Here is a 140030-nt window from a genome sequence, read left to right as displayed (position 1 = left end):
ACCCACAGCATTAATGAATGCCTAGTGGGAACCAGAATTGTAGTTGATTCACTTTTATTTCCTTTGTACTAGTCAATAATTAATCAAGTTCCAGTTCTACATCCACTCAGCATGTTGTAAACACAGCTTTTAGGCTAGCAAAAGGAAGTGATTTCACTTAAACCCATTTTGCATTTTGACTTCAGACACAACCTTTTCAAAGTTCCCTATAAGCCTTGGTATTTCATTGGAGATGCAGACATCACTGACCTCCAGTCTTGCTGTGAACCAGGAGAGAACTGGCTGGGAATGGGAAAGTCAGAGGAAGGAGGGTTAAGGTCAAAGAGAAATGATGTTAATTTAGTCCAGTTCCAAGCTGCATTGAAAGCCATGAGGGGGGGATTGACATAGGGAGTGATTTTAAATTGCAGAGCAGCAAGGGTGAAGGAACCAAAACAGTTATGGTAGGAAACTTGCTTCAAAGTCAGGTGAAGAATAGGATAGGATCCTGGCCAAAGGCAAAGATTCGCGTGCGTGCGTGCGTGCGTGCGTGTGTGTGTGTGTGTGTGTGTGTGAGTACCTAATCAAACACCTGGGATATAAAGCTTCGCTTTTCACCCTCCTGTCTCAGTCTTTGTATTTCTGTCCTGGGCATGTGGGGGAAAACAGAAGAACTTCTTCCATCCAAGCAGAGGCTGAACAGAGGGGGCAGAGAGAAGATTTTATCACCTTGTAGTTTAAGGGTTGGCCAGGGTGGGAAAGAAGGGGTGCTACTGATTCCTCATGAAAGGCTGAATCTGACTCAGAAGCATGAGAGTGTACTAATTCTTTCCAAGTGCCACTGGTTTAGGGAAGGACTTAAAGCTCTTTGTCAGTGATTTGGTGTTAAGTAGCGGCAGTAACTTTTTAAAAATAAATTTTATCCCATTCCCCCCCTTAACCCCCTTTTAGGGGCAGTAATTATATAGTTTCAGAGCTAAGGAAGGGCTAGGACAAGACAGGGGATGGTACAGTGAAACTTGCAAGATGATCACTTACGTGTTGTAGCTGAGTGAATGACACCCCTTTTGTATTCGACTGTCCTACTTGGACACCTTTCCTACCTCCCTTTCCTTACCTGTCACATTCAGTAAATCTTAAAAGCTTATCAATTCTGCCTCCTCAGTAGCTCTCAGACCTATCACTTTTCCTCCAATACCATTGCCATGGTCCAAATCCAGGGTACCAGTGTTTGTCTCCTCTATTATTGGCAGGGCCCCATCACTGCTTCTCTTTGGTCTCTGGCTTTCCTCAGCCTCATGGCCTCCTCTCCATCCTTCTTGTCATGGATAACTCTCAAATTTTATTCAATGTCACTTTCATTGGAAACCTTCCTGACTAAGCTCTCCCCATCCTTGAACCCCAGGATATATTCAGTGCTTCTGCTAAATACGATCCAAGCCCTTAACTCATATTATTATAATTTCTTATTTAATCATTGAATTATCCAACTAACTCACTGGTTTGTAAATATTCAGTTTTGCATTGCACTTATTTCTAGCACCCAGTACAGAGCCTAGAGCAAATAACACATAACAGATATTAAAAATATTTGTTGGATGATTCATGAAAAGACTAAGAATCACCATTCTCTCTGAAGAACCATGATTTTATAGCTCATCTAAAATAAACAAGATCGGTGGTTTAGCAAATAAATCTATGGTGTGTGTGTAAAACTCCCACTTTAAATTCATGTGGTTGATGAACCTCAACTATGTAAGTTAAATCTTATTTTCCAAATAAAAATATACAGTGTGAATGATAGGGTCATAACTTTTAGTGCTCATGGCAACAAGCAGCTGAAACAAACAAAATTTTAAAAAAGGTAACAAAACCCTATTATGTACCCAGATCTTTTCTGTTTAGCTCTGCAGTCTTAACAGTTCAATAATTCAACAGCAAATTTGTTAAGATTCGTTGCTTTCCAAGTCTGTCACATGCTCAAGCTTATTTGCTTGTCTCTTTCTGCTGGGAAACTATTTGTCTGTGGCCCAGAAAACAACTTTTTTCTATGTTAATTACTCAAAGATTAAGAAAGGTAATAAGAGTTATGTAACAGAGGGAATTTTGCTCCTGGAATTACTCAGTAGCCAACATGCATACTTATCCTTGGGAACACTTGCAGTGATGTTAAAAATGATATGTTTTTTTTCCTTGTGTCCCTATAAATAAGGACTCATTACTCTCTTTTTATTTCCAATCAATTAAATAGTTTTGTTTGAACCCTCTTGTACCTGTAATTAAGTTTTTGTTTTATTAAATATGTAAAAAGCACTGTGAGAATTTCCAAAAGCAGTTAGATGTATCCTAGGTCTTCAATATCTTTGAGAGAATATAACCCAAATCTACAGGAAACACAGAATAGGATGAATAAAGTAATTGTAATCCAAACTTGGTGAGCCAGGGTGCCTTCCCACTCATGATTAACCAGTGACTTTGGATTTAGTATGCTTATGTGAATTTAACTTGAACTTAAATACTTCAATTCTGATGGTGAGTTTTTACAAACAGAAGAGCTGGGGACAGTTGTTTGCTTCTGGAGTCACAGTTCCTAGATCTATGGTTGTATAAATATTTTTATAGTATTATGGTATGTACATAAATCTAGTTTAAGGGAATAACTTCATTCTTCTTCCCTCCCTCTTTATTTCTTTTTATAAAAAATAATATTTTCTTTATAAAATCAAAATAATGAGCACATAGTTTAAAAAGTCACTTAATGCTAAGAGGCTTATAGCATAAAACAACGTTCTCTTAATTCCTCCACCCCCAATTGCTTCCCATTTTTTTTCTGGATACCTCATGTAATACTTTTTAAAAGTCTTCAGCTATTTAATCTGATATTTACTTCTAATATTAAAATACTATGATATACTGATATTGTGTGGTTCATCACTTTAATTAGTTATTTTGGCCTCTTTTGACTCCTTTCCTTCCTGTACTCCTTTCAAAATAGCACTACCACAATTTTTGGTTGAATTCATGTTCAGTGACTTATAAATATTATATAGTTATATATGTACATAGTTTGTGTGTATACAATATAGTTTATGGTGTATATAATATATGTACTATATGTTAGGTATATAATTTGTACTATGTACTATATAGATAATTTATACTTTATTTTAGTTATGTATATGTAGTAGTTTATACTATATATAGGTTATAGTGCTTGCTTTGGCAGTACATATACTATATATATGTTATAGTATATACTATACTCGTATTATATAAAATATAAAGTTTAAAAATATTAAAACATGGTATGTATGTATATTAATGTATATAGTTTATGTTATAACTGTATTTTTATATAATTTATAAGTTTTCTTGTAGTCAGTAATGGTTTTATTTCTCATATATATAGTGTTGATATTTTATAAAACTACAAACTTTTCTGTAAAGTGACTCTCATTTTAGCTTTCCAGGTGATAAATCTGTAAGATAATTTCTAAGTTCCATTTTATATTTTTTGTGAGGAATCCACGGTTTCCTTTTAAGCTTGCTTCTCTATTAGCTTCGGTTGCACTGGGGACCTCCTACACATCTGTTTACTAGTCTTTTCTTTGACTATTAAAATCTTGTGAATTTTTTTCTCAAGGAATTTTCTCAGTACCATGCTGAATTTTTTTCTTTCTTGGTTTACTTCATCATTTTAGTGGAGCACATTTCTTAGTAGCTTTGAGAAAGTATGCCTAGGAATGTAAGAATTTGTATGTCTGAAAGTGACTTTATTTTCTCCTCATGTAGTTTGATGTTGAAATCATTTTTCCTTAGAGGTTGTCTTGGTTTGTTTTTTAAAAGAACTTTTCTTCAACTACCTAGCAATCTTTGGCTGTTCATTTGTCTTTAAATGTGAAAATAGCTCAATGTTTCTGGTTTTGGTTCAATTGAGCAGGAAAAAACGGGACTGCAAAGATGTTGGAGGGCTGCAAAAGGCTGTTTTTAAGCAGCTGACCATCATTTCTGCAAGTCTGTTTTCAAATTTATTTGCATTTCAGATATTTGAAAATTTTCATTTAAAAATTTCTTAAAATTTGAATTTTTTTTCTTTTCTCAATCTCTTAAAAAGAAAGCACATCAATCTGAGTGAGTGATTACTTTGTAAGTATGACTGGTAGTACTTACATGCACTATAGTTGCTCTATCATTTATTGCTTAATATCATTTATTTCTTTTCTCTTTGAAATGTGACCTATTTGACTGTCTGGTGGTTATAATTTCATTTCCATTTTTCTTGAATTTACTTTCTTTTCTTTCTCTTTCTTTCTTTCTTTCTTTCTTTCTCTCTCTCTCTTTCTTTCTTTCTTTCTCTCTTCTTTTTTTTTTCTGACACTGGGGATTGAACCCAGGGCCTTTGCATTGAGCTACACCCCCAGCCCCTTTTTATTTTGAGTTGAGGTCTTACTAAGTTGTTGATGCCCAGCTCTAACTTGCAATCCTCCTGCCTCAGCCTCCCAGAGTGCTGGGATTACAGCTGTGCACCAGCACCCTGGCTAAAATTTTCTTTTATGTATGTGGTTTCAGATATATGCATTCAGTATTACTATTCTCCCATAATCATACAGATATGATAGGTCTTGACTATTTGATAATTTTTAGTAGAAGAGTTTTTAACCAATCTTGTTGGTGTGGGACTTTGCTGACACTTTTAGGTCTGGAATGATTGGAGATTTTTCTCCTCCTGACTTCAAAGAGAAAAGTTAACTTGGATAGTACGTCACTGTAAGTTAGAATTCCATTTTCTTAGAAGTTCAAGATAGCTATTTTTTCTTTTTTTGTGTACTTTATCTTATAGAATTATTTAAACTATCCTTTTAGGTAGGATTTTTGTACTCATTCTATGGAAGAGTAAACATAACCAAAGTTACATATCTAGGACCAGTGAAGCTGTGATTTAATTCAGATCTCTGAGAACTCCCTGACCTTTGCTTTTCTGATGCTAGAATTTCGGCTGAGCTTTGTCTGGGATTTTCAAAATAGCTCTTCTTATTGCCAAGTATGATATTAAAACTCATTCATACCACCACACGTTGAAATGTCTGCTTTAAATCCTCTTAGAACATGAAGTTACATTTTATTATCATTGAAATAAATATTTTTTGAGTACCTATTTTGCTAGCTGTGGGGGATATAGAGAATCCTAAGCTAGATAGTCTTCACATTCAAGGATATGTACATAAAAATATAATGACTTTCTAAATTAGTACAGACTCCTTGGAAATTTATAAAAGCTTATCTTTTGAATGATAAACATTTGACAAATACAATTTTTCGGTAGGGAGAAGGTTTGTTACTCTTTGTAAAGTGTGTCTGGTGAAACTAACTTTTTTAACCCAGACTAAATTAAAAACAATTTGTAAAAATTTTGAAAAAAAAATTTAAAAAGTCTTTTTAAATTTCTACTGATACTAGTTTTTCTGGATTTCTTCAGAATACCATTTTTTTTTTGCCTGATTAGCTCTTAATGAGTCTTTCTCATTTGAATAAAAGATTCTCTAGTTTAATTACTCGAGGTGACGTAGCCATTCAGCACCCAGTTGGCAGTAGCTGTAGATGTTTTTGACTGTCACAGCTGGTGATAGTGTGTGTGTGTGTGTGAAGGGAAGCTATACTGGCATCTAGTGGGTAGAGCCCAAAGGTGCTGTGATTTCCCTACATGCACAGGACAGCTCCCCAACCCCACTGGCAGCCCCACAACAAGGAATTATCTGGCTTAAAGTGTCCATAGTGCTGATTGAGAAATCCTGGTTTAAATGATTTATAAACTTGAGGGTGGTTACCTTTTACTGGTGAATAATGTTTCTTTTTTTGTGAATAATGTTTCTTTTTTTGTGAATAATGTTTCTAGCATTGGGCATACTATGCAGATTTTTATCAGAGATTTTATCAGAGATTACCTTCTACTGGTGAATAATGTTTCTTTTTTTGTGAATAATATTTCTAGCATTGGGCATACTATGCAGATTTTTATCAGAGATTTTATCAGAGATTCATTTTATCAGAGATTCTTTTTATTTGTTTTCCCCAGAGAATCTCCAAAATTACACCTGACACCTATTTTGGGGGAATGAAAAACAAAATACAGTAGCCCCTTTTTAAATTTGCAGATGTTTATTTTGGCATTTAAGGCTCTCACTTGAGGCTAGCTTGAGTAGTACATTATTTGTAAATCTTAACTATCACTTTTTTTCTCTGTTTCCTCAAGGAACTTCATAAATCAATGAAAGTGATTGGATTTATAAAGCCAGAATAATAGGTCTTTATTTAAACTTGGATCTTTCTAAAAAGTGTTATTGAATGAAAAATATATTCTTAGCAAATCTTAAGGCTGGACCGTTTTAAAGGGATTCTCTGCATGAACACATCACAACACATGTTCAAAAAGTGATTCAGCATGTGTGCTGGAAACTCTCAAGTTGAGAAACTGAACAACCAGGTCAATTTTTCATTCCCTGTGGTTGAACTTCAGGTACTAATAAATACTATAGCATGAAAACATAAGGATATTTTGGGCCTGGGACTTGGTTTGCAGTCTTGGTGAAAGGAAGTTTGTTTTGTTATTTTTTTCCCTGTGCCTAGAGTTTGAACTAAGATACAAAGCAAAGGAAAGTTGATGTTTGCTCTGAAGTTTTTTTAAAAAGGGAGTATTTGTGTTCACTCTGTTCTTGCTGACTAGTGTATCTTAAACCTTAACTAGGCAGATGGCTTCCAGACTTCCTGAAAAGAAGTAGAGTTTCTGTAAACTTCTCATGGCTTCCTGTACATATGGCCTTTAAACCACAGAGCAGATTTTATTATCATTTAAATTACATATTTATTGACTACATATTGTGCTGAGTGTGGGGAATACAGAATATTCTATGAAGTGGTGTTTGTATTTAGGGAATGCATACCTTAAAATATAAACAGCTTTTTAAATTACTACCTGCTAACTGTAGGGAAGAGGGCACTGGCAGTTCCTGCTACTGCAGTTCACTTTTTCTTCTGCACCCAGCTCCATCTTGAACCAGTTGTGGGGTAAATGTGTTCTCTAGGTATTCCTATGTGTGGAGCCTGGGCATCTTCGCTTTTGGACATCCACATTGACATGGGTGTTTGTATCTTTGGCTAGGCTCAGTGGCTGACTCAGAACCCTTTTCTGGATTACTGACCCTAGTGCTTGGCCTCTCTCTTCTCTCTGCAGCCTGCCTTAATTTTATTCCTTAGGAGCTTCTTTGGAATGGCAGCCACTTCACTGGTCTCACAGCGCTCTCACCAGAGCTGAGCAGCTGACGCTACCTGCCCCTCTCCTTTCTTCCATCCTAGTCACCCTTCCTCTCTCAGGGAAGGTGCCTGACTTCATGCAGGAAGTGGAACTCAAACTCAACCTTGTGTCAGACAGGGCTTTGAAAGCAGTAATGTGAGAGTGGCATGGACATTTTGGTGAAGGCAGCATTCCTGGTCATTTACAGTAGCCCAGAATCAGAGGATAAAGATCCAAGTTGGTAGCAAAAGAAGAGATCCACACTTGAAGTATTACTTAGAAAGAATTAGCTGGACTGACTGGGCAAGGAAGAAAAGAATATGATTCTGGGAATCCTTTGAAATACTTTAAAGATAAAAGTTCCACCTGGGGAAAACGTGGGAGCCCTCTGAGGGATCATTGTTTAACAGGGTGGCCGATGGTCCCAATTTGCCTAGGACTGAGAAAGTCCCCAGGATGTGAGACTTTAGGGCTTCCAGTTGGCAAAACAGGACAAGGTGTTCACCCTGCTCCCAACCAGGGCCAGCATTATATAATGTAATATTGAATAAGATTCTTTATTTTCTGGGGGGCTGTTTGACACTCCGAGTCAGGTTAGCCTGGGTTATCTGGGTTAAGCATTTCAACAACTGTTAGGATTTTAGGCAAAGGGAATGAGAAGTTAAAACAAGGGGTAGTGGGGAGGTGGCCACAGGTAAGACTGGCGGGGGTGCCTACATGAGGACAGCTAACTTATATGCCCACATTATGATGAGACGCAACTTCAAAAAATAAAATATTCAAATAATCTCCAATTTCAGCACTTTTTCATCATTCTCTCACCAAATAAAAACAATAAAAACTTCAGAGTTCAGGTTTGTATAGATTGAAATGTTTTGTGCTTTCCTCAAAACATTTTTGGTGGATGGTTTAATGCTTACTTAAATGGTTCAAAGCAGGAATCAGAGAGACAAAGAGAAGAGAAGAGCAAGAGGAAAAAGAAGAAATCTAAGAGTGAACAGATTGATTGCTAACCACTGAACTTGACTGTGCAGTACCTGAGGACAGTCTCTGATAATCTCTCTCATGGGTTACAAATTAGGAGCTAGAATTGCATCTTAAAGGGCCTTTGTGCAAACAGAATGGATATGATACATCAATGCACTGATGTTTATGCATCTAGATCTGAAGGTAGAGCCTCAGAATACCATCCAGAACAGATTTATTTTTAATGCAGATGTTACAACAAACTTATTTATTTGGGTTTCCAGCTATCTGCAAATCGGAGGGAATAAGCTGAAAGTTTGTTTTAGAGACTGACCTATGAATATCAGTGCAAAGTGATTACCAATGGTTTGATAGTATAGAAAGAGACAAAAATAAAAAAATATAAAAATTTGCCACAGTAACGAATTCTAGTGGCCTAGGGCTATTTAATGGAGGAGAAAATCATTCTATGTTTTTGTTATTGTTTTGTACCTCATGTAATAACTTAATAGTTTAAAAATATCTAAATCATCAAAAGAAGTCAAATCTATTTACCATACCCTGTTTGAGACCCAAGGGAACTATTTAAAGGATTTCCATCAAACTCTAGCATTAACAAATCCTCAGTTACTTGAAAAATAGACTTCTGTGGAATACTTTATGCCTTGAACTATCAATAAAGAAAATACTTCATGTTTAAAACCAAGCAATATGGAAGAACCTAAGTGAAATTCAGGGCTCTATATGAAAGTTCTAGGGACCCTGCATTTCTAAGAAAATTGACTTGCAATGTCCTTATTCAACTGGGGCGGCACGGTGGACGCCAACTGCAGGACAGAGCCGGATCTTGCAGACGTTCTGTTGCCCTGAGTGCGGGCAGAGAGCCATCACAAGCTTCACTGCAGCCCCAAGGGGTGCATATATTAAAGAAAAACAAGAGCCATGCTCCAAAATGGCTTATTTAAAATGCAAAGGGTAACAAGAGAGATACATTTGGGGAAAACCTAGCTCTCAGAAACAGGAAAGTAATACCAAATCTTGGTTAAAGTTGCTTGCTCTTGAACTAATTAGCTGGGGGTTGAATTTAGCACGAGAAGTCAGAATGTGGGTAAAGAGTGAAGAAAAGTGTTATTTTTTCCTCTTAGGTACCAGCCTGGCACTTCAGAGTGTAGGAGCAAGCAGCACATGAGACTCAGCCAATTCAATGTAGTCACAAAATTATAAAAAATACCATAGTTGATTGAAAAGGGGTTGCAGAAATATAATTTGGGCCAGATGGATAATAATAAGGCAGTTTTATCTACTTTGGTGGTAGCTTTTTTGTAATAAGATATTGGCACATTTGTCACTAAGGAAAAATAAAGAGGAATGAATAACACAGAATCCAGTGGAACAGTAAATAATATGTTCCCACCACTTCTGAAATCCTATTCCTACCTAGCATTGATATGCTATTGTTTTCTTTCAAATCTCTTTTCTTGTTTTTCTAAGATGGGAGGTTTGTGGGAAAATTATACATAAAAGAAGGAACCAAGCTCTTTGCTTTTATTTTACTTGTGAACCTTTAAGAAAAGGATAGAGTTTATAATAAAGTCATGTTTCCCATTGATGGCACCCTTCACAGGATACGAGTCCTTGATAGAACATGTCTGCATGGAACAAGATCTTGTTATTTAGCAGGCCTATGCTAGATTTGAAATGTTCATGCCTAATTAGTTGTGTAAACAAATTTGGAATTTAGGGAATTTTATCTGTCACAGGGGAGGATGGTTACTACTTCTACTTGGTAGGTGGGTTTTTTGCTAAATCTGAAGCACCTACACCTTCTGAAGTCCATACTCCTCTCATGGTGTTCCCCTAGAGCTTTGCACTGTGCATTTTGTGCAAATTCTGCTGCTGCTTCTGGATTGTGAAGCAAGAACAAGTACAGAGTGACACTGCCCAGAAAGTACAGGGCACATTTCAGGTGAGGGCACCCAGCCCTTCTGGAGTTACTCTGCCAAAGCCGAAGTGTTATGTAAGATTCTTGTGCCCAGATCTCTGCCAACCTTGGGGATTCTGCACATTTCTTGTTAGCCTATTGCAGAATGAAGGAGTGGCAAGTAGAGACAGTGCCAACTCCAGGTCAGAAAAGAAATGGACTAATTGGGTGTGGGCATCCATCAGCAGCGGACACCCACCTCAGCATGGGCCAGGAATCCTTGAGAAGCCAGGCAGACACATTGCAGCTCACTGGCAGATGGCTTTATCTTCTCTGGCTGACACTTAAACGGCAGAGCTTATTTGATACTGTTGCAGGCTCTCTGCTGGGAGTTTCTAATCATGTGTTTTAATTGATGTTTTTATTGTACTTGGGCCTGGAGGCTGTTTCAACTGACCAGCACATATTTAGAAGTCTCTGAATAAATAAATGTAAAACAAAGGAAAACTGACTCTGCTGGAATTAGGGGAATGATTGTTTCTAAAATAATAGGCTATGGGTTCAGCTTGGATGGCCTGAACTAACACCTCAGCATTAGCAGACCTATCTCTTGAACACCTTTTCGGTGTAGCAAGGTATGGTCTCAGGTTCTCATGCAGGGTCTACACTCTGGTATCGTATCTACAAGTCTACACTCTGAGTCTTGAGGCAGTTGGGGACACTAGAATTTATTGTGTCAATTCTGATTTTTTTAAATATAAAATTAACAGACAAATAGTAGTAAAACAATGTTAGCATTAATAGCAGGTTTTTTTAGGCGCTATTTATTTGAAGCCAGGTGGATCTCCTCCTATTTCTAGATAAAAGAGGTAATTGGTATAGGTTAGTTTCTTGGTTCCTCATTTATCATTCTCTCTTGAATTTTTGCTCTCCTCTTTTAAAGGAGATTATATGAGGTGTGATCATAAAATACAGTGAATGTTGAAATTTAAAAATTGATTACAGTAAAAGACACATTGCCATTGATTCTCCTTAAAACCCACTCCCTCCTCACTTTGAACACACTTATCCCATCATTTTTGCCACTTCTTGAAGCAGTTCTGGAAGTCCTTTTTCATGTATTTGTGCAGTTGTTGCTACCTCTATGTCCTAAATCAACTCAATATGTTTACCTTTTATGGTCACTTTGACTTTGGGGAAGAGCTAGAACTTGCATGGTTCCAGCTGATAAATAAGGTGAATGAGAACACATTGTAATGTTTTTATGAGCCTGAATTTCTGTTGGATGGCCCACAGCAGCAGTATTTACTGCATTTTTGATCACATCTTGTAAATAGATTCTTAAAAGATGTTCAGAACTGCTTCAGAAAGTAGCAAGAATGATGGGATAAGTGTGTTGGAGGCAAGGAGGAATATTTTGAGGGGAGATTAATGACAATGTGTCTTTTACTGCAATAACTTTTTAAAAAATTAAACATTCACTGTATATTTTGATCACACTTTATATCTCTTCAAGATAGTAGCACATTTAGGGAGTGGATTTAATTCAATTAAGCAAATACTTACTGAGCACTTCTTCATGCAAGGCAGAAACTAGACTTTATGGGGAATGAAGTGTTTACAAGTTATAGAAAGTGTATTAATAAAATGCCTCTTGGTCCTGAATATGTGGTGAGTTTGGATTAGATGAAAGCATGTACTGTGTCTTCTTGTCTGGATCAATTATTAGTTAAATTTTCCAGTTATGATTTTCTTTTGGCCCTAGAAGGCCTTGCGAAAGTTTCTCAAGAGCCGTAAGGTTGGAGTGTCAGCAGATTACCAGGCAATATTAAGAAGGCCTGGTCCTGGGCAGAAGAATGAAATTCTTAAATCTGGTTCTCTGCCATTACTTTTCATTGGTTTTTCCCAATAATGGAACCATTTTTTTCCTTTTCTCCATCTCCTTTAGGATGCCCTAAATTAACTGTTTTTAATCCTAGCTGCACAGAATGTTGAAACAATACTTATGCCTGGGCCTTACATCAAAACCCATGAAAAGTACCTCAGTAACCTTACTGTGCAGCAGAGGCTGAGGCTACAGTTCTCTCTGGGCACTTCAGCACTCCTCCTGTATGTGCAAACAGGCAAGCTTGTCCTCAGGAAGGTACTTGCATATGTTACAGTTGATCCTTGATTCTAGGATATCACCAGTTCTAAGATATGCTGTAGCTTTAATAACAGCTGTTTTGATTTAAAAAAGAGAGATCGAGGAAAGGAGGAGGCAGAGGAGGAGAAGGGGACATAAAAATAATTAAGATGTGCTGTGTACATGTACCAACTCCTCACAATGAATGTAATCATTATTTACTGCAAACATGTACTAATAAAAATTTTAAAAACCAAGAAAAAATATCACATTAAAAGGACACTTATATTTAGGTCATGACATAGTTTTAAAAATATTAAAATGTGAAAATCATGTAAATTGTAGAAAAAAGAATGACTTAAGATCATATTTGTTGAAAATAAGATATTAACTGCACTTTTTTTTTCCAGTACTGGGGATGGAACTCAAGACCTTGTGCTTGCCATGCAGGTGTGGCGCCATTGAATTACATCCTGGCCCTTAACTGCACTTTTTAAAATGACAATTTGCAATAAAAGAGAATGCTTTCAAAGCCAAAATATTGCAAAGATTACATTTTTAATGATAAAATTTCATTTGCTAGGCAATTTCATTTTCTAGGATCTGCTAGGGAAGGGTTTCTGAATCTCGGCAGTACCAACATTTTGGGCTGAATAGTTTTTTTTTTGTTGTTGTTGTGGGTAGCTGTGCTATGCATTGTAGTATGTTTAACAACTTTGCTGGCCTCTGCTCACTAGATTCCAGTAACATTGTATCTACATTACTTGTTACCCTGCTGTGACAACCAAAAATGTCTCCAGACATTGTCAAGTGTCCCCGGGGCAAAGGACGACATTATGCCTGGCTCAAAACCACCAGGTTGGTAGAATGGCTATTTTGGGGGCAGTAGTTTATATCAGTTAGTGTTCTGTTACAGAGAACAGACTCCACTCTATGTGGCTTAATCTGAAATGTACTAATGACAGGGTACTTACTAGTCTACAGAACTGCTCTGTGGGCTGAAGAAAGAGACTCGAGGTTAGAGCTTTCAGGAACAAATCTTGAAGTAACACCACAACTGAGACATTGAGGGACAACTGAGACAGGCTTCTCTTGCCTTGATATGGACACTGCCTATCAACGGAGAGGCTGTGGGCAGGGTGGGAAGCTACTTTCTCTAAACAAGGGAGCTAATTTGCCATCTACATCAGCAAAAGATCTCTCACATTCGGACTGTTTCCTTGCTTCCCTCCATTCTGAATTCAAGTTCCAAAAGTATATTTGATGATGGAACCTAAATCATACTTAGATTGCAAGGGAGCCTGGAAAGAAAGTAGTTTTCAGTTTACCAGCCCCTATACTAGACGAAAAAGCACTCTAGGAAGTTGGGTTGGATTTTGTATTAGCTCATTTCTAGTATCTTCTACTGGGTTATCCCAGAGATCCTCAACTCCACCAGTAGATAACTACCTGCTCTGTGCCCAGGTATTCTCTTCACTCCCCATTTACTTTTTTATGTTTTTCTTTTGCTTTATTCTCTTCTCTATTTTCTCTTTTGTTATCATTTTTTTCCCATCTCATCTCTGACCCTGTCCCTAATGATAGTTTCTTCTACAGGTTTCAAAAGTGTATTTTTCATAGTTGGCTCTGTTAGTGTACTTGACACATGAAAATTCTCTGTTGGTGAGAAGTGATTTGATGCCTAGGATTCTCATCCTTCATCACCTGTGTCTTTAAGCACTGAAGTCAGGGTGCAAACTGATATTCTGGGGAAAAGCTTTGTATCTTTGAACAATAGTTTCTCCATCTAGAAGCATAGCACCACACTAACATAAATTAATTAATATGAATGATCATACTGTTCAGTTTGAATTAAATATTGATTGGTAGGCTTAATTCCAAATAAGTAAGAAACAAACTACGCATTTTGTTTCTGGGTTAGAGGCCTTTAAATTTAAAAAGATGTAACTCATTAGGGATAGGAATAAGAAGTGTTTGGCTACCTGATTTTTCTTTCAGTGCATTGCTAAAATCTCTTAATACTTTGGGGAATTTGACCCGAAGTTAATATTCAGAAAGTATCCTTTGGAGAGGTAAAACATCATAAAACATTTACTTTTAGTTTAGGGCTGCCACATAAAATACAGAGGAACCAGTTAAATTTGAGTTTCAAATAAACAATAATTAATTTTAGTATGAGTTTTTTTTTACTATAGTTGCAAATATTTTGTGGAACTTAGACTAAACATTATTTATTTTTTATTTGAAGTTCAAATCTGACTGGATGGCCTGTATTTATACTTGCTAAGTATGGTGTGAATGAGCTGATGGAGTTATTTCTTGAGAATGTGTTCTTGAGAGGGACAGACAATAAAGAAGACATTTGGGCAAAGAGAAATAAAGATGAGCAACTTGAGCTATGTACAGAAAAGAATACTGTATGAGCAAGTAAAAAAAAAAAACCAAACAAACATCAAACTGGTTCTAGTTATCACTAATAATTCCTTGAACATGTAAATAAAGCCCTGATTTGAAGGTAAAGTTTGTTCCTTCTCTGAGGACGTGACCACTTTCCTACAGCATTTGGATCTGATCCCAGTGCAGCATTCAGTTACCCCAGACTGGACAAGCAGAGCTTGGAGGTAAGCAGAAGAGATGAACAACGCAGGCACTGGATACCTTGGAGCCTTGTAATCTTGCTTGCACAACATCCAGATTGCATGGTTCTTGGCTTCAGTGCAGTTGGGCACAATTTCAATGCACATCTATGGAGACCATGTCACAACAACAAAACAAACCAATGTAGCTGCGAGTTACATTAACAGCTTGAAAAAACAAGTCAACAGATTTGAGGACTGCTCTGGGAGCCCCTCCCTGGGAGAGCCTCTGGCAGAAAAGGAGTTACCAAGATCCCTTTTTGAGATTTTTTTTTCAGCTAAGATTTCTCTATATGTGCAACTTGTTCATTTCAAAGGTTATTATTATTATTTTTTTGATGAGGGAAACTCTTCTTTGCTTTATTGTTGATCAGCCTCAGATCTTCCTGAGGTAGAGTGGTCTTTGTTGCATGCAAGTTTCTCAGCCTAAGACGTGGTTTCCCTGCTCAGATAAGGCAATGCTACATCTGTTCACAGGCTCTTCCATTACCGTTAGTCACAAATACATTGAGCCAGATTTTATACATTTTGTGATGCTTCAGTCACTGTTTGATTGCATATTGGTAGTCAAAAAAAGTTTATATACTTCTATGTTGTAGCAGCATACAATTCTGGTGTAACTTGTTGAACAAAATTTGCTCCTTATAGACAGTACATTAGTAGATAGTAATACTTTCCCCATTGCTGAATTTAGAACAAACTGATTTCATAAAGTATGACAGTGGAGTAGGCCCAGGAATATATGTGAGTTGGAGTCTTGCCAGTATCAGGAACTTCCCATGCTCATATATTTTTTATTTCTGATTTTTATGAAATATTTGATTTATATGCCATATTAGGGTGTGTGGGTGAACAGTAACGAGAAGGAAAATGAAACATTTTGGAAGGATCTTCTTACTTAATGTAATTTCTTTCAAAATAAATATAAGGTATGCTTTATTTTGCATTTTTATTCTTTTAATCTGATTTACATATATTCTTAGTCATATTATTCCTCAAAATTTTCCCTCTACATTCATACATTGTAACAACTTAAAATTTTGCTTTGCTTGATAATGGTAAATTTATAAGACAAAACAATAAAAACAGTAAGGCTATCTCATTTTATTTGGTTGTACTTTTAAAGCAAGTTTATTCTGACTCATATCCTGGGCTATCTCAATTTGTACATGTTTTTGGAATTTTTTTTCCAGTTTCAGTATTTGCCCTAGTTGTACTTTTTCCCATTACCCATTTCCCAACTCTTGCTTCCAAATATCCTCTCTTTTCCCCCACTGTCTCTTCCTATGTCTCTAGATCTTTTGGGAAAGTCTCAACTTTCTTTTCTTTTTATCACAGTACTTTCATGAAGTTCTTCTCCAAGTTCCTTAAAGTGTATGAAACAGATTGCCCCTAGTTCAAGGCAATGCCAGTGAAAGTCATGGAATGATTCAGAGTCTGGTGAAAAAGAGGATGAGTTGGTTATAACCTCTCTGAGGTCTGTTCTACCATGAGGATGTCATGATTCCATGAAAAGATACTCCTGGGATTGATGCATCATGTTAGCTCTTTCTCTGCATTTAGTCCTTAACTCAAATATTATTGTTGAACTTAATAAGTTACATTGAGTTGAAAAACAAACCAAAAAGAAAATTCTCAAGCCATAAAAAGAATTAGCTCCTTTCAGAGAGGCCAGATCACTATTAACAGGTAGTCAGAAATTCTTACATTATCTGAGACGAGATTAACTCTTAGAGAGGAACTTGGAGAGACTAACTCCGAATGCAACCAGCAGGACTTTCTTTGGCACATCCTGGCTTTCTTTACCTGTATAGTAACTGTAAACCATCCCAGGGGACCTAGAGGTAAGTGATAGATGTAGCAATCCATGCCTTCCCTGGGATTGCTGTAGTTAGGACTTCATTCAGGATGAAAAGCCACTGCCCCTATGGAACCATGCCCAAGTGAGAGCCATTGAAAAGAGAGGCTGCAAAGTTCTATATCACACGTGATAAGCATAAATTCAAATGTACTTATTCTGTTGAAGCCATTTGCTTATTTTTGTTTGTTTGTTTCATAGTGCACTTGCTCTGTTCCAAGAACATTGTTCAACAGTGGTGAACAGTTGTGAGCAAAGCTAGATAGGAAATTCTCACTTTCATGAAGTGGTATATCGTCTAGTGGGGAGGAAAGATAATTATCACATAATTGCACAAATAGAATTAAAATTGTATCAGTAATAAATGTCCAAAAAAAGTACATGGGACTATTAGAACATATAATAGGTAGGATTGATGGAGTCATGAGTTGAGAGGAAACAGAAGGAGAAGTAACGTGTTGTGGGAGGACAAGCAGTTCTCTAGATTCTGCGGCCAAGGGCCAAATCTCTGTGAGAGGAGGGATGAAGGGAAAAGACCAGTATAGATGGAAGGTAGTAAGGATGAGGCAACAGCAGGAGACAAGATGAGGATGTGCAGCAGGGTCCAGATCATCTAGGGTGGTACAAGGCTATCATATGGGTGATTTTGGTCTTTAATTCTAAAAGCAATAAAAAGTCATTGAAATGGTTGAGGAGCTGATGGTAGGGAGAGAGAGGTAATCAGACTTACATGTAAAACATATTTTCTTTCTTTCTTTTTTTTTTGGTACTGGGGATCGAACTCGGGTCCTTGGGCTTGCAAGGCAGGCGATGGAACCACTGGGCTAAATCCCTGGCCCCCATATTTTATTTCAATATAGTAAGCACCATGAAAATTATTAGAGGTCCTCAAACACTTAAAACTGGCAGTATTTTTAGGATTGACTTTCATTTCTGAGGTGGCTGTGTACCTTGGACAAACCCTTCATTCTCTTCAGAGGCCAGTTATAGGCCCTAATCAACTTTCATGAGTGTAATATCAATAATTATAACTTTATATGACAAAATGTGGCATTTACTAAATTTAACAAAAAAAAATATTCTTGACAAAATTTAGATGGCAAAATTTTTACTTGGTATAAAAAATATTCAAAAAAAGAAAACAACATGGTTGAAGGTAAAATTAGTAAAATTATATGTAGATGAAATACCTCATAAATGGATAAAATCTTTATTATAAATTCATCCTCAAAAGAATTGATCCTGGTGAAAATAATGTCAGAAGATAAAAACTAAAATTAAAAAATTAGGAATATTGTCAATATCCAAATAGAAACTTGGGCAAAGGATTACAATGATTTACCTTACTATAAACTACTTTAGTGTATCTCTTTCCATGAAAATATGGCCAAAACATCTAAGAGTACACTCATGCCATATCTATTCACCATAGTACTAGAAATTCAAGTAAAAAAAATAAAAAAAGAAATAAAAGGCATCCAAATTAGAAAGTAAGAAATGAAATTTTTCTGCAGATGATATGATCATGTAAGTAGAAGCCCCTAAGACTCAGCCAAAAACCTATCTGAATTAATAAATGAATTCAATAAAGTTGCAAGTTACAAAATCAACATGCAAAAAATTAGCTTTATTTTTATATACAAACAGTAAATTATCAGGAAAAATTGAGAAAATAATTCCATTCACAATATCAATAAAAATAAAATGCATAGAAATAAACTAACCCAAAAAGGTGAAAGACTTGCACACTAAAAATTATAAAACATTGATGAAGGAAATTAAATAAAAAACCAGATAAATGGAAAGATATTCAGTGTTAATGGATTGGAAGAATTAATATTACTAAAATGTTACCCAAAGTGATCTACAGATTTAATGCAATCTGATAGGCAATTTCATTAACATACTGTACAGAAATGGAAAAAAATACTAAAATTCATAGGAAACCACAAAAATCCTTGAATAATAATAACAGTCTTGAATAAGAAGAACAAAGTTGGAGGAATCACACTTTCTGAATCCAAAACATATTACAAAGCTACACTATGTAAATAATTATAGTACTAGTATAAAAACATGCATACAGACCAATGGAACAGAATAGAGAGTCCAGAAGTAAATTCACAAATCTATACTCAATCAATTTTTAATAATAGTGCCAGGAACACTCACTAGGGGAAGGATAGTCTCTTTGATAAATGGAATTGGGAAAACAGGATATCAACATGAAGAATGAAATTAGACCCTTATTTTAAATCATATACTAAACCAATCTCAAAATAGTTTATAGACTGAAATGTAAAAAGACTCACATCATAAAATTACTAGAAGAAAACATAGAGAAAACACTTCTTGACATTGGTCTAGGCACTGATTTCTTTGTTTTTGAGATCCTTTTATTTTTTAAAGGACTGCTTTAAAATTTTAAACTACAAAACAGACTCCATACATTCTGCCATAAATAAAAAACCAATAAGGCAGGACTCTACATAAGCAAACTGAGAACAACTATTTTTCAGAAAATGTGATAAAATGGTTTACAATCATTAGCCATCCAGTTCTTAAAATAAAACTGGAAAACTCACAAATCTTCAAATGGCCCAGACAATATGCCCTTGAAGAGGGGACAAAACATAGTTCTGTGGGCTGGGGATTTAGCTCAATGGTTCCGCTGCATGTCTCACAAACACATGGTCCCAGAGTTTGATCCCTGGTACCAACAAACAAAATGTGGTTCTGCCATTTTGTACTGTTCTCACATTTTTGAAAACCTAATCTTGCTTGGAGCATAGGTCTGTTCCATATTCTAAAATTCACACAGGTTTTTTTTTTTTCCTCAAGAACCATATAGTAGAGGCACTAATGACAATACAACTTTGTTTCCAAGAACCTTATAACAAAGTGTTATCTCTTAAACATACGACTTCAGAGGCAAAAGGGAATCCTGTAGGTTTTCTCAGAGAGGCAGCTTCTGAGCCTGCCTCATTGGATTTCCTTCTTCATTCGAATCCTCGTTGGGGCTTTTGACGGCCTTGGTGAACACTGCATTACTCTCTGCTGGGCCATTGCCTTCCTCAGCCAGCACTGGGGCCGCCCTGTGATAATCCTCACGGCTTCCGCTACAGTATTTGGTATCTTGCATCTTCGGGAAATTTCCATCAGCTCATCCACTGTACAAAAGGACCCTTTCATTACTGTCTCATAATCCTTTGCTACACGCCTAGCATTCATGTAGTCTCTACTCCGATCTTCAATCTTTTTCTTAGCTAAATGAATATTGATACCCTCTTCATATTTGTTATAGTCTCTCCAGAGTTGTTCAGTGTTGATCATTGGATTAACACAACCTTGTTGATAAACTCTTCAGACAGCTGTTATTCTCTGGTTTTCTGCATAAGATCCAACAGCTTCCACGCCTTTTAGAAAATTGATATAATACACCCAAATCTGATAGGACAGAATTTCCATTCCAATTTTATCCAGTGCAAAGTCATAAGCTTGAGCCATTTTCTCTTTGTAAGTTGGTAGTTTACCTGTGGTTTCTCAGACATATGAAAGATAACACTTCCATAAATCAATGTGCAAAACCTTCATAAGGCATCTCTGAAATAGCTTTTCAACTTTGTCATAATTTTTAGCTTTAATTGCCGCTTCAATGTACAGTTTCCAGAATCTGCCAGAACTGGGAAACTGGGCAACAAGGCGCTCATAAGTCTTCCATGCTTTGTCTATAGGTTGATTCTGTGCCTCTCGAATGAGAATGCTCCAAGCATCAAGGTCATATGGATTTTCTTCTAATTTCTTTTTGGCTTTCTTCACCTTCTCTGGGACATACTCAGCTGCCTGTTCCGTGGCTCGGTTGTCTGATATGGCCTCAGAATTGAAACGTGCATACTAACTAACAATAGAAAGCTAGAAAAGAAAAATTAAACTAAAGACAACCCCTAAATCAGTCAAGCTATCCCTTACCCAGCAGAGCCTGACTGCTAACACCAACTGCCACCACCCACTCCAGCACTGATTTTTAAAAAATATGACACCAAAAGCAAAATCAGACAGGTGTGATTATATCAAATAGGGGAAAAATACCAAAAAGCTTCTTCACAGAAAAGGAAACAATCAACAGAATAAAAGGCAATATACAGAATGCGAGAAAATATGTGCAACTATATTATCATATAAGAGGTTAAAATGAAAAACATAAGGAATTCATTCCTAAACTCAATAGTAAGAAAACAAATAATCTAATAAAAAATGCAAAGAAACTAAAGAGACATTCCTGCTAAGAAGAAATACATATGGCCAACAGATACATGAAAAGTTGCTTAACAGTGGCTAAAAGCCAATCACACCATGATATCTTACCTTACATTTGTTAGCCTGTTATCAAAAAGACAAAATGTTGAGAATATGTGGAAAAAACAACATCCTGTATTCTGATGGTGGGAATGTAAAGTAGGACAGCCATCATGGAAAAAAATGTGGAGGGTTCTTAAAAAAATTAAAAATACAGCAATTCCTCTACTGGGTATATAGCCAAAGGAACTGAAGCCAGTACCTTGAGACATTTTCATTCCTGTGTTTATTACAGCATTATTCACAATAGCTAATATATGGAAACAACATAATGTCTGTTGATGGAAGAATGGATAAAGAAAATGTATATTATATACAATGGAATATTATTGAACCTTAAAAAAGGTTATCTTGGCATTTGAAGTAATATATATGTACCTGGAGGACATTAGCTAAGTAAAATAAGCCAGACATAGGAAGACAGATACTACATACTTTTACCTACACAAGGAGTGATCAGAAATATGGTGAATGTTTAAATTTTAAAAATTACAATAAAAGACACATGGCCATTAATCTCTCTCAAAATTATTCCTGCCACTTCAAACCCATCTGTGCCATCATTTTTGCCACTTTCAGGACTAGTTCTGGAAGTCCTTTTTGTGTGTGTCTTTGTGAGAGATGATAAAAAATACTTTGAATGCTGGTACCATGTGGCATATAGTGGAAAAGCAGGCTAGTGAAAAAACAATACAGTGTGTCTTCATCGACCTTATTCACTGGATTTGTGCAGCTTCTAGCTCTTCTCCTAAATCAAAATGACCATGAAAGGTGAATGTTTTGAATTGATTCAGGACGTGGAGGCAGCCATGACTTGTAATGAAACACACTCATGGAAAAGGACTTTGAGAACTGCTTCAGAAAGTAGTAAGAGCAATGAGATAAGAGTGTTTGAAGTGAGGGAGAGTATTTTGAAGAGGATTAATGTCAACGTGTCTCTTACTATAATAAATTAAAAAAATTAAACACACACGGTATTTTTCGATCACATGTCATATAAGGAATCTAAAACAATCAAACCTGTAGAAGTAGAGGATAGAATGGTAGTTGCCAGGGCTTGTAGAGAGAGAACTGGAAAGATGTTGGTCAGAGAGTACAAAGTTTTAGTTACACAAGATGAGTAAACTCTGAAGATCTAATCCACAGTAATGTGACCATAGTTAAAAATAATATAGAGCCAGGGATTTAGCTCAGTGGTTCTGCTGTCTCCCTCGCAAGTGCAAGGTTCCAAGTTCAATTCCCGGTACCAAAAAAAAAAAAAAAATGTATTTCACTATAGTAAAATACTCAATTATATACTTGAGATTTCAAGAAGGTAGATCTTAAGTGTTCTCATATACATACACAAACAAATAAGTGCAGGCACAAAAGTAATTATGTGAGGAGTGGATATACTCCTTAGCTTGATCATAGTGATTATTTTATAATGTTTATCAAAATATGAAGTTTTTATATATTAAATATGTAAGTACATCCTAAATATATGGAATTTTAATTTGTCAATAATACCTTAGTAAAACTGGAAAGAGAGAAAATGGAAAAAGGAAAGAACAACGTAGAGTAGAAATGACAGCAGCCAAATCTGTTGTTAAAGTTCTATGGGACCTGTTTTTGAATTTTTAATTATTAATATCTATTATGGTGTCCTGTTTATAAAAAAAATCAACTTCCACAAGAAGTACTTTAGAAATTGGCATGCTTAATTTATCCTTTTTCTTTAAATCAAGTTTTAATTTTATCTTGAAAAGTTAGTGAAAAATTAACTGTTGGGACCTACACGCTACTTAGGAAAAACTAAAAAGAGGTTGATCTTTAACATTTAATCAATGAATAACTTTTTTATTTCCTGCATATAAATAGTGTAGATACTTGTTTGGGAGTGCTATTCACTACTTAGTCATATTATAGTCATCTGTTAAATTTTATTGAGCTACAGTTACTCAATTAAATTATTTTATAATTCTACAGTGAATTTAATTTATGACAGTGATTTCTAATTTGATAGTTTGGAGAATTTGATCAGCTTGAAAGTATAAGTGTTTGACAAAGAAGTCATTTCTTATTTTGACCATTTAAAAAAATTCTGACTTCATTTTTAAGAGGGCTCTCTTGAGGTTATAGTTAATTTCCCATTGGTAAAATAAATGGTAATTACTGAAATCTTTCATATAACCTTAGTGGAAAGTGCCTCCATGTCCAATTTGTATAATTTAAGTCAAACCAAGCATAATTTTCACTAATAAACTATTAGAAATAAAATAAGTTATGATTACCAAAAGATATAGATGCTAAAGATTTAGTTTTTTTAAAAAAGCATCCTCTAAGAGAAAAATCAAAGTTCCTTAAAAATGTTAATATTAAGCTGGAACTAATCATGCTAATTTGTTATAAAGATTATTTAGTGAAACATCAGTGGAAAAGGCAACTTGAAAACTGAAATACTGTCTTGTTTACTATTTTAGGTCAGCAGTTCCATAATGTATTTTAAAAGTAGAAAAATGTCACATTTTGTATATACAATGAAACTTTTTTTTTAAGATCTGGGAAATCTGTTTGGAAATCGATCTTGTGTGTTGTTTATTTGTGTAAAGCCTACACCTAGGCATAGTGGTGAAGAGGAAGTCTTTGGGGCCTGACAGCTTAGATTCAAATCCTTGCTGCCTCATGTATTAGGTATCAGACTTTTAGGACAATGGGAAAATTACTTAACCTCTTCAAGCACTAGTTTGCTAATCCCTAACTAAAATGGGGATGATAGTAGTTATATTCCATAGGATTGTTGTCAGTATTCTACCTATTATTATTATTATAACTACCTATAGGAGAGAATTTTCTGGCTTAATACAAATAACTTTCTCCTCATTTTAATGTACACTGTATACTGTACACTGTAATTGGTGTTTGGGGAATATTCTTTTCTATCTAAATAGTTTAACTTCTGTATCCATGTTCTCCCTGAAGGCCTGTAAGACAGCTGTGGGCTCTGTATGTGTTTGGGGTGTTTAACATTATAAAATATAGCATGGTATTATATTATGATAGGATTCTAATATTGCAGGTGTTTAAGACAGAGGGAGCACACAGAAAATAGAACTAGTTCTGAGAAGGTAAGTATAATAATAAATTCTTCTTAAAACATTTCTGTCTCTACTTGTTTAAAATTTCTTTAACAATCATATAAAATGCTGGCATCAGATTAAATTTCTAATTTTTTTCCTGATCTTCAGATTTATATGACTCTCCTGTATGAAATGCCTTTATACAGCTGGCTCCACTTTTATCATGCCTTGTGCCTTGGGACCCTTGTAGCAAGAAGGATCAACAAGAAGATGATCGTGTGTTTTACCCACTCAGTGTTATTGGTGGAAACCACAGCATAAGAGTAAAGCTGTTCAGAAGGGAGGTGTGCAATATTACACCTAATGTTAATATGGAGGCAGTGCTGAAATGACAAAATGGGGTGATGAATAGAGGGAGCCATCTGTACTCCTGCAGGACTTAATGTTAATAGGTGTTTACTAACTTCTTATTGACCCAAAGTTTCTTTAGGCAATGTATTCCCAATTCAGGCTGCTGGGATTTTCTACCCTTGTTAACATTTATTTTCACCACCCTGCTCTCCCTCCATTTATAAAGACGTAATGCTTAAAGGGCTATTTGTTACCACTGTTCAGTGTCACCACCATCAAGGCGCTACCACATTTAAGGTGCTCTGCAGGGCAATGAATAAATATTTGCCAGTGCTCTAAATGCCAAGGCCTCTTGAGGACTTAAGAGGAGTGTTGCTTACGCAAGAGTGGGGGAAGGGCAGAATGATTCCTGTGCAGCAGATTTTGGTGCTCTGGACTGAATGTTTCCAAAAAATGTACCACATTATTTTGCTTCAGTTGTTAGTATTAGCCACTGCCTCTCTCTCAAGCTGCCTTGAAATACTCTCATGTTGACACTTTGGAGGAGAGCAAGAATTTTCTTCGAGGTTAGGTTTTGATCTGTATTTGAAAAAAGAATCATAAAAACATTGGTTTGCTGGGCTGTGACAAAGCAAGCCTTCGACCTCACATTGAGGACTCAGCAAGTTGCTTCATGTTTTCTATTTGTAACTGCCTTCTCTCTGTCAGCTTTGTTGAAGCATCCATAAAACGAAATAGCTTCATTAAATACAAGAGGGTAAGAGAAGTTGGCAGTTGCAGTTATTCAAATAGGCTTTCCTCTTTAGCTGTTTACACTCCAGGTGGGGAAAAAAAGTCAGAAGATGAATTCCTGCTTATCACTTGTTATTCATGACCTGCATTTTGCGGGTAAGTGAGGTCAACCAGGCTCTGGAAAATGGGGGCATTTTGCATCAGGCGCAGCACTAAGCTGGTGCACAAAATTAATGTTATGACAGCTAGGATGGCCTTGCCACTGCCATTTCATTCACTAAGTTTGCATATGTGGACAAAGAATATCTCAGGTAGGATTGTCTTGCTTATGGCCTCTGGCTGACAGGGACAAGCAGTAGTTCTGCCCTGAGATTAGCTCTTCCCATCCTTAGATTCTGTTCTTTCTTGAAGCTTTCACCACAAAATTGGTGTCTTTTCTAAACCTAAGGCATCTATATTTCAGTGAGCTGAGAGGATGCCTAGATGCATAGGAGGTTTTAACTCTAAGACTCTTACAGTCAGTAAATGAGGTAAGTGCTGATGATGTTTAGTAAATCACCATGCAAATGTGAGGTAATTTGAACTCATGAAAGATGGAGGTGTTTCTATGATCTCTGGTTGTGGGAAAAGGACATTTCAAACCAGGGGGATAGTTTGAACAAAGGCACAGAGGTGTTTCTAATCAGTGGATACTTTTTTTGGACCTTGCTTTATTTATTTTGAACAGTATTTGCTAATATTGATCACTTGTTTTATCTTGAAGTCTTCTCTTGGCTTTGGTGACCCCTACATTCTTTTGGGTTTCCTCCTGCTTATATGATGGCTTTTTTCAATCTTACCTCCAGTTTTCTATTACTATACATTTGGTTGATGCTGTGCCTGTGCCTCCAATCAGGCCACTCTCCTTGTGTTCATTCTTGCATGAACTAACTGGGATTCCACAAGAACTATGTTAATCTTTTCCAAGGGCAATGCCCCCAGTGAATGAATTAACTTTCACTAAGCCTCACCTCTTACAGGTACTGCTGATTCTTAATACTGGCACATAGGAGATCAAACTCCCAGCACTCAAACCATATCTAATCTATAGCAACTACTAATATTGTATGCTCAGGGTCTGTTTACTGTCTTTATCACTTTAAGCCATTATCTCTTTGAAAACCCGGAACATTTTAGATAGTAAATAGATACTTTTTTGAGTGATAAGTGAGTAACAATGAACGAAGTGTCTGTATGGAATGTCAGATTACCCACTGTGAGTGAAGTATAGGATATGTAAAAGACAGAAGTAAAATATATGAAAGAAAAATGGTGGAGTATCTGACATTGTATTTTCTGAATACTAAATCTGAGATGAAGATTCTAGGGGAGGAAGTTTATTTGGAATCAATAACTGTGAGGGAGTGTGGGGGGGAATATGGTAGAGGGAGAAATTGAACTAAAATGAAGTTTCAGAAGGGCTCTCAGCTGATACCATGTGGCATTCAGAAGCTGACATGATCCTACAAAGTTGTCCTGAATTGAGGCAAGGTTCTGGGCCTTTGTATCCTCACAGCAAGCAGTCACTGGATGTGGGCAGCCTCTGGGGAGGAGATAAAACTTGGGCCAAGTATCTTCAATTGCCAAGGACAATTTCTGAAGAGGGGTTTAACTGTGATCTGTTAGAAGCCAACATTGCTGGCATCTGGAGGAATGAATGAGTATCCCGGTATAGGGGATCTTGGTGGCATACCATAGCATCCACTACACTTGGCCTAGTTCATGTCAGATTGAGATATTTATACTTTAGTTGATAGGCTTTGAGATGCCATTGAAGGTGTTTACATAGAGAAGTAATGTGAGTCAGAGTTGTATTTAGGGAGATTAATCTCGCTAGGGTGTTTAGATTGGACTAGAGGTGGGGAAACTAGAGTCAGAAAGGCCAGTGGGAGACTTTTGAAATAATCCAGGCAAGGAAATAAAGGTCTAAACAAGGGTGTTGGCAGTGGAAATGGAAAAGGTTTGTGGTTGCAAGAGATATAACATTGCTAGAATTCACAAGCCCTGGTGACTGAATATGGGAAATATTGAAGAGGAAGAAGACTGAAAGTGAACCCATGGTTTTTAGCCTGGCTGACATATAAAGACAATGGTTCTGGTAATAGGAATAAAGAAGGACACAGGCTTGATGGTAGATTTGCTCAATTTGCAATATGGTAGTCACCCAAGTAGAAGTGGTCAATAGGTGGCTGAGTAATATTTTTGGGAGGGAAAAACACACGTAAATGAGAAGTTACATGGTCATATAAGAATGGTCATTTAGCAAGTGTGTGTAAAAACAGTTAATTCAGGGAAAGGACAAATCCCTGTGGCAAAGAAATGTTTCTGGCAGAGGTGGCATTTAAGTGGGGGTTAGATGGAGGACTGGGATTTATGATGGGAAAGAACAGTTAGGGAGGGGGGAGTGATGACATTTTGAGTGGGCTAATGGTTTGAACAGAGGCAGAGAGGTAGGAAAGCACACTCTATTCAGGAAACCAGAAGATCAATTTGGCTAGAATGGAGAATCATTAAGGAATATTGTTTTAAAAATTTGAATATTGATTGTGGAGAAAATTGAATAACAAACTAAGTGACAAGAAGGGAAGAGGACTTTAAGAGTTTGTAAAGATTGTAAAACTTTGCCACTATTTCTGAAATTTGATATTATATACTGCCTGAGTGTGGGTCTCCATAAACCACAGAACTAAATTCTCCTCTGAAGAGATACTGTCAGTGTTTTTGCACCCAAGTGGCTGTGACGTAGAAGACTGCTGGTTACTGGCAGTCTTTTTCATGATTATATGAAGAACCATTAGAGGAAATTCAACTTGCATGTGTTTCTGAGGCTTTTTCATCTACCGTCTTTGCTTAGCATTCATGAGGTGCAAAGAATCTGTGGATTAATTGGTCAGATGGTTTATTGATTTACCCTGAAAAGTAAATATTCTTTTTTTTTGTACCAGATATCAAACTCAGGACCTTGCACCTGCAAGGCAGGCACAGTGCCACTGAGCTAAATCCCTGGCCTACCTGAAAAGTAAATATTGTGTATCTGCAAGTGGAAAGTCAATGTGTATAATCTAGCTGCCTAGTCATGCCTGCCCCAAATACTATTGAAAAGTTTGACCAAGGATTATAAAACTGTTGAGAGCTGAGTCCCAAGGTTCCACACAAAATAACTTGTTGAAGCTATTGGGAAAATAACAGGATGTGCATTTTACTTGCTGGGATTCCTTATTTGCTACAGAAGCATCTGGCAGAGCTAAATAGCTAAATAGCATTACATCATTTTTCATTTCTTCCTTTTTATTTATTATCTTTTTTGATTTATGTGACATGGAAACTTGTTCCACCCCCTCTAAGGGCTCTCATTGAATAAAAAGGGCATCTTGATATAACTTCAGTGATTTCATAGCGGAATCTTCAGATTGGTGCTTGGGCCATTAGAAAAACAACAAAAATAATAACAAAACTTCTTTGGTGTCTTTAAGCAGATGTTTCACTTCTCCCTCCTCCAAAGTGGTCATGGGCTGCTATGAGACTTCCCATTACCATTCAAAACATCACTGGTTTTGTTTCCTTTTTTATAATTTCTTCATAAAATGTTTGAAATATCTCTTAGGAGAAGGATGAGAATTGCTGCTTAAGGGACTAATCTTTTCTCCCTCCTTTCCTCACTCCCTGTAGCCCTTTCTTCCTCTCTCTTTTCCCTTTCCTTCCTTCCTTTCTCTCTCTTTTTTTGATTTTATTAGTATGTGCTTCCAGTACATAATGATTATATTCACTGTAGGAAAATAGTACATGTACATAACACATTTCAGTTCTCCTTTTTGTTATTTGTTTTCCCCTTCCCTCTACCCCTCCATTTTATTTTTCCAGCATCAGATTCATTTATTTATAATACCTTATAAAGTTAATTATCATGTATATAGATTAAAAACCAGAACAATAGGCCAAAGCCATACAAAACATGTAAGATAATTGTACTAAGTCAAGGTACACTTTTAGATACATTATCTACTGGATAGCAATTTTTTTTTTCTCTTTTTCCCTATTATCTGTCTTTTATTTATGGTCTCAAGGTGCATCCATATTTCTACAAATGACTCAAGTTTATCCTTTTATGGAAGAGTATTACTCCATTGTGTATAAATACCACATTTTCTTTACCCATTCCTCTGTTGACTGACATATAATATACATATATCTCTGTGGTATGATGTCTTTTTATTTTTTTTGGTACCGGGGATCAAACTTGGGTCCTTGCGCTTGTGCAGCAGGCGGTGAAACCACTGAGCTAAATCCCCGGCCCCAGTGGTATGATGTCTTTAACGCTATCGGGCAGATGCCAAGAAGGGGAATAGTTGGGTCAAATGGAATTTCTATTTTTAGTTCTTTGAGGAATTTCTATACTGATTTGCATGCGCTTGTATGAGTTTACAGTTCCACCAACAATGAAGAAGGGTTCCCCTCTCCCCACAACCTTGCCAGCAGTTGTTATTGGTTGATTTCTTGATGGTAGCCATTCTTTCTGGAGTGAGATGGAATCTCAGTATTCTGTTAATTTGCATTTTTCGAATGGCCAGAGATGTGGAACATTTTTTCAGGTATTTGTTGGTCATTTACATTTCTTCACCTGAGAAGTGTCTATTAATTTCAGATCCTCATTTTTAAATTGACTCTTTTAACTTCTGGAGATTTTTTTTTGAGTTTTTTATATATTCTAGATATTAGTCCTTTGTCTAAGGAGTAGCTGGCAAAAGACTTTTCCTTTTCTATAGCTTGTCTCTTCACTGTGATGGTGGTTTCCTTTGCTATGGAGAACTTTTTAAATTTGATGTGATCCAATTTGTTGATCTTTCTTTCTTTCAACAGAAAGTAAATGACATGTGTTGCAATTTGGAATGGCCTGCTAGGTTTAGGACCAATGACGAAGAATATGCAATTGATGATGTGTGAACAGTTACTTTTGTTAAGGCAAAGTGGCCCGAGTGTGTTTATAGCTTTCCTCATAATTAACTGCATGAGATTTCATTCATCAGAACAAAATGTGCCAAACTTTGAGCAGTTAAAAAAGAAACACAAAAATATGAGCATGTTAAGTTTCAGTTGATTCAACAGCTCTACATTAATCTCTAAAAAGCAAACAAAGGAGTATTTATTGTTTTTCTTTTTCTATTGTATGAAAAAATAAAACAAAATTTTATAACAAAACAATAAGAATGTTAAATATATTCTCTAGTCCTACTCCACTTAGGAGATTTTTAAAATATTTATATTTTATATTTATTTTAAAGGGGTGCATTTCAGTGATCCAAGAAAGTATCATACAAGGGTTGTTTATTTTAATTAGAAATATTTATTTAGAAATATTAATTGCTTAAAGATCCTTCCTGAGTCCATGCTAATTTTCATGGCCGCTTAAATATCTCTGCTATGAAATTTTCATTTCTTCTTATTTATCTTGGCTAGGGATGGAGAAGAAAAGTCATCTCCAGTTCCTATTGTGTGATGTTAGGGATACAGATAATTCATCATTATTCCACAAGTTAATGTTCATAAATACTTTTCTATTAGTAATTTCTTTTAACAGAGAGCAAAGACCTTACTGTAATTTATTTACACATGGTGTTGACCAGCCTCACTCCATTTTTGCTTTACTGAAGTATTTTTAAAGGTCAGAAAATATCAGTGACCACATAGAATTATCCACTGACCAATAATGAAGTGGTTAGGAATTGTAGATTTTGGAGTTAAAGTGACCTGGGCTAAAGATCTGTATCTATCACATTCTTTCTTTTTTTTTTTTCCCTTAAGTTCTTTTATTGGTACATTTTAGGTATACATTACATTTACATTTCTCATTGGGAACTTGTACCTTTACATGATGTATCTTTGTTCTTGTTTTTTCCCCATTCCCAGACCTACCTTCACCTCCTCCACCCTTTCCTATTTACAAATAACTTGTTTCCATTTTTCTATTTCTCATAATTTTCCCTTTCCCTTCTTTCCTTTCCCCTACTCCTCCCACTTCCCCTACCCTTTTGGACCTTTTCTTCCTATTTTGCACTATCAATTATTCATTTTAATCACTGGTACATTTTAGATATACAATATAATGACATTCATCATTGGAAATTTGCATCTTTACATAATTTCTTGTTTCTTATTTTTCCCCCTTCCCCTGGTCACCCTTCAACCCCTCCATCCCTTCCTATTTACAAAGACTTTGTTTCCATTTTTCCATTTTCTCATATTAATTCCATTCCCTTCTTTCTTTTCTCCTACCCCTCCCACTTCCCCTTCCCCTTTGCCCCTTTTCTTCCTATCTCACATTATTTATTATACCTTTTAGTCCTTATTTACACTTTGTTTCTCACACTAGAGAAACTATTTGGTATTTACACGTGTGTCCTATTTATTTCACTTAAGAGTATTGCCTCAGTGTGCATCCATTTAGCTATAAATATCTCTAATTTCTCATTTTTTATGGCTGAGTTGTACTCCATTTTATAAAAAAGCCACATTTTCTTTATCCAGTCTCCAGTTGATGGGCATTTGGGCTGTTTCCAAGTTTTAGCTATTACAAATTGTGCTGCTATGGTGCACATATATCACTGTGGTATGATTCTTTTAATTCTTTGGGGAAGATACCCAGCAGGGGAATAGCTTGGTCAAATGGGACTTCCAGTCCTAGTTCTTTGAGGTATCTCCATACTGATTTCCACAGTGGTTGCACCAGTCTACACTCCACCAGCAGTGGAGCAGTGTTCCTCTTTCCCCACAGCCCCACCAGCATTTGTTATTGGTTGATTTCATGACAGCAGCCATTCTTTCTGGAGTGAGGTGGAATCTCAGTGTTGTTTTCATTTGCATCTCTCAAATGACCAGTGATGTTGAACATTTTTTCATATGTTTATTTGCCATTTCTACTTCTTTGTGTGAGATACACCTGTTCATTTCAGATGCCCATTTTTGCATTGGGTCTTTAAATACGAGAGGTCTGATTTTTTTAAGTACTTTATAGATTCAAGATAGTAGACCTTTGCTGAGGGACCGCTGGTGAAAATTTTTTCCCACATTGTAGGTTGTCTCTTCACACTGCTGGTAGTTTCTCTTGTGTGCAGAAGCTTTATAGTAAGAAGAGATCCCACTTGTTGATTGTTTGTTAGTTCATGGGCAACTGAGGTTTTGTTCGTAAAGTCTTTTCCTACCCCAATGTCTTCAAGAGTTCTACCTAACCTCTGTTCCAGCTGATTCAGTGTTTCTGTTTTTATGTTTAGATCTTTAATCCATTTTGATTTTAGTTTAGTGCATGGTGAGAGATATAGGTCAAGTTTGAATCTTTGGCAAGTTGAAACCCAATTTCTCCAGCACAATTTATTAAAGAGGCTGTCTTTCCTCCACTGAGGGTGTTTGGCTCCTTTGTCAAAGATGAGGTGGCTGAGTGTGTCTGGAGTTGTTTCTGCATCTTCTAATCTGTTCCACTGGTCCTTAGGTCTATTCCTTTGCCAGTACCATGCTGTTTTTATCACAGTAGCTTTGTAGTATAGTGGCAGGTTGGGGATTGTGATACCCCCTGCCATGTCTCTGTTACTTAGAATTGCTTTTGCTATTCTGGGTTCCCTCTTGTTCCAAATGAATTTTTGGATTATTTTCTCAAGGTCTGTGAAGTATGCTGCTGGGATTTCAATTGGGATTGGAGTGAATCTATATATCAATTTTGGAAGTATGGCCATTTTCACTATGTTGATCCTTCCTGCCCAGGAGCAAGTGTTTTTCCATTTTCTGATATCCCCTTCAATCTCTTTTTTCAAAGTGCTATAGTTTTCAGAGAAGAGGTCTTTGATTTCTTTTGTTAGGTTGATTAATAGATATTTCAGTTTTTTGGATGCTATTGTGAAAGGAATTGTTTGCTCTATTTCTCTCTCATTGAGTCTCTTGTTCATGTACAGGAAAGCTATTGATTTTTGTGTGTTGGCCTTGTATCCAGCTACTTTACTGAATTTGACTATTAAGTCTAGAAGACTTCTGGTGGAGTTCTTGGGGTCTTGTATATAGAGTATCATGTCATCTGCAAATAACCACAATTTGACTTCTTCATTTCCTATCTTTATTCCTTTTATTTCTTTCTCTTGTCTAATTGCCATGTCTAATGTTCACAAAACTATATTGAACAGGAGTGGTGATAGTGGACATCCTTATCTTGTGCCTGATTTTAGTGTGAAGGATTTCAGTTTTTGACCATTTAGTATGATATTGGCTTTTGGTTTTTCATAGATGGCTTTTATCAGCTTGAGGTAGAGATCATCTGTTCCAATTTTTTGTAGGATTTTTATCATAAATGCATGTTGGATTTTGTCAAATGTTTTTTCTGCGTCTATGGAGATAATCATATGGTTTTTGTCCTTGGCTCTATTGATATAGTGTATGATATTGATTGATTTTTGTGTATTGAACCATCCCTGCATCCCTGGGATGAATCCCTCTTGGTCAGGGTATATGATCTTCTTGATGATCTTCTGCATTCTATTTGCCAGTATCTTATTGAGGATTTTTGCATCTATGTTCATTAGTGAGATTGGCCTATAGTTCTCTTTTTCAGTTGGGTCTTTCTCTGCTTTGGGGATCAAGGTGATGCTTGCTTCCAGAAATGAATTTGGGAGTATTGCTTCCCTTTCAATTTCATTGAAGAGTTTAAACAGCAGCAGCAGTAGTTCCTCTCTGAATGTCTTGTAGAATTCAGCAGTGAAGCCATCAGTACCTGGGCTTTTCTTAGTTTGTAAGTTTTTAATTATGTTTTCAATTTCATTGGTTAATATTGGGTTGTTTAGAATTTTTAGGTCTTCTTCATTCAACTTTGGTAATTCATATGTATCTAGGAATCTGTCCATTTCTTTTGTGTTTTCCATCTTATTGGCGTATAGGTTCTTGAAGTAGGTATTGATGATCCTCTGGATTTCTGCTGGGTCTGTTGTAATTTCACCCTTTTCATTCCTAATTGCATGGATTTGGGCCTTTTCCTTCCTTTTTCTGGTAAGTTTGGCTAAGGGTTTGTCAATTTTGTTTATTCTTTCGAAGAACTAACTCTTGGCTTCATTAATTTTTTGTATAGTTCTCTTAGTCTCCATTGAATTGATTTCTGCTCTGATCTTTATAATTTCCTCTCTTGTATGAGCTCTGGGGTTGTCCTGTTCTTCTTTTTCTAGAAGCTTGAGGTTTAGCATCAGGTTGTTTAATTGGGCTCGCTCTGTTTTCCTAATATGCATATTCACTGCTATGAATTTCCCTGGTAAGACTGCTTTCATCGTGTCCCGTAGATTCTGATATGTTCTATTGGCATTGTCATTTAATTGAAAGAATTCTCTGAGTTCTTCTTTAATTTCCTCTGTGACCCTTTGGTTTTTCAGAAAAGTGTTGTTCAATTTTCATGTGTTCATAAAATTTTTGCTGTTTCCTTTCCTATGGATGTCCAATTTCATCTCACTGTGGTCTGATAATATACAGGAGATAACTTCAATTCCTTTGCACTTACTTAAACATGTTCAATGAGTGAGTATATGGTCTATTTTGGAGAATGACCTGTGTGCACCTGAAAAGAATGTGTCTTCTGATTTTGTGGGGTGGAACACGCTGTAAACATCTGTTAATTTCAAGATTTTGATTGAATTCTAGTATTTCATTACTTATTTTTTGTCTAGTTGATTTATCTATTTGTGACAGTGGGTTATTGAGGTCCCCCACTAGTATTGTATTAGTGCATATATGACTTTTCATGCCCATTAGTATTTGTTTTATATAGTTGGGTGCAGTAGTGTTTGGTGCATAGATATTTATGATTGTCATCTCTTCTTGGATTGTTCCCTTTATAAGGATGTAGTGTTCTTCTTCGTCTCTCTTAATCAGTGTTGGTTTGAAATTCACCTGGTCTGCAAATAGTATAGCTACTCCTGTTTTTTTTTGGGTTTCCATCACATGGAGTATTTTTTTCTACCCTTTAACTTTCAGACTATGAGTTTCATTTTGAATTAAGTATGTTTTTTGTATGCAAAATATTTTTGGATTTTGTTTCTTGACCCATTCTGCCAGTCTATTTCTTTTTATTAGTGAATTGAGACCATTAACATTGATGGCTATAACTGATACATACTGACTTATCATTGTCATGACTTTTTCTTCTTGTTGGATTCTCTCCCTTTACATTTAATTTCTTGTCATGCCCAATGGGTTCATTCTCCTGTGCTTCCTGTGGTTGTGATCCTCATTGTCTTTTCCTAGGATATTATATAAAGTTTTTTGGAGTGCTGGTTTGGTATTCATGAAGTTCCTAAGGTGCTCTTTTTCATGAAAGTATCTTATTTCTCCATCAATTTTGAAAGTAGTTTTGCAGGGTACATCCATCTGTGTTGGAGCCTGTTTTCTTTTAGGGCTTGAAATACTTCACTCTGTGCTCTTCTTGCCTGGAGCATTTGTGTTGAGAAGTCTGCTGTGATTCTGATGGGCTTTCCTTTGTATGTGATTTGTTTCTTTTCTCTAACTGTTTGTAGAACTTTGTTCTTGGGTTGGGTTTCTGGAATCTTAACAATTATATGCCTATGTGTAGATTTTTTTTTGCTCAAGGCTATTTGGAGTTCTACATGCCTCACTTATCTGTATGTCAAGTTCTTTTCCCCTGCTTGGGAAGTTTTCAGCCATTACTTCTGTGAACAGTTTTTTTATATCATCTGTACTCTCTTCTGCTTCTTCGTTGACTCTAATTAGTCTTATGTTATTCTTCTTTGCATCATCTAGCAGCTGCTGGATTGATTTCTCTTGGTCCCTTACAATTTCGAAGCAATTTTTCTTTTCCTGGTCACTAATTGCAATCTTATCTTCTATATCTGAAATTCTTTCCTCACATTGGCTTATTCTGCTGTGTAGACTTTCAATGGAGTTTTTCATCTCCTGGAAATCTGTTTGCATCTGTTTCATGGATTCCATTTGTTTCCCATGTTGGGATTCCATCATGTTCCTCAGTTCCTCTCTAGATTTAGTAATCATGTCTTGTACTAGTAGCACAATCTCTGCTGTTATCTGAGAAATTATTTCTGATTTCCTTTTTTCCAGATCCTCTTTTGTTGCCAGTTCAGTCAGTCCAGGTGGTTGAGTATCAGAGTGTTCCTTCTCATTTCCCTTTGGGGTTGTTGCAGGTTATCTGGAAGTTTGGTTTTGAGACTTATTTACATGTCTTCTCATTTCAACAGGGTGGGGGTGCTATTGGCGCCTGTGTGGCTCACCTCCTTTGATCTGGGAGTGGTGGAATGGCAACCTGGAAGCTCCTATCTCTGGGCCAGGATGGTGGAATGGTGGCCCAGAGGCCCCTATCTCTGGGTTGGGAGCACTGGAATGGTGGCCTGGAAGCCCCTTCCTCTGGGCTGGGAGCTGTGGAAAACATCTATCACTTTCTTATTGTGTGACCAGGGCAGTTTGTTATTTATCTAATGTTCAACATCTTTATCTTTAAATGGGGAGGAAATGTTCATATCATAAAAAGATATCTATATCTATGAAGTATATAAGGTATTTAGCATGATCTGAGGCCACAGGATATTTTATATAATAGTTGCCGGTCACTGTTTGGATTATTACTATTTCAATATCTAAGCATTAAACAATGTCTTTCTTTTTTTTTAAATTTAAAAACTATTTAAATTTAATTTTATTAATACATTTTAGGTATACAATATAATGACATTCATCACTGGAAATTTGTACCTTTACATAGTCTCTCTTGGTTCTTATATTTTCCCCATTCCCCTGCCCTCCCTTCAATCCTTCCATCCCTCCCTATTTACAAAGACTTTGTTTCCATTTTTTCATTTTCTCATATTAATTCCATTCCCTTCTTTCCTTTCCCTTATACCTCCCGGTTCCCCTTCCCCTTTGCCCCTTTTCTTCCTATTTCACATTACCTATTATACCTTTTAGTCCTTATTTACACTTTCACTTTCTCACACTAGAGAAACTGTTCGGTATTTACACATGTGTGTCCTATTTATTTCACTTAAGAGTATTGCCTCAAAGGGCCCGGGATTTAGCTCAGTGCTTTCACTGCCTGCTGTGCATGTGCAAGGACCTGAGTTCGATCCCCAGTACAAAAAAAGAGAGTATTGCCTCAACGTGCATCTATTTAGCTATAAATGTCTCTAATTTCTCATTTTTTATGGCTGAGTAGTATTCCATTTTAGGAGAAAATCACATTTTCTTTATCCAGTCTCCAGTTGATGGGCAATTGGGCTGCTTCCAAGTTTTGACTATTATAAATTGTGCTGCTATGAACATGGGTGCACATAAATCACTGTGATATGATTCTTTTATTTCTTTGGGGAAGATCCCCAGCAGTGGAATAGCAGGGTCAAATGGGACTTCCAGTCCTAGTTCTTTGAGGTATCTCCATACTGATTTCCATAGTGGTTGCACCAGTCTGCACTCCCACCAGCAGTGGAGCAGTGTTCCTCTTTCCCCACAGCCCCACAAGCATTTATTGGTTGATTTTATGACAGCAGCCATTCTTTCTGGAGTGAGGTGGAATCTCAGCGTTGTTTTCATTTGCATCTCTTGAACGACCAGTGATGTTGAACAAAAGATGGCTTTCTTAATAAATACTAAAAGAGATTTTCTGAGCTATGTCTGTAAAATGTTTGAAAGCATGCCCCCCGCCCCACCCCGAGAAAGTGGCGGCCATTTATTTATTTATTTTGCGGTATTGGGCGTCAAACTCAGTACCTCACCCTTATGAGGCAGGCACGGTGCCACTGAGCTAAATCCTTGGTTGGGGGCCTTTTATTTTTAAGTGAATCATTAGCTTAAATCTCTTCCTCAGAAATTTATGCAAACCACCCAGCCTCTAAATGCTTGCCCTTGTCCAACCTGAACACTTCTGGATCTAATCTGCTCCTGCAGCTTTTTTTGTCTCTTGTGTCTACTTGTTTTGCAGGTGGCACCTCTTGCCTTGTGCCTTGTGGTTGTCAAACTCTGGTCTGTCTTCTTGATTATTTCTTACCAAGAAGTTTGTTACTGTACTTTATATACCTGGGCCTGACCCTCTGGCCTGAGTGCAATTTTTGATTTGTCTGCCAGGTTGGCATTGATCAATTCACCCTTGGGCTACATACATAACATTATGATATTAAAGTCTTTGTTAATGAGACTGGTGGAATTCATATTGAAACACTGTTGAACAAACATGCATTCTGGTCACCTGTTTTTATTAGTTTTCCATCCCTATATTGAAATACCTGACATGCCTAACTTATAAAGCAAAGAGATTTATTTATCTCATACATTTGGAGGCTGAAAGTTCAAAAGGCTTAGGTAAGTCTGGGCAAGGGCTGCCCCTTGGTTGTGTCATCTCATGGTGCAAATAGTAACAGCTAAAGTGAATGTGGGAGCAAGCAAGAAGGAGGTAAAGAGAGAGGGAAAGACCAGGCTTTCTTTTACAACAAACTTCTCTTTAAAACTACCAAAGGGGTCATGTAAGAAATACCTCATGCCCTCCATGACCAGAGGACTCAGTCTCTCAAAGGATTCAATGCCTCCCAATAGCACCATGCTGGGAACTAAACCTTTAATCACAATGGACCCTTGGGGTACAAAACCATATTCAGGCCAGAGTAACTCCTGGATTTGGGATTGGACCTCCAGCTCATTTTACTTGGTATGCATAAATATGACCTGGCTGTGATTATGTCACATTTCCAACTCTCCTATGGCTTCCTTGAGTTTGCTTTGAATTTTTAAAAAAGAACTTTTTAATCTGATATGAAAGCCATTGTAAAAAAATTTCTGGCATAGGAAATAACAGAAGGGAAAGTATAATGTTCTATTAATCCTGCTACAAAAGTAACAGCAATTAACTTGGGTATATTCTCTTTTTCCATATATGTTTATATGATTAAGATAATATTTCTTATATTTTTCACTTAATGTTGCATCATAACATACTACTCTGTACAAATCTCTTTATAACCATGATTTTAATCACTACCTAATATTCTACAAACAGATCTGTCATATTTTAGTTAGCTATTTCCCATTATTGTACATTTTAAACTGTTTTCATTTGTTTGACTGTTATAAATTATGTAAATATAATCATATTCGTGCATAAACATTTTTTATAAATTAGAATGCCAATTTAATATCCATTTAAGAAATAATATTAGTTTCTAAACATTACATAATGCATACATGTATTGAAACATCAAATGTTACCCTGTTGTTATGTATGGTGTTTTTATTTATCAGTTAAAATACATTTTTTTAATTAAAAAAGAAAAAAATGAGTTTGTTTCTGCCATCCTTGGGCATGGAGCAAACAGTCTGAGACAATAGTAGACATTTAAATATTCATTGAATGAGTAAATTGTATTAAGAAGTTGATTTGCTTTCATTAAAAAATGAATAAATGCAAATGTGGCATTAAGTAAGACCTCCACTCACCCTTGAAGTACATTATTATCTTAATATGGATGCATACTCTGATTACCTATGGTGATAATTGCATGTCCTTTTCTAAAGAGAGAATAGATAATTGAATCTTTCCTTTTCAATTTTTTTTTAAATTAATGGTTTCTAGATGTTTCATAAAGTATTTTTACAATGTCATCCAAATTTTTAATATCGTCAAATTTGAGAAACCTCTGTAAGTTGTAACATGTAAGATCTGTATGAGTTTGGGTCACTCCAAATTTTCTTGTAAAGGGACTCTTAATACTCTTTGAAAAGATACTTATTAAGTAAGTGAGCAATGTCTAAATTATTATCTTTGTGTTATCTTCACTGATATTAGTGTTCTGTATTGAAATAACAGAACATTTAAATTCTGTCATAGTATGTTCACATGATTCATTCTTCTTCATTAATTTGATTTTCAGTTAATCCAAGAGTCTCTTCATTACTTCTATTTGAAATTTATTTCTTCCTCAAAATAAATCACAGTTTGGGTATTATCCCCCAGAATTTTTGGTTACAATCTACTTCTCACTGTCACAATAATTTCTGGTGACTTCTTATGGAAATATATTCAAAAGGTTTTCATGGTATGGTGCATTCATAAATGTGCATACTGCATGAGTAAATATATTCACTACTAGGCATTGATTAAAAACCAAATCCTCTTTTTTCTCAGAATGTGTTTGTCTCTTCTTTATCTTTTGTGCTTCCCTGTGAATGTTAGGATTGCTTTTTCTTCTTCTGTGAAGAATGACATTGGTATTTTGATGGGGATTGCATTGGATCATTTTTGGTAACATTTTAATAATATTAATCCTGCCTGTTTGTGATCATGGAAGGTCTTTCTTTTAGTGTCTTCTTCAGTTTTACTCTTCAGTGTCTGTAATTTTCATTCACAAGGTCTTTCATGCTCTTACTTTGGGTTATTTCTAGGTGATTCTTTGAAGCTCTTGTGAATGGAATAGTTTTCACATATAGAAAATATATTAATTTTTATATGATGATTTTGTAACCTGTCATTTGGCTGAATTATCAGCTCTAAAAGTTTTCTGGTAGTGTTTTTAGGATCTTTTAAGGTGGAGGTATCATAATACCCAACTTCAAATTATACTAGAAAGATACAGTAACAAAAACAGTATGGCATTGGCACAAAAATAGACACTTAGATGAATGGAATAGAAGACACAGAAACAAGGGCATGAAACTAAAGCCATCTGATTCTTGGCAAAGGAGCCAAAAACATACTTTGGAGAAGGACAACCTCTTTAACAAATGATGCTGGGAAAACTGGATATAGAAGATTGAAACTAGATTCCAATCTCTTACTTTGTACAAAAATCAATTCAAAATGGATCAAAGACAAAAATTTCCTGAATAGGACTCCAATAGCACAGCAAATAGCAGAAAAAATCAGCAATTGGGATTACATCAAATTAAAAACTTCTGCACAGCAAGGAAATAATAGAGTGAAGAAACAGCAGAGTGAAGAAACAGCCCACAGAATGGGAGAAAATCTGCATGCTATTCTTACAATAGGATTAATATCCAGAATATGTAAAGGACCTCAAACCACCACCACCAAAACCCACCACCACCAACAAAACACCCACTGCAAGTAATCCAAAGAGCAAATTGGCAAATTAATTGAAAAGATACTTTTCAAAAGAAGTACAAATGACCAATAAATATATGAAAAATGTCATAACATCTTCAACCATCAGCAAAATGTGAATCAAAACTACATTGAGATTCTAGCTCACCTCAGTCAGAAAGACTATAATCAAGAACATAAAAAACAATAAATGCTGGCTAGGATGGAGAGGGGTGGGGGAAGGAACACTTCTACACTGTTGGTAGATTCATCAATTAACACAGCCTGTATGGAAATCAGTGTGGAGTTTTCTCAAAAAACTAAAAATAATGGTACCATTTGATCTAGTTATATCACTCCTTGGTATATTTCCAGAAAAGTCAGCATACTATAGAGATATCTGCATATCTGTGGTGCATGTTGCACCACATCTTACAATATCTAAGCTATGGAAATGGTTAGGTGTCTATCAACAGATGAATGGATAAAGAAAATGTGGTACATGTACACAATGAAATATTATTCAGTCTCAAAGAAGAACAAAATCATGTCATTTACAGAAACATGGATGAAACTGGAAATCATTTTAAGTAAAGTAAACCAGACCCAGAAAGACAAATATTACATTTTCTCCCATATGTGGAATCCCCCCAAAAAATTATAAATAAAGAAAAAGAGATAAGAAAGTAAAAGGGAGACTGTTAGAGAAAAAGAAGAGGATTGGGGTAGGGAAGAAGGAAGGGATAATTAGGCATAATAATGATCAAAGTATGTTATATGAATGTAAAAATATGCCAAAATGAAACGCTACTATTACAAAAACAAAAAATGAAAACCCAAATCCTTGGCTTATCATTTTACACCTCTGGTAAATGGAAGGATTTTCCACAGATTAGCTTCTGGCTCTGAATATTTCAAACCTTGTTTATTTCTTCTGCTATTTACTTCTGATGCTAGATAATGTAAGACATTACATCATGATAGGACTCCTGTCCCTGAACTTTAGTGCCTGCTGTCAGGTAAAGTCAACACAGAGGGTTGTAGGAACATTTTTAGGGTATATTTCTATACCAGATAGGAGCTCAAGTTGATCACCCATAAAAGTTACTGTTATCTATTTAAATACATCTTAATAAACCCAGACTAAATATTGTTCTAACTGCAGTTCCCTAAGCTGGATTCCCCTAAATGCTTATGACCTACTCCAGTGCCATGTAACATGCGGAAAAGTGTGATGGGGGAAAGTGAAAGAGCAATCCTGCAATTCAAGTAGAATATATTACTATTACAAATTTTATAGGAGTATATGACATGTGAACACATAGCTAGGATCTCTATCAAGGCTGGTGTAAGGGAGGGGCATTGAAGCTTTAACTTCTTTAGCTTTCCTGAAAACTTACCTTTGAAGAGCAATCCATTATAAACAGTGCTCTAATTTGACTTATGATGAGCTGTAGACCAGGTAGGTTTCTGGTGTTAACTATATACTACACGGCATCATATTATATGTGTGTTTCTAATTTAGTACCATATGTCTTAGACATGGTGGGGCCTGATTTATTAATTGAATGGTACTTGGAGGAGAAGAAATTTTAATAGTAGAGGAGACACAGAGGGGAAGAAAGAGAAAAGAATAAAATAGTAAATGATCAAGGAAGAAGTTTATGGAATACTAGGGTATCAAGCCAGTAACACAAACTTGAATTGTCAGACATCAAGTTCTACAGATGCTGATATCCCACTTTAATGTTCCCTCAGCCATGTGGGTTTACTGGGAGCTGTGATAAAAGTTTCTGGTTTGCAGATAGTATCCTGTGTCAAGACTTTGCCTTTCTTCCCCCTGCCCGAGAGCTTTTCCAGCATTAGAGAGCTTGCCCACCTGCAGGCAATTGTGTTTGTGTATGTCTCTGTATGTTGGCAATCTTACTGCAGGGATGGCATTTGGTGTATAAATGCCCCAGCTTATTTGGTGGAATTGATTCTGAGGTGACTCCACAGGATTTCTCAGAGGATCCCTGGGGACCTGAGCTCTAATTGCCCACACTGGTGGCTCAGTCATTATTAATTCAGTCATTTTTTGGCATCTTTCTCTTTCCTAGCTCACTTTTCCCACTTCCAGAGCATAGTCCCTAAGATAACCTCTTAAACTACCTAAACTCAATTCTGTGTCAAGGTCTGCTTTTGGGGCAGTGCAGTCCCAAACACCTGGTTTAAGCAATGTACAAGTAATTTACCACTGAAAGAAACATAATCTAAATATTAAAATACATAATGATGGAACATAGTTTTAAAGGAAAATAAGCAATTTGGTAATTCTTTTTTATTTTTAATTTGGTGACTCTTAAATAACTCAACAAAATTATTTATTTGTATTATATGTGTCTGTTTAAAGATAATGTGGATCTGCAGAAACTAATTTAGTTTCTATGGAAAGATGAAAAAAGAAGTGAATTATTGCATTCAGATCTTGAAAATTCTCCTGCATTTATATTCTAACTCTGGCTTATTAAAGGGGCCTGTGCTCTGTTAACATACACATATGCTTACAATATAAACAGCTTAACTAGACATCTGTGTTGACTACATATAAGAAGCAGTTAACTTTTTGCCTTGTTTCTGTTCAACAATCTTGATATTTTAGTCTGTAGGCCAGATGAAACAAGATTGGTTTTTCTGGTACCAGATGTGTCACAGTTTGGGTTTGTATTTTGCAGGTGTTCCCCCCAGCTGGGAAGATGGAAACTTGCCATCTTTCAGGAATGATGACTCAGGATAGAAATGTAAGTGTGTTAAAAAAATTCAACATATTAATGGAGGGCTTTGTCCTTTGTGGGCTGCTTACACATAACATAAGAGCAGGCCGGCAGCTGTTCCGTATTTTCAAAGGAGAGTTAAAAAGTTAGAAGCAACTGAAAATACTTGAAGCAACTGCCTGAAGTCATGGAAACAAGATTCAGCAAAAACTTTTTATTTGTGCAACTTCCCCCATAATAATAATCACACTGGACTATGGTCAGGTGGTTTTAGGTTGCTTAACAGTCTTTCTATCTCATCATTGGGGTTCACTAAAACATGTCTCTTACAAAGTGGTGGAAATGATGACATTTATTAGATATGGGAGTTTGTTTCTAGCTGATTTCTGCCTCCGATATTTACATTTTTATCATTTTTTTTTAAAAATCTACTTTTTTGCCTTACTCACTTAAGCATATTGTGAAAGAACCAAAAGGTTCATTGATGACTGAGTTGTTAATTAAATGTGTTATCTTACTCCAGGCTTCTAAAGCGAGAAGTCGTGATGGTGTTAATTGTACATATTATCTTCCTTAGTAATCACTTAAGGAATATTAACCAATGTCAAGGAATGGCAGTACTTTTTACATTACCCCTTTCCTTACACTAACCCTCAAGAAAGGAAGGACTCTATAAACCTTTTCTGTCCATCTCCTGGACCAGTAGAAAGTTTGACCCATTCCATCTTTACCACCCTGCCTCTCCAAGCTTTGTCATTTAGAAAGCTCTTTTTGGATCTTTAGTAATACACTTTTTTTTTTCTTTCTGAAATTGCTGTCTTTTCAAGTTTAGTAAGGTCTGCATGACTGGTCCTTGTTTTTTAATTTATAGAGCTCAGGAGTATTACACTTATTTTTATCTCCTTGGAGTAAAAGAGAACAAATCAGCTACAGTTCACAAGAGTAAATCAGTATCAGATTAGTATCTGACATAGATATTATGATTGGTATCTATGTTATTCTGACAGTAGCAATGACAACTGGTCACATAACTGGCAAGTCTGACCCACAATGTGGGGTGGACACTTTCCAGGAAGAAGCTTGGAAGGAAAGAAATTGTCTGAAGTTGTTGAAATTTGGAGTACGGACCCCCATGAAAAGAAATGTAATCTAAGTCTTATGATCAGTATTGTATGCACAATGCTCTTTCTTGCTCAACAAACTGGAACTTTGAACAAATCTTTAAAACAGGGTTTGACAAGATGGTATCTAATTTTAGAATCTTATTGTTATTAAAAAGATGAGTGTGTAACAGGAGAGATTTTATGTTTGGGAAATATGGCAGCTGAGGGAAATTCTTGCTTTTGAGAGGGCTTAACCATGAAGAGGCCTTTTCTAACCACTGTAAAGAAAATAACTCCATCTGGTCAGAAAGCATGGCAGCTTCACAGCCTAGGCCATAGGCATGAGAATGGTGAAGTGGTGGAAATATCTAGGTCAGTCCTCATGACTGAGGTTCACTGAGGAAAGACACAGGCATCTCTCTGGAGTGCGAGAACCCACAACTAGCCTTTTCCCCGCTGTTGAGGCAGGTAAATGACTTTTAGTTTAGTGCGAGTAATCATATTTCAGTTAGAATCAATGGACAGGAACAAAAATATAACATAGCAAAATGAATACTAAAACATTGGATTTTGAATTATAATTTAAAAATACAGCTAAATTGGATTATTTTTCATGTCCCCAGCTCCAATAATGTGAAGATCTGTTTTGGGATAGGAATTATTAATTTTTTTCTTTCACCAATGCCGAGTGCTTTCCAACAGTCACTACATTCAAAGGATACTCAGATGCTTGCAAAGATTTGGCAAATAGAGCTGACTCTTCTCTCAATGAATCCCTCAAAGTAGGCATTAGGTATAATTTTTAAAGCTGAAAAAATACTTTGTTTAAACATCCCAATTTTCTAGATAAGGAAGTAGAAATGTTGAGAATCTAAATGACTTGCCCAAGGTCTCTCAGCTGATTAGCACTAGAACAGAAGCTAGAGTTCTGGTTCTTCTATGCTACATTACACTGTTAGATGCTGGAAGGGATTACCATAGAAACTTCTTAATAAATATTTGCCAAGAACAAAAGGATATAGCTCAGTGCTAGGATTTTTGCCTAACTTTGGAGAGGCCCTGGGTTTGAATGTATATTTGAATATATGTTTGAATATACATATGTTTGAATATATGTTTGAATATATACTTGAATATATACATGTTTGAATATATATATACATATATATGATAAAAATGACTGACAAATTATTCTTGTAATTCTCATCTATGGAAGGTGGTTTAAATCAATGATTTTTAAGGAAGATGGATGGAGGTAGTCACAGTGTGAAAACAAAGCAGAGCATATCTTACTGATTTGGCTTGTTTTTGATCATATTTATTTTGAACTTCAAATTACTAAGATTACTGAGGATAGTTGTACATATAAAGGAATTAATGTGTTAGCTTCTCAAAGTTCTTTCCAAGTTTTTTGTTCCCATAATTAAAAAAACCCTTTGTTTACTTGGTATTTTTTAGTCAAAAATAAAACTAAAAATGAGTGAATTTAGGTGTGAAATAAGTGAATGAACGGTCTAGCAATCAGTTTCATTTTGATCCCCAAGATAAAAAGGAATTATAGGTAGAAACAATTTATCAAATGATGAATGGATAAACAAAATGTGGTATATCTATAAAATGGAATATTATTCAATCACAAAAATGAATGAAGTACTGATACATACAACATGGATGTGCCTAGAAAACATGGCATGTCAAAGAAGCTAGAATAAAAGACTACCTGCTATATGATCTTGTATATACAAAATGTCCAAAATAGGCAGTTTCATAAGGACATAAAGTAGGTCTGTGGTAGTTCCCACTGGAGCTTGTGACAAGGGAGAATGGAGAGTGACTGCTTATAGGTGTGAGTTTTTTTTTTTCTTTGATATAAAGGTTATGGAACCAGTTGTTTCTTCTCTGGCAGCTATAACTGATTTTTCCTCAGATGTATAAATTATATGCTCTGTTATTAGCTACATTAAAAAAACCTCCAAAGATTGGATGTTTTTTAAAAAGAATATTTTTATTTAAAAATGACACACTAAAGTGAATCAATTACATTTAAAAAAATAAGAAGACATAAAATGTTTTCATAGAATTGGGTTGAAGAGATTTGCTTTAACTCACTGTCACTCTGAATGCCAGGAACAAGAACTATCATAATTTTCTTCCTCTGTGAGCATCAAGGACAAAGATGAAAAATTTTGCTTGTTTATAAGTGAAGTGTTAGGATTTTTATTTTATTTAGAAATTAAACTTATCCAGTAAACTAGCCTTTCCCTATTTTGCTCTGCATCTTGCAGAAATTCTGACTCCAAGGATGTTATTGTATTTACTGAATTTACTTCTTCCAGTCAACTCTGATGTGGTTTAGAAATTATGTTTTCTTATCTCTTCCCCATAGGTTTCTTAATAGGATAATTTTCTGGGGGATATTTGGTTCATTTTGGAAAATTTTATTTATTGTGTTTTAATACTTATAAGAAAAGATTTCTCACAAAATTAAAATACCTACGGAAACCACCTATAGACTCATGAAAACAAAGATGAACATAAATATTGTAGTTCCTCATTTTCTAAACAAATATATCTTTATTGACGCTTTCCATTTTCTTACAAAGCAGTTAAAAAACTCATTCTTGGCCTTGCATGCCACTGAATGTTATGCGGGCTGCTTCCTTGTAAGACTGTCAGGGGAGCTGCGGTCAGTTTCCTCAAGCACCACAGAAGAGCATCATTGCTTGGCTCCATTTTTACAGGAAAGAATCCAACTTTCACCAGATTATGTATGCTTAGCTCTCTTGAAGAAGATCAATTTAGTAGATTAATGTCTAATGTACACATAGTAATAAAGACAAAGTTTGAATCTTTACAGATTAAATGCCCACTTTATATCATCATGTAATTGTTTGAATTACTGGTGAGTGTACAGTATATAGATGTAGATATACTAGATATATCTATAAATAAAATAGTGCTTTAAAGTAACAATATTCTTTGGCTGGTTTAAATGCCTGTGGTAGACTCTTATAAAAGGCTAAAATGAAAATGGCCCCACTATTATTGTCAATCTTAACACTGAGCTGGTGCGGAAGGTCCCTATTCTGTTGACTGTCAGCATCTCCATGTCCACGATGTATTCCCTTGGTCCTGTTAGTGACTTCACCAGCACAAGCATTGCACTTGCAGCACTTGTTTGCTAAAATAAAACAGGGGAGTTTTTGTTATTTGTTATTACACATGCTATAAAAATTAGGGGAACTAGGAGAATAAAGGATGCTATGGAGTCTCGTCTTAACTTCCAACCCTCCTTCACTCTTAGCTCTTTTAAACCCATCATCACTAGCTCCAAGTTATAAGAACTTGCTTTTGAAATAGTTATTCTTTTTTTTCCCTTTCTCTCTGTTAACATTTCTCTACCCTCTTATTAAGTAGTTACAGCCTTTATAGAGACTGGATGAGATGAGAATCTGATAATGGTGAACAACGTTTGTCCTTTTTCACTTTCATAACATTGTGTGTCTGTTTATATTCTAGTGGGTGAAGATATAGGCAAACACTTAATTTCAGTAGAATGTGGTAAATTTTAAGATATATGTGGATATATAGGGTATGTGCATAAAGTTGTATATATATGAGAAAAGTGGAGAAATCCTGAAACATTGAGATGAAGCTTTTGAATTTCTAAGCAGAGTTTCCTGGGATAAACAAATTTCATGAAGTACCATGTTCAGAAGAACTTGAGGTAGTTTAGTGTTGATGAAGAATGTGAGGAATACTGGAAAGTGGAGGAAGATATGGCTGGAGAGGCAGGTAAGTGGGTGCATGAGTCTAAATACCAAGGGATAGGGACTTGGATTAAGATTTAGTAATCATTACAATGAGAGGACATTAAATGAAGAGAGAGAATGCAGATGTGGTAAGGCTGGAGTTCTGGGAGAGGGTGAAATGGAAGAAGTGAAACCGAGGAGTAAGCTGAGAATAAATAGCTGATAAATTGGGTAACAGATGGGTGCTTAGGAGTATCCAACAAAGCAGATGAGGATGAGCATACTGGAATGGATAAGTGTCCTCTGGACTTAACGGTATGTATGTCATTGGTGGGTTTTCCCCCAACAGCTTTAGTAGGGTAATGGGAACAGAAGGTAGAAAAGTGATCAGGAAGTGAGGAAAAACAGGGTGATTTTTTTTTTTTTTGGTACCGGGGATTGAACTTGGGACCTTCCTCTTTCGAGGCAGGTGGCAGAACCACTGAGCTAAATCCCCAGCAACAGGCTGAATTTTAAGAACCTAGTCTGGACAGGGAGAAGAGAGATAGGGAAAAATCTAGAGGGAGAAAGATGTTGAATACATAGGAAGCAGAGGGAAATCTGATGGAATAAGGCTCCAGAGGAGATGGAATTAAGAGTACAGGTAGTGGGTTGGTTGTGATTGGCAGAAGTGAAAACTTGTCTTTTCACCACATTGGGGACAAAGTGATGTTAAGTTTGCAGTGGGTTGGGAGGTACAGGTAATTTATCCCTGTTGGAATTGATAGTTTTGGAGGGCTAGAAGGTAAAAATGAAGAGCATAAGGACTTAAAGGATATGGAAACATTTGAGATCAAGGACTGAAGAGAACAGAAAGGAAGAAATTAGAAAGAGTAAGGATTGTGGAGTATACTAAGGACTCATATGAAATCAGAAGCTAATATTTCATAGTATTACCAATCTTTACTGACGAACTGGGAATGAGATTGGGGATGCTGACAAGAGATTGAGAGGTTGGTGACAGGATAGTTTAAGTGTCCACCAGGCATTTGTTAGATTAGAGGAGGATGGGATACTACTGTCACTTTGAGGAAGAAGAGCACATAGGATGGGAGTGGGAGCATAAAAGAGAGGAAGGAAGGCCAGTTATTGAGTGGGCCACTAGAGGTTAAGGTTCTCATCATGTGAAACTGTAATGAATTAAATCAAAATCTGGGCATGGCCATGGTGGCTAATGGCAGAGAGGCATTATGGTGAAGGTCATGGGGGATGATGTGGCCAGGGAACTGTAGGCTAGGGTAGTGAACAATTCTAATAGTGCCCTGCTCAGATTACAGAAGGAACACTCCATAATTTAGCCTTTCCTTATTCCAGGCCCTCTTCTCTTTCCTGCATACTCTTCCTGAGTGATACTAACCATTGGTATGGCTTCAGTTGTCATGTACTGTATTTGCCAGAGACTTGAAAGCCTGTATCTCAAATCTACACACTTAACTCTCAACCTATTTCTACATGGAGGTCACTGGTTCCTGTTTTTTCTCTGTCTCAGTAAATGGTACTACCATTTACCATTGCCTGAGACAGAAAAAAGGAGGATGTTATTATCTTTGATGTCTCTTTATCTTCTACATTCCCAATGTGAGTGCAAGTGAGTTACAAAGTTATGTAGTTCTCCCAATATCTGCATAAGTCTGTCTTTTAAAAAATCCATGGCTAGTCCCTAATTCCCTATCTCTTGAATTACTAACTGCACTCTCTATTTCCATTTTTGCTGCAGTCCAATTCAGGCTCTGTAATGCAGGCAGGAATCATTTTAAAATGAAAATCCAATGTAGGCTATTCTACTTGAAATCTTTAAAATGTCTATCAGACTTTGTGTGAGCTAGTCCCTGTTCATCTCATCAAGGTTCTCTCAGGCACTCTGCCTGAGAACTTGAATTTCCAGACCAATGAGTCTTTGTATTCTTTTCATTTTCTATTTTTGATTCATGCTTGAACTTAAATCCAATTCTTCCAGAGGCTCTCAGACCATTGCTTTCATGGTAATGAATTTTTGCTATACATTATATACACTAATACTGTGTGTGTGGGTGTGTGCGCATGCGCACAACTTGCAACTGCAGCTTTCTGAGCACTTGTTCAGTGTTTTGACAATAAGCTCCATTGAGGTAGGAATTGGCTTGATTTTATTCATTATTGTGTCTGTATACAGGCAAGGTTGCCTCTTGTAAACAGTAACTATAGGTAACAGTATGTTGATTGTATTAATTCTTTTAAAATATTTTTTGGAGCACCTGCCATATGCCAGGGACCATTCTCTGTGCTAAGAATAGAAAAGTGAACTGACAAGCAGGGTCTCTGTTTTTATAATGACACAGTCAGATGAATAATATGCCAAGTGGTGATAGGGCCATGAATAAAATAAGGCTTGGGGAGAGGGTTGTGATACTCTGCCTTCAATTTCATGTACTATTTCTTGACAGTATATCATTCTTTCTAGGGAAGATTTTCTCATTATTCTTCCAAAAGGAATTTAAATAAAATTCTATATACTACTACATGTTTTTTCATGGATCAGGTCAACTCCCATGATTATCAAGAAATCTCTTTGTATCTATTAATTTTTTTATGTGTTTGGATTATGGACTTAAGCATATAATTAGCCCTTTCTTTTTACACTGGTGCTTACTTTTGCTGCACAATAATATTTAAAGCACTTTGAAATCAGGAACTGTGCTTTACATGTCTTCCTCACAGCACCCAACATGATGCAGAGAACATATTAGGTACTTAATTAAAGCCTCGTTAATTTTATACATTAAATGCTCTCTGTGTAAGTAGAATTTCAGTGGAGAAATTTTGTAGGAATTGATGCAAATACTTTAAAAATTATATAATAAGTAATCTTTTTATTATTTTAATTAGCTTTTATTTCAAATAATTTAGAATTATTTGACTTTAGAATTATAAAATTTGCAATGTTTTCTATCATTCATGAGAAAAAGGATCTTATTTGAGAAAAAGATAATGAGCATCTATACTCAACATTTGATCTTAGCGAAAAGATCAAGAAGCAATTGAGTATCTGTATTCAAAAAAATCAAGTCACACCAGGTGTGGTGGCACATGCCTGTAATCACAGCACTCTGGGAGGCTGAGGCAGTAGGATCACAAGTTCAAGCCCAGCCTGGGCAATTTACAACTCAGTGAGACTTTGTGTTAAAATAAAAAATAAAAAATGGCTGGGGATGTAGGTGAGTGAAACACCTTGGGTTCAATCCATAGTACTGGCTAAAAAGGTCAATAAATTAAGATATGAATAAAAAAGAACCTTCAAAGTGCCATATTAATTGCAGAGTTAAAACTTCCTTTAGCTGTTTGTTGATTCTGCTAGGAAATTTTATTTTCTTAAATTATAACTAAGAGTTTAAAATGGAAAGCTGTTTTAAAGAAATATTTTGAGATGAAGCTATTTTGTTATCAAAGGATTACTGATAATGTTATTTGTTTGGGCTAGAATTACTTAATTTATATTATCTGAACATTGTGCAACTCATTTACAGGTAACTTCTTACAATACCTAGTATATCTCAAATTTAAAACATCAAATGTTAAAAAAGTTTTTTCGTTCCTATGAGAAAAAAATAATAGTAATAGATTGCATTGTGGATTCAGTTTTTCACTTCAGATGTTGGTCATGAGAAATTAGTCATTTTAAATTTACTGAAATCACATTACTTGAGCTAGAAGGGAAGTTTATCAAAGAACAGGATAAACATGTAAAAATTAAAAATCTGTAAACTTTACCACAAGGATGAAGTTCTCAATTTACTTTCATATTCTGAAAATAGAACCCTGACTTCAATTTGATTAAAAATGAATGCCCAAAGGAGTGTTGAGAAAATTCTACGTGGATGAATAGCATCCTTAGCATGAAACAGTTACCATAATCTGGCAAACTGCTTGGTGGGGCGCCATCATTTTCACATGAAATGGTGAGCCATATTTAAAACGTGTCAGAATTTTAAACTAAAATGAACTTGCTGAAATTTTACAGAAGAGATTGAGAGGCTGAGGCTCTGGAGTCTGGGAGATCAGCATGGATACTCTGGAGAGATTGGGGAGGTGATAGGAAGAGTCAAAAGAGGAGAGGCTGGGGCATGGGAAGTGAAGATAGCCCAGGAGACATTGTGAAGAGAGAAATGGCAGAGTTCAGAAGGGAGATTTCACATAGGCAGTGAGAGTGTAGGAAAAGACATAAGTGAGGCCAAACTATCTGCTCTGAAGTTTTTATAAATGGTACAACTGCTGACACATGCTGTGTGTAGATATGGGTCACTTTTCAGAGACTGACAGATTTTAGTTTTGGTGTGAATGTAAACCATCTTGCAAATATTACAATAAGGAATTCATGATGTTTTAAAAGATTTCCACAAATATTTTTTTTTCTGTGTATAATTAAATATCACAGATTTGTGGTATTTTGTGTGTGTGTGTGTGTGTGTGTGTGTGTGTCTGTGTGTAGGCTTGTGTTTTCTATTAGAGTCTGCAGCTGTTCATCTGAGTGGCTTTATGGAAGCTGCTTATTCTGAATTTCACATTTTGCTTCTGTAAAAGATGGAGAATGTTATGGTTGGAAACCAAGTGGTCTAATATAATTTTATAGTATTACTGGAAACAGAAGATAGGTCTAGTTGAAAGAAGTAGTTGATAGAAGGGTGACTTTGAGGACTATATCTGGCATCCAGGATTTTTTCCTTCCTATTGGGATTTTTTCCCTTCTCTCAGTGCTTCTCAGTTGTTGTGAAGTGAGCAACTCTGCTCCATGATGCCTTCTTCACCATAATGCTTTACCTCACTTCAGGCCCAGAAACAATGGAGCTAGTGGGCCATGGCTTGAAACCTCTGGAACCATGAGCCAAAGAAGTCTTTCCTCCTTTAATCTATTTATGACAGGTATTTGTCACAGTGACCAAAAAGCTAAGTATCACAGAGATCAATGTAATATCTATTTGACCGTGTTACCAGGAGGTTTAAATGTGATAATACACACAGAAGTCCTTATATGAAAATGCTTTAAATCCTAGCTTTGCCTTCATGTGAATGCTATACATCAGTGACAAACTTCCACCTGTCTCAACAGTGCACGCTGCCTGCGGGATACTTACTCTTAGGTAGAACTCTCCGTTTTCATTTCCAGATTTAATCCGAAAAGTATTGATGGTGTTGGTATAGACACTTGTGGCCTGTATCTGGTAGATGTCTGATGGTACAGCCCTGTCAGATCTGATGCTCATGTATTTGTGGAGTATGGACTGGGGCAGATCTAGGCACATAGCATTTGAAACTGGGCAAACACATCGGCTGCAGAGATAGACAAAAAATGTATTCACTGGTTTGGCTTGGAAAGACCAGAAAATTCTCACTTCAAAAGTTCTGATGTTTCTTACTTATCTGGTGTTAGAATGTAGGGATCTTGACAAGGATTTCGTGGATAACAACGGAAGCCACCATGATAATTCCAACACATTTCATCCTCTCGGCATTCATTGGTTGTTTCACATTCGTTTATATCTGTAGAGATGTAGGGTTAAAGAGTTTATGGATCTAAAAAAAATGTGTATGTGGCAGGTTCTTGTTTGTAAGGCAGTGTGTGAGAATGTGGATTGTATTCAATCTGCTTTTAGACATAAGACTAAATGGGACCTAATTTCATTTCATTGAATTCAGGATAGACATATCTGAGCCTTTCTGGACAGATTAGTAAGTGTTACTTCATATTTTATAAAGCACCAATTGTTTATCTGTTGAATTTAAAGCCAAATGCGAACTACTGACTCTGCTTATATAATAGTAAAAAAAATTAGTTGGGAATATAAATATGGGAAAAATTACTTACAAAGTAAAATGGAATTAAAGAATAGGTAGGGGAGTACATTGGTGGGTTTGAAACAGAATTGATCAATTCTGTCTGGAGGATTAAGGAAGGATGAAGGAAGGAGTAGGTATCTCAACTTGGCCTTGGAGGGTGGTGATTAGGTGAGATTTTCATGGCTAGAATGGGAATGGCTCTCCAGACTGAGAAAACAAGCATAAACTATGAAGAGGGCAGTTTGTCATCTCCCAGTAGAAAAGGAGAGAGGAAAAGGCTAGAAAGGTAGTTTCATTAAGCAGCATTATCTGAGGGATGGTAGATGATCGGAGAGGGGACTGCACTATCCAGAGGAGGCAGAGCAGAAGCAAAGCTGTGGAGTGTTCCACCATGTAGAGCAGAGCTATTTAGGTACAGTGTGGAAGAAGAAAGGGCTGTGAGTGCTGGAAGGCAAACTAGGAAAAGCATTGCCAAAGAAGCCAGAGGGAAATGAGTCTTAGGAAGAAGGGTGGTGGGTCAGCCAGGCTAGGCAAAGACTGATTCTAGATTTGGGTATTAGATGACATTTGCTTCCCAGATGATTTTGAAAAGAACATTTTTAGTAGTGAGTTATTACATTTATGATAACAGCAACAATTAAATTAATATCTACATCCCTATCTAGTCTATCTCCTATTATATTCAAATAGTGATTTATATTCTATCCAATAGAAGCCTTCTCTGAATCATGCACTTCCAAAGATAGGATGTATTTATGCATTAGTTTACTCATCCCATAAGTAACTTACTGAATCCTTGCTACAATCCAGGCATGGCCTAAGTGCTGGGATTTGATCTCTTTTGAAGTCTCATGGATGGTATTTCTCTTTTATGGCTTTTATTCCTTTTTTTTGCTTTGCATTACTGAAATCTGTATACAGTGGTATATCAATTTGCAAGTGGTTTTATTTGCAAACAGTTTGGTTCACAAACAGAAGCATTTGGAAAAATTTTGCTTCTGTTTGAGAACTCTGCATCAGGTGAGGAACACGACCAGGGCCATCTTTTCTAGAATCATGGAATGAATTAATTAAGTTCCTTGTTTTAATCCTATTAGCTTGAAACTCTTTGAGGGCATGGGCTACTGTACCCATGTTTAATCTTTCACTACTGAGTGTTAATGCACTGAGAACCTGCCTTTTAGAATATTAAATTAACTAAGTTGGTTCTCACACAAACTGTGTGGAGAAAAGTGAGGAAGATATTACCTCCATTTGATATTGAGGAAAAACAAAGGTTAAGCGGCTGGTTCAAGTTCATACAGTTAGTGACAGGTATCTTTCTATTACAAGTTACTCTAAATAAGAATAATTATATCCAGAAGGTGAGCCTTCTGGGCCACCATACCACTGCCGCCAGCACCAAGGAGCACAGCTGCTGCCAGCATTGAGGAGGAGCCTTCCAGGCCTCTGTACTACCGACCCCAGCACCGAGGAGGTGAGTCGTGCAGGCACCAGCACACCCTGCCCCCCAAAAATGAGAAGACACATAAAAAAGTCACAAAACCAGACTTCCAGATCACCTAAAGCAACCCCAAAGGGAAATGATATGGAACTATCTGATACTCAACCACCTGGACTCCCTGAACTGGCAACAAAAGAGGATCTGGAAAAACTAAAATCAGAAATAATTTCGCAGATAACAGCAGAGATTGTGCTAGTAGTTCAAGACATGATTAATAAATCTAGAGAGGACACAGATAAAAAGATAGAGGAGCTGAGGAACATGATGGAATCCCAACATAGGAAACAAATGGAATCCATAAAACAGATGCAAACAGATTTCCAGGAGATTAAAAACTCCATTGAAAGTTTACACAGCAGAATGAGCCAGTGTGAGGGCAGAATTTCAGATATAGAAGATAGGGTTGCAATTAGTGACCAGGAAGAGAAAAAATTTCTTTAGAATAGTAAGGGACCACAAGAAATCATTCCAGCAGCTGCTAGATGATGCAAAGAAGAGTAAAATAAGACTGATCGAGTCAGCGAAGAAACAGGAGAGAGAGTGCAGATGACATAAAATCTGTTCACAGAAGTGATGGCAGAAAACTTCCCAAGCAGGGGAAAAGAACTTGACATACAGATAAGTGGGGCATATGGGACTCCAACAAACCTTGATCAAAAAAAATCTACACATAGGCATGTAATAGTTAAGATTCCAGAAACCCAAAAGAGGGACAAAATTCCACAAGCAGTGAGAGAAAAGAAACAAATCACATACAAAGGAAAGCCCATCAGAATCACAACCGACTTCTCAACACAAACCCTCAAGGCAAGAAGAGGTTGGAGTGACGTATTTCAAGCCCTAAAGGAAGACAGCCTCCAACCCAGATTGATGTACCCTGCAAAACTATCTTTCAAAATTGATGGAGAAATAAGATACTTTCATGACAAAGAGCACCTTAGGAACTTCATGAATACCAAACCAGCACTCCAAAAAACTTTAGACAATATCCTAGCAAAAGATAATGGGGATCACAACCACAGGAAACCCAGCAGAATGAATCCATCTCCATTGGGCATGACAAGAAATTAAACACAAAGGGGGAGAATCCAACAAAAAGAAAAAGTCATGACAAGGATAAGTCAATACGTATCAGTTATAACCATCAATATTAATGGTCTCAATTCACCAATCAAAAGAAATAGACTGGCAGAATGGGTCAAGAAGCAAGATCCAACAATATACTGCATACAAGACACACACTTACTTCAGAAAGAAACTCATAGACTGAAAGTTAAAGGGTGGAAAGCAATACTCCATGCGATAGGAACCCCCAAAAAGCAAGAGTAGCTATCCTCTTTGCAGATCAAGTGGATTTCAAACCAGCACTGATTAAGAGAGACAAAGAAGGACACTACATCCTTATAAAGGGTACAATCCAACAGAAAGAGATGAAAATTATAATTATGTATGCACCAAACACTAGTGTGCCCAACTATATAAAACAAATATACTAACAGACATGAATAATCAAATAAGCACTAATACAATAGTAGTGTGGGACCTCAATACTCCACTGTCACAAATAGATCAACTAGATAAAAACTAAGCAATGAAATACTAGAACTCAGTCAAACTCTTGAACAAATGAACTTAACATGTTTACAAAGTGTTCCACCACACAAAATCAGAATACACATTTTTTTCAGCTGCACACGAGTAGTTCTCCAAAATAGACCACATACTCTCTCACAGAACATGTTTAAGTAAGTGCAAAGGAATTGAAGTTATCTCCTGTATATTATCAGATCATAGTGTGATGAAATTGGAGATCAACATCAAAAAAAACCTGCAAGAATTTCATAAACACATGGATATTGAACAACACACTTCTGAATAACCAAAGGGTCACAGAGGAAATTAAAGAAGAAATCAGACAGTTCCTACAGTTAAATGACAATGCCAATACACCATATCGGAATCTATGGGACACAATGAAAGCAGTCTTACGAGGGAAATTCATAGCAGTGAAGACGCATATTAGGAAAACACAGCGAGCCCAATTAAACAACCTGATGATAAACCTCAAGCTTCTAGAAAAAGAAGAGCAGGACAAATCCAAACTCATACAAGGGAGGAAATTATAAAGATCAGAGCAGAAATCAATTCAGTGGAGACTAAGAGAACGATACAAAAAAATCAACGAAGCCAAGAGTTGGTTCTTCGAAAGAATAAACAAAATTGACAAACCCTTGGCCAACCTTGTCAGAAAAATGAAAGAAAAGGCCCAAATCCATGCAATTAGGAATGAAAAGGGTGAAATTATAACAGACCCAGCAGAAATCCAGATGATCATCAATACCTACTTTGAGAACCTATATGCTGGTGGTAGTGTAGACTGGTGCAACCACTGTGGAAATCAGTATGGAGATACCTCAAAGAACTAGGACTGGAAGTCCCATTTGACCCCGCTATTCCCCTGCTGGGGATCTTCTCCAAAGAATTAAAAGAATCATACCACAGTGATATATGTGCACCCATGTTCATAGCAGGACAGTTTGTAACAGCTAAAACTTGGAAACAGCCCAAATGCCCATCGACTGGAGACTGGATCAAGAAAATGTGGGTTTTTAATAAAATAGAGTACTACTCAGCCATAAAAAATGAGAAATTAGAGACATTTATTGCTAAGTGGATGCACATTGAGGCGATACTCTTAAGTGAAATAAATAGGACACACATGTATAAATTTCGAATAGTTTCTCTGGTGTGAGAAACTGAAAGTGTAAATAAGGACTAAATGTATAATAGGTAATGTGAAATAGGAAGAAAAGGGGCAAAGGGGAAGGAAGGGGGAGGGCTAGAGGAAAGGATAGAAGGGAATGGGATTAATATGAGAAAATGGAAAAATAGGAACAAAATCTTTGTCAATAGGGAGGAATGGAGAGGTTGAAGGGAGGGCTGGGCAAGGGTGAAAAATAAGAACCAAGAGAGACTATGTAAAGGTGCAAATTTCCAATGATGAATGTCATTATATTGTATACCTAAAATGTATCAATGATTAGAATGAATAATCGATAATGTAAAATAGGAAGAAAAGGTCCAAAGGGGTAGGGGTAGTGGGAGGGGCAGGGGAAAGGAAAAAATGAAGAGAAATGGAAAAAATGGAAATAAAGTCTTTGTAAATAGGGAAGGGTGGAGGGGGTGAAAGGAGGGCTAGGAATGGGGAAAAAATAAGAACCAAGATGCATTATGTAAAGGTACAGTTCCCAATGAGAAATGTAATTGTGTTGTATACCTACAATGTACCAATAAAAGAATTTAATTAAAAAAAAGGTGTAGGACACCAAAAAAAAAAAAAAGAAAAAAAAAGAGAACCTATATGCCAATAAGATGAAAAACACAGAAGTGGACAGATTTCTAGATAAGTATGAATTACCACAGTTGAATGAAGAAGACCTAAAAATTCTAAACAACCCAATATCAATCAACGAAATTGAAAACATAAATAAAAACCTACCAACTAAGAAAAGCCCAGGTCCTGATGCTTCACTGCTGAATTCTACAAGACATTTAGAGAGGAACCACTGCCACTACGGTTTAAACTTGTCAATGAAATTGAAAGGGAAGCAATACTCCCAAATTCATTCCTGGAAGCAAGCATCACTTTGATGCCCAAAGCAGAGAGTGACCCAACCAAAAAAGAGAATTATAGGCCAATCTCACTAATGAACATAGATGCAAAAATCCTTAATAAGATACTGGCAGATAGAATGCAGAAGATCATCAAGAAGATCATACACCCCAAGTGGGATTCATCCCAGGGATGCAGGGATGGTTCAACATACGCAAATCAATCAATGTAATACATTATATCATAAAACCAAGGACAAAATCCATATGATCATCTCAATAGAAGCAGAAAAAAGCATTTGACAAAATCCAACATGCATTTATGATAAAAATCCTACAATAAATTGGAACAGACAGTCTCTACCTCAATCTGATAAAAGCCATCTATGAAAAACTAAAAGCCAATATCATACTAAATGGTCAAAAACTGAAATCCTTCACACTAAAATCGGGAACAAGATAAGGATGTCCACTATCACCACTCCTGTTCAATATAGTTTTGTGAACATTAGACATGGCAATTAGACAAGAGAAGTAAATAAAAGGAATAAAGATAGGCAATGAAGAAGTCAAATTGTCATTATTTGCACATGACATGATACTTTATATAGAAGACCCCAAGAACTCCACCAAAAGTCTTCTGGCCTTAATAACCAAATTCAGTAAAGTAGCTGGATACAAGGTCAACACACAAAAATCAACAGCTTTCCTGTACATGAACAAGAGACTCACTGAGAGGGCAATAGGGCAAACAATTCCTTTCACAATAGCATCCAAAAAAGCGAAATACCTATGGATCAACCTAACAAAAGAAATCAAAGTCCTCTTCTGTGAAAACTATAGCACTCTGAAAGGAGAGACTGAAGATGATATCAGAAAATGGAAAGACATCCCTTGTTCCTGGGTAGGGAGATTCAACATAGTGAAAATGGCCATACTTCCAAATCTGCTATATAGAGTCAATGTACTTCTAATTGAAATTCCAGTGGCATACTTTATGGACCTTGACAAAACAATTCAAAAATTCATTTGGAACAAGAAGAGACCCAGAATAGCAAAAGCAATTCTAGGTAACAGAGACATGGCAGGGGGTATCACAACCCCCAACTTGAAACTATACTACAAAGCGAATGTGATAAAACAGCATGGTACTGGCAAAGAAACAGACTGGAGGACCAGTGGAATAGATTAGAAGATGCAGAAACAACTCCAGACACACTCAGCCACCTCATCTTTGACAAATAAGCCAAACACCCTCACTAGAGGAAAGATAGCCTCTTTAATAAATGGTGCTGAAAAAATTGGGTTTCAACTTGCCAAAGATTCATACTAGACCTATATCTCTCACCATGCACTAAACTAAAATCAAAATGGATTAAAGATCTAAATATTAAAACAGAAACACTGAACTGGTTGGAGCAGAGGTTAGGTAGAACTCTTGAAGGTATTGGAGTAGGAAAAGATTTTATGAACAAAATCTCAGTTGCCCATGAACTAGCACAAACAATCAACAAGTGGGATCTGTTCTTACTAAAAAGCTTCTGCACAGCAAGAGAAACCACCAACAGTGTAAAGAGACAACCCACAATGTGGGAAAAATTTTCACCTGCTGTTCCTCAGACAAAGGTTTACTATCTAGATTCTATAAAGAACTTAAAAACATCAGACCTCCCAAATTTAAAGACCCAATCCTAAATGGGCATCTGAAATGAACAGACATTTCTCAGATGACGAAGTAGAAATAGCAAATAAACATATGAAAAAAAGTTTAACATCACTGGTTATTTGAGAGATGCATATGAAAACAATGCTGAGGTTCCACCTCACCCTAGAAAGAATAGCTGCTATCATGAAATCAACCAATGACAAATTCTGGCGAGGCTGTGTCAAAAGAGGAACCCTGCTCCACTGCTGGTGGGAGTGTAGACTGGTGCAACCACTGTGGAAATCAGTATGGAGATACCTCAAAGAACTAGGACTGAAAGTCCCATTGGATCCATCTATTCCTCTGCTGGGTATCTTCCCCAAAGAATTAAAAGAATCATAGCTCAGTGATATATGTACACTCATATTCATAGCAGCACAATTTGTAATAGTCAACACTTGGAAGCAGCCCAATTGCCCATCAACTGGAGACTGGATAAAGAAAATGTAGTTTTTTTATAAGATGGAGTACTACTTAGCCATAAAAAATGAGAAATTAGAGACATTTAAAGCTAAATGGATGCACATTGAGGTGATACTCTTCAGTGAAACAAATAGGACACACATGTGTAAATACCGAATAGTTTTTCTAGTGTGAGAAACTGGAAGTGTAAATAAGGACTAAAAGTTATAAAAGATGATGTGAAATAGGAAGAAAAGGGGCAAAGGGGAAGGGGAAGTGGGAAGGGTAGGAGAAAGGAAAGAAGGGAATGGAATTAATATAAGAAACTGAAAAAATGGAAACAACGTCTTTATAAATGTGGAGGGATGGAGGGGTTGAAAGGAGGGGAGGGGAAGGGGGAAAAATTAGAACCAAGAGAGATTATGTAAAGGTGCAAATTTCCAATGATGAATGTCATTATATTGTATATCTAAAATGTGCCAATAAAATTCAATAAAAAAAAAGGAAAAAAGGACAATTATATACTATATTTGTAAAAAAAAATGTCTTTTAGGTTCCTAATGGCTACAGTTATCTGGAATCCAAGAGGAGGCTGGAAAAGCTATGCAGTTTCCTTGAGTCAGTTAAAAGAAGAATCTTGTTGGACTAGCTACAGGTGAACACAGAAAACTTAGATTTCTTAGAATAAATCACAATTGACTTGCCTTTGCAATATTTTTAATCATAAAAATAAAGGTGCTGTTTAACTACAGGAGAAGTAAGACTGTTTTGTCATATGGATTTCCACAGTAGCAAAAAAGGAAGCATAAACTATTAACTTCATTTATTACTTCCAGTAATTTAGAGCCTAGCATAATCAATAGCTTGATCATAATGTAAGATTTTCGAAAATTAATAGTATTAACTTTTTTTGTGTGTGAATGTTTGTTCATTCTCTGTCTGTCTCTCTCTCTCACACACACACACACACACACACACACACACACACACACACACACTGTCTTCATTTTTGTAAGCCTGTGGAAATGAGAACAGGTATTTCATACAAACAGTAAGCCGTTAGGGGGAATATAAGAATCCAAATCTTTCAATTTTACTTTGTTTTTGCGACTGAGACTCAGGTGCGTTGGTTTCAGTGGAGGAAAGCAATTGCTTTATACTTGAAAAGAATGTAAATCTCCATGAAAAATGTTTTGGCTTAAACAAATATTCTAAAGCTGCATATCTTCAACACAACATTTATGAACTCCCCCTTGCAATTTCAGTGCATTTTCTACCGTTAATTTCAACAGATATAAATGTTTCTGGATATTACACCAGGCAAGCAAGATCCAACTATATGTTAATTTGCTTCTGTTTTTGCTGAGTATCAAGTCCAGTTATGATCAGAAACACATAGATATTTATTTAGAAGACTAAGAAAACTGGTTAAAATATCCCACTAGCTAACCTTTTGTGGCATTTAATACTTAACGTTAAAATCTCAATTAGACTTTAGTAAGTATAACAATTGCAATGCAATGTTTTCCCACAATAGATGTTCACTGAGCAGTGAATGACATTCTGATTGTGCTCAAAGCTAGTGGTTGGATTCTAGTTGCAAACTACAATATCCCAGGTCATGGACGTTTCTCTGAACTAGTATTTTACTGTACAATTATGATATAGATTGATAGATTGAGGCTCCACAGTTTCTCCTTTCCTTGATCTTTTTCTTTCTTAAGAATTCTTTACTGTCCTTGTGTACTCTTTCCAATTCCGATTAAACAGGATTCTCTAGAGAGGATTTACTATTATTCATTCACATTGCTAAGTTTCATAAAAACTGATTGTGCAGGTTTTATAGCTTACAAGTGATTTTTACATGTTATTTTGTTTCATTACCAGATTTCCCTTTTTCAAAAAGGAAAGCCAAGACTTACAACTTGTGATGATTTGTTTAAGATTATATTGGTCAAATGCAGTAAGGGTAGAATCAAATATGTTTTCTATTGTTAATTTTGGTGATTTTTTTTCACTCCTTCACTATTTTGTGTAAATTTAAGTGTTGTCACTAGCCTCTTCAAGATTATCTACATTTTTGGTTTTATTTGCCAGTCTTTTTCATGTTAAAGAAATTTTAAACTACATGCAGCATAGGAAATAGGAGGACAAGAGTGCATATTTTCAGATCTTCCAGAGAGACTCTCAAATTGTACTATTATGGAGACCTGCCTCTTTTCCTTAAGTATGAAGTTCACATGAGTGTTTATTTTCAAATTGAGTCCGAGGTCATTATCTATTGTGAGATTAATAGTTTTTGTTTCTCAAAAACTCAAGCACATTTTAATATACATAAAGATAATTTTCCATAGCATTTAATTTACAACGTAATTTAGTCTTGGTGTTTTAGAGAATTGAGACTGGGATGAGGTCCATCTAACCAACTTATTAAGTTAAGCTGTAAACTCAAGCTCATGGTTAAACATTTTAATAATTGAATCTCTTCTGGGAGATAATTAGAAGGTGTCAACTCATTGAGATTACATTGGCTATTTGGTAGTGATATTAGCATTTATTTAAATTGTATTTTCAGAAAAAAAAGTACTCTAAATTTCAAACAAAGTCAAAGTTAATATTGAATCTCCTCTTTATGAGGTGTACATTAATTCATTATAAACAGGGAGAGAAAAAGCTTAAATTGTGTATTTCATGTGGGAAAAATGAATGTCTACAGTAAAGAATTCTATAACATCCTCCATTTTTTTCCTGGTTAAAACTGAACACTTTCCAGTTATGAAGACAATATGCTTACCTTGACATGTTCTACCTCCCACTACTTGGTATCCCTGGGGGCACATACACGAGAATGTCCCAGGTTCGTTGACACATTGGTATTGACACAGGTAGTTTGAGGTTCTGCATTCATCAATGTCTGTTGAATCAGAGAACAGCAAGGACACAAAGTTCAAAAGATTTTATGTCACTGCTTTGTTAATATATATTTTAGATGAGCTATTGAGAGTAAAAACATTGCAAACTCCATAATAGAAATGCATGACTATCAGAAACTCAAGGGCCAGTCCTACAGTTCAGTTCAGTATAGTTTATTTCCATCTCTGGTTGCAGAGCACAAGGAGTTTTCTTACCATCGGTTTTACTGAATCAGTGCTGACAATTTGCCTAAGCCTGAATTTACCTACACTAGTTGAGCAGGCTGAATGAAATGCTTGTGGTTGACACTCTTCACTTTAGGCTCTGCACACCCACCCAGGATGCAGATTTATGCTTGTCTCCTCAGAAATTTGGTGGCCCAACTGCTGAGTTTATATGAGTTTGAACTCCAGATCCTATCCCTGGAAGTTTCTGGTAGTGATGTCTTGCCAGGATCTGGTCTTCAGGGGAAGAATACTTTGCGTTTCTGAGTAGGTATGTTACTAGAATTTGCTCCAAATAGCAGAGCAATGTCCTAGGCCAGCCCCTCCTGGTTTTGAGCACACTGGCATGATACAAGGACTTCTAGGTGGGGTAAGAACTTTGTGACTCCAAGAAAACCTGGAGGGATCACGAGGAAGTTAGGGACATCAAGTGTTGATGGCATTCCCTTCTTGATGTCTTATGCTTTTTGAATACAATCCAATAGAATGTATTCCTGAAATTGACTCTGAAGATTACCCAGCCGGGGGAATGGCCCTCTTTTTTTTATTAATATGGAATATGGAACCTAGGCTGCTTAAGAAATGCACACAGTGCAGTAACAAAGCTAGGGATCAGGTTTCTTGTTTTGTTTTGTTTTTTGTACTGGGGATCAAACTTGGATCCTTGGGCTTGCGAGGCAGGCGGCAGAACCACTGAGCTAAATCCCTCACCCCAGGTCTCTTGTGTTGTTGAGAAAGGGTCTCATTATGTAGTTCATGCTGGCTTTGAACTCACTATGTAGCCCAGGGTGACCTCAATCTTTCAGCTATCTTCCTGCCTCAGCCTCCTGAGTGCTATGATTACAAGCATGTGCCACCATGCCTAGCTCTAGGTTTTTATTGTAATATGTTTGACAATGCCCTCATCTCTTCTCAAACATAAATGTGCACATCAATCACACAGCATTCTTGCTAAATAGTAGATTCTGATTTAGGAAGTCTGAGATTCTGGATCTCATAGAGGAACTGCTACTACCACTGGTCATCAGCTCATAACTGGAGAAGCAAGACACTAGAGCACCATTTGTAATGATTAGACCCTGCCTACATCAAATGTTTTAGTTCTTTTGATTTTTCTCTTTTCTTTTGATGACATATTAAAAAGTCAATATTATAAATACATTAATCAGGCAATAGATCAGAATTTCTGTGAGTTAAAAATTTGTTTTCATTAACAGGTACATAAGCAGACAAAAGCAACCCCAGTTACAAGGATAGAATTTTATTACACATTATTTGGAAAATATTTTACCTTCACAGTTGAGCCTGTCACTGCTCAGCTCATATCCTTGATTACACTGACAGATGAATGAGCCAACAATGTTGTAGCACTGCTGAGCACATTGGTTGCTGGCATCACATTCATTTATATCTGAAAGAAAAGTTATATATATAAATATAAATAAATAATATGTATTTAAACATATATTTGCTCTACATCATTTGATGATAAGTAATTCCCTAGTTGAATTCTTTGTCCTGCAGAAGCTCATTGGAGAACATCCATTCAGTTTCATACTTTTTGGAACAACCTCAAAGGTCTGTCATATACTTCTTTTAGAAATACCAGGATTTTTTTTTTAAAGGAATGACAGTTAGTTTGATGTTTGATAAATCTTCCCAAAAGAATTTAATGCTTCTAATAAATATACATTCCAGTATCTATTTTCTTTTCTTGTTCAGATTCAAAATGCCAACTCTATAAATAATCATTATATGACACTCACACTGATATGGTCTCTCAGCATACTGTGGTGAAGATTTATCTGTGCTATTTATTACTTTTTAAATGGTTTCTGTTAAATTCCATTACAATTATAACATAAGCCTTTGAGACTCATACAGAGTTTTGCAATGCTCTAAGGCACTGAAAATATTGTGAAAAAGCATTTTTCCTGCACTAGATTCTTTCCATCTCATGCCAATCTTATAATTGTGTGCCGTGACATTGCATCCTGAAAAGGGAGAAGCAGCATGTAAAAATCAGATGCGCTTTCAGTGGAAAGTTTATGTACTTGAACTTCCAGTAACCCCCTTGGCACCTTCAGCATTTATATCATACACTGTTGACTAATTGGTGTGTGTATATCAATTGATCTGTAGTTAAAAAAAAACTTTTATACACCCACAGAGAAGTGAAACCAAGGTTAAAAAAGTTTTCCATTCACATCTTGATGTGTTTTAAGAAACTCATTATTACTGTCTTCAGCTTTATGATTGCTTAAGGGAAGATGATGAAAACCAGTTCTCTCAGGAACATAGAAAACTGGAAATATTGCATATTGACATGGGGTTTCTTTCCCTTGAAGATAAAACTCAGTCAGGATGGCAATTCCCGAAAGCTTACCTACACAGGAGTAGTTGTTTGCTGCCAACAGAAACCCAGGGCTGCACTGGCAATAAAATGAGCCTGGTGTGTTCACACATCTTTGGTGGCAATATGGAGGCACAGCGCATTCATCTATGTCTAGGGGATCAGGCATACAAACAGAGAACCAAATTATTGACTCAACAAAAAAACTTATCTAGGGAAGACCTCATTTGAAAAATAATTCATACTCTCATTCATCCCTCTCTGTCTCTGTCTCTGTCTCTCTCTCTCTCACCCCTGGCTGGCAAATGCAAGGTCCTGAGTTCCATTCCTGGTACCAAAAAAAAAAAAAAAAAAAGTAAAGACTATTTCCCATAACTATGAGAAAATCAGTCTGGGGAGCTCAATGCTTATTTGAAATGACAGAGGTAGAAAAGAACAAAGAATGGAGTGATGAGGTACAATCTAAGAGGATGAAGTTGTGGGCTGTGTTCAGATGGTGACTCTAAGTCTCTGAAATATTTAGTCTCTCAGCGTTTTGCAAGATATGTAAGAAGGCTTGCCATGTGTATCTTAGGAAGTCAAAGGAAAGAACGCTGTGGAAGGAAAGGATGCTGAACAAGTGACCTCTTGAGAGTGGCCTTCTGACACTGATGAAGTGTTCCAGTCTGTGTGTCTTTCTTAGATAAATATTTCCAACCATAAAATGCTCAACCAAGAACTTGCAGAGTTGTACTAACAACTTATAAGCATAATAAAATGTCATTAATTCATGACTGTACACTTTGTGACAACTCTAACATGGCACATGTAATTTAAAATAACAATTATGCATTACCATGCAACACTATATAGTGATACTGCCTTGAAGTAAAAAAAAAAAGAAATAAGATTATGTTGGGCTCTGTGGCTCTTCCAGTGAGAAGCAGTGTACTTGCATGGCCTCAGGGTAACTAGAGTTTTAATCTTTCTTCTGGCAATTACTAGCTTATCCAAGCTTCCATTTCTTTTTCCAGAAGTATAATAATGAACAATACCATAGAAATGTTAGAGAGAAACATGAAATAAAGTAGGCTAAGTTCCTAGAACATAGTAAGTAAAAATACATGGGGGCTTATTAAGGTAGAAGATTTTTTTTTATTTGACTCACATATTGAAATAAAGATATTCACATGGCTTTGCCCCTTTGTTCAGGTGTCTTTTCAGAGCTCCTTGGGAAGAACATCTCTACCACACATAATTCATTCTGCTCTATCTCTATTCTTACCCTGCTTTAGATTTCCTTGTAACTCTTGACATCACTTGACATTGTGTTATGCTTTTACTATATTTGCTTCTTGTCTTGTCTCCCTCACTATAATACATGGCAAATAAGACATACCTTCTCCCCTTGAAGTAGAGGCTGAGAAATTCAGATTGCTCACTGCTGAATGCTCAATAGTTGAAACAAGGGCTGGCAGAGTGGGTGCTCAATAAACATTATTTGAATGAATGGAAATAATGTTAATTAAGAGTAATTTAAGCACAATGATTCCTAGTATTGTATATTACAGCTAGGTGCCAGTATTGACAGCCAAATTGTATAAATTGTACTTTCTCAGCTCTGTGATAGCTATAAATTTGTATAATCTCTTTGTTTACTACTATACTCCAACAACTGGAGCAGAGCCTGGCACATAGTCAGCCTTCAATAAATATTTGATGAATAAATGATGCAGGTAGACAGGTGTCTCATGCAGTATCATTTGCATCCAGTAAATATTCACCAAACCATTGTTTTCTAGCACTGTGTTTAGCACTGTAAGTTTGTGATAACAAATATACACATATTCACATCTGTCTAGTATGGAAGACAATCCATCGAATGATAAGATAGAAAAAAGAAAGGGGTATGAGGGACAGAGAGAGCATGGTACTGTTCAGTGTGTGGCCTGCTGACTGCTGTGGCACCATGGACTGTTTGGACCAATCTACAACAAATAAATATAGGCGCATACGTGTTTAAAAACAGCAATCTGACATCACCACGTATTTTTGTTATATTTTACGGGGATATTGGTCTATAACAGATTGGAAATTTTACTACTTCAGTACACTTTGACAAGGAAGGAGTGACTAATTATATTTGAGTAGATCATGGAAGGTTTCCCAAAGGAGGTGACACTGAGCTAGGATTTCTAGTGGAAAAGGAGTTTCTTGGGAGAGAATATTCTTTGTGCTGGGAAGAGCTTGTATAAAGGCAGTGAAGTGTGACACTGTACGTGTATAATTAGTGGGACAGAACTGGAGTATAATTTTCATTTTTGGAGAGGGGTGCTAATGGATATAGATCAGAATGAGGAAGACCTTTTATGCTCTGTTGAGGAATGTGGACTTGATTCTGTGGGTGAGGGGAACACCAGGGCAGACACGTGATTGGATGTGAGTTTAAGAAGGTCTCTCCCTACTCTCCTAAAGGGCTGTGATCATGTATTCTCTTTTCTTTGGTTCTTTTTTCTGTACTTTTTAGTCACCCAAATGTTTACTTTCCTGACTATACAATGGGCAAAACTTGGATATCTATGGAGTTTTCTATACACTCTTCTGAATCATGGCTCCAGCCACTACAAACCCTGGGCCTTTCTCTGAGGCTAGGAACCAACCACAACATCTAGGCACAGCCCCGTGGCAGAAAGAACTGGATCAGGGCCCACGAGGAACTCAGTGTTGACATCCTAATGTCAATAGCTCACATTTTTTGGTGAAAATTGATGCTGGGGGCCCGTACCCATGTCCTCACCCCCTGTTCCTAAGAGAAAATGCGGCCACTCACTGGTCTGTGGTTAAGGATGATATCTAAATAAATGGACAGAGGGAGTCAGTTACAGAGTTCCATGCCCACTGTGGGGTTTCATGATTGAGCCATGGTGCTTTGTTCCACATCACTACTTGCCCCTTGGTCTCCTTATACTGCATCCCTCCATGCATTCCCAATGCACTCATACAACATCCATCACATGGTGGGCACTCTTGCGGACTAGAGAGTAAGCAGTGACACAAGCTGATTGGCCCCTGCTCTCAGGGAGCTGACATTTTTAGACCCTTGAGTGAAGCAGGATGTACTTTGCTTTGCACTTCTAGCACCCAGCACAAGTTTGTAACATAAGGGCCTTCGGACAGCCAACTCACTGAATGATAATAGCACACATTTGTATGGATCAGGCCAGAGCTGTTCTAGGCACTCCCATATGTGAGCTGTTGAGGTGGGATTGATGCTGTCACAGGACAAATGAACATGAGATAGAGAATTTAAATAATTTGTTCAAGGACTCTAAATGACTTAGGGGTTGAGCTGGTATTTGAAACTCACCATTTGTCCTGTGTGCTGTGTGATGCTACATGACAGTGAATGAAACCCATATCACCAGTGTGTTAGTGTTACACCCTCTAATTTAAAATTATTTTCTTGGTTACTTTCATGGTTCCATTCATACCCCAAACTTCTGCTTTTGTTAGCCTACCACACTTTGATTTTTAGGATAGATTCAACCTTTAAGTTTAGTTCTTCTTGTTTGTTGGAAAATTGATAGTCAATGGGAGAAAAAGCAGTTGTTAGCTATCATTCTCCACATAATCATGAGTGATTTGTTTGAAAGTCTGAAGATGTTGAAGACAAGACTTTGTTTACTGCACCATGGTACTTACCTACACACTGCTCTCCCCGCTTCTGGTACCCTGCAGGGCACTGACACGTGAAGGAGCCCCGTAAATTGATGCACACTTGGTCTGCTCTGCAGTTGTGCATCCCTGCAGTGCACTCATCAATGTCTGTCAAAGGCACAATACAAAAGGAATTTTAGTTGACTGTAAAGATGTCAAAATTTTCTCCATTTTGTCAATATACTTTTCTCAAACTGAATTTTAACTTTATTCTTAAAGCATCATAATATTGTTATATTGGAAATATTTCAAATTATGTCACTTCATGTGTTCACAAAGTAATTTCATAATAATAGTTTACCACTCAGATTATCAGATGCTAACATTTTGCCATGCTTGTCTCAGCTCCCTTTGTTTTGTTAAGAAATGAAACATTTCAGACACAGCTGATGCCTCACTCCATCCACATCCCCTTACCCACCACTCACCACTCTCCTGGTAGGTGTGGCTCCTTCCCCAAAATGGTTTTATGCTTTTATTATACAGAGATTAGATGGCTGCAGCTAGTGGGATACAGTACTGTTTTATGTGTTTTAAAATAGAAATAGTTGTATGAAATCTGCTTTTTCCACCTGGCATATTGAATTTGAGATTATTTTTATTGACAAAGTTTTAAAAATCTGTCCAGTAAGGGGATATAATCAAAGTTTAACATCACACATTTCCTGTTGTTGTCTTTTTTGGCAAATGATAGGATACTATGTATGTATAAATCTTTCATTGCAAATTTCAAAATGCAAAGGACTCAATTGATCATATTCCTTTAGGAGAGATAGGCTGGTATAGTTTAAAATACATATTTTCCCAAAGATTTTACTTCTATGTCCTAAGAATTAGGCAGGTTGCAGTTCTAGAAAAGTAAATAATCCTCAGTCATAACATAAAAACCCCGTTTAGAGAATTTCTTTGTTTGGGATAGAAATGTGATATGAGTTTGCGTGTGTACATTCATATTTATAGACATTTATAAATGAAAATCAAATTTGCCTTATCTACATCAGTATTCATTAAAATCTTTCATATCATTACACTAAAAAGAACAAATAAAAGCATTACACCATTTTGGCATTTCCCAACACCTTTAGAATCTAGGCTTTATTAAAAATATCATAAAACATGTAATTCCTAGATGACAAATTTTCCATGAGAACCAAGACAGACTTAGGGGGTCTTAGATTATCACTGTGATAAACCCAGGGCAGTGCTTTGGAAGAAAGAGTGGGCCAAGAGTCAACTGAAAAAGAAAAAAGAGCCATTAGCAATTGGAATTTACCTGATTCCTGCCTTCTCTTTAAGAAACCCAGAGAGTGGCCCTTAGTATTGTTCTGCCTTTTATTTTTCCATATTTCATGGAAAACTGTTGCACTTACACTATGCAATGTCATAAGGGATTTCATGTTGTAAGAAGGTTGTCCTCAGATAATGGCTTCACTTAGGTGGGTGTGGAAATGATAAGAGAGATTCCACAAGAAAGAGGGAGAGGAGATGAAAAATACTTAAGTGATGTGTGACTGTTCATCAGATAATAACTCATTACAGCATCTACTTATATATTTCTTTGAACCTAGTTTTAAAGTTTAGCTAAGTGTTTTTGGTTTACTTTGTGTTTTGTTTTAAAATTCATTAGTATTATTTCTGTTACTGTCATTTGCAAGTGATTATAAACTCCTTTCTAGGTACGATGCAATGATGCAACAATCTTGCTGTGAAATTATCTGTTTCTTTTTGTGTCTTTTATTATTTTTTCATATGCACTTGATGAAAACCTTTCTACTGGGGTTTCTTCAGAGCTTTATGACTCGCTAATGCAGAAATGACAGCAAAATTCCTATTGTTTTATGTAAGGAACATTTGCCAGCATTTGCAGTGATAATAGCCTTGAGAGATACGGCAATGTTAGATTCAGATGTGGCAAGTAGTATACGCTGGCAGAAGATCAAGGATTTGGGCAGGCTGCTGCATTTTCTAAGCAAGGCCTTACCGGTGTTTGAAGTTTTTCTTTCTGAGACTCTCTTTTCAAACTGCCTCCAACCTATCACATTCCAGATGTCCTACAATTTCCTTATTGTTCGTTTTCTAAATCTCTTTGATAAATAGGCTAACATTTCCAGTGGAATCAATGTATCATTCAATAGGTTTTAAACATACAAACCTGAGCTACTCCTTCTTAAGAATTGGGTCTATTTAGCTTCTGAAAAGGGTCATATAATAAAACTAAATGGTAAGTTAAAGTAGTTTAATAAAAATAAACAAAAAACCAAAATATGACTACCTCCATTGCCAGTATATCCTTTTCCTTTTTCTGTCAAAAGTCAAACAAAGCTGCAACAGGACATGACTCACCTAGTATTGACTGGTGATTATACTTTCTACTTACCTAGCTTTACAAAATGGTCAAAAAAGTAACCTGTGACCAGGAAGCCCCTAACTACTTTACCATCTATGGCTTCTCTCACTACAGTTTAGGATACTTCTACTCTCCCTCTCTCTTATCAGGTTGCCTACTGCTGAAGGCTACTGATAGACTGAACTTTGAACTGTCTTCAATTGTACTGTCTATTTATTAGTTTATTTAAATAGCGTAATATTTTGAAAATTATACTTGGAGATCCTATTATTGCTTGTTTACACATCTATATAAAGTCATATCAAGGTCATTATATATTGTTAGACTCTTTTATGTTTGTCTCTTCTACTTTTGTACATTTCTATTTGTCTTAAATATCAGAAAGTTTAGTGCAATACAAAAATTACTAACAGTATAACAGAAACACTGCCTCAGGCATCTCCATGGTTTGCAAGCAAAATTGGTTTCCTACACTTGTAAGGGAAACTGTCTGCATAGGCCAAAACAATGCCTTATTTATCAGGGAAACTACTCAGGTAAGCCATGGTTTTCCTAAGAAACAAGTATGGTGGGGGATAACTTTTTATTTTGTTTTAAAAATTATCTATAATTTATTGTTGACATTAAAGCTCCTTGGCTTTTATGGGCAATCCATTAATATATGACCTGAGCCCTGGACCCCAGCTCTTTGAGGGTGAAATCTGTCTTACTTTTTTCTTTATTTTAGTGCCTAGCATAGTGCTTGACACATAGTGGGTTTTCATTAAGCATTTGTGCAATAAATGGATGAATGAGTCATTACTATTTGCTGAGGATTGGTGTGTAGAATTTAAGGAAAATAGGATCAGTGTTTTATCTCAATGGAACTAAAATTTGTAAGGCATGGTAACAGGCAAGATCTGAGAAACAGCAAAATCATCAAGGTGTCAGTAAGTGGGAATAATGTAAAGGAATTGAGTATACAAGTTCAGAGTCTATGTAGGCTGAAGCAGCCTGATCAGAAGTGAAGAGCAAGAGAAGCTTCGCCAGAGGAAGTAGGTTCTGAGATGCATTTTGAAAAAGATGAGATACATGGATTGGAAGGGAATAAAGGCTGTTTCTAAGAAGGCAGATCACATTAGAAAACATTAATGAGACCCAGCTGGTCTGCATGAGAAGAATGGCAGAGAGCTAGAGGGGCTGTGTGTGAGGAGGCTGGTGCAGTGTCTAGCAGAAAATGCCCATAAAATGCTCACTTAAGTAATGAGAAAAATTTGGAGGCTTAAAGGTGGGATTACAGAGTTTGGATTGAATATCATAGTGAGTAGCAAGCAGCTCTGTACTATGCAGTCATAGCCTAATGTTAACATTACTGAAGAACAAAATAATAGAATGTACTTCCTAAAACATCACAACACATTTCATCATTCTAATATATTAAGAATAACTAATGGCAATATCTGGTGATTCCTTCATTTTTCAAAAATGTGCCCATAGTTTCCCTTTCCAGTGATTTATACTATTGTAGGCTCCTCTCTTGCTGACTTTGGGAACTTTAGTTGCTTTAAATAATCCAGTATAATCTTTGTTCAGTTCTCACTTCTAGCCTCTTTATCACGCTGAACCTCAGTTAATGGAACCATGTATTTAATTTTCTCTCAAAGCTAATGGAGGTGATAATGTCCACATGACTGTGATGTCCATTAAGTCCCTGCTTACGCCTTCATTCTCTTTGTTTGGCTTCTTCCCTTCAGTCTGACTCATATTTCCCAAACCCCTGACTCATGCTGCTTTCTCTCTCTTATGCAACATTTTAATCTCTGCAATGTTCTTTCCATAATTTGATAACTTACCACAACATAGAGTCACTTCAGTGTGTTTGTGAGCAAAAATTATCTACATTTTGAATGCTGTTGGGTACCATTTAGACTTTTCTAATTTGTGCTGCTTTAAGCTTAAGAAATAATTCAGAACTAATTTTGTATAATCCACTAAACACTGGTGAAGGAATGCAATGAAACAAGGGGAAGGGGACTGAAATTATTTTGATTCTGTCATTGCCTTGAAATCTAGGGCCATAATATCAATGATATTTTTTTAAAAAAGGACACTTTGGATAAAGATCTTATGATTATTTGCAGAAGGTAGGAACTATTTTAAGAGCTGAGGACATTTGTTGTTTTACTCCTGACTAATTTAGTAATGGCTATTGATAATTATAATATGAGTAATCATTAAATTATGTTGTTTGAAACTTATTAAAAGAATTTATATAATATTTATATAGCTTCATATACAGATTTGTTAAAATTTAAAAACCAATTAGCACAAAATAGATACATGCTTAGCCATATGAAAAAATGTATTATTTGATTAAGCAGTGAGATTTACAAAGTCTCCGATTCAATCCTAATAACAGCCCAGTGGCATAGTGATCACATCATCCACCATTAATAGATGAGGAAAGAGAATGTTACTGAAATGTAAACTCTGTGAGGTGACTTGCCTAAAATCACACAAAGCAGAAAATCAAACCCAAGATTTCCATTTTGCTTCTGTAATTTAGGTTTTCAGAAAGACTTATGTCCTAAAAACTCTGGATAGCAAATGTTTGGCCATGGTCAAATGTATTTTAATTTTTTTTTTAGCGTAAAAAAGAAGGTTGCTAATCTTGCAGCACCTTGATTTCTCCCCTGTGTCTCTGTTTTACTTAGAATAACATTCATAGCTCTCCAAGTTTTGTTTGCCTCCCTAGTCCTTAGCCAATTATCAACAATTTTTGTCAAAGACTTCTAGTTCCCTTGCTGGTTCCTTAAGTACTGGAATCAAATTTATCTGGGCCAAATGCCCAGTTCTAGTTAGCTTTTCACTCTTCTGAAATTATCAGCTAGAATTCACCTAAGCTAAGCAGTTCTAGTAGAGAAAATAAATATTGATATTAAGTTACAGAAGAGAACTGTCTTTATCGATGGCCAGCATTAGATTCATAGTTCTAGATTCTTATCAGTTCTGGCAAAACACGTTGTTACTAATTTGGTGTGTTTTAAGTTATAAACACAAATATCACCCAAATCAACAAATATCAGCCTGCTTTATATTAATTTTCTTTGTTAAGTTTAGAGTGATGAATTAAATGTCCTGGAAATGTTTATTAAAATTTTCAAATATGGTGTTTACATATGGAAAAATCAAGCTACATGTACTGGAGTTGCTTTTCCAGAAATGATAATAGATTTGCATTGATAATGGGCCTTTGCTCACCCAGTTTCCTCTGTGGATAATAGTTCTCATTTGCAGGATGACTGTATGAGGTTAGACATATTGTTCATGAACATGGGAAGAAAACCAACTGGTGCATGTGAATGATCAATCTGTGACTCATCTGTACTACACACAAACCAAATGAACCAATCAGTAATAGGCCCAAACAGAACAAGAAAACAAATGCTTCAATGGTCATTCTTCAGCTTTTACACTAGCAAAGGGAAGCCTATTGCTTTTAGAACCTTAAGAGAAGAGCAGATAAATGGTTGCTTAGTGTCAAAGTGTCAAAGGATATTTTCTGGCATTTTTGTAAATACGTTATGCCCAGCTAAACTCTTCTTTTTCTTCTTAAATGTAATTATCCATTAAAAATGTTTGAGAAAAGATAGCCTTGAGTTTGAGATGCTAAAACTAAGTATCAGTCTCTGACTTTGTGGAGTAAGATTGTATTTTGAAATGAGAAGTATCATCCATGTTTGCTAAGGGATGGCTCAGTAACTAGGAATTAAAGGTCCTCTGTGAGAGGGTTAGTTTCATTCTACATAGGCTGGAGATCTGCTTTAAAGTTCATGGCCTTTAGTGGAATTTTGATTCCCCCTGTAATGGGCTGCCTGTGTATTGACACTTCAGTTATGTTTTCCTGATGTCCTACTTCATCTTACTTTCCTCATCTATACCCTACTTCCTTGGCCCCAAATCAGACCTGTGATGTGAACTGAATGAAGACTGACTAAATCTGACTGAGTCCACCAAGCCGTGCATGAATGCTGTGATTTTATTCTTGGCCTCACTCCCTGAGACCTTATGGCCAGATTAGTCAGTCTCCCTAGCCCAAAGAACACACATTCTTGGCTTATTCCTTCCGGCAAATCATCACTTGGGGTCACAAAAGCCCTTGGCTATGGCAGTGCCAATTATAACAAACATGGCTTGGTGACCTCCTAATTATATGAAACCAATTACATTATACTTGTTGTTCATTCAACAATAAGCAGCTTTTGTGTCCACTAAATTGAGGCATACAACTAAATCTGGTGAGTGTAACTTGGCAATACTTCTCCAACTCAATAACTGCCTAAAACTTTTTCAATAAAGTCTGTCTTTGTGCTTCTTGTCTCTGGAGCATGTTACCTTTTTTTTTGGTACCGGGGATCGAACTCGGGTCCTTACGCTTGTGAGTAAGGCGGCAGAACCACTGAGCTAAATCCCCGCCCCAATGTTACCTTTCTGTGTATATTCTCCTGCCCATTTCATCACATCTTCTAGATGAAAGGTGGGAGCCAATGGACTCACCAAATTTGCACTAAATTATTATTTTCTTTTTTATTCAAAATTCTAGCACAATCAAGAGCAATGAAAGGGATAAATATGTGGGTAAATCTAAATGAATACTACTATATAAAACAACAATAGTAAGGCTTTTAAGGTTTTAAAAATATCTAGAATTAAAATACAAGAGAACAAAACCATACAGATTTTCAGGAGGGTAGATGGAGTTCACATTTTTAAGGTCTTTGTACTATTTAGGAAGGGCTAAAATTTCTAATTTATTTTAAATTCTGATAAGTCATACATGCTTGTTTAAGCAATATCTAAGAATAATAAAAGAATATAGGAATAACAAAATAATATAAAACTACAAAGCTAATAATAGAGGGGAAAATGGAATTTGACAAAATAATCTATCAACTTAGAAATAAGGCAAGAAAAAAAAGGAAGTTAAAATATAGGGGGACTAGAAGGCAGATAGCAGTGGAAATAATTGTTTTACACCTAAACATATTGGTAGTTATGTTAAATATAAATGGACTAAATGATCTCACTAAGAAAACCGAAAATTGTCAGATTGATTAAAAAAAACCTCAAGTATTTTGTTTCAAGATACATAATTTAAATATAACACAGAGATTAAAAGAAAAAAGATGGAAAATATGCCATGTAAACACTAACTCAAAGAAAGCTAGCTTTGCAATTTTAATGTTAAAGTAAACTTTAAGGGGGAAAAGATTATTAGAGAATACAAATACAAATATATACCTACCTGTGGTATCTACCTAATAACAAAAATTTTAGTTCATCAGGAAAATGTAGAAATTCTAAATTTAAATTAATCACATAGTTTCAGTATAGATAAAAGTGGACTAACTAAAAAGAAAATAGACAACACATAATTACAGTAAGATTTTAACATATGTCTCCCAGAAACTAAAAGCCTTAGCATATATTTTCAGGAATGAAGAGAAAATATGAATGACTAAAACCTTTGAATTAATTGATTAAAAATTGTACAGAATAATAAGGTTTTTAAGTATTGAGAGGACATTAAAAGAACATGGCTATATGTGGCCTTAAGACAAGTGTAAATAAATTTCAAAAAATATGTAGATTACGCAAATAAGATAGAAACAACAATAGTAGTGATAACAGCCATGAAACTAGAAAAAAAAAAAACCACCTCTTTGTTTTGGAAAAGAAGGCATATACCTCAAAGCAATTCATGGTTTAAAAAAGATGACAAAATTGAGCTTGGAAAATATTACAAACTGAATGAAAGTGAAAATACTGCATATCAAAATTCGTAGGAACAAATGCCAGTGCATAAGAAGTCCAATAGCCTCTCCCTTTTTTCTGTGTCATCCTTATCTTTGTCTTGTGTTTATCCTACAAGAGTCATAGTCAACTATGAGATTAGACTTTAGAGTTTTGCAGTGCTGCTTAGGGAACAAGGAAAAGATCTTGACCATGTATTTCCAGAAGGTAGAACTAAAATAAATGGGCAGAAATTCAAGGAAGGTAGATTTTAGTTCAATGGAAGAGAAAAAGGTGGTTATTAGATGTTTTAATGTCTTAGGAATTAATGAACTTTCTGTCACTGAAATTATGTAACTGGTGTAATGTGGATCTCAGCAGTGGGTCAGGGATTTGGCTAGTCCTTTGTATTTTAAAATGGTGTTAAGGTGCTGCATTAAAATACAGTGGAGTTAATGGTTGTTAAATTTGGATAGTGAGTGTTGTGGTGTACAATTAGCTTTTCTTTAAGCTTGATAATGTTGATAATTAAATATTGAAAAATAAATGCTGTATCCACCCTAATGTAAAATGAGGATTCAGCAAAATTGCATATCTATATTGTATTTTCACCCATCTGAGACAGTGCACATATACAATTTTGTTTAATTATGAAGTTAACTTTTACACTCTAATAACTGATCCTCTAACATCTAAAAAACTTGCTTAATGATAAAATGTAGCAAGGAAACATCTTAAGTGGCTGCTTAGTCCATCTCTCTTCCTTGGGCAAGAAAGCAGTAAAGAAGTCTTTTACTTATTTCTTATTCTGTATTAAGGATTTTTCAGGGAGGAAGTCTCTTCACTCTTCATCATGTTAAAGTAAAGATTATTCACCGATCAAAATGTTAAATGTGAGCAACCATCAAATTGTACTCCAATCTTTCATAAATTACCATTAAACCAAGAGATACTGGGCTTGATTTTGTTCCACATTCATACTATAGTTACCATTTTCCTGAGGTTATTCTTTAATTGTCACACATGCTTAAATGTAATGTGCTGATAAATTTAATTTCCTTCTGTGTTAACACTTTCATTGTTTTGAAACAAGCATTCAAATAACTCTTAAATCTTAGTTGATGGAATGCTTAATGGTGATAGAGGAAAACCAAAAATACTGTTCAATAACCACTGAGCCGTATGTGTTTCAAGCCTAAAGATTTTTGAAAGCTAGCACATAAAATAGTCTTTGGACTTTTAAATGAACCCGAGGTATTTTATTTTACATTTCCATGGGGGATGTGGTGGTGAGAAATTTGTGTATTCTCTAAGGTTTTAAGAATCTGAAATAATGGTTACTTTGATGAATTCCTGAGTGCTGTTTTAGAAAGTGTTCATTTTCTAGCTCCAATCTCTTTTCTTCTCTCTAACTTAAAATGCTAGATCCTGGGAGATCTGAATAACATGCTCTTACTCTCTTGGGTTCAGGGTCACAAGTCTCTATTTCTTCTTCAATTTTTTTTTTCATACTTCAGCAAACTTCTCCCTCCTTTTCATCTGTAGGATCAAAGGAGTCTAAAAATGGGCTCATCTTTCTGGACAGGATTAAATGGCTCTGCTAGCTAAGGGAAATGAATAAAAGTTCTCTTCAGTGTTTAAATGCACTACTGTTGTCCTTTAAAGTTACATACTTGTCAGGAATTGAGAGAAGCTTAATGTCTGTTTGGCAGAGTAAACTGAAAAAAAAAAATCTCATGAGGAAACAAGCCCTATACATGGTTTCTATGTCAGTTGAATACAAAGGCAGATGGACCTGTGCCAGTTATGCAGTTAATGTATATTACAGGTAGATGCCAAACCACGCCAGTCTTAAAGAGAATTTCTTGGCATGAATAAACACAGATGAAAAACCTGTATGTTCCGAGACCTCTTATATACTTCATAGTTACTGCATGCAGCACATCCATAGAGTCTATCATATCATAAGGTTTCATGTTGGAAGAAAATGGAAAAATTGAGCAATTCATATTGTTAATTTAAAAATTAGCCTAGGATTATTTTTTCCTAGAAATGTAATAATTTGTGTATGGAAATTTTTAACTAAAAGCCTTTGGCTTCAGGCACATATGTATTTAATGTGGATGACTGTGAAGCTGCCAGATAGGTGTAAAGAGGTCCCCTGTCAGAGACCTTCAATTACAGACCTCTTTTTTTGTGGTTTTCAGAAGTAGAGGAATTAAGCTATTCTCCCACTGCTAATATTTTTAGGTTCTAAATTATTTTATTTGAGATTGTACCTTTCTGTAGTTGCTTTTACTAGCTTTCTTTCTAGTACTATTTTAACAAGAATAAACATTATGTATAATTTATTATACCAAGAGTTAGAGTTTAAGGAAGGACTTAATCTTTTTAAAAAGTCTGAAAACTGCAGAATAGATTTTTTTCTTACACAGCTCATGACAGAAATACATTCGAGATAGAAGAGTTTGTAAGATCATGGGTTTTAGAGTACACAGGTCTCTGTTAAAATCCAAGCAACATTATGTTTTAGTTATATGTCCTAGGAAAGTTATTTAACTGTTACAAGTCTTGCTGCTATGTCTATCAAGTAGGGATGATACCAATTTCATAATGTGCTTGTGAGCCCTAAGCAAAATAATATATACCCCAAATAGCACCTGATCCACAGTAAGTGATCAGTAAATTGTACTTACATGAACAGGCTATAAGGTGGTGGTGGATAAGGGTGATATTCTATTGCATACAGATAGAAACAAAAAAGCTGCAAAAGTCATGATTTATAATATAATTTTCATATGTATTTGCATATAATTAAACATCCCATCTTCATTTCCTTGCTTAGTGTCATATCTTGAATATGGTCCATTGTGACTGAAATCCCATCAGAAAGAACACCATAATATCGTGTGACCTTCCCTTCTTTTATTCCAGATGGATGCATACAAAATAGGCCTTCCTTTCTTAAAGTTATTTCTCACTAGGGAAATTACAAACATTCAAATAAAAGGGATCTGGCAAAACAAAACAAATCTAGCATTTTTTGCATCATAAAGTTTTGTAATAGGAAAGGGCTGTTCATGGTTATAGGACCCCTTCATGGCAACGGAGTTAATGTTTATAAAGAATAGTACTTAGCAAGGGGCAGTAAAAAACAATTAGCATGTGTTATGTTCACATACCAATTCCCCAAGATGAATGTAATCATTATGTACTGTAAAAATGCTAAGAAAAAATTAAAAAATTAAAAAATAGAGATGACTTCACAAACATAGCATGAGCTAGAGCTTGTGTTAGAACCTACACATAACTCCAAGAAATAACTGTGTGAATGAGTTTTAGCTATGAAAAATGTAAATTTCAGTAGCAATTTTTATTTTTTATATCATATGTCAAACACATTGGAATTATCATCTTTCAAGTGATTAATGAAACGATCATACAGAACTACAGAACAAACAGGAAATATTTCCAAATGTCCCTGAAATAACTGCGTACAAAGGCAGGACAAGGAGCCCTAGCCATTTTTTCAAAGGACAAGTCTCAGAGTTAGACTCTAACATGAATTGAGTAGATTCTTTGGATGCCTAATTTCTCAAATGAGCTACATCGTGTGTACTTAATGAAACATCCATTCAATCATATAACATACAAGAGTTTGGTTGGGATCTAGTTTTTGCTTTTTAAACACTTTGCTTGCAATACAGCAAAACACAGCATATGAGAAAAGTAAGTATGACATATTGTAAAGTTAAACTTTTGGTTTTTTGAATATCAAATGATTCCTTCCAAATGATTTCATTATAGCCGTGAGTAAATTATATACACATTTGTGTTTCTTATTCCCATATTAAGGGTGTAACAGAAAAATAACCCATGGTCTGAGGAAAAGCACTAGACTCATGGTAGGAGTGTGACAAATCAGTGGGTAGCTAGACTGGCTTTTTCAGTTGTTTGCTATCCTCTGTCTTCATTCTACATTTTCTGACTTCTTTTTTCTACTTAATATTCAATTTTGCACCACCTTTCAGACCATTCTTCTGACTGGAGAGCTCTGACTGCTGCTAGATCCACAGTGGTGTGAGAGCTGCTTTCTACTGGTCTGCAGGCTCTAGGTACTATTTCTTGGGCAATGGATTATGGGTGCTTTTTCTATGGTCCCACGGCCATGCATCCCAAGGGCAACACTCAGAAGCTCGGCAGGCATGCCCCTGCAATCTTCACCTTCTAAAAGAGGCTGGGTTATTTAAGCCTCTCAGAGCTCCAAGACCTGCCTGTGACTACACATGCAGATGTTAGTAAAATGCATATGGTTCTGTATGATTGGTCTGAATGTTAATTTCAACATTACAGGTCAGTTCATATACAAAATGGTTTTATCCTTGGGCTCCGACTCAGTAATACATCTTACTCTACATCAACCAGGCTATCTATTTCCACTTGTAAGACACCCTAGCAATTTATCCTGCCACTGTCCAGGAGCTTTCCTCTAACCTCTTCACCTTACCAGGTTCCCCTTCAAGGTTCTGCTCATGTCCACCTTCATTAAGCTTCTTTTCCCTGGTTCCTTTGGCTAGATTAAGATCACTACATGTCTAACTGGCCTTTGGTAATGCTGCACACATAAGTCATCCTTGTTAAGAAAGAGAAATAGCAGCAAACTTGCTCTCTCTGCAAAGTTAACTGACTTGGTTAAGCTCTTGATGGCTGCCCTGCACCTCACCTTTAATGGAAACCGCCTTAAGGATTAAGGGATATGACACTTTATCTGGCTTAGGGTCCTAGACTAATTTTGCTCTGACTAATGAATTTTGGCATTCTTCACAAGGAAACCACCACCTGAATAATCCCAATCACCTAGCAGTGGCCTGTGTAATTTTATAGTCTCAACACTAGTACAATGTAGTAATTGAGTTCTCTATTAGATCTGATGTACAAATTCTAGGATTGCCATATTATAAAGAGGCAAAATACTTGAACAATATTTGATCCTTTCATTGTACTTTACAGTTAAATTGTCGTTAAAGCAACAACAATGAATTTTTATAAGATTAGAGGATACTCTGCCAAGTAAGGTGAAATATGCATTATTTCTTTGTAGCTTGTGCAAAGCCTGAATTTCAGTTTTGTTTTCAAATAAAATAAATTTCAGCTAAATTTCAGCACAAGCTCTAAGACAGACCTCAAATATCAAAATCCTTTAAGACTTCAGTTATAATCTGTGTGGAGAAAACACAGAAGTAGCCCGAAACAATATAGTAGGTGCTGAGTGGATTTTGGAGGTTTATTTGACTTCTTTAGCTTTACCTTGAGCTAAGATATTTTCTCCACTGCAATGTCTGATAGAAATTTATCTTTAGAAATAACAGTGCTATTTTTGGGATGAAACCCATACTTTTTTTTTTTACCTTTACTCAGCACCACTTAATATACAGGGTTTTAAAAAAATTCAAAATAGGAAATATCAGTCTTATAAGAACAATACATTTAATACAATCACAGGATTCCAAATTAAAAACATACATTTTTCATGCTATAGGTTTTCAGTCTTTCTTGGACAACACAGGAAACAGTGATGAAACCCATACTTAATTTGCCTTTGTAACATTATTATAAAAGAAAATAAAACCAGTCCTAATGTTATAATAATATTATGCAACTAGTTAAATTATAATTTAGAAATAAATTTAAAAAGTAAATGACATATTTTGTGCATTTATTTTTTTGTGAGAAAAGAAGGTAACTTCACTTGGATTTGCCCAAGTTGCAATTTGATACACAGCATCTTTCACTTTATCATCTCATCATCCTCAGGATGCAATACAAACTTTTTTTAACATGACATACAAGGTCCTTCATGATTGGACTGTGTCTACCCTCACATACTGTTCACTGAAATCATACAAAACAACTTCTTGTTCCCTTTCGCCTTTTACTTACCGCCTAGAGCATTCTTTCTCCTTCTCACTTTCCCTTAGTTCTCTAAACTTTAATTCCTACAACTTCCCAAAACTGAGGTCTAGTGTCACTTTCTCTAGGAAGTCCCTGAAATGGGTCTTAAAATGTCATGCTGTAATTATTGTCTGCTTCCTCATAGACTGTCAGCTATTTTAAAGTAGGCCCCATGAGCTTTTACCTTTGCATTCTCAGCACCTGCTGGGCTTCATACACAGTAGTCATTCAATTCAGGCTTGTTGAATAATCTTATATTTTTTAATTATGTTTGAGGATCTAGCAGCAGGATACTGAGTCTATGTGGTTTTGTGCCATCTGCTCAACTTTAAGTAAAAAAGTAATGTTACCCTCTTATCTTACTCCTAAATCAATAGAAAATAAAAAAGTAAATCCAGATAACTAATATATTATCTCCAGCAGACTCTCACCCATTGAGAAGGAAAGTATAAGTATGACCAGTGTTTATGAACTGTTTTAGAATGAAAATTTAAACAGGTCAATAAACAGACAAACCATGTGTTTTGACTTTGCAAACTAGTTGTGGATAAGTTTTAAAGAAGAAAAGCAGAGTTATGACTAAGTGAAGTAAGATCTAAATGCATCTAAAATTCCTTTAGATTATACATTCTTATTTTCTTAAATTTTTGCTTATGAGCTTGGTAGTCCAGCTTCAGTCCTATTCCCAAACTACTCTTTCTGTACTCCTTTAAAATTTTTATTTTAAATGGAGATAATTTTTAAGTGGAAGATGAATTTCTTCTGGACATATCAAGAGAACTTATTGCTCTCCCCTATCCTTAACAAGATTACTCCATATTTCATGTTTATTTGCAGAATGGATAGTTGGGGACTGTGGGGGAGAATGGTCTGTGAATATGTAATTGGCTGTCGCTATAATTTCTGATAATTGTAAAAACCTAACAATTAGGGCCTGACTCTGCCTCGGCTGAGTACATTGCATTTGAAAGGGTCACAGTCTTAATTTTAAAGTAAGAGTAATTACTATTAACAGTCTATGTGTAGACATACAGTGGTACCTTGGTTCAGGAAAGCTCCTGTTTGTGAACAATTTGGTTCACAAACAGAAGTGTTTAGCAAAATTTTGTTTTTGTTTGGTAACTCTACATCTGGTGATGAACATGACCTCAGCCATCTTTCCCACACAAACACAAACATGGCCGTTTTTTCCAGAATCATGGAACAAATTAAGTTTTTGAACAGAGGTACCACTCTAGTTGGAATCTTGCTCTATATTCCTCTACCCATATCTTGCAACTAATGAACATTCTTACTTTAATGAATGTGGGTGTGAGGAAGAAAGGCTGATTGTACAGAAGATCATTTAAAGGCTTACTTAGCTCTTAATTGATTATTTCATGGGGTATATGAGCTGAAATCACACCATCTTATTGTAATTGATGCTTACCTTTATAATACCTATGAATAAATATATTGTTAAAGAATGTTATAAACTATTTACTCTATTTGGAGTTGAACTTGTTTAGATTTATTATTTAACTCAGGAGAAATACTTGCATGTAAAAATAATAAATTTGTCTGTCAGAAATGGTTTTGAATTAATTATTATGACCCTGAAAATAGTCCATGGTCCAATTTAGGCCTCTTATTAGCATTGCTACTACATATACGTACTTGAAATTGATGCCATTCTTTCTTGAGAAAATCACTCACTTTTCTAGAAATCAGACTGACTTATACCATCTCCTTACCTACCTTTCCCCAGTTCTATTAGGATGATTGACAACATTTAGCCATATGTGTATACTTAAGTTTTCTTTACATCTTACAACCATGACAGTACTAATTCTCAGTGGCTTAACCAAGAACTCAGGGTCCTGCCTAAACTGTCTTCCAATAATTTTTCCAATCTTGTTTTTTCTGCACACACTGTGGCCTCCCATTCCCTCACCCCAAACAATGACACAATACTCTCTTTGTGCTATATCAAGGTTCTCCACCCACTAAAGTCTACCCTGCTTGTCTCAGGCTTATTCACACCCAGTCATAACTGTCTAATCTCTCTGAAAAGTCCTAACTGGCTAATGGGTACAGCAAACAATCCTTCCTCTGACTCCTTCAGAGTTGTTAGGTAACCATCACCTACCATTGACTACATAAAAATGGAGGTTCTGAGTTCGATCCCCAATACAAAAAAGGAGGTTCTGTTAGATTTTTGGAATTATTGAGCTGACTTATTTATACCATTTAATTAAAAAATCTGAGTTTACCTTTTCAGATAGATTGAGAAGTCCTTGCAAGAAAGACAATGTGTCTAAACAGTACAGCTAGAACACATATTAACTAAATATATCAATGCAAGAATCTATGAGTAAAGGGAGGGGAGGGGAAGGGGGAAAAATAAGAACCAAGAGAGATTATGTAAAGGTACAAATTTCCAGTGATGAATGTCATTATATTGTATACCTAAAATGTACCAATAAAATAATATTTAAAAAAGGACAAGATAAATAAATGAATACATAAATGTTATGGAGATTCTAGGAATTTATGGAGAAATATGTGCTAAACTTATACTAACAATTTGAGGTCTAGAGAGGGAAAGATTGATTTGTTATTATCCAATGCTCTTGTTACTTAAATTAGCTGTGAATACCCACAAGGCAAAAAGTAGTGATCCAGCATAGAATGGGTGGAAAAGAAGCTCTTTTGATTCTATAATCCTCCAGTTAAGCCCTGGTGTTTGGGAATTTAAGATCAGCATGAGGTCATGGTGACAATCTGGCCACACTATGTCCCCATTCCTTTCTATGCTAGGAGAGATCATGATCTCATTCTCTGGGAAGTAGACTCTCCTCCAGTGCATTCATAGATGAATCTATGAATCTCCAGAAGATTATTTGCAATGCAAAATGGGGGCAAGATACAAGATAGAACAAACCTTATGCAGAGAGCATGCATGGCTTTGGGGGAAAACATCATGCTAAGTTTTATAATTTTTTTTTCCTTCTGAACCTTTGAAAAGATCAACTCTGGTTTCAAGGTTTTTTTTGTTGTGCCTTTTTTTTTTTCCTTTTTCAAAAGAAATCTACATGGCCACTTCTTTAAATTTGTTCCAGATGGATTTAGTCATAGAATGATTGATTATCCCCTCAGTTGTGAGCTATGTGGTTAAGCTCAGAAACTTACAACAAACTGTTATGGAGCCATGTTTCATAGTAAGCGGCAGAAAAGATAATCCTTAAACTGTCATTTTAGAGTTAGTGATGAGGAAAGAGGAATTTAGTGGGGCTACTTATGTCAAGAGAATGTATTAGCAAATGGATGGAGGAAATATTATGAGCATAATATCTTTTCCCCTGGTCTGGGCTTTCCAGTAAAAGGAACCAGATCTGCCTGAGAGCTCCACCGAGGCTGCCCCAGCTTTCACTGCCTATTTCATGGGCCAGATTAGCTTTCCCACGATGCTCCAGGCCTGAGGTCAGAGGTTGGTCTCTACCTGGTTGTGAGGCACCCCCTTACCCACAACTGACTCAACAGATCCATAGAGATTCTTATTATTGGCATCAGAGATACTTGGACAAATCTGGAAAATAATTTGGAAGAGCAAACTAAGGGGGAAATGCACTGCACTTCATACAGACCTGAATTATGTACTTTAAAAGCAATTTAAGAACATTTGATCCATTTCCATCTTCTTTACCAAAAAGAAAATCTTCCTTTGGATTGTAGTTACCTTCTTAATAGCTGCATTAGCTTCTTCTCTCTATTCTTTTTTCTCTGGTTAATTTATAACCTGGCTACCACACTATTCTTCTGGAAGAGACTGTGTGGCTGGTGGCCTTCCCTTTGTGTCACCAACTGATTTTTTTTTAGCTGCTATACATCGTTAGGTTTCTTGGTTTCTACGTTTACTGAATTTTCTGGGTTTTTTTGTAATATATCTTTTCTCTTTCCTTTAGGTGATACTTAACTTCTTGTACCCTGTTGAAAACTCACCTGCTATTCTGCCTCTTATCAAGATATCTGTACCTTAGGACCCTGAAAAAGTTCATGTTGGATTTTGAGGTTTTTGAATTTTTAGCTTTTACACAATGTATTTATTGTAGGGTTATGTTCAGCACGTCTCCTTGTAAACTTTTGAGGCAAAATATATTTAAAAATAGATTTAAACATAAAGATGATGATTCTAGGATTAGGCTTTTTAATCTGTTTTGGGGAGAAAATTTTTGTCAAAACATACAGATTTTCATAGGAGAGATGGAGATTTCCCCATGATTCTCTGAGAAGCAAATACCACAATGTCTAAAATAAAAATAGTTAACATAAAGTAAGATCAGTGTTTATGAAATTTCTTTCATGTAACAGACATGTGAGTAAATGTTAATATGCTATACTAAGGGGAACTTTTATGCTTGCCCAAATATCATAGATATTGCTTATTTGTAGAGTGGAATAAAAGGTGATTTTGATAAACTCAAATATTTTAAAATTAGAATAGACGGAATTATTCAGTGGATTTTGGAGAAGACACCTAGCATTTTAGAAGTTCCAGGTCAGTGAAGAGGATAAAGGTGCATTTGTTCAAAAAGAGCTGTTGGAAGCAACCAGTTTCTTCTTTTAGACAGGACTTTGCCTATACTGTTGACTGCCACCATGCTGTATATCTGAATCAGTCATTCAATCTCTGGCACTGGAAGGGAGGAAGGCATGGATTTTGCATAGTTTGCTTTTTGGTACCATTTAAAATTCTAGATTTAACTATAAGGGTTGGCTGGAGTCAATACAGGGAGAATTTTAACTACAGACTGTGGTGGGTAGCTTCTGACCTGGCTCCCAATGACACTAGCCTCTTGGCATTCATGACCTTGAGGGTGGCTACATCTAGTGAGTTGTTCCTAATGAACAGAATATGATAAAATGTGATGGGTTGTCACTTTTTTGAGTAGGTTAAGAAGTACTGTGACTTCAGGGTAATTAGCATTCTCTTTCTTGCTGCTTTCCTTACTCTGATGAAAGAAGTTGCCATCCTGGGAAATGCTTGGCAAGGAATTACAGATGGAAGAACTCATGAGGAACCAAGGCAGGAAGTAACTACCAGGGAGTGAGCTAGGAAGTGGGTCCTTCCCAGTTGAATCCAGCTAAGTCACATCTTGATTCCTGACCCAGAGAAACTGAGATAATACATGTTTCGTGTCTTAAGCCGCCAAGTTTTAGGGTAATTTGTTATGTAACAATAGATAACTAGTGCAAAGTCTTCCTTATGGTTCATAGGTGGTGAATAACAACGTAAAAGCCCAGGCAAGACACATTATTTTGATTTTGAGGTTGGTTTGAGTCTAAGGCTGAAAAAAAAATCCAAAATATGAATGAACATCCTAGTAGACTTTAAATAAACTGTTTTGCTGAAAGGCATTCCTGTCTCTAATGAAGCTGAAAAATCTTAACTCTAAAAATCAAGAATATACTAAAAGGTTGCTCACATTTACTGCTGCCACCTTTAGATTTTAGAGGAGCTTGTATTAATAAATTCAAAAAAGTATATTTACTGTACATCAAAATTAAAATAACTCCTTTCTGAGCTAGTATTGAAGTGGAGTCCTGAGCTATGGCACGAACCATGGTAATTACCCAAGTCAGTGCCTGGGGAAAAGACTGAAGTGATCTACTTGTTAAAGTTTCAATGATTTGGTCCAGATTTTTAGCAAACAACCAGTACTAGGTGTGAAATGTTTTGTCAATAAAGCCTCAGGTCATGAGAACTCACTAGTTTTTGGTTTCTGAGTCGTTCATACTTTTATAAACACTTGCATTCTTCTTAGGGCAGATTTCAACTTGCCTGAGTATGTTTTCCTGATAGAAATAGTATTCAGGAGTCAAAGATGAGCTGTTGTCAATAGAAGCAGTTTAAGTGCTGTCATGTATCAATCAAGAACCATATCATTACCATATTTCCACAAACCGAGGTAAAGTGTATTCTCCTTCTCTCCTCTATCACTCTTTTAAAGATATGGAGTAAGAGGTGGAAAAGCCAAGTCAGTTTAACAGCCGAGAAAACTAAAGCCCAGAGAGATTAACTGATTTAATCCAGTCAACGAATCACTTAGGGTAAGACCCAAATGGAAACCTTTGTCTCTTGCTTAGTTTCACTGTTTTCTACCACTCTTGGCTGCCAAAAACTACTTTCTTGAATCCACCTCAGCATTCAAGCATAAAAACATCCCACTACAGGAAAAATTCTCTTAATTAGAAAGAAAAATATCTAAGTATTGTACTGTAGCTATAGCTGCTATAATTTATATTAGAGAAAACAAGTTCAAACAAAAGAGGAAAATATCTTTTTGAAAAATCACTACACATGATATGATGTTATCCAGATTATACCACATTTTGTTACTTTGGAAAATGGAGCATAAAGAATCATTAGACATATCAGCTTCTTGGTGGAAAACAGATTGCCAGCTACTGGAATATATACTCTGCATATACATGCCAACAAAATTGAGGATCTTGCTAGAAGGGTATAATATCAACTTTTAACCCAGACATACTGAGTCAGAATCCTCATTTTAATAGGATCTGTAGGTAATTCATATGTTCTTTAAAGTTTGAAAATCACTGTCCTATCACGTATAGCATTATAGGAAATTCTCAAAAATATACTAAACTGAATTCTGATCTTAGTGGTTAAAAGGTTGTTACAGTTAATTTTGTCATTTTGACTGGGCTAAAGGTTGCCCACGTAGTTGGTAAGATATTTTTGGGACAGTATTTGAATTGGTAGACTGAGTAAACAGATGACCCTCACCAACATGGGTGAATGTAATCCAATCCAGAGGGCCCAGATAGAATAAAGACAGAGAGGAAGAGTGAATTTGCTCTTTCTTTTTGAGCTGGGACATTCTCCTTATCCTGTTTTCCAGCATTGGAGCTTATAGTTTTCAGGCCTTTGAACTCTGAGATTTATACTGGTACTCCCTACTCCCTACTCTCTTCTTAGGCCCTCAGACTCACTGAATTACACTAGTGGCCTTCCTGGTTCTCCAGCTTGCTGATGGTATACCATCACTTCCTGGCCCCTGTAATCATATAAGACAATTCTAGCAGGGTCTACCTGCTGCACCTCCATTTGCTGTTTCTCTGGAGAACCCTGACTAAAAGAGGTTCATCTAACTTTGAAAGAGAAAATTTTTTCTTCTAAGGAAAGTGGTATTTTCTTTTATTCTGATAATAGCTTTGACATAACAGTAATGTGTCATCTATCAAAATACTTTGAAAATTTAGGTTATCCTAATTTTCTGCAGAAGCTTGTTCTCAATTTGAATCCATACTGATTATTCTTCTAAGTCAAAATTTACACTGAGAAATAGGCAGGCCCATTGCTTGCAGTTAGTTTTATCCACTCCTCAGGAATTTTATCTGATTTATTTTAAGCCCTGGAAAAAATTCCAAACTTCATTCATCTTAAATCAGATAACTCATGAAATTTTCCTTATTGAGATTTTAGTTTTCATTATTATAAACTGTACCCTTGTCACTATAAATCTGAGCCCAGAAATTGTATTATACTAAGAACAATATACAACTAAAACTGCTTTGTAATAGACTTACTATACTTTGGGAAAAAAATATATAATGTATGTTTATATACATGCTAATTCTTTTTATATATACATATGCTTATTCTTGATTTTACTGTTATTTCCAGATTTTCCCAATAATTCTTTAAAACTATCTATTAGAACCCTATTGCTACTTGTGGCCAGGTTTTAAAATGGTGAGTAAATAGTCCAGGCTCTTTTTCTGAGACAGAGATTTTCTGATAGTCTATTTTGGATATTAACCATCTGTGATAGAAAATTATGTATTGAAAATTACTGCTCTGACATGCTTACACAATTCTTTTTTCTGCTCAAATTGAAAAATCAATGAGAAAAGTTTTCAGTTTACTTAAGCTCTAATTTACAATGGTTTTTCTATTTAACAATTTTTATTTGAATGATTTATTCATCAAATAGTCTTTCCTGGCTTTTCAGGACTATCATTAGCAGTTCAAATTGTACCACAATTAAATTTCCATCTTTCATTTAGCTTCTTTTTATCATTAGCTTCTCCCTTCCCTTAATCACCAAAGGAGAGAGATCGTATAATTGAGGTTGAGAACAAGCCTGCAACTCTACTAGATTTTGTGGAAGGATTATTTTCTCTGGTTTTCTCCCTGGATTAGAGTTTGTATGATACATCAGGTCATGGACTATTTTAACAAAAAGGGCCTTTGGTTTTTTACTGTGAAGTTTAATTCATCATGACTGACTGGAATTTTCTGCCTGGCTTGTTGAGTGGTTTGATTCCAAACTTTCTTTTGACTATATAATTTACCCAAATCTGAAGAATGAAAGAGCTTAGGAATTTAATGTCAGTCCCATATATGGTATTATTTTCTAAGCTACTCTACAGAATTTCTCTAAGCTGTCAATTTTGCTGAAAATTCAGTTGTGTTGTATAAATTCAAAGGTGGGTCAGGATAGAATCCAGGTAAATCTCTCAGAATGATTAGGAAAGAAATGACCATGATACTGCAAAAGTGTAACATAACAATTCCTTATCACTTTCATCTTATTTTGTTGACCTTTTCTATATATTCTGTTTAACAAAATTGTTTGTTGAGCAGATAGTGTAGTAGCTGTCCAAGGTGCCTTCTTCTTTTGTGGGAGGTAAACACATGCATTTAGAAAGCAGTTTCCAATATCAATTTTACAGAAACAGTGAGAGCAGACTGCATTCTGAGTTATTTCAGAATCATCGTCAGCTTTTTTTTTGTTTGTTTTGGTACTGGGGATCGAACTCAGGTCCTTGCACTTGTGCAGCAGGTGGCGAAACCACTGAGCTAAATCCCCGGCCCATCATCAGCTTTTATTAGTTTAATTTTGGCACATGATACTTGCCTACTAAAAGTAACAATATGTGTATGTATTTGTGCATATGTATTAGATAGCTATGTACTCGAGTAGTATGTTATATGTACACTTGTGTGAAAAAACACAGCTGGAAAAAACTAACTCTAGAGAAGAAATGGATCATTCAGCCTACATAGGGAGGTTTCTAAAGTGTCTTTTATCAGTCTCTCTGGAATGTTCATTTCTCTTTTAGAGGAGAGATTTTCTGATATTACAATTATTCAGGAAAGGATAAGGAGAGAAAGTCATTCTGTACAACAGCATCTCTTTAGGAAGTAGTAATTTGACTAGAAAAAAGCACATTTGTGAGCTTTCCAGTGTCGAATGGTACCAGATAAACAAACTGCTCACATTGTTCAGGAGAATTCTTACAGTTAAATTAATTCTCTAAGAAGCCTTTTCAAATCAACAATTCTAAAGATTCAACATCAACTCTGAAAAAGACTTGCACATTTTTTTTGTTTGGAGTCTTTTTTTTTCTTTTTTGATACCAGGGATCGAACTTGGGATCTTGTGCTTGTGAGGCAGGTGGCAGAACCACTGAACTAAATCCCTGGCCCTTTCTTTTTTGAGACAGGATCTATACTAAATTCAAGGCTGGCCTTGAATTTGCTTGTGTAGCTCAGGCTGGCCTCAAACTTGTGATCTTCCTGCCTTATTCTTCCAGAGGAGGCACAGCTTGTACAAATCCTTGTAATGGTATACTTTGTCTTGCAAAACACAAAATAAAACAAAACAAAACATTTGGGTATTTAAGTTTCAGTGAATTTTAAAATTTAATAATTTAATGGTATACTCATGTATGCACAAGAGGAACACTTTGTGGTAAAACATTTCATATGTGAAATCTAATCACTTTTAATAAAATTTATTTCCCAATTCCAGTTACAGACCTGGTCTCCAGGAAGCCCAGTGAGAAGGTGCCCTCAAGTTGTTTCCTATTTTGGATGGTGTTCCATGGCTCCATTCAAGGGAGCAGGATTAGAATCTCTGCAGCACACACAGCTATTGAGAGTGCAAACTTATTTTATCACAGTCCCTAGATCCTTTTAAGATTTAACTCTATGCACAAAGGCAGTTCCAACCCCTGTTATGATTCTCACATTAATGAGGTATACATAAAGTTATAGGCACAGTTTTTATGGCAGTCTATAGTTCCATTCTGTGGTTCACTGCTATTTGATCTACAGTTCAAGTATAAGCCAATTTTCAATTCTCAAGAGTCCCTCAGTAAGCCAGGTTCTTTCTTCTGGGGCCCCTGAGACCTGTGGCTTTCCTTCTCACTTCTGTAGTAATTCAATACTTCCTACTTTGGGACCAGATCACAATTGCTCTTTTAAATCAATGCTACTTGGGGCCACCACCCCTCCCACCACTCGTGGCCCAGAGGTAGGGGCATCTGAGCCACTGTCCCACTGCTCCTGGTCCAGAAGAAGGGGCTTCTGGGCCACCATCCCACCTGCTGCTCCCAGAGGAAAGGGCTTTTGGGACGCCTTCTGTCCCATCGCTCCCGGCACAGAGGAAGGGGCTTCCAGGCCACATCCCTATCACCACTCCCAGCCCCTGTCCTACCTCTCCCAGCTCAGAGGAGATGATCAGAGCAGGTGCCAACAGCACCCCCCCGCCCCCCAGTCAAAATGAGAAAACACATAAATAAGTCTCAAAACCAGACTTCTGGATCACCTACAGCAAGCCCAAAGGGAAATGAGATGGAACACTCTGATACTCAACCACCTGGACCCACTGAACTGGCAACAAAAGGGGATCTAGAAAAAATGAAATCAGAAATAATTTCTCAGATAACAGGAGAAATTGTGTTCCTAGTGCAAGACATGATTAACAAATTTAGAGAGGAGCTGAGGAACATGATGGAATCCCAACATAGGAAACAAATGGAATGCATAAAACAGATGCAAATATATTTCCAGGAGATGAGAAACTCCATCGAAAGTCGACACAGCAGAATGAGCCAATGTGAGGACAGAATTTCAGATATAGAAGATAAGACTGCAATTAGTGACCAGGAAAAGAAAAATTGCTTCAAAATTATAAGGGAACATGAGAAATCAATCCAGCAGCTGCTAGACGAAGCAAAGAAGAATACCATAAGACTGACTGGAGTCAATGAAGAAACAGGAGAGAGTGTAGATGACATAAAAAAACTCTTCACAGAAGTGATGGCAGAAAACTTCCCAAGCAGGGGAAAAGAACTTGACATACAGATAAGTGAGGCATATAGGACTCCAAATAGCCTTGATCAAAAAAAATCTACACATAGGCATATAATTGTTAAGATTCCAGAAAGTCAACAGAAGAACAAAGTTCTACAAGTAGTTAGAGAAAAGAAACAAATCACATACAAAGGAAAGCCCATCAGAATCACAGCAGACTTCTCAACACAAACCATCAAGGCAAGAAGAGCTTGGAGTGACATATTCCAAGCCCTAAAAGAAAACAGCCTCCAACCCAGATTGATGTACCCTGCAAAACTATCTTTCAAAATTGCTGGAGAAAGAAGATACTTTCATGACAAAGAGTACCTTAGGAACTTTGTGAAGACCAAACCAACACCCCCCAAAATTTTACACAATATCCTAGGAACAGACATTGAGGATCACAACCCCAGGAAGCAAAGTAGACTGAACCCATCTGGTGCAACAAGAAATTAAATGTAAAGGGGGAGAACCCAACAAAAAGAAAAAGTCATGGCAATGACAAGTTAATACGTTTCAGTTATAACTATCAATGTTAATGGTCTCAATTCACCAATCAAAAGAAATAGACTGGCAGAATGGGTCAAGAAGCAAAATCCAACTATATGCTGCATACAAGAAACACACTTCATTCAAAAGGAAACTCATAGACTGAAAGTTAAAGGTTGGAAAACAATACTTCATGTGATGGGAACCCCCAAAAAAGCAGGAGTAGCTATCCTCTTTGCAGATCAAGTAGATTTCAAACCAACACTGATTAAGAGAGATGAACCCAATATCAACCAATGAAATTGAAAATGTAATTAAAAACTTATCAACTGAGAAAAGCCCAGGCCCTGATGGCTTCACTGCTGAATTCTACAAGACATTTAGAGAGGAACTACTGCCACTACTAGTTAAACTCTTCAATGAAATTGAAAGGGAAGAAATACTCCTGAATTTCTTCCTGGAAACAAGCATCACCTTGATCTCCAAAGCAGGGAAAGGCCCAACGAAAAAAGAGAACCATAGGCCAATCTCACTAATGAACATAGATGCAAAAATCCTTAATAAGATAATGGCAAATAGAATGCACAAGATCATCAAGAAGATTATACACCTTGATCAAGTGGGATTCATCCCAGGGATGCAGGGATGGTTCAACATATGCAAATCAATCAATGTAATACACTATATCAATAGAGCCAAGGACAAAAACCATATGATTATCTCCATAGATGCAGAAAAAGCATTTGACAAAATCCAACACGCATTTATGATAAAAACCCTACAAAAAATTGGAGTAGATGGTCTCTACCTCAAACTGATAAAAGCTATCTATGAAAAACCAACAGCCAATATCATACTAAATGGTCAAAAACTGAAATCCTTCACACTAAAATCAGGAACAAGGCAAGGATGTCCACTATCACCACTCTTGTACAATATAGTTCTGGAAACATTAGCCACACCAATTAGACAAGAGAAAGAAATAAAAGGAATAAAGATAGGAAATGAAGAAGTCAAATTGTCATTATTTGCAGATGACATGATACTCTATATAGAAGACCCCAAGAACTCCACCAAAAGTCTTCTAGACTTAATAACCAAATTCAGTCAAGTAGCTGGTTATAAGGTCAACACACAAAAATCAATAGCTTTCCTCTACACCAATGACAAGACTCACTGAGAGAGAAATAGGGCAAATAATTCCTTTCACAATAGCATCCAAAAAACTGAAATACCTAGGAATCAACCTAACGAAAGAAATCAAAGACCTCTTCTCTGAAAACTATAGCACTCTGAAAAGAGAGATTGAAGATGATATCAGAAAATGGACAGACATCCCCTGCTCCGGGGTAAGAAGGATTAATATAGTGAAAATGGCCATACTTCCAAAACTGCTATATAAATTCAATGCAACTCCAATTGAGATCCCAGCAGCATACTTCATGGATCTTGAGAAAACAATCCAAAAATTCATTTGGAACAAGAAGAGACCCAGAATAGCAAAAGCAATTCTTGGTAACAAAGACATGGCAGGGGGTATCACAATCCCCAACCTGCAACTATACTACAAAGCTATGGTGATAAAAACAGCATGGTACTGGCAGAGAAACAGACCTGAGGACCAGTGGAACAGATTAGAAGATGCAGAAACAACTCCAGACACACTCAGCCATCTCATCTTCGATAAAGGAGCCAAACATCCTCAGTGGAGGAAAGATATCCTCTTTAATAAATGGGGCTGGAAAAACTGGGTTTCAACTTGCCAAAGATTAACACTAGACCTGTATCTCTCACCATGCACTCAACTAAAATCGAAATGGATTAAAGATCTAAATATTAAAACAGAAATGTTGAACCAGTTGGAATAGAGGTTAGGGAGAACTCTTGAAGACATCAGTGTAGGAAAAGATTTTATGAACAAGACCTCAGTTGTGTGAACTAGCACAAACAATCAACAAGTGGGATCTCTTCTTATTAAAAGGCTTCTGCACAGCAAGAGAAACCACCAGCAGTGTGAAGAGACAACCCACAATGTGGGAAAAAAATCTTCACCTGCTTTTCCTCAGACAAAGGTTTACTATCTAGATTCTATAAAGAACTTAAAGAGATCAGACCTCCCAAATTTAAAGACCCAATTCAAAAATGGGCATCTGAAATGAACAGACATTTCTCAGACAAAGAAGTAGAAATAGCAAATAAATACATGAAAAAATGTTAACAGCGCTGGTCATTCGCGAGCTGCAAATGAAAACAACACTGAGATTTCACCTCACTCCAGAAAGAATGGCTGCTATCATGAAATCAACCAATAACAAATGCTGGCAGGGCTGTGGGGAAAGAGGAACCCTGCTCCACTGCTGGTGGGAGTGTAGACTGGTGCAACCACTGTGGAAATCAGTATGGAGATACCTCAAAGAACTAGGCCTGGAAGTCCCATTTGACCCTGCTATTCCACTGCTGGGGATCTTCCCCAAAGAATTAAAAGAATCATACCACAGTGATATATGTGCACCCATGTTCATAGTGGCACAGTTTGTGATAGCTAAAACTTGGAAACAGCCCAAATGCCCATCAACTGGAGACTGGATAAAGAAAATGTGGTTTTTTTATAAAATGGAGTACTACTCAGCCATAAAAAATGAGAAATTAGAGACATTTATAGCTAAGTGGCTGCACATTGAGGCGATAGTCTTAAGTGAAATAAATGGGACACACATGAATAAATTCTGAATAGTTTCTCTGGTGTGAGAAACTGAAAGTGTAAATAAGGACTAAAATGTATAATGGATAATGTGAAATAGGAAGAAAAGGGGTAAAAGGGAAGGAAGTGGGAGGGTTAGGGGAAAGGATAGAAGGGAATCGGATTAATATAAGAAAATGGAAAAATAGGAACAAAATCTTTGTAAGTAGGGAGGAATGGAGAGGTTGAAGGGAGGGCTAGGCAAGGTGAAAAATAAGAACCAAGAGAGATTATGTAAAGGTGCAAATTTCCAATGATGAATGTCATTATATTGTATACCTAAAATGTACCAATGATTAGAAGGAATAATCAATAATGCAAAATAGGAAGAAAAGGTCCAAAGGGGTAGGGGTAGTGCGAGGGGCAGGGGAAAGGAAAGAAGGGAAAGGAAAAATAGTGAGAAATGGAAAAAATGGAAATAAAGTCTTTGTAAATAGGGAAGGGTGGAGGGGGTGAAGGGAGGGCCAGGAATGGGGAAAAAATAAGAACCAAGATGCATTATGTAAAGGTACAGTTCCCAATGAGAAATGTAATTGTGTTGTACACCTAAAATGTACTAATAAAAGAATTTAACAACAACAAAAAATGTCAACCCTACTCAACTAAGTGACTTCTTTGGATTCTAGAAACAGGTTTAAACAGCATAATTTCTGGATTCTAGTCCAAGGAAATGTCCAAGATAAGATGGATTGCTCTGATCTTTTCTTCCTTTCTGTTATATCAAGGACTTCATCAAAAACCTTGAGTTTCTTCAGAGTATCAGAGAGCTTATACCAATATTTTCTAGTCTTACAGAAAGACAAATACTGCACAATCTCACTTATATATGGAATCTAAAAAAGTTAAACTCATGGAAGAGTATGAAGGTGGGGAAGAATGTGTAGATATTAAAAGGCATATTTCAGTTAGAGTGGAAGAATAAGTTTTTCAGATTTATTGGACATGCTGGTGACTATAGTTAAAAATAATTTAATATATATTTAAAAATTCTAAGAGAGTAAATTTGAACTGGTTTATACCACAAAAAGATAAGTATCAAGGTGATGGTTATATTTTGATTTAATCATTCCATGATGCATATATCTTTCAAAACTCACACTGTACTGTATATATACATAAAATTATTAAAATTAAACCACTAAAAATAAAATTTAAAAAGGAAAAACTCTAGCCTTACTATCTTTATTCAAATATCATAAATACTGACATTTCCCTGACCCAAATGTGTTTTTAGTATCACCATGAGCTTTCTAAGGAGGAATGTACTTGACACAGAGATGCATTCACTGGTTAAATGGCTTGCAAAAAATAAAAAAGAATTCTAGTGTTTCCAATTATTGGTTTCTCTCAGAATAATACTAACCTGTTTAGTTATCAATGTTTATCAGCATATATCCAGCATATAAAGAATAGGTTTCATGAATCCTTCTTTCAAGTGGCTTAAGCTTAAAACAAAAACAGGTTATCTAGGAACTCCATTGTTAAACAAATGGAATGGTCTCTTTCAATATTACTTTTGGGCCACTTGGAAAGTGTATAACAGTTAGAGTTGGAAAATATACATATGATACTCAATGGCTCATTTTCAAGGATACTTTAAGTCTAAGTTCTATGATCAAAACAATTGGTTTATATAAACAAGCAAAAATACTTTTGAGTGCCTGTGTAGTACTAAGTAAAACAGAACACAGCTCTAGATGATGTTTAGTCAGGGCACAGTTTTAGAAGATGTTTAGCCAGGGCTAGAGGAAGTCACTAGTATTTTGTTAGGGAGAGTTACTGAGGATGGAACCAGTTACATATAGTATGCCTTGCATCACTTGTCTGTTCTGATTTGGTCTTCTGATCACTTTACCTTTTTGGATTCCTATTGGTAGCACAATGTCCTTGGGACCTCTCCGGGACACTATTCCAGGACAGAAGGAACATGTACACAGTGCTTCTCAGTTGCTCTGCTGTGCTACAGCATGGCTATTTCCTCTGATGTTTCCATCTTAATTTCCACATCAGTCCCCCGAACTTGTCAGCATTCTCTCCTACTTGCTCCATTCCAAGGAAGAAATAGACTTTTGTCTGTGATCATATTTCCGGGGACAGGTTTTATGTTCAGATACAGGTTTTAGTGAACTCTGGGGCTACCTGTATCATAAACTTGCTTTCCTTCTACACTTTGTAATTCTTCATGTACTTCTTGTGATGTTCTATGTGTTACTTTACTAAACAGTTGCATGTTTTATTGTTGATATCACGGGTTGGTTATGACAAGATCCCTAAGAACCATAACCATTATCTCTTTCTACTTTGAACCTATCAAAGTGTCTTCCATCTACTTTGACTTTATCAAGACATAAACTTGATTAAGTTTTTGGAACACTAACTGAAGAGTTATATTGTTTGATATTTCACTGAAATATTGCCTAGTTACCTTACTGCAGATGTACAACTATTTGACAGGTATTTGAAATTTTAGAATTTGATCAAGTACAAATCTCAAAATTTTTAATTTACAGCAACTTATATAACATGAATCCACTGTCTTTTCTTCCTTTTAACCTGTGCTAATATGAAATTTATAGCAATAAACTACACTACTGCCAGTATCTTGGCACTCAGACTTCTTTTAATATAATTTCTTCACTTCATCTTTATTAAACATTTATAAATAATTTAGGTTTAAATTACAAGCCTGCAAGTGTCTAAATTCTTGTAATGATGGTATTTTCTTTTACTAATGTTTGAATGCAGTTTTCTTGATCAGTTTATAATTTGCAGTTACCTCTTGGAAAAAGCAACATGCTAACTAATTTCAGATGTGGTGTGAATAACTTATTTGTACATTTGTGCAAAATCAAACACATTCAGGACAAATTTTGTTTATTCTTTGGTTTCAAAGAATAATATTGTGCCAGTAATTCAACAAGTGCAAAGACAGTCCTTACGAAAGGGCAATTTGTTGATTTCAGAGAATATAGCTTGAGATTTTTTGCTAGAGAAAGAAATAATGAGCCAATACCAGTGCACATTCCTGGAGTTACCCAAGCTTGCAGTTCTACTCTAATCTGTTGCTTTGTGCTTCTACTGGGAGAAAGAAATTCATTCCACAGATTAAGTGTTAACTAGTCTTAACAAGAATCTTTTCATTTTTGATGGGAAGTAAATCTTTGATCAAGTTTAAATTGAACTGAAGAGACTAATGTGAATACCCTTCAAATGTCTGATGACTCATAGAATCTAAATGGAATGAGATGGTCAGCTATGCATCTGATATTGCAAGGATTCTCTGCTGCTCTAGTAAACAAAAAGATGCTTTAGAAGCAAAGTCAGAGTCATCTTCCTTCCATTTTGTGGCTCTACATGAACTGAACCTCCAACTAGCATTGCTTTATATCACATTTGTGCCATAAGCTTAAGGGGACCTCCTTATAAAGATATAGTTATCATTGAGCACCAATCATTACCATAGCTAGAACACAACATAAGTTTCATTTATTGGTGACTTGAGGAGACTTTTATTTCATCTATGCAGGTCATAGAGAGATGCAAGGCTCTCCTGTCTTCTTAAGGTGCCCCTTTTCCTCAAGACTGCACACAATATTTCCTTGGCTCTGGGACACAATCCTAACCAGGACTCATTCCATCTATCTTTAGGGATCAGAGTATTGGTGATGACATGAGAAGGGTAAGAGGAGGAAAATAATACATTGTTCTACTCCACAGAAGAAAGAATGTATTTTTTATACTTTATTTTCATTAATATTCATATCTCATGTATTCTGATCCTACCTTCTGATTCATATAGCTGGATGCAGCTTCCTGAAATTAAGGTTAAATTAGGGCACTGGTTCTCAGACTTGAGCAGGCATTAGAATTATGGGATTGTTAGAATGCCAATTGTTTTAATGGCACCCTTAGTTTTTGACTCAGTAGATCTTGGGTGGGAGCTAAGAATTTCAATTTCTGATAAATTATTAGATGATGTTGATGCTCCTGGTGTAGGGACCACACTTTGGGATCCACTTAATTGGGGAGTTTTATACACAGTCTTTTGCAGCAGGAGAGTGATCATATTGGTCTCTTCTGTCCTACAGTAAACAACTATCACTCAAATTTTATAAAAGAACTTTTTTTCAGCACAGGGAATTGAATACAGGGAGTCAGGCCTGAAAGGCAAGCATTCTACCACTGAACCACATCTGCTGTGAAGGAATTTTCAGGATGCTTTCTGTTTGTGTATGAATCAGATACATATACAATTCTTCTCAAATGCTTATTAAAATGTCTTAAATTGACTAGAAATTCAATGAATGCAGTATTTTGAAAAGCAAACTGAGAAATAATGCTAGATTTTCCAGATGAAAATCAATCATATCTAGCTTATTATACATAATCTTGTTTTAAAAGTAATTGATTTTTTACTATAAACTCAATTCGTGTACATTTATATGTCATAAAAGAATTTTCAGGTACCCCAAGGAAATCAACAACTAAAAACACTGAAGAACTGTAAACTGCTTAAAAGCCCATTTTACTTTCTGCTTGAAGTATTTTTAGGTTAATATCATAATTTACTCAATTATAGTCTTCCTTTTGCAAAATATCTATTTTCTTAGATCAAACCTCTTCACTGGGCTGTGTAATTATATGCAAGAAAAATTAGGCATTTCCTCACAAAACTAACCCAACCAGCCAGGGACCCTACTAACATCAGTCAGATTAACAAAAGGGCAGTGTTTGAAAGCAGTTTGGTAATGACAATGCCAGGAATGTTGAGCCACTCGATCACACTATAATCTATAAATCTTCTTTTGGATATGAGATAACATTAAGTTCCAAATGAAAAAAGTAAAAGAAAGATGTCTCTAGCCCCTGGGAAGTGAACACATTAGTTCAAGTTTCTCTTTTTTAAAGGAGATGTATAGATAATACCTTTTTTTCCTTTTCAAAATAGTATTTCAGTTATCCTGTTTATAAAGAAATATGCAGGAGATAATAGATGGTCCCCAAGAGTATGAGATTTTTTTTAAAGCCTGAGTATAATTTATTGTTGCTTTATACTTTATAAGAGGTAAAAAATATTTTTTGTTGCTCCTGTATTACAGGTAATAATAATAAAAGTAAAATAAAATCATTGTAAACACAGTGGAAAGTTGAAAATATAAAAACTTTAGCAAACTGAAAAATTTATAATTGACACACGATATTTAATTTAGCCTTGTAGAAATGTAAAAAGATCAGCTAATTATGGTATGGCATATATCTAAGTATAGGTGCCAATGTCCAAGTATTCTACCTAAGCAAAGTCTAAAACAGTGATGGCGAACCTTTTAGAGCTTTCAATGATAACAAATGGCCTGCTGCAGCACTTGTGCCATAGGTTTGCTACCACTTGTCTAAAACAATATAGAGACCTGTTCGTAGGCAAACATGCAAGTGGGATCACAAAATCTGCAAAGGCTCTGAGTATTTAACAATGGATGAAGTTTGATTTTAACTTTTGAAAATTTAAACAAATTTAAAATATAATCTCATTATACAAACAACTTCCTTAAACTGAACTAACGGCTCTAATGTTAGGACTTTCTCACTGTTGGCTGTGAGGTGCACGGAATTTGATTATAGAGGTAGGTGAGAATGATCAACCTTCCTATATACCTCGGTCTGCACCATTTCCAGCAACACAAGACTTGCAGTTTTAAAACCAGGATGAGTTGGAAACCCTAGGGTCTGCTTTCCCATCTATCAGTGGCACCTCAAATCAAACCAGCCAGGCACTGTGCTCTGGACTTGGTTCTATAATCACCTTCACTGGACATTTGTACTGAGTTCATTTCTTGATGGCACTGTTTGTTGTTTGTTATTGTTTTGTTTTGTTTTTGTTTTTTAGCAAGTTAATAGTCACACCTGTAAATCTTGACTGAGTTTAGTAATTACCAGCTATACAAAATGCCTTATGTTTAATTTTTTGAAAGTTCAAGTAAGCAGACAGGTGCCTTCAAATTGGGTAATGTATTTTCTCTTTTTTCCAGTTTCCAAATTCCCAAATTAATTTTTCTCTACAAAAATAGGATTCCTACAAAGTTATATCTAATTAAAAAAAATCTTTTCTCAACTTGAACTAGTGATTTTTAACTCTATTTCCTTTCAAGAGGATTATATAGACAGTATATAGTAACAAGACAGAAAACTAAAGGTGAGCCATCAATGGATTATAATCTGTCTCTTAGTCATCCAACTTCCTTTTGGCATAGATGAGTACCTGTCATCTTTGAGGTAGATGATATCTCATGGAAATAATCACTTTCTAAAAGTATACATGACTCCAGATTCATAACACTGAAAAGATCTTCATGTAATTCTATATCTGCCAACGATAACACTAGCCATGTGAAACACTCGGTGTGACTGGCTCCCCTACCTTCACCTTCATTTGGCAAAAAATGATCTGAAAGAAAAAAACCCAGCTGACTATGACTTGATCTTTGGATATTATGCTGTATTTCAAAACCCTTGTTTTTGCACAAAACTGAAAACCCTGGAAACGCATATGAAAAGAAGTAAAATCATCATGTTTTCATTAAACTGTTAAGAAATAGGCAGCTGGTTAAAAGACATACTTATGAAATAGTGTACATTCAAAAATCTAATGATGTTATTTAAATTAGTAGAAGCTGCATGTGATTGGTATTATACATTCAAAGGCACAGTTGATTTTAAGAGTGAAACAGTACAGATCTCAACCTTTACCAAAAAAATGTTCTCAGTTTTATATTATGTAATGATAAACTGTACCTGTTGAAAAATATGTGGAAAAAGAAATAATTTTTATACAAATATGAGTCATGTATATTCATTTATTCTAATCCAGCTGATCATGGTAAATGAGTTCAGCTTACTGGGTATAAGTATGCAACATTTAAAAGTGGAGATCTTTACTAAAACAGAAGGCTCCTTAAACTGCATGATGATGTCAGGAATATAGGTCCTTGGAGCACATTATTGTTTTAAGTGGAAGTCCCCACACTTTCACGTTGGTTATAAAACATTATTTTGTGCTGCTGGCCTGGAATAAAAATGTCGTACATCTGCAGGCAATTAGAAGAAGCTGGACTGAATGTTTGATTAGCTCAATAATAAATGGGCACAAGTGTGACTCGACTTATGTTAGTCAGATTCCCAAGACAGATTATCCTGTTGTTATCATATGAAATAACCCCCTTTTATCAACAATTAAGCAAATCCACATTTATGGGCACTTTGCAAAATTGTGTGGTGGGAAGAAATCCAATTTAAGCCTTATGTCATCCAAAAAAACTTTTAACCCTGCTTTCAGTGGTACAGACCCCAGTCTCAAATTTTGGAAATTGGCTGAATTATACAGAATAGTTTGGGTTGGAAATACTCTATGTTCACACAATAAACAAGTATATATTTACATCTTCCATAAATAAGGTATGAATAGTTCTACTTTATAATCCTGAAAAATTCCAAAAGAAGTGAGAATTGTTTTAATGTGTGAAAAGAAACTTTGTAAAGTAGCCTAAATATTTTCAAGAAAAATTAAATAAGATTTCATTTTCATTATTCATAATATAGTTGCTACTGTCACCAATGTGTGTTATAAGTCTGAAATGTATTTTATTATAGAACTTCTTCATTCAGTTTTAGGCTTTGTTGTTTAATTCAAAATAAGAATAAATGATGGACTAGTAACTATTCTGGGAAATGGCCTATTCATTTATCTGTTTTTTTTTCCATCCCAAATATCATTAAAATATACAATAGCTGAAGGGCTAAAAATAACTCAGAATGTACAATCATTCTTTAAAAATTTCAGCAAAAATTTTAAATTTCAGAATAAACCACCAAACTTTCTAATCTATATTTACTTAAGTGTATATTTAAGAAACAATTAGAAGTTGGTATTCTTAAATAAACTTTAGGTATTTTTTATCAGTATTATGATATATATATGACATAATACATATATTATGTCAGTTTATCTTCTGACATAATCCTTGAATTAAATATCAGAATATCAAGCAGATGCTGAAGCATTCATCATCAATATTGGAATTCTGACTCATGACAGTAACACAAAACAGATGCTCATATGATGCTCCCTCCGAAAAGTGACACCATCATGGTTAGCTCTTGATGTGGGGTTAACTTAAAATTTGCACACAAAATATGAAATAATAAACATTATGTACTGCAAACATGTACCAAAAATAAAAATGAAGTGGATCAAGAGGTAGGTGGAGGCTGGGGATTTAGCTCAGTGGTTCCACTGCCTGCCTCGAAAGTGCAAGGATCCGAGTTTGATCCCCAATACCAAAAAGGAAAATAAAGAGGTAGGTGGAGGTGGGAAGGAATGAAGGGGAAAGGGATGATAAAAGGAATTAAGATGTGCTATGTATATATACCAACTTCCCATAAGGAATATAAACATTATGTTCTACACACATGGACTAATAAACTTGAGTAAAAATTAAAAAGAATGAAAATGAAATAAAAGTCAGAGCATGATAGGTTTTCTTACTTCACTTCTAAGCCATTTAAAATGTACTGTCTCTTATACAGAAGATAAATAAAGCACTGGGAATATGGGGGGGGCAGTATCCTAAGGCACAAAAAGATTCATTGTACCTGATACAACAGGTAGATGATCTCAACTGTGTGTGTGTTTTTTGGGGTTTTTTTTTGAGAGCACTCTCTTCCTCACTCATATCCAGTTAGAAGTTCAGAGCTCCTGGGCTCTTTCCATTGGCCAGTGTGTATGTGCCATGCCCTTATACAATTGTCATCACAGTTGTGATAGGGAGCCCATCATATGGGGTCTGCCCAGCCAGCCCCTGGCAATGTGAAAGGAGTCTGGGGGCTCTTGTAGTCTCATCTTAGTAACACAATCTCCATACCAGGTGGCTCTGAAAGGGTTTGCTAAGAAGGAAAAGGGAAACAAAATCCCTTTGCACAGTCCAGTTAGCTAATATCCTACATGTCTTCAAAGCCTGAGATTCTTATCACTTTGCTAGCATGAGTCTACAGCTGTTTCTAAAATACACAGTGATATGTACTCTTTGTGAAAATAAACAGAAAAACCCAGGCAGATGGTGCCACGGTGCAAGTGATATAAGCAAAATGTGCTCAAGTGAAAACCTTAAGACATATAAATATGAGCAGTGGAGACCCCCTTCAAGGTAATGAGAAGCAGGAGTCCCATTTTTTTTTATTCCTGGATTGAGGAAAATAAGCCAGTGGCAAGTTAAATGACAAGAAAGCTGGAGAAATTAAAGGGAAGCATTTATGGAGTAGCTCAACAGCACAATTTCAAATTCCAAATCAGCAACCTGACTGTTATTTCTGACAGTTGTGACTCTGACGCCCTCCTGCCTGGGTTTGAAATCCAGCTCTGTACTTACCACCCGTGTGACCTCTGGTTCTCAAACTTGGCTGTATGCTGGAACCACGTGGAGAGATTTAAAAATACTGGTGCCTAGATTCACCCCCTGAGACAGTTATTTAATTGTTCTAAGGTGTGGCTTGGCCATTGAGAAGTTTTAAATGTCCCTAAGTGACTATAAATAGGGACAGCTAAGGTTGAGAAACATTGATGAACTTTCTGAGCCACAGTTTCCTCATCTGTAAAATGATAATGACAGCAACTGCCTTTTTAGATTACTGCAATGATTAAATATGCTAATGGAGACAAAGCACTTAGCACAATGTCTCACACAAGGGAAGCCCTTGATAAATGTTAGCAATTACCATTATTCTCACCAAGGGATGCATTTGTTCGAGAACTTTCTTGTTAGCATAATAAGTCATACTCACCCTGACACACGTTATGTTCACTCTGCTCATAGCCTGCTGCACACGGGATCCGGTGGGAAGGGTTGGAGGGAATGCGCTGAGGGTCAGCTGGGTTCCGTCGGATGACAAAGTTATTTCGGCCAGTCTGCACTTCAGGGCCTACAACTGCAGCAGCACTAGCCACAAAACCACCCCCAGGCACCACTCCACTGGCTGCCATGCTACTGGCAGAAATCCCCCCAGTGGCGCCACCTGAGGATGCTTCAGCTGCTGGTGTTTCTTGCTGAGGTTGTTCATTATTGACAATAATTTGGGCTGTTTTAGGAAGACAGAGGTATCCTCCATAGTGGTTGACACATTTCATTCCACCTTTGCAAGCATCTGGGACAATGTCACATTCATCAATATCTGTGGTCAGTAATAAAATAAGTTAACAATCTTCTCAGAGGGAAAACAGGACATATAAATATATGCACATGCCTGTAGGTATAATACAAATAGGATGAGAAGAGCAACACAAGAGATGAAGACAGAAAGCTGTGTTCAGATGGGAAGACTGAAGCAGGCTCACCTTTGCACTGCTGTCGTATGGGGTCCCACTCATATCCATCAGTGCATTGCTGCAAAGAAAACACCAAAGATGGAGCCAGAGGAAAATTAATTGTGTCTTTAAGAAGTCACTCTAAAAGCTTCATTCTTATGGGTTTAATCCTTGTGCTAGAGTCCTAGATATATGATGAGATGAGTAGCTTAACATTCTTTGGTTTTCTCATTTTTAAGGCAAGTCTGTGTATTGGGTAGCTTCAGGAGTCCCTTCCCAATCATCAGCTGCCTCAACTCCCCTGTTGGATGTTGCCCATTACCACCATTTTAGAATTATTTTCTCTCTCTCTCTTCAGACTATCTCCAATATCTCTGACTGCTCTTTTATATTTGTCCCTTTGGTTTTCCACATTGTAAATTCTACCATAAAAGAAAAACTTTCAACCAAGCTTTTCTCTAGCATTGAAGTCTTCCCTCTCTAACTCCTCTTGAGCATCCAAGCACTTGGCTTTCCTGATGATTCTTTGCTAACTCTCACACCCTCCCTGACTCCTACCTTTAGTTCCCATGGGTCTTCTCTAGTTCACTCACTGAACAAACCATCTATCAAGCACCTTCTCACATGAGGCATTGTCCCAGGTCCTGAGGATACAAAGATGGTGAAGAACCGGGCCCTATCCTCAAGCAGCTCATGAGCCAGAACAAGCTGGGGGAAGATGTCAATGGTGTGACAGAAGTGTGTGTGTGTGAAAGGGGTGAGGGGGCTCTGTCTGGAGCTGTGGGGTAGGTGTGGCAGGGAAGAAGAGAAGGCTTTACAGGGGAGGTGGCAAATGAATTGGGCCTTATATGATAAGCAGGATTTTTTTTTCCCATGGAGATGAGGGAATTCTAGGAAGGGGGAACATTAGAAGCAAGGGTATGAAACTACTGAAGAGGAAAAGAGCTACAAGAGAAGTGGCCTAGACTAGATCCAGGAAACCTTTCCTTAGGTTAGGGAGGAACTAGATTCTACTCTGAAGGTCAGTGAATCCCAAGCTTTAGTATATGCCTTAGGATCATCCAGGGTGTTTGTTAAAATGCAGATTCTTAATTTAACCCTAAGGATCTGATTCTGTAGGTCTGGTTATGAGGCCTGAAGTCTGAATTCCTAATATGCATCCCTGGTGATTTCTATACAGAAAGTATAGAAAGTATATCTGTGGCTACATCTCGAGAAGTGTTCCTATATGTGATAATAGGCCCCTGAAGAAGTGTGAAGCTTGGGAAACAATTTTGATTAGATATTCATTTGAGAAAGTTACAGCGAGGAGGATGCCTCAGGAAGGACTGTACAAAAGTGAAGTCAATAGACAAATCAGCTTGTCAAGTGTTAGCTAAATGGAGGTAGAGAGATCAATTTAGCTATTTTACTGACATCTAAACTGAACAGGCGGAAAACAAAGTGAGTGTTATCTCCCAGACTAATTCTTTTTTAGTTTCTCTGACACCATCCAAGGCCCTACCTCCTTTCTCAAAACATAGGAACATTAGCTCTGACTTCTCCAATTATTTTCCTTCAAGCTCAGCCTACTTGTGTTCACTTTTACATGTATCACATTTTTGTGAGCCTTCCTGGCTTCACATGGAGGCCAAGCTCTCTCTCTACATTCTGAACACAGCATTCTTTTTGTTCTTTCTTTCTTGGTTAAGTTGCTCCTCCATCTATGAGCTCATAGTTGCCTACAGACCTCTGTCTGTCTGTATTACCATCTTCAGGTTCTTTCCACCTGCCAGCTCCTTATTACCTCTTGGGCTTGTCTTGATTGTTTTCACCATAGTCTTAATGTCACTGTCTCTGACTCAGGTGCCTCTCTACTCTTTTTATATCAACTTGAGATCATAACCTCCTTCAAGAATCAGCACAGAGTGCTCTCTTCTCTGATATGTCAGCACCAACATTAATTATCTCTTTGCTTTTCTGTTTCTCTAGCAATTTGTATAATATGGATAATAGTATTATTTGTACTTGCTTAGGAATTTTGTAATTTTCAACAGTGTCTTCCCAGTGTAAATGCCCTGAGGCAGAAGGCTGAATCTTCTTAGTAAACAAATGAAGTCTTTTGATAGTGATGAGAGTTGTTTATGCAGATACCTGGGAAGTAGCTGAATGAACCCTATCTTTAATATGGAATGCAAATATGAGGCTGCCTTGAAGATACAAGCTTATCCTTCTGAAAAGTATTTTTAAAATTAGGCAAAAGTGGCAGTTCATTTGAATAATTTGTGTTATAAATAGGGAAGACGTACAATCTTTTACAGGCATTTAGTTCCAGTGTATTTAATGTGGGTCTACTATTAAACAAGTCTAGACTGAATTTAGCTTCACCACTTGCTGGCTTTTCAGCCTTAAGCAAGATAGACACTCTGATCTTCAGTTCCACTGTCAGCAGAAGGAAGATGATGCCACTTAACTCACACTTTACTGTGAGGATGAAGGGACATGATGTCTCCACAGTGGGGTACTCAAGACCCCAGTAGTTACACCTTGTCCTTTAACCATGAATTATTAGGCATACACAATTCAAAAGAGAACAGAAAGGGTATCATACATCTTAAAAATCTGTTACAATAAATAGTGAACCCTCATTAGTAGTTTTAAAACTTTAGTGCTTAATTCACAGGAACTTTCTCTGCTAAAAATAAAGAAGATTTAGGTAATTAGCAAAAGGAAGAGGGCATAAGATAAGCAATTGTAAAAGCAATAAAATCTTTTTCAGATGATTATAAAAGCAAATAGTGTATTTAATTTTGGCTCCCTGAGAAGGTAGCAAGTTTGGCTTGAATAACAAAACATTTTCATTTGAAGGTACACAGCACAAGCATTCATTTTCTTGCTTTATTTAACTTCAGCAGAGGAAGCAATTTCATTTAACATTAAGTTAACAAAATATTTATATTAAATTATTTTACTTATAATTGACCTGAATAACAGAAAGGAATATTTACCAGATGATACTAACATCAAGGGATAACATGGTATCAAAAAAATGAGATAATGTTTATTAGTAATTGACATAAGCTCACTTTCAAGAGTTTTATATTAAAAAAAAATCTGACATTCTTTTGAGTAAGATTACTTAATTTTTAAAAATTGGGAGCAAGTAGAAAAACATGTTTTCCACATTTTGATCCATGATCAATGTCTTTCATCTCACAGCACTTACTACCAACTAGAAAACACAAAACAGAGGTGCAAACTCACCACCAGTGAGGTAAGTACTGTCCTGCTCTGTTCTCACCACATGTATTTTCTGGGAGTGGGAGAAGTCTGGTGACACAGTAAATATGTTAATAACTATTGTTTATACTCATGCAGTTAACTAATTAATCAAACACTACTTGGAAATATCAGAGATGCTAGTAAAAGATGCAAAAGTGAATTGCATATGCTACATTTTAAATCCACTTGAGCAAATAATACATCTTGGTAACACATAAACTGCATGTGAAGGGAACTTGTATGAATTATATTAGAAATGAATATATAATCTTTATAGATTCAATAAAGGTGGCTTCCATGAGAACATAAGTTACATACATGAATGGGGTGCTGTGTTTATATGATGTTTAATAATCTTATTTGACTTAAGTGTTAGTTTGCATGTATTTATTTCATCTGCATGTACTCTTGTGGGAGAATTCAGGCTTCTCAGTTCCTTATGCCCATTAATTTATTGAATGTATTGGAAATACACAGCTTACTTTGTTTTACAGGGTCGCCTCTTTTGGCCTTGCACAAATCATTACTTTTGGGTCCCTATCTCAGTCAGTAATCTAAATGAACTTTTGTAAGGATGGAGGGCAATTAACAATGAATCTTAAATGTGAACCATACTAAAAAATTTTTACTGACCTTTGCCAAGTACAACCTATATCCACTGGCAGGGTTGTGTGAAGTCTTTCTTGCACCATAGAATCCCACTGAATGCACTATCTAAAATTCAATCACCCCTTACCGTGTATGTGATGGTTTCTTCATTGTCCTGTGACTTGACCAGTGCCAGAGTCAGCATAGTTAGGAAAAGGACTTTCCACATCATTGAATCTCAAAGAAAACACAAGGCAAATCATGTTTAATATCTGCTGAAGGGAAATAACCAAACTTCAGCAGTGATGTAACAGGCAAGAAAGAGTGGGGAGGCCCAGGCACTTGGATAACCAATTTCAATTCGCTTTCTCATCTCCTCTTCCTCTTTAACCTTCGCCACACCTACCAAAGGAGGCATGAAAGCCTGAAAAAGGACTGCAGAATTGCATTTCATTTTATTCCATCCATATCAATAGAGGTCACTCACCATGCATTTTATACCGTACCTAAGACAACAGGCTCCGGAAAAAGGGGAGTCAAAGGGAAGAAAGAACATAAACAATTTCAAAGACAATGATGCATTTTTGTTTTGGGGTAGAAGTGAGGCAGCAAATCTCTGTTCTCTAGGACATTAAGAATTTCCTTACATGCTCACCTCCAGCTAGTGAGGTTACTTGCTCAGCTCACCAAAAGTATCTGCGAGCCAGTCTCAATTAAATGGCCTCAGATTTTTTAAAAACAAAAACAAAACTTGGAAAGCAAACTCCTTCCAGTTCTAGAACACTAGTGTTTCCCACACCCCTTGAAAACCGCTCCTCACATCCTCCTGCAAAGACTCTAAGTGCATCTCCATGCTGATCTCAGCACACAGCTTTGTTTCAAAGTCCCAGGTGGTGTAGAGGAGCCTCCCAACGCGTCTGTTTCTTTTCTCTTCAGGCCTTTGGTCCCAGACAGGCTACCCTCTGGATCCGGGCTGCCTTGGGCGGAATCGCGCACGCACAGCAGTCCTGGGTACCAGTTTCCGGGTGGCCCGGCTGGTGCCTGGAGCGAGGCAAGGTCCTCTTTCTTAACTGTAAGCTAACAGGGAGAGGTCCGCCAGAGCTGCTTAGACTCAGCTTCTAAAGAGCTTCTGAGGAATCCAGGTGCGGGTTAAATGTCGCACGTCGGTCCCCTGAAACTTTCAAAACCACATTTACGGGCAAAGCTCTGCGGGTCGGTTGTGGGCGCGCACATACTTGCCGATCCCAACAGATGTCACCCGAGTACTCGAGCAAGCTGACAGATCGCATTCCGAGACCACACACCTCCACCTCCCTCTCTCCTCGCACAGTTCGGCAGTTCCCGAGTGCTCTGCACCCCTCGGCTGTTCCCACCTCACTCTGGCGCGCGGCCCCGCGGGTGTAGGGCGCGCTCGATGCGACCCCGAATGTGGGGCTCCTACCTGCGCCGCTGCGCTGCGCTCTGGCCCGGGGCTGCGAGGGGAGTGCGCAGGGGAGAACAGCCCCGTGGGTCTGAACTGGCGAGGTCTGGCAGCGGCCGCAGCAGCAAGAGGAGGAGGAGAAAGGGAGGGAAAGGGGGAGGGGGAGAGAGCGGAGGGAGGCGCAAGCGCTGAGCCAAGCGCAGCGAGGCCAGGGGAGAGCGCGCTGTGCAGCTCTGCCCTGCTCCAGGGGAGTCTGTGATGCCCCAGCCTCCCCTCTGCTACCAGACCCTTAGTTCTCTGACGCAGGAGTACTCCAGGCTGCCCAGGGCACATTTGAGATGTGATGTCCTGCATTTGAGCCCTGATGATGCTCCCAAGTTCCAGGACGATTTCTCGTGTCCCAAGAGGGGCAAACATCTTTTCTAGAGAGCTTCTAATGGTCCCCAGAAATGGCTTAAACTAGCAAACAAACAAGCAAACCAACAAGTAAAGCCTAGGAGAGTAAATTAACTCTATTCGTAGAACTGGTCCTTTCAGAATTGGGGGATGGGGAGAGGGTGGGCGGAGGTGTTCTTTTTTAAATGAAAAAAATTTATGTATTCATTCAACAAATATTTGTGGCCTATTATGTGTGAGATGTTGTGAATGGGCCCAGTGGAATTCCCACTAACAAAACTGTGCGGAAAAGGATGTTGTTTTCAGTCTCTTATCCCTCTCTTTTGAAAACGAGTCTCCTTTCTCAGATGCAGTTCCTCTTTTCTGCACTGGTCCAGTTTCTGGAGTTTCCAGTACTGTTCATTCAAAGTTGACGATTTGGCTTCCACCTTCCACACTAATAGGCAGAATTTCAGGAATCTGAAGAGAGAAAAAGATAGTGCTTTTCTAGCATTATCAAATCATACCACACAGATTGCTGTTATCTCTGAAAGCTCAAACTCTAAAGTTAGGTAAATAGTTTGCTTCTATGGCAGCTGTGCCTTTTAAGAACCAAACAGCCAAATGCAGTTTCACAAATGAGATTATCTTCAAACTAAAGTTGTTAAGGACTTTACTCTGCCCAGCAGCAGGAAGAAGAGGTATGATTAAAAATAAGAAGGTGGTAGAGATTGCAGGAGAGGGAGGTTGTCAGGTGGAAGCCTCTCTCCTTATTCCTGGGGTGCTCTGTGGATTACCCAGACCTGGTTAGCTTAGTAACAAGCCATGTATTGGACAGATCAGAAGAGTTCCAGATTCCTTCCTGAAACTTATTTGAATATAAAGGATTTGCTAATTCTATTGAAGATCTGTACTACCAAAAATCCTAGCAAGTTTTTCTCCTAGTCATTAATGATCTCCAAATTTTCTTTCAAAAAATGGATCTTTACTTTTGTATAGTGAAAAGATCTATCCAGCTGTTTCTGAGTTTTATTTGAAATCATTTTACCTGTCCTCAATCCTTTCTCCAGAAAAATGAAGTTAAAAATTACTAAATTTCTATCTGTATCCTGGATCTCTTCTTGTATATCCAACTGCTGACTCATTACTTTATCTTCATTTAGGTATCTAATGGACATTTCAGGCTCAACACATATGCTGTTCTCATCCTCTCCCCAACCTACTTCACCCACCTGCTTCACTCTCTCAATAGAGATTTCATCTTTCCATGTGCTCAGATACAGGGCTGTGAAGTCACAGTCCATTTCTCTTTTTTCTCACACATTCTGGATTCAAGCCTTTAGAAGACTCTGTTGGCTTCACCTTCAAAATATCTCCAGCATTGGACTACTTCTCATCGCCTCCTTTGCAGCTTTCCTGATCTAAGCCATTACTATTTCCCACCTGGATTATTGGAACAGCCTAATTGTTTTTCCTGCTTATATCCTTGTTCCCTTGCAGGCTTTTCTCAGAAGAAGTTCATATGAATGGAATCATAGAGTAAATATTCTTTTGGGTCTGGCTTGCTTCATTTAGTACATTTTTGAGATACATCTTTGTTAAGTATGTCAGAAGTTCATTCCCTTTTTATTACTCCACAGAATTTCATTATGTGGATATACCCTGATTTCTCTGTTCACTCGATATATATTTGAATTGTGTATTAATAAAGCTGTTTGGTTATTCAGATAGAAATATTTTTGAGGGGATATATGTTTTCTTTTCTTTTAGATAAGTACTTTAGGGGTGGAGTTGCTAGGTCATATGGTAGAAGTATGTTTAACTTTATAAGAATGTGCCAAAGTGTTCTCCAAAGTATAACATTTTACATTCCCACCAGCAATATGTAAGATTCCATTTGGTCCACATCCTTCCAAACACCTGGTGTTGTCAGATATTTATAATATTAGCCATTCTGGTGGTTGTGTAAGGGGTATTTTACTATGGTTTTATTTTGTATTTCTCTGATGTTCAGTGTTGAACATTTATTTTATATTCTATTGTCCATTGATATGACTTCCTTTGAAGGGTCCATTAAAATCCTTTGTTTCTTCATTATTATTATTATTAGTCTGTTTATTATTGTTTCTTTATTATCTTATTGTTAGTTGTAACAGTTTTTTAAGTCTTTCTGCAAGTCCTTTGTTAGATGTGTATTTTGAAATATTTTTCTCCTAGTCTTTGTCTTATCTTTTCAATTTGTTAATTCTATCTTTTGAGAGCAAATAATTTAAATTTTGATGAAGTTGATTACATTTTTTCTTTTATGTTTTGTTCTTTTTTTTCTGTCCTATTAAGAAATCTGCCTTGGGCACACCTTTTGAGGTCTGTAAATCTCAGCTCCCGTTTTTGTAAAAAGTGCTTCTTAAGGTTGTTTTGAGGATAGAATGAGAAACTTAAGGCAAATAAAAAAAACCATGTGAATGATTGTGATTAGATATCAGAAAGTCTGGTGTGAGGGTTATAGTAGACTCTTCCTCCTTCTGAACATAACCCTATATTATTTAGGTTTCATTCCCATTCCTGACACGATGGGTATCTCCTGACTAGTCTAAAGATCATGCAATTAGCAATGGCATTTTATGGGCTATTGCTTCAAGGGTGGGCCATGATCTCATGTAAGATCAATAAGAACCGAAAGGAAAAGTTTCTTTCCTGTAAGGTGCAAGGCTTTCTTAGGCTAAAAGTGGAGGGAAACAATGAAACCCATGAAACTCATGCCCCAACTGTTAGCTGGCAGGGGTAGAACAACCTGGAGGTAAGCCAGCTTGAGCCCACAGGTGATACACACTGTGCATGGCCAATAGATGGAGAGAAATCTGGGTACCCCTCATTCCATGATACTTTTAGAGGTTCACCACGGTGTTTTAATGTCTTAAAATAAGAAGAAAAAATATTACCCTGCTTGAATTCTATTTTTCTTTATATCACTGTAGCCATAAAATATATATTATTTATAATATATTTATATAATATATAATATATTTTATATATATATATTTATATATGATGGAAAGAACTCAGGAGGGCAAAGGTGTCCAGGGACCATGGGAATCATTATGTGGCTCTGACTGTTAGACTGCTGAGCCACCCAAACTTAGACCCCATTCTAAATCTGAACTCCAATTTTGTGAGATAATATATTTTCCTATTGTTTCAAGCCAGTTCGAGTCAGGAATTCAGTTCCTTGTAGCAGAAAATGTATTCACTGCTGGCTGAGGGAGTTTGCTACTCTGGGAACCCTGATTCTTTTCAAGTTTTGGCCCTGGGCCCTGTTCTTTGAGTGACAGGCCTTGAATGTTTCTTAGGAAAAACTAGCCTATCTGTCCTTGGGAAAGCTAAGAATTCAGCTGCTTCTGCTGGGAGCAGCTTCTGAGTTTACTTTGTGTGTTATATGTGTGCATGGATTTTCAAAGATTTAAGATGTGACTTCTCTCTTTAATTATCATGGCCTTAGGGAGGCAACTCTAGCTTAATATGCTTTGTTGTACAGATATATATATATATATATATATAGATTATATATATAGATTATATATAGATATATATAGATATATATATAAAAGAAAAATATTTATGTTTTTAAAATCCACTGAAAATAATTAGACACACATGGTGTTTAATTAAGTCATGCAGTCAACAAGTCTTGCGGATAAAACCTAATTAACAGTATTACTGATGTGTGGAAAATGAAATCTGTGAAAAAACGACTTCAGTAAGATGGCACAGTTACATGGAGATTTATCAGGAAACCAATTCATCCTGGTTTGCTTTGCACTTTCCTATTTTTGTATTGAAAGTTGTGTGACCTGGAAGAGCTTTTAGTCCTGGGAAAACTTAAAGATTTGCTTAGTGAAAAGGTACAGTAGCAAGAAAATGCAGTTCTTGGCTGAGCTTTGCTATGTTCTAGCTGAGTAATCATAGAAGTCACTGAAGTTGTTTGAGTCGGTTCTACACACATGTTGACAGCATTTATCTGTAGTTATCATACCGTATTTACCTATCATCATATCATACTTATCTGTACTTATCACATTGTTTTTGTCTGTCCTTACCTATTCTTTCTTTAACAATAGTGTCCTGGTTTTCCTTTGGAAACCAACCCTTATGGTGGTAGACCTTCACCGAGTCTGCCCCTTGCATGCCCCAAAGTGTACACAAAAGAATTCCTTGCCCCTAAAATATAGGTAAGAGGAAGTGGTTACATTAGGTCAGATGCTGGGGCAGAATTATTGCCTTCTGCAGTGGTCTAATTTATTTCTGTGTTCTGCTGAGACTAGGGATATAAAGGTCATTATTCCCTGCTTATTTGGTGGGAAGATAGTCCATTCTCTCTGTAATGTCAAGACTTCCAGGTACTCCTTGGCTATGTGAACTTGGGAAGTTTACTTAACCTCTCTGGGCCTCAATCTCATCATATATAAAATAGAGGATAATGATAATTCCTGTATTGTAGAGTTTTTCAAGAATTAAATGAAAGAATATACATAAAGCTCTTTGTGTAGTTCCCTACATATAACTATCATTTTTAATCTGATGGCCATCACTAATTGGTCTGTGTCCCAAATTTCATAAATCGGATTCATTGTATGATAAGTTTGAAGTTTTTTCTTCATGCTTTCATTTGCTACTATTTATCATTTATGGGATATTCAAAGGAAGTAAGCACACTTAGTCTGATGCAGTTTAATGACTAGATTATGGAAATGTGTGACCCCATAAAGAACAGCACCCTCAGATGAAGGTATTTTGGGGGTAAATGACTTGGAGATACTTATGTTTTTGAATTTCAAAAGTCAAAAGTACAATAAATTATACTTCCTTACTATGAATAAGTAATATAGTACTTATATAACAGAAAATGCAAGAATCTATTTCTGTGTACTAACTCAATAGCAGTTTTATTACTCCTATCATACTGAGAAAGAAATTGAGGCACAGAGTAGTTAAATAACTTGCTCCATGTCATAATCTAGGAAGCAAGAGAGGAGAGGTTCAAACTTAGGCTGTTTGGTGCCAGAACTCCTGCTCTGAATGCTCCACTGCATTACTCCCTCCCCACCAGCAACTGATCTCAGGATGGCAGCAACATGAATATGCATAGCTAATTTCCTAAGTGGGATGCAACTACAGAGTTCAAAGTTGTTGCAGAGGTTGACCAGAATGCAGTTGGAGATCATGAGCAATTCATCTTGATAAATTGCTCTGAGCTTAGGGGAAACTGAGATTTTAAAGGTTTAAAGATTTGTTTGGTGGGAAAATGTTCACAATTTTGGAAGAAATTTAGATGTTAATGATTATGCATTGTGCAGTGTGCTTTAAATCTCTGTATGCTTTCAAGTGTGTGCCTGAGTCATGTGTTCTATCACTGTGGCTCATTTCTAAGAGTGGCTCATACAAGTATAGACTAAATGGGTCTAACAAGGATTCACAGTAACTATCTCTGGTATGCTGGAGACTAAGATATGAGTCACCGAATTAGCCTACAGTTCTGACTTAATCAAGCAATATTTGGGTCTACTTGGTTTTTAAAAGTATATTCTTTTATGAAGGAGAAGTGAAGTTTGGAGTGTTGACTAAATTTTCTTCCTTTTATAGAGAGAGTTTATTGTTACAATATTCTTCCTAGTTGTTAAAAATTGATCAATTGATGTATTCTTGCAAGAATAATGGTGATTAAATTAGTTATTTTCTTAGACTGCGTTCATATTGATGCTTAAAAATTCAATGTTTTTGAACAGCTAAACTTATCGTTACTGTTCATGAAAATATTCTCACATGAACACACATATGGATTTCTGATACATGACTGAAACAAGTCCTCAGAAGAGATGGTTACTGTACTCATTTTAGTGCTAAAATTCTTTGATTTTATGTTGTCTTTTGTCACTGAATTGGAGTCCACATAAGGGCAACAGAAAGGATGGTTTTAAGTGAGTTTTCAACAGATGCTAATTGCTTTCTTTTAAAAATAATATACATAACATACACAATTATAAATTGGTACATAGAAGGTAATGTGTGTTTATTGGTTGTGAAAATATCCTCTAAATGTGACTGATGGATGGCCTGTGTGTTAGAAGAAGAGGACTCAAAGAAATGCAAGGTGGTGTATTGAGGCTTAGAGTTCAAAGAATATTGATACATTTGCATTTATGTGACATTAATAACTTCAACTATGTCATTGTTGAGTTTTTTTTGTTTCAGTGAGTGCCAGATCTATCATTCCTCAGAATTTATTCAGTGAAACTCTTTCAGAATGCCAAACGGACATAAGAAAACTTTCAGTCATCTGGAGCTTGTAAATTGTTCTGAAATTTTTGGAATTTTATTAGAGACTTGATTTCATCAGAGAGCAGAGAATACCTTGGATGAATAAAAGTCAAGTCAATCAGAAATGATTAGAACCAGTAATTAGAATTTCCTTGGAGAGTTAAAAATGTATGATGTAAATCCACTGCCTTGCAAAGAAAGATGACTTTAACAAGTTAGCAGATCTTATAGTGCAACCTCAGATGTGGGCACAGATGTGAAGCCTATTTTAAAATTTTTTTCAAGCTACAATTCTCTCCATCCCTCCTTTCAAATTTAGCTTTTTGGGAAACTTCATTTAACTAATCAGGACTGATAGGGTTTCAAGATGATTGTATTATAAGTATGGAATTAGAAATAATATCCTCTGAAAATTAGTAATTTTATTTCATCATGTAATTTAAAGAACTGGATAATCACATTTCCATTTTTGCCAGTTTGGAAACTTTCCATAATATTTGGTTGATTTTTAGAATGTTTTATTCTAGTTTGCTTTACTTTACCTTACTTGAATTATATTTTTCTCTTCACTTGGTGAATTTTCATTACAATAGATATTCCCCTCATCCGTCCTTTTATGAATATTTCATCTTCTATCTTAATACGATTATAAATAATAAAAGTTTTTTAAAGCTTTTTAAAAATACTTAAATTGATTTTTATGGACCAGTGGTTCAAACAAAATCATAAAGACTTTGTGTATGTTGACATCTATAATTAAAAATATGTAATAGCATTGGAAGGACAGATTTATGATTTTTTTCCCTGAGTATATCATATCCTATACAATGGAACTCCTGAGACCTAAGCCTAAAAATGGAATGGACACTATTGTTTTCTCTCTGCTCTTTATGGAATTTTATAACATAAATTATTTTGATAAACTAGCATCAACTTCTTTATCACTTTAGAATGCGGAAAGGCAAAAAAACCTACTTAGAATTTATAGTATGATGGTAATGGATAAAATATAAGAAATGATATATCTAATTTTTATTGTTGGTTAAATAGGACAAATGTGGAAACTATATTCAAGGTAAGAGGTTAAAAGTTTACATATCCACAAGAGAGATATTGCAAGGATATTGCTTGGATTTAAGTTTTTTTTCCTGTATGAGCTGTTCAAGCAGATACTTCCATTGTAATTTTTAAAAGAGCCAAGAGTTACAAAACACTGTTGAATTTGTTCAATTCAGTTGAAAGAATGGCAGGATCAGAAAAGACTTTCCAATCTGTTTTAAGATGAATTCATTTTATATTGAAAAAAGAAATAAAAGAAAAAAGGAGTTTTAGCAACCTTGCTCCTACTCTCTCCTTAAATTTCAGTTTAGACAAGTTGTTCAAGTTGACACTAGCTAGTGGAAGGGCCAACACATGCTAGTGGTGCATGTCTTGACACCACTGTCTTCAGAGCATTCAACTTTCTCACTTCCCTGCTTTCTCTCATTTACAGCCTCTTTTGTCTATTTGACATAATTCATCTTCATTATCATTATCTATCTATCCAGTGCACATTGAGCACTTAACTGAGGCATGTATCAAACCCTAAGGAAGCTCTTGGGTGGAGCTGACAATGCACAAGTGTGGAATTAAACGAGTGTCTCCTCTCTTGTCCACCAGGCTGTATCTTCTTAAAGGCAGTTAAGAAGTGTTTGTTCGCCTCCATAGCAGCCTCTCCTTGAAAAACTTTATTCAGAATGAACTTTGCTTTAGGAAATTTCTCTACCTGTCCCATAGTAGGAGTTTTTGTGTCTGTCCCATTGCTCCTACTAGCTAGGAGTCCTCTTTTCAGCTTATTACCTCCTTTGGATGGACATTCACTTGTGTAGCTAACCTACAGTTTACCTTTTATACAATTTTGCTCAACATTAAGCTTTGTAGATCTTGGGCAAGTGCCCCTCCCATATCTACCCTTGCTACCAACTCCTAAGGATACTAGGCACAGCTCATATTAATGCCCTAGCCCTACCTGTTTGAGAGCTGAAATTGATAGTCTTTGTATTGCAAATAAAAAGTATCATCCTGATACTTGATGAATACTCAATGGATGGTTGTAGAATAAATACTAAAGATACTTCATAGTGGTTTTTTTTTTGTGTGTGTTCATCCTCCTTAGCTTTTATTGAATGTTTAGCTTACAGAAACCGTTAAGCACTGTGTGTGACATAAAACAGCTAATGATTCAATAGATCATACTAATCTATTGATTCACTCTGGACAGCAGAGCCCTCATGACTTAATCATCTCTTAAAGATTCCACTTGGTCTACCTATTAATAGAAGATGTGACTGAAATATATGGTGAATGGTTAGATTTTAAAAATCTACAAAAGTAAAAGGTACAGTGCTTTTAATCCTCCTTAAAATACGTCTTTTATTTCTTTATTTTTATTTTTTTTAGCTCTTACTTTCTTTTTTTTGTATATCCTTTTATTGGTACATTTTAGGTATACAATATAATGATCTTCATCATTGGAGATATGCGCCTTTACATACTCTCTTGGTTTTTATTTTTTCCCCCTTCCCCTGCCCTCCCTTCAACCCCTCCATCCCTCTCCATTTACAAAAATTTTGTTTCCATTTTTTCATTTTCTCATATTAATTGCATTCCGTTCTTTCCTTTCCCCTACTCCTCCCACTTCCCCCTCCCCTTTGCCTCTTTTCTTCCTATTTCACATTATCTATTATACCTTTTAGTCCTTATTTACACTTTCAGTTTCTCACACTAGAGAAACCATTCAGTATTTACACGTGTGTTCTGTTTATTTCACTTAAGAGTATTGCCTCAATGTGCATCCATTTAGCAATAAATGTCTGTAATTTCTCATTTTTGATGGCTGAGTTGTACTCCATTTTATAAAACACCACATTTTCTTTATCCAGTCTCCAGTTGATGGGCATTTGTGCTGTTTCCAAGTTTTAGCTATTACAAATTGCGGTGCTATGAACATGGGTGCACATATATCACTGTGGTATGATTCTTTTAATTCTTTGGGGAAGATACCCAACATGGGAATAGCTGGGTCAAATGGGACTTCCAGTCCTAGTTCTTTAAGGTATCTCCACACTGATTTCCACAGTGGTTGCACTAATCTACACTTCTACCAGGAGTGGAGCAATGTTCCTCTTTCCCCACAGCCCTACCAGCATTTGCTGTTGGTTGATTTCATGATAGCAGCCATTGTTTCTGGAGTGAGGTGGAATCTCAGCATTGTTTTCATTTGTATCTCTTGAATGACCAGTGATGTTGAACATTTTTTCATGTTTATTTGCCATGCCTACTTCTTTGTGTGAGAAATGTGTGTTCATTTCAGATGCCCATTTTTGGATTGGGTCTTTAAATTGAGAGGTCTGATTTTTTTAAGTTCTTTATAGATTTGAGATAGTAGACCTTTGTCTGAGGGACTGCTGGTGAAAATTTTTTTCCACATTGTGAGTTGTCTGTTCACACTGCTGGTGGTTTCTCTTGCTGTGCAGAAGCTTTTTAATAAGAAGAGATCCCACTTGTTGATTGTTTGTGCTAGTTCACGGGCAACTGAGGTTTTGTTCATAAAGTCTTTTCCTACCCCAATGTCTTGAAGAATTCTACTTCTTTTAATTCAAACACACATCCCGTTATTCTTGCCACTTTCTGAAACAGCTCTGGAAGTCCTCTTTAATGTTTTTATGAGTATGATTAAAAAATATGGTAAATACTGTTACTGAATGCCATCCAAAGAAAAGGCAAGCTCATAAAAACATCTCAGTGTGGCACCTCATGACTTCTGGCCCTTCCCCAAAGTCAAAATGACCATGAAAGGTAAACATTTTGGATCATTTCCTCAAGGAGCCATGACAGCACAACTAAAGACACTCAAGAAAGAGGATTTTTTAAAAAGCTTCAGAAAGTGCAAAAATTATGGGGTAAGTATACTGCATTTTCTTTATCTATTGATCTGTTGATCTTTTATCTATTAATCTGTTGATGGGCTTTCATACTTTAGCAATTGTGAATTACACTATTATAAACACAGGTATGAATGTATTGTAGCAATATGACTTTATCTCTTTTGGGAAAATACCCAAGAGAAGAACACCTGGGTCAAATGGAATTTTTTTTTTTAGTTTTTTGAGAAATCTCCATACTGATTTCCATAGTGGTTGTAGTAGTAGTTTACACTCTCACCAACAGTGTAAAAGTGTTTCTTTTTCCCTTCCAGTTGTGTTTTGAGCCCTTGATAATGGCTATTCCTACTGGAATAAGGTAGACCTTCAGTGTGGTTTTGATTTGCATTTCTCTGATGGTCAAAGATGGTGAACATTTTTTTCATGTATTCATTGGCCATTTGTACTTCTTTTGAGAAGTGTATATTCATTTCAGTTGCCTATTTTTTAATTGGATCTTTTATTTTTGATGCCTTTTGCTTGTCCTGCTTTGCCATGGACTATTTCTCCTCTGTGATACCCCTCTGCCATCCCACCCTGCCTTGGAGTCAGCTGACTATGGACTAAAACCTCTACAAACTGTGAGCCAAAATAAACCTTTCCTCCTTTAACTTTGTGTGTCAGGTATTTTGTCTCAACAACAGGAAAAGTAACTAAGGCACTATATATAAGATTTTAATTACTGTTTTATTCTTGCTCAATATTGAATTATTTTAAACATCATCCCAAATTGTGTAATGTTTTGTAAAGCTCATATTTGTAAGCTTATTTTCTCTGTTTGCAATCCCTACCCCTAGGTTTTGGTTATCACTGAAAAAAGCTACTATAATTTCCTGGATAATAATCATGCTTTACTTTAGTCGACCGAAAAATCTGGGTTTTATAGGAAAATTGTTTCTTCCATTTTTTTACCCTTCCAGATTGGGTTAATTACTTGCCTGAACTATGACAATAATGCATGTACTTCCCTTTTTAATACATGGACCTAAAATCCATAATTCTATGTGTTTGTGGGTCGGTGTATCTATCACTCCACCATCAAAAGGCTCTTGAGGGATCAGGTCACATGGTCAGTATATCCTTGATATTCAGCAGGGTAGCTCTAGTGCTTCACATATGCGTGTTTATTAAAGAGACAAAAGAAAATGGAGGCCCAGGGTTATCAAGTGAATGGTGTAAGTGAGCAAGATTAGGCTAGGCTTCTTTGCTATAGGGTGAGTGTGGCCCCATTACTTTCTCTGTTATGAAAAATATTCCATGTCACACTAGATCTACTTTTATGACTTTTGTAACTTTCTTTTTTCAATGTAGGACTTATGTGCCAAAGTTTCTCCTGGGAAAGGCAACTTGCAGGTCACATGGGCTCATGAATATTTCTTTTTCACCTTTTCTGAGCTGAGCTGCTGAGCCTGCAACGTGGCATATGTCTTAAGGACAAAGTCTGGGATATTTCATTGTGTACTGTGGCTCCCATGTGTGGGCTGAATCTCTTGAGATTCCAAAGTGATACTATTGTCTTTTTATTCCCAAAATGCTCTGGTACCACACAGAAGCAAGGGAAATATATGTCTCTCTTTTTCTTAAGCTGTATTTTGTCACATGAGCACTAACATAGAACTGGGCATCAGTATTTATATGGTTAATAGCAGAAACAGCTTCTTGCATCTATATTCACATAATCAATGTATAAGTCTTTGCCCATGAGCACAAATCTGGGTGAAAATACTACGCCTTGGCCCCCAATACAAATCACCTTGTAGTTGGTTCATTCTTCCAGTTCATCAGACAAATTCTTGCCTGAATTTTAGTGGAGCACAAGGCATATGTCTCTATACCAAATTACAGTTTAGTCTGTAAGGGTAATCTATTGGTTGGTTATTATGATAGAAAGATTTTTGTATTTTTACTACCAAGTGAAGAACTTCTGAATTTGTGTTAATTCTAAACTTCCTTTTGGATTTTGAATAATGATTTCTTTTCAATAATTTTGCTCATCTTGCTATGTACAGGCTCCTATTTGCTATGCTTAATTACTATTACCTTTGTCTCTTCTCCATAAAGTGTGCTGTGTGTCTTTCTTTCCTTGTGTCTTTTAACCCCTCATTTATCTTTCCATTAGTGGCTGAGGAAAACTAGATTTCTTAAAATGACATCATTGCATCTATGAGGAATAGATAGCAACTGTGTCACAAAACATAACTGTAACTTTGTGCTTTTTTTCTACTCCATAGTGTAAAAATAGCCTTGAAACTGGAGTTGAGCAATTTAAGAATTAGTTTAATAACACAGAACATTTTGTAGTCATAAAAGGAACTGATTTCTAAACTTTATATTTCAGACTGATGATCATTTTTCAGACTATTTTAATACCCATGTTCTCATAGGTGCCAAAACATTAAATAGAAACACACTAGATCTTTCATTATTTGATCTTTTAAGCCATTAATATTCTCCTTCTTATAATTATGCTTCAATTTGAATGCTGTACTCTCACTCTTCTATTTTATACAGATTTACCTGAGGTGTGCGCTCGCGTGCGCACACACCCACACACAATAACAAGCAGAGGTGAGTCTGGAGCTCTATTTTCTTGGTTCTTATCCCATGTAATCGTCACCCTTCCACTTATTTGGGAATACTTCTTGAGTGCCTGCTGTGTTCAAGGCCCTGTGCTGGGTGTGAGAAATACAAAGAAGGCCTACTCTCTGGTTCATTCTTATACAGAAGAGAGAGACAATGCTCAATTCTATCTGAGGAGTCAAGATTATTAGAGCAAATGATGCGATGCTTAAGTCAATTTCACAGGAAGATAGTTTTTCCAGGTGAATAATACAGGGTTGTATGTTTTAAATAGAGGAAATAGTGTGTCTTTGTCATTTTTCTCTTTGCTGGAGCACTTGAAATTTAGAGGAGGAGAAAGAGGTTCATTTTGGCTTATGTTTTGTAGAGGTTTCAGCCCATAGTCAGCTGGCTCTAGGGCAGAAGCAGAGTGGTGTAAAGACCTGGTTGGAGGAAATCCACCATCCAGGAAGCAGAGCCAGTCAAGGGAGGAGCTGGGAAATGAGATATAACCTTCTAGGTCATCCATAATGATCCACCTCTTCTTAGCCTCCCCTTCCCCTGCCCAACTAAAGCAAATCAGCTATAATGCCCCTATAATCCAATCACCATAAAGCAAGTCAGCTATAATGCCCCTATAATCCAATCACCTTTAAAGGTTTCTGCCTAGAATCACATGAAGCTTTAGGGGGACATCTATATATAAACCATAATACAGTGTATGCAAAGGCACAAAAGTATCACTTGGCACAAAGTTTTACTTAGGAAAGTCATGAACAATTGAGTTTTGTTTAAATACAGGTGGAGAGCAGATGGTGGGAGATGAAGATGAAGATGCAGGAAAAGGTGATCTTGTTGGTCTGGAGAAATCGTGTGATCTTGACTTGTGATTCATGGACAAAAGTAGAGTTTAGGAATGGGATTGATGACTCAGTCTCAAATCTTATAACTATTAATTGGTGGTGGAAAGGGTGGTGGGTGAATTCTTGAGAGGAGATATGAGCTTTGAGGCAGTTAGAAACCTGTTTGAATTTTTTGAATAATGGATGGAGAGACAATACCAGAGTCACGGAAGTAGGCTATTCAGGACATGGTGATGGTGGGAAGTAGAAGACCCAGATGACTCTTGGCTTTCTTTCTGGTGAAACGAGGTAGGTGGTGGAATAATTAGCCCATAGAAGAACTAGGGAAAGAAAGAATAAGGACTGAGATTGAGGAGAATGGGAGAAGAGAGAGAAGATGAAGAAGTTTTATGAGTATTGAGGACTTTTTCAGTCTCATGCTCTCCCAACTGAGCTATCTCAGCTGCCTGTATTGAGGACTTTTTATTCCTCCCAGTGGAAATGGATTTGAAATATTGACTGTTGTCTTTCAAGATACAAAATATGCATTTGAAGGATAGTTATCCAGGTTTGGGAGATAGTTTATAGTAACAGAGTAAAGCAATAAGGCATATCATTGGGGTAAGCATTTTGTTGTTGTTGTTGGTATTGGGGATTGAACCTAGGGCCTTTGCAGTGAGCAATATCCCAAGCCCTTTTTAAAAATTTTCACTTTATTTTGAGACAGGGTCTCTCTAATTGTCCAGGCCAGGTTTAAATTACCACCCTCCTGCCTCGATCTTTAGAGTGCTGGGATTACAGGCATGTGCCACCATGTTCTGGTCAAATTGAATAATTCAAAATGTGTCTTATTCTTTTGATTCCCTGTTTCATTTGGATAGTGGTGATTTTTAAAAAAATACATGGACTGTTTAAGATACACTCAAACTCAAAAGTTCTTTGCAAATAAAGTGAACTTGTATTTCTAATATTATTTGTGCTTACAGTAAGGCAGTGACTAATCTCAATATATAGAAATAATATTTATATGAGAAAGCTCTTAGTTATATATTTGAAACTGATTAATAGACTGTTCATAAATTATAGAATCATTAACAAGCTCATTACTGAATGATCTTTGAGTAGCCTGTTAAGTCAGTAAATTCTATGAAAAATAAAACTTAATAACTAAATTACTTATGGGCAGTGATATAGACTAAATTATTAGTTTTACTACTATACAAAGATACCAGTGTTTAATATGGTGATTATATATAATTAAGTAATTATGTGCTGGCTAACTGCTAATGTATTTTATTTGAAAGTAAATACATTTTGGTTGATGCAATTGAGCTTTTTGAATAGAATGTAAAATAGTCAAATGTAAAATAATCTGAATGATTAGTATATATGTGTGTTATTTAATATTTTAAAATTCACATGTAATTGTACATGTTTATGGGTACAGTATAATATTTTTATACATGCATAAGCTATATAATGATAATATCAGGGAAATTAGCATATCTATCACCTTAAACATTTGTCATTTATTTGTATTAGAAACATTCAAAATCTATGCTACCAGTATTTTGAACATGTTATTTATTTATATTTAAAATTGTTCATTTTTTATTGGTCTCAATTTTTCTACAGATATTTATAGAACACATGCTATGTACTCACCATTGGGTTTGCCACCTTGTCTTTAAGGATAGTACAGTTTGGAGGAAATGTCAAACATTTATCTAAGTAAGCAATTATAACATTATGTAATGAGGAGAGCAATAAAGAGGACCAGGAAGGGGAAACAAATTCATTAACTGTGGAAGGTCAGGGACTATTTGTTTCACAGAAGGAGGGATGTTTAAGGCAAGTGCTGGAGAATGAGTTAGCCAGAGCATCATTTTGACTTTCCATCATTGTGACTAACTACCTGAGATAACTAACTTATAAAAAAGAAAGAATTTGTTTTGGCTCATAGTTTCAGAGGTTTAAGTCTGTGGTCATTTGGCCCCATTGCTCTGGGTCTGTGTGAAAGCAAAACATCATGGTGAGGAACACGTGGTGGAACAGTGCTGCTCACCTTATGGCAGCTGGGAAGCAGAGAGAGATAGCGGAAGGGGTGAAGAAGAAAATACACTCTTCAAGGCTGTGTCCTATTTCCTCAATCTAAGCCCCATTTCTTAACGTTACCACTGCCTCTCAATACCTCATTAAGTTATGACTCCATAAATAGATTAATCTAATTATAAGGTTAGAATTATGATCCAGTTACTTCAAAAGCCCCACCTCTGAAAACTGTTGCATTGGGAACCAAGTCTTCTACACTTGAATTTTTGGGAGACATTTAAAATCCAAACCATAACAGCAACAATAACTTAACTGAGGTGGAGAGATTTTGGAGGAGAAAGAAAGGGAATTTGGCTGGATAAATAAGTTGGGGTTGGATTATGAAGCTCCTTGTTTGCCCTTGGCTGCATGTTGTCTAGGTGGACTTGAAGGAGATTTGTTTACAACTGAAAAATGGAGACTGGATTTAGAAGCAAAATCGTTTTGACCTCCAAGAGAGCAGTTGTGTGTGGAGGGGTGGAAGTGGAAACCAGACCAAAGATTAAAGAGTGAACAAAAAATATTCAAGTGGAGACAGTGGTTATCATTAAGAAGCTACTTGCTTATGAAGCATTTAAAGTTTTACATCATTAAACCTATAGAATGAGTATGAAATTATAGATTGACCACAGTAACAATTGATGAGGTTACCATCATGTACAATAGTTTGTGTAATTTCTTGTAATGTGTTAATTTTTAATTGTTTTTCTAACTGTGTGAGAATGGAGGAGGTTGATATGAAGTATATACGCTTAGAGTTTATGGGCTGCTGCAGAACAAGAGGCAAATATCTCTTAATTTATGCTACTTTAATTTTCTGTAAGTATGAGGAAGAAAACAAGAATGCAATATAAAAATGTTTATTCCATAAGAGGTATCTTTTTATAATTAAGTTTAATGTCCTTTATATAAGAATCATAGTGCATATGAGATATAATGTTTCTGTATAGTTCTATCTCATAGTGACTAATTGAGAGAATTTAAAACTAGATGATAGTTACTGCTATAAACAAAACAGGTCACAGGAATCTAATTTTTAAAAATAGATTGGGTGCTGCGCAAGCACAAGGAGCCGAGTTCGATCCCCAGTACCCCCCCCCCCAAAACAAAACAAAGATTGGGGCCAGGGATTTAGTTCAGTGGTGCCATGCTTGCCTCGCAAGTGCAAGGTCTTGAGTTTGATCCCTGGTACTGGAAAAAAAATAGATTCCTCATTTCATACAAAAATTCTTGATGTTATAAAAGATACTGGCTATAGAATTTTTATGGCTTTTATACATGAAAATTACTTTAACAGGTTTCAAATTATGGTAATATTATGGCTTACATAATATGCAAAGCAGTATACTTCTACTACAAGCACTATGTCGCCTACTTTTTATGCTAATTTTCTTTTTTTTAGATATAAACATTATAAATGAAACATAGACTATACTTTCCTATGTTAAAATTGCTCTCCAGATGGATTTACCATTAAGTTAATTAAAATTCAGGACCTCTTACTTGCACAGCCTCCTACTTAATTTTCTATTACTAATTCCTAAGGGCCTTTATTTAATTTTATATTTGCCCTATTCTTTTTTTAGGGAAGTTGCATAAATTTCAAACCTACAAAAACCTAAAGCTGCCAAAGATTTCTGGATAGTAGATAACTGTTAGGATGAGGACTTTCAAAGTAATTCTTTAAAGTATCTACTTTGAGCTTTACTAAGGAAACAAATAAATTACTGTAGATGGAAATATACTTGAAATTTAAATAGGTACTGGTCAGTAGTGAATATTCTTAAAAACTAGCAAAGCAGAGAATTCCCACAACTATGCTATTTTAACCATTGTGTAGCTTGGTTATTTGGTAAGAGCCCATAATTTTTGAGACTTACTGTGCGCTAGGCTCCAGTTAATCATGCTGATGCTTTTCAGTAGGAACTATTACTGTAGGCTTTGAAGAGATGCAGAAGCTAAAGCCTATAGAACTGAGATAAATCTAGGACTGCCTGTTAAGCATGTGTTTAACTTTATTGTGCATTGTTCAAATGGTCAATACACATTGCTAAAGTGATCAGTGTTGTCTACTAGATATCTGAACAGAATTAACCTTTCACAGATAATTGGACCCAAAGTCAAATGCCCTTTTTTTAGGGAGCAATTAGAGCCCATTGCTAACTCATGGCTCCTCAATGGCTGTGTAGAAGCAGGGAATCCGAACTTATAGTTCTTTAAGACTAAATTTGTCTGTGTTGTTATTGGTAGATGCAAATGATGACTTACAATTTTGCCATATTTTAGATAATGCTTTTTCTGCCCATGGCACCTTATTATTTTTCACCCCAGGAGAGCATCAGCCCACTCAAAAATTCACTGGTTATCAACAATCAGAATCTTGTTTGTGTATGTGAATAGTTGTCAGGAATTGGCTTTTTAAGTGCCAAGGACAAAACTAGTCTTATGAAAAATAAAATGAAAGAGATAGCCATAGGAAAAAGCAAACACAAACTAAGGTATTCAATAAAACTTTTGAATAGTTTTTTCTTAAATATGATCTAGATACCCATTGTCATATAAATAGCCTAAGATTTACTTTGTCACTGAAAACTCACTGTCCTTAGTGTTTGTGGTAGACGTAACGAGAGTCAGAGACCTCATTTATTCTAAAGCCATCCATAAGTAGCTCAACAGTTCAATCCCCCCTTTTTTTTGCCCAACCATCAAGTATTTATGTTACCCAAAGGGAACAAAGAGTATGTTTAATTGAATCCTTCTGTGGTGATTGTATTTTCAGGCTGGCTGTAGGTCTCCAGAATTCTTTTTGGGAGCCTGGAAAGGGTTTAGTTGTTTATTATAGGCTTTTTCCAGACTATTAATCCTTCCTTCCATTTCCCCCCAGCAATATTTTATTTTTAAAGAGCACCTGGTACTCCAAGCATAGTATATTTTCATGTTTCATACCTGAGCTCTGATTTTTAGAAAAATAAAAGTCAACACCTAGGACCAAGCACAATCTACTTAGTGACATCTTTTAGCTTTAGTTGATTTTTGTCTTTTTTATCTACTCTTTTCTGATTATAGAAATTTTTTGACAGATTTGCTAGGAAAGAATTTTGAAACAAGTGAACTTGTAAGGGATCTTATCACTCTATAATGTTACTTCATGGTTCCTTTTTGGGTCTTTGTAGTGGGTAAATTACAAAAAAGTTTCCTTTTAGAAACTTACAAAATGATTTTATAGCTGAAAAAACTGCTTCTGAATGTTGTATTTACTCTAAATAGCTGACAGATTTAGCCTTTCAATAACCTCCTACCCCTGCCTCCAACCCTTTTTGTCATATTTAGTTACAAATAAATAGCAGTTTGTGATGGCCCTTGGGAACTATGAGATGCTCTCAACTGGAATTTAAATTTCTACAAGCAATCATCTCAATTTGTCAGATTTTGGGATCCTAGCCATGTATACTTAGCATTATTCAGTCACCATTCAAAGTCACATCTCTAGGAAAGAACTGGTCTTGCCACATAAATTCAAGTCTCTGAATAACAGCCAGCATGAATCAAACAAAAAAAACCTAATGGGTCTTTACTATAAAGAACTATAAGGGGTGTTGTTAGCAAGTTGCAGTATAATAGTTCATTGTTCAATAATGAAACTTTTAACTCAAATGGAAAAATATTTTCTATGAAAATATAAAATATATGAGTGTGTGTGTGGGGGTACTTATTCGAAGGTTTAAGCCATGTTTTAGATATAACAGAAAACATGTGCATCTAATTTCAAACAACATTTAAAATATCTTTGGATGGATTAAGTGCTAATTTCAGCATAGTTTTTAGTAGTTTTAATGTAAACTTCTTAGAACTTGTGTGAAAGGGTAGAGTTGGATGATTGGATTTGAAATTTCAGACATCTGCATTCCTGAATTTTTCACGCCCTTGTTGCCTCTCTTCATACATTTATAGTTATTTGGAGAATAGGTAAAAGTCAGGATTGAGCTTTCATTTCTGAAGCATTTGCAGAGGTCTAGTAGAAGTGCTACCTTGGTAGGTAGCTCTATATATTGAATATTTTTTCTCCAGGCAAGGGAAACTTGCAACTCCTGGGAATGAAGTATAGGTTATAATTCTTAGTCATTGTTGATCTAGGCTAAAGTCCAAACAATGAACTAGTGGTGAAAGTCCCTAGATTCTATTACTAATCTCCATAGCCTCTTAGGTTCTTTTTGTTTTTCTTCTCATTACATTATTAACTGTGTATTGTCAGGGGATGCTTCACATAATGGACGCACCATGTATAAATAATTTATAGCTTAAAAATTCATCCTATATGTAGGGTACTTATGTTTAATATATGTCATCACTGAACTTAAATAATGTTTCTTAATGTGTTAAATTTCTTAATTTTAATTTTTATGACTTCCTGGCTCTTTTATATTAAATCTGTGGCCACATTTCAATAAGGCACTTAAAAGTAATTTTACTAGTGACCTTCATCCGCTTCTATAGTTAAGTATTCTTGTATTGGACTCCACAGTCCTTCTTGAGAAGTGCTAGATTCACTATAAAGAAAAGCCTGAAGTTTATGGAAGTTGCATTATCCAAAATGGTTTGCACACATAATTATTCTAAGTACTGTATTTAAATGTTCTTTTAACATTATTCATTATACATGATTATTGTAGAAAATAATGACAAGCCAAAGGATATAAATTAATTGCATATCTCACCATCTAGAGGTAGCAGATGTTAACATTTTGATATATTGTATTTAATATCTTTTTTATATGTATATTATAAATGGAGTCATACTATGCCCAGTTACATTGCAGTGTTTTTCTTTTCCATTTAACATTATTGTCAATACATTTTTATTTCCACCACTAGGCATCTTTGCTATCATTTATGATGGTATGATATGTAATATGATGTTGTAAGATTGTCATACTTGATCTAGTCAATCCCTAATTATTGATCATTTAAATTGTTTCCAACTTTATACCATCATAATTTTCTAATCAGTGTCTTTATACATCAATCTTGTGCATTTGAATACTTTTTAGAGTGAATTTTAAAGCATAATTCCTAGGTTATTAAACATATATTACAGCTTTTGATATCTGTTGGCCAATTGTTCCCTAGAAATATTGAATTAATAAATAAGTTCTCCTGCTGGTATGAGTGATCTTTCATTCCATACTCTTTTCTTTTTAATCTTTGGCATTCTCACAGTGGAAAAATGTGGTTTTTGAAAAAATGGAAAAAAATGGTTTTCTGATTTACACTTTATTAGTGACAGTGAGGTTAAATGCCTTTTCATATATGCTTGTATATATAATTTTAATAGATTTTTAGAAATATTTAGGCCATTTCTTTATTAATTTTACTTGTAGAATTTAAAAAATGTAAAGTTCTTTCTATATTGGATATAATACCACATTTTAACTTTGATATTGCTTTTTAATTTATGTATTATATTGATATACAGTTTAAGTATTTAATACAACATTCCAGTCACATGTACAACAGTGGTTTCATAAGATTATAATGGAGTTTAAAAATTTCTATCACCTAGTATTTTTGCTGTACTTATTCCGTGTTTAGATGTGTTGAGATATACTAATACCATTTTGTTGCAACTGTGCCTACAGTATTCAGTACAGAGTTGTAGTCTATTTGAAATAGGTTATGCCATATAGCCTCAGTATATAGCAGGTAATGTCACTTAGGTTTGTGTAAGTACATTCTGTAATGTTTGCATGATGACAAAATTGCCTAAAAACACATTTCTCAGAACATAGCCCTGGCATTAAGAGACATGACTGTATTTGAAAAATTAAATAATCATTTGTAAAATTATTTGAATAATAGTAAAACAAAACCATGCACACATATCCCAATTTAGGAATAGTACATTTCCAAGACTTTTGAAGCCAATATGAACTCCTGTTACATCCTACTTCCCCTTTTCTCCAGGGATAACTGATTTTCTGAATTTTGTTCTTATTTTGTTTATAATTTTTAAAATCGTATATGGACAATTCCTAAACAATATATTTAATTTTGCACATTTTAAAACTAGATAGGAGTAGTATTATACTTTATAAATACTTTTATGACTTTCTTTTTTTGAATATCATCATTGTCCATTGAGGATCATCCATGTCTATTTTAATGCATGACTATTATATTGTATGGTCACAGTTTATTTATTCTGTTGCTTCTTGATTTTTGCAAAAAATACTACCACAAACTTACTTATACTTATCTCCTGATGCATACCCAAAAAATATATTCCTTAGATTTGTATTGCTTGGTCAGAGGCTATGCATATTTTCTGTTTAAAAAGAAATCAAATTGTTTTTCAAAGGGCTCACATAATTTTACATACCTTTACTGATAATGCTTAAGAGTTGCTATTGCTTCACACTATTATCAATATTTGATATTGTCAGGCTTTAAAATCACTGATGGCTGTAAAATATCTTATTGTGGTTTTATTTTGCATTTCTCTGACTACTGATGAGATGAGATTTTTTTTCATATATTTATTGGCCATTTGTGCATTCCCATCTGAGGAGTACTTTTTGATATCCTTTGATCATTTTTGTATTGGGTTGTGTTTTTTCTTTATCTCTTTTGATTAAAATACTAAATCAGTTTTATGTTAAGAATAACATACTAAAATACTAATAAATAAATATATAATAAATAATAAATAAAATACTAAATTACTAAAAGTACTAAATACAAATAGTAAAATGCTAAATCATTTTATGTTAAAAATGCCTTCTTTAAAGTTTGCGACATATCCTGTTTTGATGTTATAATTTAATTTATTAAGCTTCATTTCATAACTTGTGCTTCTGGTTTCTTGTGTAAAGTCTTTTTCTGCCGGGCTGCCTTACCACCGCCTCCAGCACCAATGAACAAAGCTGCCTGCAGCACCGCACAGAGGAGGTGAGCTTTCTGGGCAGCTGTACTTCTGTCCCCCGGCACTGAGGAGCAGAGCTGTCCCCAGCACCAAGAAGGTGAGCTTTGTGGACCACTGTACCACCGTTGCTGGCTCCCAGGAGCAGAACTGCCCCTAGTGCCAAGGAGGAGCCTTCCAGGCTGCTATACCTCTGCCTCCAGTGCCTAGGAGCAGAGCCACCTCCAGTGCTGAGGAGATGAGCTTTCTGGGCCACCATACCCGCACCCCCTCCCCCACCAGCACTGAGGACCAGAGCCGCCCCCGCCTGGAGGAGGTGAGTTTTCTAGGCAGCCATACCACTGGCCCCAGCACTGAGGAGAGAGCTGACCCCAATGCTGAGGAGGTGAGCCGCACGGGCGCCCGCAGTAACCTCCCCCACACCATGAGAAGACATGTAAACAAGTCTCAAAACTAGACTCCCAGATCACCTAAAGCAACCCCAAAGGGAAACGTGACGAAACACTCTGATACTCAACCACCTGGACTCCCTGAACTGGCAAGAAAAGAAGATCCGGAAAAAATGAAATCAGAAATAATTTCTCAGATAACAGCAGAGATTGTGCTAGTAGTTCAAGATATGATTAATAAATCTAGAAAGGACACAGGTTAAAAAAATAGAGGAGCTGAGGAACATGATGGAATCTTAACATAGGAAACAAATGGAATCCATAAAACAGATGCACACAGATTTCTAGGAGATTAAAAACTCCATTGAAAGTCTACACAGCAAAATGAACCAATGTGAGGACAGAATTTCAGATACAGAAGATAAGATTGGAGTTAGTGACCAGGAAAAGAAAAATTGCTTTAAAAATGTAAGGGACCATGAGAAATCAATCCAGCAGCTGCTAGATGATACAGAGAAGAATAACATCAGATTGATGAGAGTCAATGAAGAAACAAGAGAGAGTGCAGATGACATAAAAAATCTGTTCACAGAAGTGATGGCAGAAAACTTCCCAAGCAGGGGAAAAGAACTTGACATACAGATAAGTGAGGAATATAGGACTCCAACTAGCCATGATCAAAAAATCTACATAGAAGCATATAATAGTTAAGATTCCAGAAATCCAAAAGAAGAACAAAATTCTACAAGCAGTTAGAGAAAAGAAACAAATCACATACAAAGGAAAGCCCATCAGAATCACAGCAGTCTTCTCAACACAAACCTCAAGGAAAGAAGAGCCAAGAGTGAAGTATTTCAAGCCCTAAGGAAAACAGCCTCCAACCCAGACTGATGTACCCTGCAAAACTACCTTTCAAAATTGATGGAGAAATAAGATACTTTCATGATAAAGAGCACCTCAGGAACTTCATGAATACCAAACCAGCACTCCAAAAAATTTTAGAAAATATCCTAGGAAAAGACAACAAGGTTCACAACCCCAGGTAGTCCAACAGAATGAATCCATCTCCATCGAGCATGACAAGAAGTTAAACTCAAAGGGGGAGAATCCAACAAAAAGAAAAAGCCATGACAATGATAAGTCAGTACGTATCAGTTATAACCATCAATGTTAATGATCTCAATTCACCAATCAAAAGAAATAGACTGGCAGAATGGGTCAAGAAGCAAGATTCAACAATATGCTGCATACCAGAAACACACTTAATTC

General features: G+C 36.1%; 1 protein-coding gene across 4 annotated transcripts; it reads right to left on the bottom strand.

Annotated features, from left to right (window-relative positions):
• Positions 1-18379: 18379 nt before the first annotated feature.
• On the bottom strand, positions 18380-115565 carry Efemp1 (EGF-like fibulin extracellular matrix protein 1). Of its 4 annotated transcripts, none has more exons than XM_087216358.1 (11): positions 115337-115453; positions 114044-114132; positions 110077-110125; positions 109527-109913; positions 71229-71351; positions 67581-67700; positions 66486-66605; positions 64852-64971; positions 54414-54537; positions 54132-54327; positions 18380-20685 (listed from the first exon to the last, which is right to left on the bottom strand). In XM_087216358.1, the coding sequence occupies exons 2-11, from the start codon at positions 114125-114127 to the stop codon at positions 20668-20670; spliced, it is 1341 nt and encodes a 446-aa protein (XP_087072484.1). In that variant the 5' UTR covers positions 114128-114132; positions 115337-115453; the 3' UTR covers positions 18380-20667. The 4 variants fall into 4 exon arrangements, with proteins under 4 accessions (XP_087072484.1, XP_004867313.1, XP_021101938.1 ...); XM_004867256.4 differs by lacking the exon at positions 18380-20685 and adding an exon at positions 47787-48413 and having other exon boundaries at positions 115337-115565; XM_021246279.2 differs by lacking the exon at positions 18380-20685 and adding an exon at positions 47787-48413 and having other exon boundaries at positions 114551-115408.
• Between the last annotated feature and the right edge of the window lie 24465 nt (positions 115566-140030).

The sequence above is a fragment of the Heterocephalus glaber genome, unplaced genomic scaffold, assembly GCF_053883595.1.
Source record: "Heterocephalus glaber isolate CG9 unplaced genomic scaffold, H.glaber_assembly_v1.0 deba00001457, whole genome shotgun sequence".
Taxonomy (NCBI): domain Eukaryota; kingdom Metazoa; phylum Chordata; class Mammalia; order Rodentia; family Bathyergidae; genus Heterocephalus; species Heterocephalus glaber.
The sequence above is the reverse complement of the archived record's forward strand: the minus strand, read 5'-3'. Positions and strand labels throughout refer to the sequence as shown.

Excerpts from the sequence above, each read along its gene's own strand:
- Efemp1 (XM_004867256.4), bottom strand. The coding sequence starts at position 114,127 with ATGATGTGGAAAGTCCTTTTCCTAACTATGCTGACTCTGGCACTGGTC. Across the intron at positions 109,914-110,076 it reads CATACGACAGCAGTGCAAAG|ATATTGATGAATGTGACATT; the intron begins GTGAGCCTGCTT and ends TACTGACCACAG. Across the intron at positions 64,972-66,485 it reads TGACAGGCTCAACTGTGAAG|ACATTGATGAATGCAGAACC; the intron begins GTAAAATATTTT and ends CTGATTCAACAG.